The 128705-nt window shown below is 40.7% G+C and overlaps 13 protein-coding genes and 1 long non-coding RNA gene across 21 annotated transcripts in view; 7 read left to right on the top strand and 7 right to left on the bottom strand.

Moving 5' to 3' along the window:
* The first annotated feature begins 3544 nt into the window (after window positions 1-3544).
* Window positions 3545-7987, top strand: LOC111219172 (protein FAM107B-like). Its single transcript, XM_022741783.1, has 5 exons — window positions 3545-3751; window positions 5347-5374; window positions 5859-6009; window positions 6139-6283; window positions 7299-7987. The coding sequence occupies exons 1-5, from the start codon at window positions 3728-3730 to the stop codon at window positions 7398-7400; spliced, it is 450 nt and encodes a 149-aa protein (XP_022597504.1). The 5' UTR covers window positions 3545-3727; the 3' UTR covers window positions 7401-7987.
* Window positions 7988-9927: 1940 nt separating this feature from the next.
* On the top strand, window positions 9928-19848 carry cunh1orf106 (chromosome unknown C1orf106 homolog). Its single transcript, XM_022741870.1, has 10 exons — window positions 9928-9972; window positions 14429-14524; window positions 15249-15382; window positions 16058-16180; window positions 16287-16521; window positions 16613-16666; window positions 17282-17507; window positions 18039-18188; window positions 18300-18996; window positions 19622-19848. The coding sequence occupies exons 2-10, from the start codon at window positions 14461-14463 to the stop codon at window positions 19712-19714; spliced, it is 1776 nt and encodes a 591-aa protein (XP_022597591.1). The 5' UTR covers window positions 9928-9972; window positions 14429-14460; the 3' UTR covers window positions 19715-19848.
* Window positions 19849-20548: 700 nt separating this feature from the next.
* On the bottom strand, window positions 20549-26470 carry LOC111219256 (lymphoid-restricted membrane protein-like). Its single transcript, XM_022741875.1, has 13 exons — window positions 26329-26470; window positions 26156-26219; window positions 25987-26059; window positions 25862-25889; window positions 24633-24773; window positions 24408-24539; window positions 22796-22940; window positions 22668-22708; window positions 22534-22584; window positions 21909-22048; window positions 21663-21797; window positions 20913-21026; window positions 20549-20819 (listed from the first exon to the last, which is right to left on the bottom strand). The coding sequence occupies exons 1-13, from the start codon at window positions 26338-26340 to the stop codon at window positions 20669-20671; spliced, it is 1227 nt and encodes a 408-aa protein (XP_022597596.1). The 5' UTR covers window positions 26341-26470; the 3' UTR covers window positions 20549-20668.
* Window positions 26471-27602: 1132 nt separating this feature from the next.
* On the bottom strand, window positions 27603-30647 carry rpl10a (ribosomal protein L10a). The gene is made up of 6 exons (XM_022741731.1): window positions 30593-30647; window positions 30087-30158; window positions 29731-29811; window positions 28547-28695; window positions 28281-28453; window positions 27603-27820 (listed from the first exon to the last, which is right to left on the bottom strand). The coding sequence occupies exons 1-6, from the start codon at window positions 30595-30597 to the stop codon at window positions 27650-27652; spliced, it is 651 nt and encodes a 216-aa protein (XP_022597452.1). The 5' UTR covers window positions 30598-30647; the 3' UTR covers window positions 27603-27649.
* A 393-nt stretch (window positions 30648-31040) lies between these two features.
* Window positions 31041-35956, bottom strand: fance (Fanconi anemia complementation group E). 2 transcript variants are annotated; one of them, XM_022741768.1, is made up of 10 exons: window positions 35707-35956; window positions 33943-34531; window positions 33697-33741; window positions 33546-33602; window positions 32991-33134; window positions 32784-32907; window positions 32461-32536; window positions 32310-32376; window positions 32072-32197; window positions 31041-31986 (listed from the first exon to the last, which is right to left on the bottom strand). In XM_022741768.1, the coding sequence occupies exons 1-10, from the start codon at window positions 35904-35906 to the stop codon at window positions 31882-31884; spliced, it is 1533 nt and encodes a 510-aa protein (XP_022597489.1). In that variant the 5' UTR covers window positions 35907-35956; the 3' UTR covers window positions 31041-31881. The 2 variants fall into 2 exon arrangements, with proteins under 2 accessions (XP_022597489.1, XP_022597490.1); XM_022741769.1 differs by lacking the exon at window positions 32072-32197.
* Window positions 35957-36797: 841 nt separating this feature from the next.
* On the bottom strand, window positions 36798-42505 carry LOC111219211 (E3 ubiquitin-protein ligase makorin-1-like). Its single transcript, XM_022741824.1, has 8 exons — window positions 42474-42505; window positions 40155-40283; window positions 39799-40046; window positions 39611-39699; window positions 39246-39499; window positions 39046-39153; window positions 37607-37706; window positions 36798-37496 (listed from the first exon to the last, which is right to left on the bottom strand). Exons 1-8 carry the CDS (start codon window positions 42503-42505, stop codon window positions 37359-37361), a joined length of 1098 nt encoding a protein of 365 aa, XP_022597545.1. The 3' UTR covers window positions 36798-37358.
* A 1988-nt stretch (window positions 42506-44493) lies between these two features.
* On the bottom strand, window positions 44494-50383 carry ppard (peroxisome proliferator activated receptor delta). The gene is made up of 8 exons (XM_022741939.1): window positions 50013-50383; window positions 47624-48022; window positions 47382-47533; window positions 47127-47265; window positions 46508-46710; window positions 46083-46289; window positions 45741-45984; window positions 44494-44976 (listed from the first exon to the last, which is right to left on the bottom strand). The coding sequence occupies exons 2-8, from the start codon at window positions 47961-47963 to the stop codon at window positions 44729-44731; spliced, it is 1533 nt and encodes a 510-aa protein (XP_022597660.1). The 5' UTR covers window positions 47964-48022; window positions 50013-50383; the 3' UTR covers window positions 44494-44728.
* A 3135-nt stretch (window positions 50384-53518) lies between these two features.
* Window positions 53519-61960, bottom strand: def6 (DEF6, guanine nucleotide exchange factor). 2 transcript variants are annotated; one of them, XM_022741629.1, is made up of 12 exons: window positions 61731-61960; window positions 59979-60119; window positions 59686-59871; window positions 58570-58797; window positions 58323-58469; window positions 57062-57124; window positions 56838-56946; window positions 56455-56753; window positions 56191-56357; window positions 55573-55771; window positions 54763-54853; window positions 53519-54226 (listed from the first exon to the last, which is right to left on the bottom strand). In XM_022741629.1, exons 1-12 carry the CDS (start codon window positions 61824-61826, stop codon window positions 54030-54032), a joined length of 1923 nt encoding a protein of 640 aa, XP_022597350.1. In that variant the 5' UTR covers window positions 61827-61960; the 3' UTR covers window positions 53519-54029. The 2 variants fall into 2 exon arrangements, with proteins under 2 accessions (XP_022597350.1, XP_022597351.1); XM_022741630.1 differs by lacking the exon at window positions 57062-57124.
* Window positions 61961-63516: 1556 nt separating this feature from the next.
* Window positions 63517-71780, top strand: LOC111219212. Its single transcript, XM_022741825.1, has 14 exons — window positions 63517-63584; window positions 64153-64260; window positions 65052-65289; window positions 65380-65899; window positions 66265-66383; window positions 66568-66619; window positions 67080-67219; window positions 67364-67418; window positions 67519-67601; window positions 67697-67771; window positions 68634-68744; window positions 68835-69144; window positions 70049-70251; window positions 71163-71780. The coding sequence occupies exons 1-14, from the start codon at window positions 63517-63519 to the stop codon at window positions 71235-71237; spliced, it is 2157 nt and encodes a 718-aa protein (XP_022597546.1). The 3' UTR covers window positions 71238-71780.
* Window positions 71781-73629: 1849 nt separating this feature from the next.
* Window positions 73630-87790, top strand: LOC111219285 (ATP-dependent 6-phosphofructokinase, muscle type-like). Its single transcript, XM_022741914.1, has 22 exons — window positions 73630-73789; window positions 75121-75194; window positions 75354-75431; window positions 76820-77009; window positions 78645-78810; window positions 79148-79192; window positions 81524-81632; window positions 81743-81838; window positions 81930-82022; window positions 82139-82264; window positions 82426-82490; window positions 83262-83325; window positions 83444-83590; window positions 83904-83974; window positions 84082-84169; window positions 84306-84458; window positions 84538-84702; window positions 84961-85022; window positions 86131-86242; window positions 86335-86434; window positions 87198-87303; window positions 87397-87790. The coding sequence occupies exons 1-22, from the start codon at window positions 73699-73701 to the stop codon at window positions 87536-87538; spliced, it is 2343 nt and encodes a 780-aa protein (XP_022597635.1). The 5' UTR covers window positions 73630-73698; the 3' UTR covers window positions 87539-87790.
* Window positions 83996-84330, bottom strand: LOC111219286. The gene is made up of 2 exons (XR_002665011.1): window positions 84289-84330; window positions 83996-84195 (listed from the first exon to the last, which is right to left on the bottom strand). It is a non-coding gene; the product is annotated as an uncharacterized LOC111219286 (long non-coding RNA).
* A 1579-nt stretch (window positions 87791-89369) lies between the features above and the next one.
* Window positions 89370-102010, top strand: LOC111219284 (la-related protein 4-like). Of its 3 annotated transcripts, XM_022741910.1 has the most exons (17): window positions 89372-89958; window positions 92314-92431; window positions 92835-92993; window positions 93507-93591; window positions 93697-93833; window positions 93922-94025; window positions 94112-94222; window positions 94324-94377; window positions 94477-94686; window positions 95209-95312; window positions 95865-95906; window positions 97837-98076; window positions 98206-98260; window positions 98368-98526; window positions 98642-98781; window positions 98889-99093; window positions 99430-102010. In XM_022741910.1, exons 1-17 carry the CDS (start codon window positions 89842-89844, stop codon window positions 99820-99822), a joined length of 2433 nt encoding a protein of 810 aa, XP_022597631.1. In that variant the 5' UTR covers window positions 89372-89841; the 3' UTR covers window positions 99823-102010. The 3 variants fall into 3 exon arrangements, with proteins under 3 accessions (XP_022597634.1, XP_022597631.1, XP_022597633.1); XM_022741913.1 differs by lacking the exon at window positions 93697-93833 and having other exon boundaries at window positions 89370-89958; window positions 93896-94025; XM_022741912.1 differs by lacking the exon at window positions 95865-95906 and having other exon boundaries at window positions 89373-89958.
* Window positions 102011-103533: 1523 nt separating this feature from the next.
* Window positions 103534-109307, top strand: asb8 (ankyrin repeat and SOCS box containing 8). 2 transcript variants are annotated; one of them, XM_022741880.1, is made up of 4 exons: window positions 103534-103618; window positions 104828-105004; window positions 105097-105201; window positions 107209-109307. In XM_022741880.1, the coding sequence occupies exons 2-4, from the start codon at window positions 104876-104878 to the stop codon at window positions 107842-107844; spliced, it is 870 nt and encodes a 289-aa protein (XP_022597601.1). In that variant the 5' UTR covers window positions 103534-103618; window positions 104828-104875; the 3' UTR covers window positions 107845-109307. The 2 variants fall into 2 exon arrangements, with proteins under 2 accessions (XP_022597601.1, XP_022597602.1); XM_022741881.1 differs by having other exon boundaries at window positions 103557-103618; window positions 104816-105004.
* A 2583-nt stretch (window positions 109308-111890) lies between these two features.
* Window positions 111891-128705, top strand: part of atf7 (activating transcription factor 7) — a 20756-nt gene continuing 3941 nt past the window's right edge. The window contains exons 1-11 of one of the 3 annotated variants that reach the window (XM_022741777.1): window positions 111891-112000; window positions 117482-117553; window positions 120823-120919; window positions 121150-121262; window positions 121708-121872; window positions 122149-122297; window positions 122750-122843; window positions 122950-123069; window positions 124124-124273; window positions 124565-124753; window positions 125193-125298. In XM_022741777.1, the coding sequence (XP_022597498.1) occupies window positions 117506-117553; window positions 120823-120919; window positions 121150-121262; window positions 121708-121872; window positions 122149-122297; window positions 122750-122843; window positions 122950-123069; window positions 124124-124273; window positions 124565-124753; window positions 125193-125298 (1231 nt within the window). In that variant the 5' untranslated portion in view covers window positions 111891-112000; window positions 117482-117505. Of the gene's footprint in view, window positions 112001-112183; window positions 112227-117454; window positions 117554-120822; window positions 120920-121149; window positions 121263-121707; window positions 121873-122148; window positions 122298-122749; window positions 122844-122949; window positions 123070-124123; window positions 124274-124564; window positions 124754-125192; window positions 125299-128705 lie in introns of those variants that run through there. The other 2 variants (XM_022741776.1, XM_022741775.1) reach the window with 2 other exon arrangements.

Below are 128705 nucleotides of genomic sequence, written 5' to 3' on the forward strand. Positions count from 1 at the left end.
GGTCTAATTATAGTGCTTTCACATATAATTTTGTTTTGTTTTATTGTGTTTTGCACATGTGCTGTTTGACCTGTTTGGATTTTATGCTTATGATATGAATAAGTCCAAACACTAATGTATATTATGATTTAGACCAGGATTAATTGTTGAATATCCCTGTGATTTCTGTAAAGAGAAACTGATAAAGTTATAAAAATAAATAAAGTCCTGAATGGATATTAAGAATTTTAGTAGAAATTACAGGGTGAAGCCAAATATTTTGTTTTCATTGCATAATGGGGAAAGTACCACAATATAACATTTTAAAAACAAAAATATGGTTTCTCAGTTTCAGTTTCTCCCATTTATTAATACCCCCTTGTTATATCCCAGTTACTGGGTCTGATATGATGAGTTATGTGTGTGTATATGTTGTCCACTTAGTTGCCAGTTGATCAGGTAGACCTAGCTAAAACTAATACAGTCTAATTTGTATTAGACTGCACTTTACTGTACTTGAATGTTATTGCAGTTGTATTAAGAGTGAATTAATCTTAACTAAATGTGGCTGATAACCTGCCAACTGTGTATATAGTTTACTTTCTGTTCTGAAAAAAAGAACATTTATACATTTTCACACAAAAATGACTGTTGATTCGTCTCTTACATGGAAATTGCTTAAGGGATTTCTGCTGCTGCTGCTGTTTTAAAGGCATAGGCTGGTCACACCAAATATTGATTTGTTTTGGTCTTTTTTCTGTTAAGTGCACTTTGTATGATGTTAAACTACTATTCATGGCATTATTTTTGAAAACGTCCTCACTTTACTTTTAGTGCCTACAACCTCTGCGCATGCACAGTACTGTGTGGGTATATGAGAACTGTTTTATGGCAAACTTGACAACGTGGAAATATCATTGAAGACGGGGGAACAGGTAGTGAAGTTTGAACCTTCAATAACTGATTTGTTTTTTCCTTGTTTTTTGGCCATTTGGTGGCAAGTAAACCAGCTGTGAACACAGTATGACCCCTGAAGTTGAAAAGGCGAACTCTTTCACACATTCAAGTTAGGGAGCTCTCTGCCTCTCATATAACATTACTACTGTTAAATGCTCCTCTATGTTCAAATAGTTGCTGTGGTTGTATGGTGTTTGTTGCTGAAAAGATAGTGTACAGAGCTTTTCGGCAGAAAACAAAGACCGGACAATGGGGACAATGACCGTAGACTCTATGCAAAGCCCCATTCTAGGTCGATGATGTAGGATGTTTTTCGTTTATTTAAATCACCAATCTCACGATGAACAGCCTTGGCCGACAGTATTTTGGTTAAATTGGCTCTTACAGTTCTTCAAAAGCTTGAAATTAAAGTTACTTTTCACCTCAGAATACATGAAAACGTTTCGACGGTTCTCACATCATGACGACATTGTTTCTTTCTAAACAGTCTCATGAGCAAATACACAGGCCGTTCGAATCGGTCGGTTAAAACGGTTCAAACATCCACCGTTCATGGCTCGTCGTCGCTGCTTGTCAGTTGTGGTCAGATCAGAATCGCCTCTTTACTCATTGTTCATCGTGAAGCTTGAGATGAATCCCAAACTCAACCAGAACTAGTATATCTGATCAATTCATCACCTCTCACCACAACATGAAGCAGTGGAAGGCCCTGAAGGTTTCACTCTTGCCTGCTGCTCATCGCCACGGAGGCTAGCGAGCGCTTTTCCTATCATCTCCGATCAGAGCAGAGCCGAACTCTGACCGGATCAAATAAGATCAGTGTGTAGGTTTTTAAAGAAATTCACATTCACACTCACAAACACCCTAAATTCACGCATTCAAACAATCACCAAACACTCTCTCTCACAAACACACAATCACGACACAAGCCATTCAAACTATGGCGGACAAGGGACTTCCGGGGCGGGTTTTATATCTAAAAGCCGGATGGAGTCATAGGACAATGAAAGCAGAACATATAGTTGTATGTTGACCTCATGTGGCCATTAACGGAAACGACCACTCTCTTTTTTATTTGATATTTCTTTCATTAAATGAATAAATTATAATTTTACAGATAAGCAAGTCTGCCTATATGAACACAAAATAAGTGTAATATCTTATAATAAAAATAATCATCAAATTATCAATAAAAAATCATATTGCGATTTCTTTGGCAGGTATTCAATTGTGATGAGTCACAATTTCAGTTGGTATGCATTTCATTTTCATTGAAAAAAATTATGATGATGTGGTTTTTGTTGGGTCATTTACCCTGACATATAGAGAATATATAATAAATATACATATATATATATATATACTGTATATATATCATCTCTGTAACACCACAATGATTCATTTATGGTATGTTGTCACACATACAACAAAAAATTGCAGCTCCTGCGATTGGGATATTGCACTTGGCCATATTGTGATAATATTTCAATTGATTGTCCAGTCAATAATAATAATAATAATGATAATTTTATTAGTATAGCACTTTTCAAAATGATAGTTTCAAAGTGCTTTGAAGAGCAAAGAAATACCAACAGATTAAAACAACTAAGATCCAACTAAAGTAGGAAAACCCAAAAGACTGAGACACAAGAAACAAAAACCACAAACAAACAAAACTCTCAAAATGCATGCACATAAAGTAAAAGATAAGCTCAACACACTAAATGAGAGAAGCTAGAACAGGAAGTTGTAGATGCCTGGCTGTTTAAGTGTGTTTAGAGAAGGAACTTGAAGGTTGATACTGAGGTGGCCAGCCTGACTTCCTCTGGCACGGCATGCAGAGCTTTGACAACAAAGGCTCTGTCACCTCAAGTTACCAACCCTGATCAAGGAACAGCCAGGAGATCCTTGCCAATGGGAGGGTTCATTCAAAGTTAATGAATTGATTGTAAATGTAATTTTAAAGGATATTGGCATCATGGGCATCAATACATTTTAAATGACTGGAAAATATGTAATGCTTGATCTCAATTCCTTTCAACTGATATTATACATAGAGTATATATATAGTACTGTATGTAGAACAGATTCTTGTAAGACTGGTGAGTAAATAATTTTTTTTAATTATTATTATTTATTTTATTTATACTACTATCTCTGGGTACTGCTCAGAAACCATATATGTAGTTTGTCTATTGCACAAGCCGTGTGACCTGTGAAAAAAAGGTGTTGTGAAAATTTTGATTACACACAGTTTTGATTATTTCCATCTCTATGTGAGGAATTACTTAATTGATTTATATCTATTTCAATTAATTGTTATTTGAACTGTATGTCTCCAAAAACCAATGAACACAGTGTAAAAAAAATCTGACCACTGTACACAAAATACAGCATGTTTCTTTGCCTGAAATCCTTTGTTGTTGGAGTCTCTGTCAGTATTAATGGGCTCGCTGGTAGAGCAATCGACTGGTAATAGTGCCGTGTTAGGTTGGTTTTAAGCTGCATTTGTGTCGGCGGCAATTAACTAATCTAGCGTCCTGTGCCCTGTGGGGGTTGTGAGGTAATCTTGAATGGCGTAACAAGATTTCAGTGTCTACTACCACTATTGACTACTTCTAGATGGCACACTGAGTCCGAGGAGCCCTCATCAGCAGCAGTATGTTGGATTTGAATGTAGCAAAGAGACAGACAACAGACTGACTATGTGAGGAGCTGTGATTCTTTGAATAATGGACTAAAGCAGGGGAACTGTTACTGGACAGAAACAGTGCACCTCCACCATCCTGCCATGGAGGGGTCAAATGCAAAAAGAGTGAGTTTTTGGAAGTTGTTTACTTAGACAATAAAGTACTGCTGTCTGGTGAGTGAGATGTGAATGTCTGATCTGGTGGCCATCTGTCAGAGGTTTAGTTGACTTTTGGTCAAGCTGTGAGTGTAACCTCAGCGAGTTTACAGTGGTGGTTAATTTTGAATTCTATGTGTCCAACAGACTTTATATCCTTCTTAATATTATTCATATTATGATAAAAAAAATATAAGTGTATGCTTTATTACAGGATAGTGTTGTTGGGACAATCCAGAATTACCCTTAAGATTATGGGACAATCAAGATGTTTGAATCTGATCAAGCCACTTCATGACAGTCCATTACTGTCTCTAACTAAATTATAAAATATGAAATTACTTTAGTTAGATAAACATTAGGCTACAGAGTGGGTTATCATCACACTCAAGATTTATTAAGTGTGTATATTTTATCCTCATGAGCATCTTTCTGCTTTTTGTGAATACTTAAATGGTCCCTTGATTCTCAAATGACTCAGGTCCCGTCAGAAAACCGAAGTAGCCACATGTTGCATGTAAAAATCTGACTCATGGTTATGAAGTCCTTTTTATATACCAGGATGGAAAACTTGAAAAAACATGGTTGAGTTGTAGTCAAGCGCTCTTTGAGAGATGCAGTATATTGGAAACACAAGGTATTCATCTTTGGCTACCATTGGATGTGCACCTCAAAAACCAAAATTCAGTCAATTAAAAACTTTGCTGATGTTTCTGAGGGTAAAAGTATGTCAGTGCTACATTTGAGAATCAGCTTGTGACAACTGAGTGTCAGGTGTCACTCAGTGAGAGTGTCAAGTCGGGGAGTCTGTGCTAGAGGGAAGGAGAAGTTGTGAGAGATCAGGTGAAGTGACTTTGCTGGAATCCATCCACAATGGCTTCCAACCGGTAGGACACCCGTCAGGTTATCTCCCAGCTCAACCTCTCTGCAGGGGCCAGAGGAGGGACAGGATCTGAAGGCTTAGTGACAGGGACAGTAAAAGGCACAATCCCAAATACAGAGCCTGAGGACCATATGGGTCATCTGTAGGACAGTTTATAACAGAAATATGCTGTTACCTATCTGAGCAAGGCAGGACAACAACAGCATCTACCACCTGTTCCCTGCTCAATATGATCCCTTCCTCCAGGTGATCTGGTTTCACTGGGTGTGGCAGAGGTATCTGTCTGGTTGTGTTACAGCAGGATGTCATCCAATGTGGTTAGATCATGAATGTAATAAATACAGGTATTTATATATTTTTCTTCTGAATTACTTCTACATACGTAGGCCTACATTTCTGTTTGACCAAAGACACTGCCGTGCCAAACCTGACAGGCTGACAGAGCTGTTACATCACCTCTGTGCTCCAAGTAAACACAGCTCACCTGCTTAAGCAACGCAGCGGGCACTGTCCCTTTTAGCCTTTATCTAATTATACCTTCTGTCCAATCAGGTGAAGATCAAAATAAAGAAAATGTTTTGACAAACCAGTTTTCATACAGCAACGGTAACATGTTTAGCTCTGTCAAATTACTAACGGGGTGTCTCTTCTTTTTTCTTCTTTCACACTTTTTAACCGACAGAAACCAGGATATGGGCATCACAAAAAAGGTATCTTAATGCTGAGCAACACAAAAGAAGCACCCATACTGCTGATGATACTGTGGATTAGAATATCTGATTGATAGAAGAATCACTCAGCTGTTACAAATCAAATGTTTGATTGCTTAATCAGTTTGAACAATCAAATATTGTAGATCAATCAATCTCTTTGAATGATTGATTGGTTTGTTTGATAGAATTATCTTTATGTGAAATTAAATCAGACTGGTTACATTATAGTTTTTAAGTGTTATTTGGTTTTCAAATTTACAACTGGTGACTGAAATTATTATACTTTATTTAATTTATCTAATGACTTTGTGACTCAAATAATCAAGAACATACAAATACTCGGTCACTATTTGACAGTCACTTACAGTTTGATGGTTGTGTGGAGTCAAACTTTTTTTTTAAATCTATTATAAGAGTAGTTTTCCATCATTCTGGTTGAATGTATTAAAAGTACAGATATAAGGTGCTTTGTGTTCCTCAGAGAACTCTGTCGGCCACCCGCCGCTGTGCCGTCAGTCCACAGCAGACTTCAGTAGTGACGACAACGTTCAGCCCAGGAAACTGAACGGCTCGTCAGTGGATACACCGAGCTACCAGAACCTGCACCGGGAGCTGCTGCTCAGCCATAAACGGTACAGGAGGCCAAACACTAAAAACACCTTTGATCCTCTCAAGAATTGAAACAGAGCAGGGGTGGGTGGGGGGGGGTGGGGGGTAGGGGGTGTTCCTGTGTGTAACTATGACTCTGGCCGACCGTGCAGGGGTCTGCTGCTGGAGGAGAAACCAGAGCTGAAGCGAGTGTTGGAGCAGCGCAGACTGGAGCTGCACAAGGAGGAGGAGATGGCACGACGGGGGCCCTCAGATCTGGAGACAGAGCTCCGCAAGAGGCAACAGAAGCTGCAAGAGGTCAGAGGCACATAACATACAGTTGAGAGACTTTTCACAAAGTGATTATAAAATACAAATGAATTCACTTTGGCCCAAACACACAGTGGTTATTACTGTTACAACAAGAATTTGAGAATTCAGAGATTTTAAGGGCAAGTGCCTCCCAACCTTTGTCTTTGCCTACGACCCTTTACAAAAAAGTGCATTGGTCTATTGTCACATTTCAGATTTCTATGAGTTTTCTAACAAAGAGCCTAAACTCCTACAAACTTCTCAGATGGTTTTATCAAATAAAAGTTCCGAAGAGGTCAAATTATATATAAATATTTCACAAAAAGCAAAGATTAGAGAAAAAGTCCAAATGAAAACAAATGTGTGTATCAGAACCTGCTTATCTCCAGACCCCTAGGATTTATCTGGTGACCATTTTAGAAGGAGCCTGATCCCTAGGTTGGAGACCTACAACCTAACTGTATATAAAATAGTTTGAATTAGCTTCGTCTCAACCAGCTACACCAGTGAAATTCTACTTACACACTGATGCATACGCATTAACACTGTCATGTCACACGAGCCATTGTACTGCAGAATAAGTAGCCTACTTGTACTATTGCTTGAGCAGGATATTGAATGAATGGTTTTTGCTAGTGGTGTGTGGAGCACTTCTGCATTGTCATATCTGTATTTTTACTTAAGTAAAGGATCTGAGAGACTTGGCAGTAATGAAATTTCCATATTAAAGGTTTTCAACAGATGATATCTTGTGCCAGTGTTAATCAGCTCTAAATGTTTATGGCCAAATACCCCCGAGATTTGTTATCCGTCTCAGCTCTTGTGAGGTTAAAAAGTCGTTTTGGAACAGCATGTAGACTCTGGGACATTTATACTCTCTTTTTAAACCTTTGGTGTTTGAAATGTTGCCCAGACTGAGAGGTAAACTGCTCTTGGTCTGGACCAGCTGGATGATGGATGAGGTGGATGACACTAACTGGCTAAGAGCAGATACACTGACTTGTATTTTTTTTCCCTCCAGTACGAGCAAGAGGAGATCAGGCGGCGGGAGAACCAGCAGAAGATCCCTGAGTTTGTCCGTGTGAAGGACAACCTGAGGCGCACTCAGGCATTTGAGCAGTGAGGCCCTAAGGCTCCCATCAGCCCCTGCAGCATCTCACCATAGTGGCCCTAAATCTTTATGTTCACTGTCTGCTGAGTTACACAGCCTATATAGACAAACATCACAGGTGCACCTACAGGCTTTGGATCTCTTCATGGATTTTAAATTACATTTGGAAATATCAGGAATCATACAAAGGAAATACGTATTCCATATTTAGAAATGTCTTTGTAAAACTTAATCACAGTTCTGTTTCTGATGAGGGAGTGCTCATTTTTTATTTATAATTATGTGGATCAATATTTATTTGTTAAGGGAAAGCTACTACTGTTCAGAGGTTGGATATTTTTTATGTTTTCTATGGTAATTGTACTATTTATATTTTCAAATCAACTTCTCACGCTTCTTCAGGGCCACATCAGTCAAGCCTAATTCTTATTTTAAAACACTACTATTATGGGATTGCTAACAGATGCATTCCCCAACAGATCTGTTTTGTATCAATAGAAATCCCCCAGTGTTACAAATTTGCTTGTTTGTTTATCTGTTTCTGTCATGACTTTTGATTTTTAGTGTGTCCGTGTGCTGTGGAAATAAAGGCTTCGTGGTTTGCAGGGATGTGTTGTTTTGTTGGACACCATTCAAAGCACTGGGGACTGATTTGCATGCAGCTCTTCTCCCTGAGGACTCTCACGGTTCTTTCGCATGGATATGGGACTTTGTTTAATTAGCTGATCTTTTCATTCCATCACGGGACGAGAGGAGAAAGCACAGGCCATCTGGAGGAGGCTTTTCAGGATATATAGGCTGGGAATACCCAAGGGCCTGGTTAAGGCACTGGAGACATTTGGGATAGTCAGTGAAGCCACCGGCTGAAGGTAAAATAAAAGTAGCCTGTTTCAGAATTACATTTAGGTTATTTTAGCAGAAGTATAATAAGAAATGTGTAACTGTGAAATATGTTATATAAGTAAGTAATAATCCTACACTCACTTCTGTACTTTCACATATAAGTAAAAGTACAGAAGTAGTATTTAAAAAAACAACTGTATCCAAATTAAAAAGCTCTCACTAAAGTGTATATTATTAGATAATATTGCATTAGTAGGACAGGATAATACATAAGATTTTATGAGATTATCACATGTTTTCTATGTAAAAGCTGACTCTGTAGAGTAATTATTAGCTGTCAAACAAATGTAGAGGAGTAACAAGTACAACATGTACTTCTGAAATGTAGTGGCACAAAAGTATAGGTATGGCTCTCTGGTAAGGCACCATTATTAAGGGTTTATAAGCTGTAATTAATTACTCTATTAGCAGTTAATAAATAGTTACTTATATGTGATAGATCAACTATAAGCCATTAATAAGAAGAATGAAAATTGTTGACCAGTCACCTTTGGGAACAGTCCAGTCCAAAATCCAGTTATAAACAGCTAATCAACATTAATAACAAGAAACTAAATTGATTAATATTGAACCCTTTATTAATGATATTATTTACATTTATAGGTGACTAACTTTTGCTGATGGCTTTTTACAATATGACTATTACCATTCCTGAATGGCTTACACGTAACACGTATGTCCAGTGCAGACGTGAGGGGTTGGATTTAGATGCAACCAAAGTGTCAGACTGGAGGATGATTTTTTACAACCTGGCAACCTAAAAGTTGTTATTATTAATGGCTCATAACTGGTCCACAAAGCATTACTATGCGGTTTATCAACCATTAATAAAGCCATTAATCACAGTTTATATAGTCATTGTAAATGGTACCTTATCTGAAAGTGTAGAATCAAATAGAAAAAGTCAGGTATATCAAATTTGTACTTAAATACGGCATTTGAGTTGCTTTTCACCATTGTGCCTATTAAAAACAATAATGAAAAAAATGTGCAAAATAATCAAAAATCTAAATGAAGAAATTAAAACCCAGATAAGTGCAGAAAACATTTTACACAACAGACGAAGAAGAAATAAATCTTCTTATCTATGCTAATTGGCAATCAAAAACAGTCTACATTTGTCTCTATTTAATTGGGTTTTAAATGTAATCTAGGATAGATGGGTAGTACAAATTGGCCGACATGAGTGTGGTCTTATTCAACTCCACCACTTACTTACTTGCCAGCTGTCCTGAGTTTTTTCCTTTTTTTTAACCAAAAACTTGTCTCTCCATCGGCCATTCATCCTTCAGATTAAAAGCCCCTCAGCGAGTCGCGTGCTGTGTCAATAAGCAGAGCGTGTCTGGAAAGAAAGCAGCGTCGGACCGGACCATTTAAAAAAAAGTCCGGGGGAGATCGGCGGCGCCAAAAAGTTTACTTTTTCTGTTTAAAAACTTACTTTAGTGAGAATAAATAGTTTCAAGAGATAAACAACAACAAGAACAATGGGTTATGAAGTAATATACAAATTATGTAGCTAGCAAAGATACTTTTCAATAAAGCCTTTCCCCCTTCAGCGAAAAAGTGGAGTTGACTGAAACAGATGTCCCAAGCGTTCCCCTCACATCAGACCAGAGAAAGTGTGGACAGCTGGAGACTCTGCAGAGGGGATGCTGTAGAGAAGCAGAAAACACACCACAAGGTAAGTACACACGATTCTCTGTAGGTTTAATGTGTGAAAGAGAGGGAAATCAACCGAGCAGCAACGCGAGTACAACCCGATGGAGAGTGTGAGGCGAGGGATGCTGTCGCTGAACTTTAGACAGACATTACAGAACAGTTAGCAGCGTAACTGAATTGGCTATTTCGACTGTATGTAACGATTAGAAATACAAACACTTCCAAGGAACATATCTTTATGATACCTGTTCGCTCTTCTTCCATATTGTAAAGTAACCGACAGTTGTGGAAGAAGTATTCACATCCTTTAAGAGTAAAATTACTAATACCACAGTGTAAAATACTTAAAAGTCCTTAGCAGCAAGTAAAAGCACTCAGTATGGAAAATGGGCACTTTCATAGTGTAGGTTTTTAATTTATGTGCACAACTTATTATTTTGTGCAGCAAAATGAAATTTTTCTTTTTTTTAGGACTTCAGGACTTGTAGTTTTACACATCTTCAACTTGATCATGTCTAATCAGCCAAATAAGTGCAAACACCTGTGTGGACTGTATGCTGTAGAAGCGTATTGCATGTTTTTATGTGTGATCAAAGGGACTAGTTATATTAACTGTCAAATAAATGTAGTGTAGTAAAAACTACAACATTTCTCTCTGAAATTCAAGTTAAGTACAATCCTACATCAAAACTGTAACAGCTCTTCAGTAACTGTACTTTCCACCAGTGGTAACATATTACATTTAAGTTCCACATTTCAATACAATGATTAGGTATTTTAATTGTAATTGTTAATTGTAATGCATTGAATATTTCAATTATCTGCCATTTTCTGCTTCCTTTTCACTTCAATTCAATGGGACTATACTTCACTACATTATTACATTATTTGACAGCTACAGCAACTATGACATTAAATTGATTCTTACATGTTAACGCATCAGTGGTACTAATCCACCATTCTGCATAATGATTACATTTACCTGAAATACTTTAAGTACATTTAGTTGTTAATACCTCTGAACTTTTACTTAAGTAAAGATTTTAATTCAGGACGTTTAGTTGTAATTGATTATTTTCATAGTCTGGTACTGCTAATTTTACTTAAGATGAGTATTGTCTTCCACCACTGCTGATCCTCTAAGAATCGTGCTTTATTTGTCTGTTGACAAACTGTGAAAGAAGAGGTAAAACTATCATTAATTATGATTAATGAATACTTGAGTTGTTGGAGTTGTTGAGTGTCTGCAGATCAATAACTTGCTCTGTATTGTACCAGTAATATAAACAGGTTGCTTTCACAGAGAGAAAACACTGTAGGACATATTTGGGGCAACACACTGGTTGGTGGCAGTTGTTTGTGCCCACTGCAGCAGAATAAACACAGCCTCCTGCAGTCCACATGTTGACAGACATGCAGTGTTACTGTGGTGCCAAAGACAACACCTCTGTGTTGTTATGCTCCTGGAGTCCCCCCAGGTCTTTTGTTAACAGTGGGTACTTGTGGGTGAAAAGCTTTAACCACATCCTGCCCGTGGCCTGGGATGACCATCAGTGTCCATTCAGTGGCCTCAGAAATGATGACTCAGAGGGACAAGGTGCCATGATCCCCGGCCAGCCCTTCAGCCTCTGGTGAACAATGGAACATCTCTTCTTGCCCTCTGTATTTACGCTGTCGCTGGGCTGTGACAGAGCTGGTGTGTCTGGCCAGCATATGGCCTCCAGAGACCGAGAGCAGGCCGGTAGGTGCTTATTACCCCTGCATTGTCTCTGTTGGAAAACTAAGACCCCTGCATTACTGAACAGTGTGTGAGCCTTCTCACAGCTATGGCTTAAATGAACTTAATGTTATCAAAGCCTCTTGTCTACATTTTGCTGCTGTCTGTGGAGTTTCCAAACTCTGACTCCAGTGACGTGCTTTTCTAAAACAACACTCCCCCACATTGATGCACTTTTCTTCCAGCAGCCCATACTGTGTACAGAGTGGATCCATTTTGCTGAATGGATTTTGGCTTTTCATCAGACTCTGAAATAAGGCATGCTGTAAAGTCGTTTGGTTTCTTCCATAGTATCAGCATTCAGTGGAGAATCTTAATTACAGGGTTTGAACAGGCCTCGGTCTGGTTTCAGGCATCCCTCACTGTTTCCTCGGCGAGGCTGGTCCCCGTTGGTCCGTCGGTAATTCCAGGGCCGACCACAGTGGTAATGAGCACGGCGGTGGTGGCGGCATTCCAGGAGATTGCAGCTCCAAAGGCTCATGGGAAAGGGTGGTGGGGGAAGTCTGCGAGACAGTGAATCCACATCATGATCTCTTGCCATAAACACCCACTTCCGTAGATGTTACACTGTCACGGTCCGGTGAGCGAGCGAGGATGGGTGGGGATCCTCAGCTTCCATGTCTGACACGTTTCTAGATCGTCTTCATTAGCGGTGATCACACACTCCCCTCAATTAAGATGTTTTGGCTACATCTATGTAGTGGAGACTGAGCTATCAGCAGCTATCCCTTCAGGAAATGGACTGCTATTCCTGTTCCACTCGATCAAGACAAGTATTGTTTTTTTGACTCTTCCCTAACTGTATAATTTCAACGCTCCCACGACTCCAGGTTCTTATGAAATCCATGATAAATGACTTCGCAATGAGCTGCAACTTCTAATGAGATTTGCTGTTTTACCCGAACTCACCCACCCACTCACCCACCCACCCACCCGCTCTCTCAGCCTAGACCTCCGACCACAGACTCTTGTGAAAGTCTTCAGAGAGTTATGGGGTGTAAGTGGGTAAATCCCACATTACCCGGCCTGTCTCTGATTACCAGGCTGGATTCCTGTCGACGTCATGAGTTTTAGATCGCTGCAGCGTGGAGCTGTGCGTCTGAGAGTACAGCAGCAGGCCCTGACCTTGCACAGTAAAAACTCAGCACTGTTCCTTTCTCCATCTCTCACTGCAGCCTTGTCTCAATATTGGCCCAACAATGCCGCTCCGGCCTGAAGCAGAGTTGTCAGCAGATATTGCGCCCGCAGCAGATTATTGAGGCCGGTTGGTGGATACAGGGCCTTTGTTGCAGTGTTGTTTTACTGACTCGAGCTGCCTGGCTGTACTTCATTGTGCTACCGGCTGCTCATAGCTGCGTCAGTTCACATGAGTTGCTGTGGTGAATGGGTCAGGCCGACGGGATACACAATAATATCCTGTTAGAGGAGGTTCTCATCCACACGGGCTCCGAGTCTTCCTGGTCCCTGCAGGAAAAGGCCTGATACCAATCTCCAAACACAGAGGATGAGACAGGAGCTGAGGATTATACACAGCAGCCTTAGCAACACATTCATTCATGTGGTGTCTGTTTTTATGTCTCCATGCCTCCCCTTTATTCCTGACTAATAACACATCATTTACTTCTTCTGTGTGTTTTGCTTACATGATTCTGACACAGAGGCTGCTCCAGGTCATAAAGTTTATGAACTGTCCCTTTTATGAATGTGTTGCATTGAAGTAAGACAAGCTAATAATATCTTTCAATCATGTTAGTGCCCAGAACATTCTCTCATGTGATCTTCTGGCCTTTCTACGGAGGAGTCAAGGTTGGTGGCAGACATGTGACGTCCAGAATAAATTAATTGACCTAAAAAATAAATTCTCCAGCACTTTTTTTTTTATTTTATTTTTCACCACATAGCCACACACACACACACACACACACACACACCTCCTGGCCTGGTTTTAAAAGCCTTGACTTATTCTCCAATTTGTTGTCACTGTTTTCCTCTTCTTGCAGTCGTTCCTCTCTGCATCTTGTTTTAGGTGACTGTCAGTCAGATGTTTGGTGGAAAGCAACAATGGAACAGAGCGGGCCATAAACATGAATTGTGCTCGCTTGTTTGTGAAAGTGTGTTTGTGAAATTGGGCAGCGCTGCACAGGAGTCAGCAGGGACCTTGTGATCTGATGCTGCATGGACAAGCCCAGCATTGAGACATTCTTCCACTTCAAAGCCCCCAGAGGGTTTTCTGGACACTGGTTGAATAGGAGCTGAGGGAGGGGTGCATGGGGGGAACAGGTGCAGTCCATGAGTGGGGTAATTCCCGCTGCCATCTGCTTTCTTTTTCGGGGTCTGGGCTCTTTAAACGCCCTCTGACACGCCTCACGGCGACACACTCCCCTAGCTAGCCACACCGTGCCCCGTCACCATGGCACCACGATTCGGATTAACCCCCGCACATGTGCCGAGTCAACCGTGAGGGTCTGCCTCTTTTGTGATTGAGCATGGGAGGGAGAAAAAAAGGGAAGGAGGAGGGGAGAGATGCAGAGCTGCATGGATAAGTGTGTGAAAGGACACTCGCCAGTCATTCACTTTTGTTAAGTAAAGCAGCAGGAGGGAGCATGAATGAAGCCATGTGGCAGAGCAAACACCAGGAGAATCTGTGGGCTTCTCAGTGATCACTTTAATTGTACTAATCTGAACAAACTTATTTCAACAGGTATTTCAAAAGCTCGAGAGCAGAGAGTCAAAATGACGGCCATCGAGAGTAAAGAGGAGATCAGTGACACTGACAGTGGGATTATCTTGCACTCTGGTAAGAAGAAATGTACAACAGATTATCAATACAGCATCTGATTTCCACACATTTCATGTACAGATCAGGGCTGATTTATCACTATCAAAACACACAGTAATACTCCTAAGATATAGCGACCAATAATAATTTTTTTTACATAAACACAAACAAACATTTTCCTTATTTTCTTTCTTTCTTTTTTTAGTAGTGACTCTGCTTAACAAAAACAAGTGTGACACGAAGGGTACACATATACACATAATGGACAGACATGTAAATGACAATAATAAACACTTATAGAGATATAGAAACGGAAAGAATATGATGTGTATGGTTCGTGTCTGTGATGTCTGTGAGTAAATTTTATAGTTTAGTTTCTGTAGTGACATTTTTAACACATACACTGATACTGATACATCTGCAACAAGCAAATAATGGCCGTCATAGTCCATATATGACAGACAACAGCCCATATGACATTCACATCATGTGATCAGGAGAAAACAACACAGCAACAAACCACTTTAATACTACGCAGCAGTGACCGGCCTATACAAGACATAGGACCTAATGTTAGTGTAAGTCCAGAAGAAACAATACAGTAACACCAGCTGTGGTGCAACTCATGTATGTGATTCTAGACAGTACATTATATACAGTAGAAATAGTGAATTTATTTGTGTGGCTGATACAGTAGCTGATGAGGAAAGCTTGATCTGATCTTCAGTGTGTTTCTCTGCAGGTCCAGACAGCCCCACGTCCCCTGTGAAGGACCTGACCACCCACACCAGAGCTCTGAAGCTGAAGCACCAGTCTCTGGAGGAGCGTCTGGAGCTCTGCCTGCTGGAGCTGAGAAAGCTCTGCATCAGAGAGGCAGTAAGTTACCTCTTACATGACGACATGTGCACAAGATATATACCAAGATATTATTTAGTGCTTAATAGTATGTGAGCTATTTACTAGTTTGTTTGTTGATTTTTTTAAATATATTTATTTATTTGTTTTGAGTTTGGATTACTTTAATTAATTCGTTTTATTTTTGGATAATATTCTCTTTTGATAGTCGTTATTTTTATAAAAATATATATTATTTGTTTATCTAGCATAGATAGTTTGGTTAACTACTATTTTGTTTATGTTTGGGTAATGCTATGGGCACATTTGCTTATTTATGTAGGTAGACTGGTTTAGGACCAGCATGCACCTGGGTGGGCCTGTGGTTTTTTACCAGAGCAGGAGAGGCAGCAGCAAACATGATCTCTTTGTTCCTTGGTTTGCTGCTTGTTTGGATTAATAAATCAAAAAGAAAACACATTGGCTTTGTTTGGACGGCGGATTCTTTTGCCTGTGTAAACCACATATTCATGGTTCATCAGTGGCCTTTTGATTTTATGTTGGATTCAAGTTTGTTTGAGGACAAATAGCCTCTGCAAATAGTCAAGAGGAACATTATAGTAACTCTAAATGAACGGTGAAGTGTTTTGCATGCTTTGTGTCAGGGTGATAGCGTTTAGCGTTTTGTGATCGGCACTTTTATTTTGTCCTTCACAGGAGCTGACTGGTTCGCTACCCTCAGATTATCCTCTGATGCCCGATGAGAAGCCACCTCGGGTCAGAAGGAGGATTGGAGCTTCCTTCAAGCTGGACGAAGGTCTGATCCATCTGGATAAACAGGTACAGGACACGATTAACGGTTCAGTAATTTTGATGAAAGTAAATGAGCAAAAGACACTGTTACTCATCAGCTGCAACTAAATGTCAGAACCTGTCTCTGTCACAGGATACCGAGTTGCAAGCGCTGGAAACTGACTTGGCCCTTCAGCAGCAGATTTATGAGGCGGCCCGCAAACTCTCCCTTGAGGGCAACCTCAGTAAACCACAGAAGAAGAGCCGGCTCCAGCAGTGCAAGAGGGAGGAGAAGAAAGTGAAGGATCTGCAAGAGGCCGTGTTCCAGCACAGGATCAAAAGCGAGTGCAACTCACCGCACATCAACAACTCAACCAGTCAAAACAAAGGTGAAGGACACTGCTGCCCCCTACAGGCCAATATCTGCAATACACCCATGAGCATGACTGACACTTAAAATGCTTGTTTTTCCGCCTGCAGATCTGAGTGTGTCTGATGACAGCTCCCTGTCTGATGTGGTGGCCCTGGATGATGGTGAGAGAGGAGTACATTTATACACATAGGTTTAGATTTCTCTCTTATAAACATGCTTTGATTGAAACATGTAGTCGCAGTAAATGGTGGAAGAAGAACTCAGATCTTTTACTGAAGTAAAAGTAGCAGATCCAAAGTGTAGAAATACTCTGTTACAAGTAAAAATGCATTTAAAACTTTAGTACAAATCTACATCAAAATATACCGGAAGTAAAAATACTCATTGAGAATGTCCCATTTCATAATAATATATATTATATTATTGTGTCATAATTATTGATGCATTAATGTGTACATCACTTTAATGTTTACGTTTGCAGCTGGTAATCACTGAATATGCTGCTGGATAGCTTGTGAATTTTCCCTCAGGGATCAATCAAGTCACATTTTAATGTATAATAGTCCATCATAGTTTACTTGCTGAATATATTTTGTGTTTGTAACCTGAATCTGTAACTGCAGCAATCTGTAATCAAGTACAGTGCTTGAGTAAGTGTACTTACTCTCTACCACTGTGTGTAAATAGATAATGTAGATCTGAGATATTTTGGAGCACCATACTCTGACAGTGGTGCCTCATACTGACGGACTGATTGGCTCTCTGACCGTTCATAGATGTGGACCCGCCCAGCCCCCTCTCTCCTCCAGTGCTGGGCACTTCCTATTCAGAACCCCTTCAGCTGTCAGCCAAGACCCTGCCGTCATCCCAGCAGTCATCAAGCCAGCTCAGTGTGGAGTATGAGCGCTCTCCCATCCAGAACTCTCCATGGAAGGAGTCCAGTCTGGACCAGCCGTACCAGAAGGTCACAAAACCTCAGTCTGCTTGCAGCAGCAGGTCCAGGTAGGAATCTGAAGTGTGATAACCAGCCATGGGATACATGACTGTACTGTGATCTCAACAGCAAATAAATATGTGTTTATTTTTCTGTTAACATGAGCATCAGAGAGAAAAGAAAATTGCATTAGGTTGAAAAAAAACATGTCAGTATTCATCCAGCTGACCCTCATGTTCATAGTTTGGATGGCCCAAACCAGTGTTCCTTCAGTTAAAGGGATAGCTCAGGTTATTTGACGTGGGGTTGTATGAGGTAGTCATGCATCGTCAGTGTGTTACCTGCAGTAGATTCAGATCAGAGCCCTGCCAGTTACGAGAGGCGACCAGGAGCACCGGTACAGAGGTGGAGCGATGTGCTGCTGTGCACGGGGCCAGCAGAAAAAATGTGTTTTAGACACTTTTAATATAAGCCCACCGAAACAATCCAATGTCTGTTTAAGTGTACGCTTCATGTAGAATATTTCCAGCGGTTTATCTTCCCACACCCCCTTCATGCTGCATGACTCATGTCGCCCCTCCTGTTTTTGTTGTGTGCAGTAGTCCAGCAGGAACCCAGGTGTCGGCAGAGAGCAGCAGGATTCCTCTCTCTCAGTTTATAAAGAACTCAGCCCTGTATCACAACCACTCCACCAGTGCCCCCTCCACCCCGGAGCTGCACGTACGTCGTCAGTACTCCCAGTCCTTCAGGTACACCAAAGCATCATGTCAGACACATCAAATGTGTGATGGCCGAAGAGCGTACCCACATGCCTACTTACATTTTACAACTTAACATGATTGTTAACATTGTCTCCTCAGACTTCCCAAAAGTAAGCCGTCTGTGGACATGGAGCGCCTCAGCTCAGACAGCAGCCGAGGGCGAGCCAGGCTGCCCCAGCGGCACTGCGTGGCTGATTTGATGGTGCGTTCTCCGGAGTACTCTCCCCTGCGTCCGTACCAGTCCAGCTCTGAAGACAGCAGCTCGGAGCACTCCTCCTCCTCCTACATCAGCTCCCCTGGCAGGGATGGACCCACTGAGATCCCAAAGCTCTGCCCGCCTCCTTATGGATTCCACCTTGGAGCACAGAAAAAAGGACTCTCCAGCTTCTCCAGCTCACACAAGAACACCAGCCAGTCTCAGCCCAGCCCTGGCTATGTCAAGGCCATTACAGAAGATGGCCCCCTCTCCCCTCAAGACCTGGACCTGGGGAAATGCTTCCTGTCCTCCCCTCCTGTGGCACGCAGCCATCAGCAAAGACAGTGGCAGGAGGGAGCGTCGTCCCCGAGGAGAATCCTAAAGCCCCCTCCACCTTACACCAGGCTGGTGCGAACACCCTCGCTGAAGGAGTACCCGAACCACGCCATTAGGCTGATGCCCAGGGAGATTGTATCAGAGGAGCTGAAGTCCTGGCACCAGAGGAATCAGCTGCAGAAGTTGCGACCAAGCTGCGGAGATCAGCTGAGCTCCCTCGGTTTCAAAAGCCCCACTTCACCTCACCTGCATCCATTTAAACAGGTAATGGTCTGATTTTCACACATACCACCATCAGACAGGGTCCTTAAATCTGGCCTAGAGTTTTAATATACATAAGGCCTGCAACTGACAATTACTTTCATAATCAATTAGTCTGTTTATTATTGTCTAACTTCAACATCAGAACACAGTGTAAAATGTCCATCACAGTCCATTATGACATATTCAAATGTCTTGCTGTGTCCGACTTACAGCCCAAAACCGTAAGATATGAAATTTATAATAATGTTAAGAAAGTACAGAAAAGTACGGAAGCGTGATGCATTCAGTTAAGAAGAAAAAATCGGCTGTTTTCTGAATCAACAAGATCATTTTCTCAGAATTCTGAGATATTAAACTCGTTAATTTTTTTCTCAAATGAATGCATCACACTTCTGTAGAAATGTATAGCAAATTCTTACATTTAAGAGGCTGGAACTATCACATGATTGATTTAGATTTGGCAATTGATGGAAACGATTAATCGATTATTAAAATATCTGCAGATTAATATTTTTATGGTTGTCTAATCGGTATCTCATCTACACAGGTGTTGCAACTCAATAACAATATATTTAACAACGTATTTATGCACAAAGTGAGCTCTGATTTCATGTGTTTTCTGCAGGGGTCAGGTAATGTGATTCTCCAGAGAGCTGCAGACGGGACTCCAGTCCAGTGGTTTGTGGCTGAGGATGCTGAAATCGTGAGCCAGGTGTAGCTGAGACCTCTGCTCCTCTGCAGTATGTTCAGTAGGATGTATGCTATTCCTTTCTATTTATCTCTATATTTATTAAGTCTTTAGACTCTCTGTGAGATCGTATGTTGACATGATGCAGAAAACACGGACCTATCAGGACCCTGATGAGCACAGTTCTCTCTCTTCTTTTAATTTAAAACTTAATGTAAGATGCTATGCCAGTTTTATTTATTTTAAATTGTTTTCTAATGGATGATTATTAAAAAAAAAACCTGAGGTGAACTGAGGTTCATGCAATTCAATAATTGTGTCAAATGGATCATAAACTTGCTGTGGTTTCAAGAGTTGCTTTGTGGCTGGCACACACTTTGCACATAAAATTCACCTACAGAAGTTCTCAAATAAGTTCTCCCATTCCTAATATAATTTAAATGTTACACCATATTTATCTATTATTTAAAGTTTCCCTCTTGCAACATAGAGACTTATTACTAAAACCTTGATACACCTTTTAAAAATTGCATTTATATATATAAATATAACTTTAACTATATATATAGTTAAAGTTTAACATCTGTCTAGCCAGGACGTGAAGTAAGCTGAATTTTAACGTTTGCTATTAACTTTTAATAATTAATCACTGATGCCTTTAATGGTGGTTTGATGAATGTTTTCACTGCAGTTTGGTGTTTTTTACTAACCAAGTGATTGTATCAGTTTTGATATTTTTTGTATATTTATAATAAAAAAAATGTGACTGAAAATGATGTTTGTGGCATTTTTATGTAGAAGTTTTTTTTAACTGAGATAAAGGAACACAAAGTATTTCAGAACACATGGATGAACAACCAGAAGTCTTACATCAAAATGTGATATATTCATATACAAAGAGCTTTAAAGAACAGCTGGTCTACACACTAATGTTCACAGTCAGACAACGTCCTGGTGACGTGGTGTGTAATCCAGTCGAACAGATCACGGCTCAAACGCTCCATCATGAAGCTTCCACAACAAGTAAGTCAACGTGACGACACAGAAAAGCACAAGCAGGTACAAGCAGAGGACGACCCAGCGACAGCGGTACAGCCAGTGAGCCAGGGGACGGTGTCTCCACAAAGATCCACACCTGAAGAGATCAGTCAGTCCGTGTTTGTCCAGAGGAAACAATCATCAATCATCATCAGTCATCAAAAGGCTCTAAACAAATCTGTTGACCTACGTGCCCGCAGAGATCCGCCGGTAGATACTTGCACTTCTTTTGTCCTTGTCTAACTTCTTCTTTGACAGCACAGCTTTGCCCTTGTGTCTCTGTCTCAAAGTATCCAGGGGGGTGCTGTAAGAAGGACACACATTTTATAGACGTTACAACAGTTACATTATGGGACAAAATAACAGATCACTGATAAAACAGAAATTAATTTAACACAGATTCATTTAAGGATATGCATATTATTAAACATAATATTAACTGACACTGCCTTTTGCACAGGGCTTCTTAATAAAACAGGCTCTCAAGATTAAGTAACAAAAGATGAGCAATCTAGAAGAGCTCTTAAAATTTTTGTTTTCAATTGTGCTGGTAATTAACAAACTTGTAATTTATTGAGGGTCTATTTGTGTGCTGTCGTGGTTTTTGCGTTGCCTTGAAAACGTATTGAAACTCAGATATAACTAAATATTATATGAAACTTGTGTAGCTGCTACACTTGTGAGTTTCCTGCTCTGACATGTCAAAACGGTCTGTAGCAGTTTCTCTCTAAATGTTGCCTGTCAGTCACAAACACTGCAAAGTAACATAACAGCGTTTAAAGACAACACATGTCAAACAGAGAAATATTTCACTGTCAAAGAGGAACTGAAAATATAATCATGAAGAGCGTCAGCAAACTGGTGAATACTGCAGGCTCTTGCATTGTGTGGTGTTTCTGTCATTTTGTCAGATAAAACTGATCCAGATCCAGGCCTGTACTTTTTGTTCTGGGTTTTTCTGGTGACCACTTGTTTTGATGGGGGACACTCTGGGTTGGGGATGGGGGATGGAGAGGGGTCTGGAGGAAGCTGAACAGTTGAAACTTCTGATGGAGTTTCATCCGGATCAAGTTGCCTGAAAAAAAACAACAACAACAAAAAAAACAAATCAGGTGATGAGTTGCTGGTTTAAAACATTTCTCAGGTGGAGCAGATACGGAGCGTAAACCCAGAGTGTCCAGTTGACCTGTCGTCCACTGAGTAGCTGTCGTCCTTGGCCATGGCCGAACAGCTGGACTCTGAGCTCTGGGATGGAGACGGGCAGGACTTCCTGCCAGAGGACCCTCCATGAGCTGCCCGCTTCTTCACGTCCCGCTTTCTCTTCTCCTGTAGAGACAAAGTCTCGAGGTCAAAGACACTATGTTTTTTTTGTGTCTGTTTGTTTTTTTTTTAAGTCAAATCTTTATTTATAAAACAGTGCTGTAACAACGTAAACCTATACAAAAATTATATTCTGTTTAGAAATAAAAAATAATACTAAATAAACATAAAGAGTTACGTTCTCAGATACCAAATTATACAAATGATAAAAGTAAAAAATTAAATTAAATAAAATGAAAAAAAAAATTAACCTGATAATGGTGGAACTAAGGAACTGAACATTGGGTTAAAATAAATCATATTTGCATATAAAATTATAAAGTTTGGCCTGGGCGTTATTTACCTTTTTTATACATTTCAAATACAAGTAAAGAAATAATTTTTTTCAAATGCATTCCACATGGGGGGCTTTTAGCAAAGCAGACACTTTGTGTTTTGGATGATAACATTTGTAGACAGCGTGGGAGGGCTCAGTAAAGAAACCTTCTTACCTGGGTTTGGCTGGTGATGACTGATATACTGACCCTTCGACGGCTGCTGCTCTGATAGAGAAAAGAGACAGAGGAGAATAAAAGGTAGAACTACTGTCATTAGATTGTACAGTAAGCCAAAAATATCTCCATACCTGCTGAGAGCTTCTCTTTCTGTTGTCAGCTTCCTCTGGATCTACGACAAGAGACCCAGTGGTCAGTCAAATATTTCACATCACAGCTGCACAAATGCTTCAGACAGACGGACCAAAGCGTCAGCAACCTGGCGAGGCTCTGGGATCGATGATGTTCTGCTGCTGGAGCGTCTTCTTGGCCTCTTCCAGCTCTGCTACGTTTCTGTCATGTCGCCTCCTCAGATTCTCCACGTGAGCCACCATGAGCTCGACCGCCCGACTCACTCGAGCCTCCTGTCAGACAGAAATCAGAGAGGTCGCAGCACTGTTTTACAGCGAGGGGGTCTACAGGTCATTTATAATGTGCTGCAGACCAAGAGTGAACATGTTGCAGGGCAGTGATGCAATAATAGAAACAAATGTTGCGTTGCCAGGTTGTGAGGCCACATTTAACTGGTTTCTTTATATGCTCTCAAACAATGTGTCTTTTCCAGATGTTGTTTACAGTGTAGACTGATATAATACAGATCCTCTCCAGTGTGATCTGGGTTCTGCTTTCTTGTTTTCATGCCTCTGTGCAGATGACACTCAGAGCTGGAGGCTTATTGTTCTCAGGTTTTCAGGTCACATCCTCGTGGGCACGATATCTCAGTAACGCCTTGAAGGAACTTCTTCAAATTTGGCCCAAATGTTCAATTGGCCTCAAGCATGAACTGATTAGATTTAGGTGGTCAAAGGTCAAAGGTCAATGTCACAGTGACCTCACAAAACGTGGTTTTGGCCTTGTGAACGCAATATCTAATATTTCTTCCAATTTGCTACAAGTGTTCACTTGGACTCAAGCATGAACTGATTAGATTTAGGTGGTCAAAGTTCAAAGGTCAAGGTCAGTCTGACCTCATAAAACACCTTTTAGCCATTACTCAAGACTACATACAGCAATTATGACAAAATTTCAAAAAGTAAGCTTAAAGTAGTCTGAGTGGAGGAGGCAGACAACCACGAGGAGGTAATTCTAGTGTTGTTTGTTGCTGTTTTATAGATACTAGTCAGATCCTTTCTATCTGGAGGAAGTCTGCAGAGCATTTGGGCCAATAACTGTTTGTCAATGATGTACCAACCTTTAATATTTTTAGCTGATGGCTTATTGCGCACAGTGGGCAGATAAATTATTCACCTGAACACTAACAAAGTCAAGAATAACAACTTATAAACCTTCTTTTAGTTTAAACAGATTTTTCCTTCTGAATCAAACTTGTAATCGGAGACGGATCATTTCAACAACCCATCTCTCATCTGAGAAATCATCCGTAGAAATATGTGTAACCTGCCTCTGTATTAATGTTTTTTATGTTCTCTGTTTGTCTTCCAAACTGTGAGGGACTGCAGAAAACCTGCAGCTGGAAAACAGTTTAAAGGATCACAGGTTCACACATTTTAAAGTATGTTTGCATGCTACAATCTTTCCTCCTGTTCATATGGGTCATTAAAAGATCCCTCTCTGCTGTGTTTTCAGTGTAGGTGATGGTGGTGACAAAATCCACTCCTCATTCTATACAGAAGTGTATTCAAAAGTTTACTTGAAGCTTATATGAAGCTTCATATGAGACGTCCAAGTTAGACAAATTAAATGAAAATGAGAAATGTGAGAACCTTAAACTTTTTTTTGTTGCTCTGACGTTTTTCCAGCTGTAAAATAAAATACAATGAAATGTAAATGTCTTTAGCGGCGCTGAGCGATCCAGAGGCGAGTCAGTGTACCTGGTGCACGGCCCCGAGGACCTCAGCTGTGTTGGAGATTCGCTCCACAGTCCCGCCCAGGATGTCCAGAGAGAGCTCCAGCCTCTGCAGGATGTTACTCCGCTTGCTGTCCAGACACAGGCCCTTCAGTGTCTGAAAACACACACACACACACACACACACACACACACACACATGTGACAGAGTCATAAAGATTTACTTCAGATCATCCCTCTCGTTCCGTACCTCCAAGGTCTCCCGGCCTCTGCTGAGCTCCAGCTGGATGTTCTCCTCGGCCAGGTTGCGGGCGTGCTCCTCCGCCTGCAGCCTCTGCTTCAGGGTGTACTGATCACAGCGGAAAGCCAGGGCGATCTGAGAGAAGGTGGTCTGAGAGAGCAGAAACAAACTCAGTAACTCAGTCACTCACTCACACACTTGCAACTTTTTCAGGTTTTTGTCTGATTTAAGTCGAGTTTTAATCCCTGCTTCCTGAAGATAAACTATATTCTGTTTGTTTATTTATTATTCTATAAGGTTGAATTGACAATAACAACTAAACTGGACCTTGGAGAAGAAACTGAATGTGATGAATGGTTTAAAGTTGTGGTTGGATGAGGCAAATATGTGAAAGAAGCGAGGGGAAAGCTCACACAATATAATGAAGTTGTTGAATAATAATCTGTGTTGGAAATGTAAAACTGAAATAGGAACTTTCCTACATTGTGTTTGGGAGTGTAGTTTGGTCAAACCACTCTGGATCCGGGTGTCAGACACTCTAAGCAGTTGGCTTGTTGTTGGATGTGATTACAGTCTGTGGAGTTATTTTAAAACAATGGAAAGAAATAGAGGCTCCTGAACTGAAAGAATGGTTCAGTGCAATTGTGGAAACATCATATCACCTCACGAATGTATGCTCAGTAGAATAAATGGCGATCAGGAGGAAGGGGTGTCCTCACATTAAAATGGGAGACATGTCAACCTGTAGTATGACTCAAGATCTGTGACGTGCTTTTCCACTGTTGTTTTGTCTGTTCTGTTTTTCTTTTTCCTTCTGGGTTTATTTATTTTTTATTTTTACCGAGTCAATATACTGGAGTCTTCCCCCATGGAAGATGTATCATGATGTGTTCTATATGTATGCCATGTACCGAGCCTGCCACAAACCAAGGAACATTAAAATTAAAATTAAAAAAGACAATAACAACTAAACTAAACTGAAACTTGAGGAGAGTGTGAAAAGACACATTCATTAACGTCACTTTTTTAAAATAAAAAAGTGTCTTCAGCTCTCACTACTACAAACCAACATTAGGACAGAAGGTCACAATTAAAAGATTCAAAGCACATTCATGCACCACATGTACCATATCAAGTATTTAAAAACACACAATACAAAGAGGAAAAGCTGTTGAATTAGATTAAAACATCATCTAATCTGTAGGATATCATGGTGAATAAGGAGCGGGAGGCCTTACCTCCAAATCTTTCTCTGACATCTCTACACTGTCAGGGAAAAAAGGAGGAGGGTGGAAATCTTAATGAAAGGTCAAATAAAACCATATATATTATGATGTTGTGTGTGACAGTCAATAAACTGCACCTGTTGAGGCCGACGCGCTCTATGATGGACAGCTCGTTCCAGCTGGTGACGGGAAGCTCCTCTTGGCTGGTTTCTGTTTCAAAGATAAGATCCAGGTGAAATTTAGAGCCATGGCATTAATTACTGGTGTTTTATTAATGAGTTTGTTTTGCTTTTCTTTAACTGTTACCTTCCTCACTGTCCTCACTGCCCAGCATGGTGGACAGACTGCAGCTGTACGTCTCTGCTTCAGGCTGAGAAGATGTTCAGAAACACTACCTGTCACTGATCGATGCCATAATCAAATACAAAGTGTTGATCAGTATTAAGAGGAGCAGGCAGCTGGGAGATTATTTGACTCACCTCAGCGTTCATCACTTCATTAGCGGCTGTCTTCAGGAGAATAATCCAAACGTTGTACTCAGGTATAAACCAGATTAAAGCCTTCAAATCCTCTTCATGGTCAACAGCAGATTTTTCATTGTCGCTGAAAACACAAACACATTCTCACAACAGGTTTCTGTCGGTGTTTGGTTCATTTTCTCCCTCAGCCTTTCTCCTGTACTGAGAATAGATAATCCTATTAAGAGATCCACAGTCAAAGCAGAGCAGGACAGCCACCCCAAGAGGCTCATGGGAAGCTCCAGTACATGGCTCAGTCTGTTTTTATCTGGGGTAAATAATTACTGGTGTTGTTCCAGGTGATGAATCAAATGTGACTCCACTGCAGCCGCCATCGCCCTCACAGTCCTGAGAGAAGGAGAACATATATACACTTCACTACATCCTCACGTCCTCTGGCACTAGATTCTCTCTCTCTCTCGTTCTAAAGAGCAGGAGGAAAAAAACTTCTGCTTTACTTTGTTTTAATGCTCTGAGCTGTTGGAAGTGTCTGAGGATCTGAGTGCTGCAGAAAGCTTTAACCTCTCTCGGTTACATTTTATGACCATAATTCATTTCATAGTTGTTTTATTGCATTAAGATTTTAATGTTCTATTCCATCCTTGGCTTTTTTTTTTGTAAACATTTTTTTTTCCATTTTAAAAATTCGAGTAGTATTAGTTTTGACCATTTTCATTTGGTAGCAGTCGCAGATTGTTTGTATTAACTGTTTTAATATCAGCTTGTCTGTCATGTACATAGCACTCCCAATTAAACTTTGCTGTATGCAAGGTAAAGAGTCTGATGGACCGACACAAGCAGTTAAATCCTGAAGCAAATGGAACGATTTCCTGCAAATACATCCTCAAATTAAGGTGAGAAACTTTTTGAACTTGGAAAGTGATGTTCACCAATTCCAAATCACACACACACACACACACACACACACACACACACACACACACACACACACACACACACACTACTCATGTATAGATTAAAGCCCAGGTGATTCAGGCATATATAGATATTTCACTTGACTACAAGTCTACAACCATTTTTACAGACTATATGAACCAAGATAACTACATTACTGAGGAGTCTTGAGCATCGACATGGTTTACAAGGAAAAATCATTGCAACTGAAGATAATTGTCTAAAAAGCATTCATCTCTAGACTATGAGAACCAGTTTCACACCGTCAGTGAACACAAAGCTGACAATTTAAAAAGAAAAAGAAAAAAAGACCCAAAATCTGAAGTTTGGAGCATGTCCTTTTTTTATTAAACAGAAAAGCCGTCATTTAGTAGAGGCGTTGGGGTTTGCCCATGGTGCTCTTGACGTAGAGGGCGCGCACGTTCTGCCAGTTCTTCTTCAGCAGAGACACCAGGAAGTTGACAGCCAGGTGGATGTTGTACACAAGCTCATCCTCCGTCATCTTCACGTGTCCTACAGCCACGGCCAGACAGAGCACCTACAACACAAAGATCAATATACTGTTCAGTGACCCAATGATCCATTTCTTCAATATAAGGTTAGTGTTTACCACTAGACCTGGATTAAAAAAAAGACTGCAATTTGAATGATCCAGTATCGATGATTATAACCCAGAGAGATCTTTGCATTTGTGCCAAATGTTAAGTGCTGGAAGTGGTTAGAGGTGGATGAGTCTACTTTGTGAAAATAGTTATTACATAATGCACAAAAAGGTTATTTTAAGTTACAAAAATAAGATGATAGCTTCTGTATGAGGCCTTGAGTCACAACAGTCCCATAAACAGTGATGTAAAACAGTGAATAGTTCATATTTAAAAAAGGAGACCGCGTTGCTCACTCGATGAAAAGAAATGTAAGTTCCCAGGATCGTTTCTGAAGCATTTTATTCAACATTGCTATTTATCTGATTTTACTTAATCAAGCGATGCTGAACGTACCTTCTTCATCTGGAATTTGATTGTGGATTTGACCTCGTCCACCTTGGTGTTCAGGTTCTCGTTGTGGGTGAGCAGGGAGGGGAACTTGCCAGCCTTGTTCAGACCAGGACCCAGGATACGAGGGATCTGCTTGATCAGAGACTCTGAGGCCAGGAAGGCGTCGTACTTCTTGGCTACAGGAGGACAGTAGAAAGTGAGCAACATTAAAACTCATTCTAAATCATTGGTGTTCAAGCATGTCAAAGGTCATGTTCTGGACTTCGTACCGAGCTTCTTGACCAGCTTCTTGTTCTTGTTGAGCTTCTTGAGAGCCTCGATGTCCATGTGTGGCATGTCGGCAGCTTTGGCCTCGTCACAATGCTGCTGGTCTCCCAGGACGCACACAGAGAACTTGGGCCTGGGGAGAGTCTTCAGCCTGCGCATTAACAAAGCAGTTAGCAACAATGCTCATCACCCCACTTCAAATCCAGGGGTTTTGGTAGTACGGCAGGGTGTGGCTGAGAGAGGTCTCATGTTTACAGTGGACAATGACTGAGTGCTGCAAGAAAGGACTGTGACAGTGACACCTCAAGAGACAGACTGCTCACCTGGACTCATTTATTACATTATCCATCACATATGATTTACTTCAGATTCATGTGTTAATAATCATCAAGTCACTGTCCAAATACTGTACACTATTATAGAATATTATAGTACATTGTATATTCAGCATATACAATCTAGATATGCTTTGTCTCCATTTCTTTTTTAGTTATTGTATATAATTCGTTCTCTCATTCAACTCATTGCTTTGACTCTTTAAAACTTATGATTTCTGTGAAGTGGCTGCTGTACTGAAATACACTGTACAATGAAATGTCCCTTTGAGATTAGTCACTTCATTCTACTATATTTCAGTGTTTAGTGCATGACCTGCAATTACAGTTCAATAAAATTAATTCTTAGCCAAAACTCATTTTATAGATCAATTATTACATTGCAATTACATGCATTCAACTTAAGCTCCTTAATGTGAAATAACATTTGGTTTTACATCTGGAAACTTAAAATACTCTGCCGTCCTACAAATGTACACCTCCCTGATTTTACTGTGTAGTAGAAAAATTCTTACCCATACCACCACTGGCCGGTGTCCAGCTGACCTCTTGGGTAACATAATGTTAACTGGTCGGCTTGAGGACATGAACTTACCAGCTCTGCCACTCAAAGCCTCCCCTCATGTTTTAAGACCCAGGGTAGGGGTCCGCCTGCTTCGCCTTCAGCAGCCGAGGCTGAGTCGGCTCAGTCAGACTACCCAGAGTACTTCTCCATGTCTGCCCCTGGCCTGTCTGGACTGTTTTTAAAGTTTATCAAGCCTCTAAAGGCCATATAAAAAGGCTGTTTTAATACTCAGACAGGGCTGGAAGCACACAGGGAAAAGGGTGGGTGAGACAGTAAAAGGTCGAACCTGACAGTGCCGGAGAAACGCTTGTCCTTCTGGGGATCATAGTTTTTCAAGCTGATCTGCAGCTCCACCGACTCCACAAACCTACAGACAGACAAGATACAGCTGTTACACTGCAGTGTTCACATTATAATTTAGGACCATATGTAAAATATAATTTAACATTGGATTCACCATCATGTCAGTTGAGGTATGAAACATTAAACAGAAGCTACATATATATTTACCAATTGCACAGACTTATTGATATTTATCTCATATTTATGTCACACAGATGTAATAACCACAATATATAAAATCAAGTGACTTCCTGCCTAGAGCAGGATAGAAAATCGTATTTGAAACAAATGTCAACTTACTTCCTTGGCTTAGCCACGGAGCCCTGCAGGACCTCCTTCACCGCTTCATACAACGTGTCCCTGGAAACCTTACTGTTAACACGAAAACACAGAAACACTTAGGCCCAACTGAAATGTTAGAAATGTCTCATTACCATCCAGTTCATTGGCGGTGCTAAACAGTAGCGGCAAAAAGTCACAAAACAGGAACAAAGCGCAGAAAGATTTGAATTAGTATTATCTAATATAGTTCATTTAAGCATCTGATGTTTGATTGTAAACTTAAATGTGTTTTTTATCTTTGGATGACGGTGGATTGAACCTAAAACTTAACGTGGTTTCCTTTCATCGGCGGAAGAGCCGGTCACATACGTTACATTTAGCTCCATCTATTCCAGAAAAACTGGACAGAGTAACACAACTGCCGTACAACATAGTTACACTACAGTCTTTGACAGCAAACATAGCTGGTGTAAATGTTATTTACAAGCTTATTTTTTAAAAATATCGACTGAATTCGCTCTAACCTCATTTTCGCAGCTTCTCCCTCCCTTGTCGCTACGCTGAAAAGGAAGTGCTGAGGGAAATGACGCAAAATAAAGGCGCCCGTGGTGACGTTGCCAAAACGTAAATTACGTAGCTTTTTTGTTCTTTTTAAATAGAAATATAAAAATAATTACTTTTATATTATTTAACCGTGTAGCTTATTTCATTTTTCTAATTCTTCCTTAATTTACTCATATCTGCTTCCTGAATAATATTTTATATGTACTGACTTAAGTGAAAACAGTAAGATTGTCAAAGGAGAGTTGCAGTTCAATATCATGGTCCAAATGTCTAAATGCAAAGGTTCCTTCATGGGACACAGAAACCAAAACAGAAAACACAACCCACACATTTTTAGAAAAAAACATTTTAGAGAACGCATTTCAAAAACACAACAAAATAGAAAACACAAAACTTTAGAAACCACCACAACAGTTTAGAAAACATGTTTCACAAAATAGAAAAGGTAGGGACAACAATTCTTGCTCATGACTGAAGAGCACCCAAGCCACGTCCAATACTTGTAATTATTTTTTTAAAATAATAAACACTTTGCTGTCTGAATTGATTTCATAACAATCTATGTTGGAAAATATTTGTATGTTGGAAACAAAAAATGTCAAAGCGGAGTTGCAGGCCAAATGTTAAAGTTCCCAATAAAACAAAGTTCAAAAGATCCCTTAAGTATGGTTAATTAATTCTGGGTAAATTATGACTCCTTTCAAATGAAGAAACACTGGTGACAGACCTAACTAACCAACTAACTAAATAAATAAATAAAAATATTTGGGTTAACATACAATTCATTCTGTTGATACATATCCAGACTAACACTTGATGAATATGACAGCACAGTGAGTTTCATGTGCTGCAACAAATTTCAGGTAAACAAAAGTCAAGAATGCAAAGATTAGTTTTTGGAATAGTTTAAATAAAACTGTTAAAAAAAAAGATCCGAGTCAGGAGGGGATTTTCATAGTAAGAGGGGAAATCAGTCAGTGTCAAACAGGTGGGTTGAGGAGCTTCACTTTCAATTTAGATTATCATCAAGAAGTAGACAAGAACTTATTTAAAACAGGTTTATTAACACGCATGAGGTCAAAAGAAACCTCATGGGTAACACTTTACTCCCCCTATCTATATATAAATCACTAATAATCCATCATAATGTAGGATTAAGCAGATATAAGTATTTGTTAATGTATTGTCAACAACCATTACTCCTCCTATAAGGCATCCACTTTGTGAAAGCTGGTGATGTTTTCGCACTTCATGTGTGTGTGATTCTTTTCAAAGCAGCTTGAAGAGACTTTTTCAGGAAGGTCTCATTTAACATCAGGCAACCGGACAGGGAGTGTTTGTGTGCAGCAGTCACCTAGAGAAAAAAAGAGATGAATACATATTAATACATACACAGAAAGATTACAAATACTTTTTCATCCATAAATGTACAAACTCACATGGCTGCTATATTTGGTGAGGACTGTTAACATCATTTTTGCGAACTTCACAGACTTAATGAACTGAGGACCCTGGCTGATGAGCTGTTCCGTGAACTGTGCAAACACTTCTTCATTCAAGTCAGGCTGAAAAAACAATAAACCGGCAACTCGATTACAACGACTATTACAACCTTTTTATATACAGTCTATGACTGTGAATGGGTGGTCTTTTCCCATGAATAAACATTCAGCTGACCTTGGAGTCTAGCAGGCTGTGGATAATGGAGAGCGCCGCCTCAGTCCACGCAATTTTGAATGTCATTCTGGAAGAAAAATAAACTGCATCAACAAACAACCCATAACCATCTGAGTCCATGACATCTTGACATCCAAACATCTTATCTTACTGCAGCAGCAGTAGTCTGTAGTGGGAATCCAGGCAGCTCTCTATCAGCCTGTTCAGCAGCTCAGCCTGTGGATTCCCTGAAAACCAAACAAAGTTCAAAATAGAAGATCAATTGATGTTAGGGCCAAGGACTGTGTAAAAGGTCCTGGCTCAGCCCTCTGTAACATCAAAGCATCTGTGTTGTTTATGTGCACTTGGACCAGGACACTGAATCCACGCCAGCTCCAGGACTTCTGCTCTGTCACTCATTGACTCTAATCCCCCTGCAACAAACTGTGTTATAAATGATTAATTAACTCAGTCGTAGCTCAGCCTTTTCCTCACCTACGTTCTTCTCCATTAGAACTGGTCCGATGAGAGCATGGCACATTGGTCTGGGGTAGTGGCCACACAGTGATGTCACTGCAGTAACCAGGCACCTGGAGGCCGGTTCTGACAGGGACAGGACCTGCACACATGTAGAACCAGGACATCCCATCAGTATCACACACAGCAGCACATTTTGCATCCTTCGCATATACAGTGTTGTACCTTTTCCAGCAGGAGGCTCTTGATGAGTGTTGCTGCCGTGCTGTAGCTGAGGTCGGGAGAGAGAGCCAAAACACTGCTGCACAGTTTAGGCAGAGTCTGCTCCGGTAAAGCAGACAAACTCAGCATGTTACATAAAACCTCCACCTAAACAGGAGAGGCAGAGGAGTTGGATTTGTCTCATCACAGACCATCAGTGAGCAACTGTATAATATGAAGATGTGGTAAAGTGGAGCTATAAAGCACATTTGAGGCTGGTACTTCACTATTTTCCTCCTGGTTTCTCCAATTCATTTCTCAAACTGGAGTACAATGTAAATACTTACAACCTTTGTGAAACTTTGGTTGAGATGTTGACTATCATTTCTGAGCCTGTATTTGTTTACACTCGTGTTGTGTTGCACTACCTTGAAATATTTTGTCCCCATATACTGCACATGACTGGGGTGAATAAATGATCACAAACACATATAAATATAACGCAAGAAACACACAAAAGTCTAAATGTCGGGGTAAAACATTTGAAGTTCACTATAAAATACATTCTTGGGGACACACCTGAGCGGGGTCACAGTTGTTCAGAACTTTGAACACATCCATGGAGCTCTGGTCCCACTGCAAACACAATAGAAATAATTATTATGATAATACCAAATATCACTTAGAGTCTGTGCTGTTAAAGTGTGCTGGCTTGGTGAATTTTTTTTACCTCTGCCTGACTTTCCAGTAATTCTTTTATTTGAAGAACAGAAACCTGAAAAATTACAAACACAGTAGACCAATTATGTTATTTCAACTCTAACCTGTGTGATAAGACCAAATATAACTGCCGGATTAGTACACTTGATTTGAAAATTCAGTTCCTACATGGAGAGAAAACAAATTGTGAAAATGGATGATAAATTTCAGTGTGAAAAAGACAGACAGAGCCTGCGCTTCCTCACAATGTCTCTACCTTTATATGTTCAGGCAGGGAATCATGCGGACTGTCTGCAGCCGGCTGCAGGTCTTCAGCAGAAGTTTCTGCTGGAGCATCTCTTTCTAACCTTCCTGTTGTCTCCTCATTGACGCTCTGTTCTTCTGCATCTACACACTCGCTCCCGCAGATATCCATCTTTATCCGTTTGCTCTGCTGTGCCGTTTCTTCATCACCTTCAGAGTCCAGAGTGACAAAACTTCCTTTCCTTTTCCTTTGTGTCCCCTGCTCTGATAAACCAGAAGCACTCTGAGATTCAGATCCCGATGGCTGACCGCTGAGACACTTGGCCCACCCTCCGGCCACACCGAAACCAACTAAACGCTGTGACAGCTCCTTGAGTCTCTGGCTGCACGGTGGAGTGCACAGAGGCTCCTCACTGTGGACCCCCAGGCTTCTCTTCAGCTGTCTACCCAAAGCGGTGATCCAGGGGTTTGGATGAGGGTCCTGGCCGAGGCATTTGAGCAGATGGAGGACAGAGGTCTGAGGAAGTACCGAGTGGACCAGATAGATGAAGGACAGCAGATTTTGTTTGAATAATGCAGGAAACAGGCACACCATGGGTTTACTAGAATAAGTGAGGAAAAAAATGGGTGTGAGGCGCATAATACTATATTATGTATGTGACATAATATAGTATAGGATGTCAACAGTTTGTCTTTGGTCGAGCTCAAACAATTAGTTGATCAATTGATTGACAGAAAAAGAATCAGAAACTACTTTAATAATCGATTAATCATTTCAGTCATTTTTCAAGCAAAAGTAGTGAAAGCAAAAACCTGTAAAGACATTTTGTGGTTTTTGGACTTGGACGTTTGAAGACATGATGTTCAGCTCTGCAAAGTTGTAATGGCCTTTTTTTTAGTTTTTTAAACTAGACTTGATTCAGCACTTTTCTGATGCATAGTCGAGGATTGTTATTTCAGAGCGACAGCTGTAATGGTATTAAAAAGAATCAGTGGGGTGTAGTTGGAAAATGTAGGAGGATAATCCCAGTATTAAAAATCAAAAACCTGCTGTCTCACTCAATCTGACTCACTTTTTATTACAAGGAATAATAACTAGTTTTAGTTGACTTTTTAATGCTTTAATAGCCTTGTCTGCATTAGTAATACTGCGTTCATACTAGTAAAAGAGGCCTAAATAAGACTGATATGTGATAAAAAAGACCTTCCTGACTACCTAACCAATGAGAGTTTAACCTTTTTTTTTTTTTTTGATAAATCAATTGATTTTTTTGGCTTGTAAAACTTCAGAAACTTTATGAGAAAAGCCCATCAAAATGACTCCAGAGCCTAAAGTGACAACCTCACACTCCAAAGCAGCAAATCCTCACATATGAGCTGAGTTTGGCATTTTTACATGAGAAATTAAAGGATTACCAAAATATCAATATCAACTTATTTTTCTTCAGCTCTAATTGTGTATACAGTGGGATAATATATTCTATTGCAAAGCATCATATGCTACAAGCTCTTCATATGTTTTATATTTGACTTTTAAAATAACTAGTAAGTTGTCAAATGTGTGCAGTGCAGTAGAAGTTTAAAGTGGCCTGAAAAGCTAATCAACTAAATGTGCAAGTACCTCACCAATGTGCGGTTCCTACACACAGCTTATCTACCGTTTCTATAGCAAGTAAAATCTCACACCGTTTATGTTGCTATGCTGAATGCGACCGTTGTCCTCTCTTCAGTCACCCACTTACCCCACGGACACCCACTGCTGTGCACTTTTACTCACACACTTAGTGGCTGGGCTTCGGTCTCTGGACATGTTACTTCGTCTTGGCACAGTGTTTCTATGAGGTGACCCAGTGACATGTCGGGGTCAGCCCGCTGCTGCCTCTGGAAGACGTCCAGCGCTCTGCGGGCGCCGGAGGCTCCAGACATCAGCGACCGGACCAGCAGCTTCGACTGGCCGTCAAACCGGCTCAGAAACATCCCGGCGGTCAGACTCCCAGGTAAAGTCTTCCTGCTGCTGCTGCCGCCAGTTTGTTGATATTTCTTCCTCTTACGTTTTATTGCGGTTGGCATTTGGCAAACAGCTTTTAGGCTCATTACCGCCACCAACCGGAACGGAGTGCGGATCTGAATGAGTCTAATAAGCTATATTATATTCTTTTCCCAAAATGTGTATAGCTCTACACCCCACATGCCCTGAATTCAAGCGTAACAATATTTTTAGTTCAAGCTTGGTGTGGTCTTTTTCCACTTTGTGTTTGAGAACTTGTCTTTCTTGCTGATACTGAGGACAATAAATAAATCACGTTCTACAATTTCCTGTAAATTGCAATACTCACATGTACCAGTTGCATGTTACCAATCATTTGCTAAACATGCACGTGTACTGTTAATAGGATGTTCAAATCTCATTCTTGAGATGTCTTTTTTCAGATCAGTTCTGCTAGTTTCGCCAACTTTCCTTTGGATATTGTTGTAATGTCTAACTTTAGTTTCCCTGTTCCATTCTTCCAGCCATCTCTTCATCATATCGTCTGATTTTTTAGTTGCATCGTTTTTTGATAAGATTTCTTCTTCATGAGTTTAATTCATCCACATCTCGTGATCTAGTCAGAAGCAACAGATTCCGGCCTCTCAAATTACAGATTTAAATTTTACAAATTTTTAAATTGTCAAAAGTGTCAATAAAAAGCACAGCACACTTTTTCAGTGAGACAATGTGCAAAGCAATGTTTTATTTTCTGTGTACAAGTACAACTTGTTTAAAAGAAATAAAATCTTAACATTTTCTGTTCTTGCCAAAACCAGGAAAACGGATGTCATTCTTGGAGGCAGGCATTATCGGTAATGGGCACAAGGACGAAGGGGTACAGTACACTTTTTATCTTTAGACAATTAAAACTACCATCCACACCACACTTTAAAATATCAAACTGGTGCAAACTGCTAGGGGAGGAGTCAGAAATTATCACTCATCAAATCAGTAGAGAGGTAAAGGAGAAATTAACAATCCGCAACAAGTTTGAAGCACTATGGCCACGGGAGGGTAAAGGAAAACCTTTAACTAGAAGACCACAAATTACACACAAAATCGTTAGAGGTAGGACAAATACTGGATTTCTATCTGGGGTGCTTTTATCTAAATCCAGGGCAACAAACCGAGTGCCGTGGAGAGCTAGTGTACACATTTTATTTCCAACCAGACTGTAGAAAGCAATTTCTAGGTAAGTTCTTCTAAATCACCTGCTGTCGTCTGACTAATTAAAAACATCAACACACTTGGCACTCCGTGGTGCATGGTTGACAACCTTGATCCTGATCATGGCTACTCAAAAGCTTCGAGGAGGACAGAGGGGTCAATGGGGCAACTGAGTATGTATAGTTGACACCCCATTCAGTGGCTTCAGGCACTGACAAAAAGAATGAAAAAGCTCAGAAACCATACTCCTCAGTTAGGTAAAAACGAAAGTCATAGTCATCGTCGTCGTCTTCATCGCCAAGAAAGGTCATGGCTATGAAAAAATTAAGCAGATCTACGCCATCGTAGTCGTCTTCATCTTCTGTAGGATACTGGGAGCAGGAAACAAAATGTATGAGAGAAGTAAACACACCAACAGGGTCTCGTGCACAGCAGGAGTCATGAGAACTTAAAGCACACTTCAGGGTTAAAGTATATTTACCGGGAATGATCTGCTACGTGTGGGTTTATCATGGCGATAAAGGCACTCCGTTTTGAAGGGACAACATCTGTATCGTGCATAGTAACTGCAGCTTTTCTTACTGTAACCATAAGAGATGAGACAGAACAGGAAGGACACATTGTCAACAAATCACAAGAACATTGGCTTTGGATTCAAAGCAGTTATGCATGCATCTTTACTTAACACTAAAAAAGGAAAAAGTGCATGGAGAGAAGAGAGAGAGAAAAAAAAAAAAAAAAAAAAAAAAAAAAAAAAAAAGCAACCACATCTGTACTCTTTATAATGACATAAAATCCAGTCAATCATGTTACATCTTATAGACCACCACAATTTGAAGGTAAAAATAAGTATTATTTACAGTAAAGTTACACTGCACTACTTTAACCTACAACACTTCTATAGTTACAGTAGCAGTGGGTGAGCTACAGCTCAGGTACATTCAACCATTAGTGGTGTAGACACTTAAACCCTAAAAAAGGTAGGATTGATCATATGTAGCAGGCTTATCAGAATTTGTCTTCATTGGCCAAGTTATCATCACAGTAAAATACTGTCACCCCATTTGTTTAATACAAGTTTTACATTTTTCCAAATTGCGGATCAAGCTCTCCATTTGCAACTAGACCTGCTCTCTATACAGTAAATGTTAAAGCCAGATATTTATGGTCACATCATCTTTTAGATCATTTTTATTTTTGACTTTTATATTGTAGCAGTGATTAGTCTGGATGTGGCCCATTGTTATGCTTTTCAATCTAAGTGTCAGTCAACTTGGATGTAACGCCACAGTATGTCAAACAAAAGAATCACTTCAACATCTGGAATTTAAAATAATGGGGAAAAAACTGCTCAGGCAGAATGAAAAATCCTTTCACCTGCACATTAAGTTTAAGAACAGTCACGTTAGACCTGAAACCCTGGAGTGGGCATTGCCAGCTCTTCATAAATCCATCACTGAGTTTGAGCATAAAATCTGGAAAATTCTTGGCGACTTCAAACGAGTGATTTACTAAAATCAGATTGCACCATTAAAACTTGAGAATCATATTAGCTAGTAAAGACTATGTTGACAGGACATCTTGAAACATTGCCCAATTAAGAACAATGAACTTTGTAAACAGGAAGTCACTGCAGTCTCACAGGCTAGCATAACTTCCAAAAATGACAGTTTGAGGCTGAACAGATATACTTTATAAAGTGTAGGCATCACTTCCTGCCCCATTTAGGTCTGCATACATGGAGAAATATGCTTGTGTCAGAGTCTGCAATGGTAATACAGTTCAAAATGACTGGGAAAATATCCAATTATGCTCCACTTACATTAGAACTAGGCTGAGGTTGAACTTATGAACTGCTGATGCAACCGGCTCCTGCTGTAGTGATTAGTGCTGCTATCAAAACGGAATCTCTTGCCATACCTGCATTTCTCTTTGAAGGCAGCAATTACACTTTCCTTTGCTTGTCCTTCAACCCAGTATTTGTTCGGCACATAAAAGGGAGACCTCACTCTGCACTGTGGGCAGGTCCTGAGGAATAATCATTAAACAGTGACGTCATGCCAGATCTTTTATGTTATGTCGTCAGCTGCAGTTAAATAGTCAGATCTAGTGAAACCTACTTTACCACGTCCAGCCCGAGGTCTTTTGTTTTCCTCCAGGTCATGATGCATTGTAAACAGAAGGAGTGATTGCAGTTTGGCAAGATACCAAAAACATGGTTTCTTGGATCCGTCTTTTCATACACCTTGTCCATGCAGATCCCACAGCTCACATTTTTACTCTGGAGGAGGGCCTCCATTTCCTTTACATTCCCCTGGGCACTAGAGGCCGCAGCCGCAGCCCCATCCTCTGTTGTCTCAGCTGAAGATGTCTGCTGAACACAAAAACCTTGCAATCAGTAAAAGCCTCCAGGGTTTCATCTAGTTGAATTCACTACCGAGCCCTGTTGAATGGTCACACTTAACACAGCGAATTAGAGTCTAACCTGTTCATTTCTTTGACCACATGCACCTGCTTGAGCAATGACTGAGCTTTGGACCGATTCCCAAGAAGCAGTCAGAAGAGAGTCAGTATCTGCAGGGGAAAAAAAAAAAAAAAAAAAATGCAGTTAAAAAGTTAAGTATGGAGAAATTCTGACCAAAACCAGTTTCACCCATGAAAATTTTCAAGTACCATCTGATCGTTCTTCAGTAACATCTGAAACCAGGCGCCCAGTGTTGTGTTGAGCATCTGATAGATCAACCACCGTCTCTGATCTGCTGCATTCCTGCCTGGACATCACCTCAGCCTGCAGAAGAGCAGGCTCTGACCCTCTTCTGTCAGGTGGAGCGCGAGCCACCCTGGAGGAGGAGACGTTCGGCACCGAACCTCTTCTACCTGTAAAAGCTGCAGCAGCTTCAGGTTGAAGGACATGGAGATACCTAGTAGTGGAAAATAATGCATGAGCCGAATAAATGTGTTTGCATATCATCCTAATACACGCACACACACACACACACACACACACACACACACACACACACGCTTACCTGCAGCGTTCACCATACCAGCATCCACCTTTCTGAAAGAACCAACATACTTGGGATGGCGGTATAACTGGCCATTCGTGTCGATAATTACACCTTGGACCAAATCTGCAAGAGCCATTTATGAAATGCCTGTAATGAAAAAGGGAACAGTACATTTCAACCAATATGATGTTAGAAGTAGAACTGGTTCATGTCCCTTAGGGCAACTCTGAATCAAGTAACAAGTCTTCAAAATGCAAGTCTTTCAGATCTCTGAATGGTAACTAGCCCTTTTCAAAAAAAGTACTAAGGAAACATAATTTTAATTACAATTACAATCTGTCAATTATTTTTTAGATTTAAAATTAAATCATCAGTTAATGAAACAAAAAAAAAAAATCCCCATCTTCTAGCTTGCAAAAAAACACAGCATTTGAAGTCCTCCTTCATATACATAAGATAGGGTACATTTTATGCAAGTCCAGCCTAACACTAGTTCATGTACATCACCACCACCATCATCATCATCATCATCATCATCATGCCTGGATTTCAACAAGGTTGAAACTTTGAAGTCAAATCAAGTCAAGGCAAACCTTCAGAGGCATCTACAGAACAATTACAGTTGTGCTCATAAGTTTATATACCCTGGCAGAAATTGTGAAATATTGGCCACTTTTTGGGAAACATAACTGATCATGCAGAAAACTTTTTTTTATTTTCTATTTTTTTATTTAGGGATAGTGGTCAGATGAAGCCATTTATTACCACATAAATTGTGTTTGCCCTTTCTAAATAATAATGATAAGTGAAACCACCCAAATGACCCTGATCAAAAGTTTACATACCCTTGAATGTTTGGCTTGATAATATACAAGTTGACAAACACAGGTTTAAATGGCTATCAAGGGTAAGTTTCCACACCTGAGACCTGTTTGCTTGTAATTAGTGTCCGTGTAGAAACAGTCAATGAGTTTCTTAGCTTTTGAGAGACCCCTGCACATTTCATCCAGGGCTGCACTGACTTTGCTGGATACTGAGCCATGGGGAAAGCAAAAGAACTGTCAGAGAGAACCTGCGAGAAAAGGTAGTTGAGCTTTATAAAAATCTGAAAAAGGCATATAGAAAGATATCCAAAGACTTGAGCATGTCAATCAGTAGTGGGTTCTTTTGATACCAAGCCACGGTCAGCTAAACCAACAAAGATTTCAGCCACAACTGTCATGGTGTTCAGGATGCAAAGGAAAAACCCACAACAACCTCAGCTGACATACATGCTTCTCTGCAAAAAAGTGGCGTGGCTGTTTCAAGATGCACAATAGGGAAGTACTTGAAGAAAATGAGCCGCACGGTCGAATTGCCAGAAAAAAACCGTTACTAATAAAAAAGCCACAAAACAACCTGCTTACAATATGCCAAACAGCACCTAGACAAGCCGCAAAACTTCTGGAACAAAGTCATTTGGGGTGATGAGAACAAAACTTAACTTTACGGTCACAACCACGGACGCTATGTTTGGGGAGGAGTCAACAAGGCCTATGACGAAAAGTACACCATCCCTACTGTGAAGCATGGAGGTGGATCTCTGATGTTTTTGTTTTGTTGTTGTTGTTTTTTTTGGGGGGGGGGGGGGTACACACATCAGGGTATGTAAACTTACGAGCATAACTGTAATTAGAGCAAAGAACAATTAAATTTAAAAAATGCTCCTGTAAACGACAGGGGAGGTTAAACGAACTGTTAACCCGGCCGTTTGAAAAATAACAATGGAAATGGACATTATATATACACGAGTGGATGGCAACAATATCTGGCAGTAACTATTTTCTAATGCACTGGTTGTTTTATCGTGAAGAAAAAGCGCTAAATAAAAAAAAAAAAAATACCATACAGATATGAGCTCCTCAACAGTTCAACTGCGCGTGTTTAAGTGCAGTCGGAAATCAAGGCTTCCAACTGCTGCCAAAACGAGTTAGCTATGTCTATGTTCCACTTTGAACGCGATAACTAACTCAACACAGGTCAGAGGGCGCGTCACCACCAAAATCTGACTTTTCGCCAACATTTCACCACTCCTTGCTGGATACACACCCACCCGTTCATTCACACGGCTCTCCACGCTTCTCTTAAAGGTTTAACAGCCACTTAAAAATCGACTTTTCCTGGTGTTATTTCGCCTGCCTGAATGCCTGAACAACCGCATTCGAATGCAGCACAGCTACAATACAAAGTAGTGCAAGCTGAACAAACACAACTGTTAGCGACGTTATCTTATCTGTTCTTCTACTTTTTGTCCACTTTGGCGGCTTTAAATACGACAAACTGCCGCTTACCACTTACCTACAGACACCTCCACTACGGCCCGAGTCCATCCTCCATGTGTTTTGAGCATTCCGCCAAGCACCCGCCATCCCACCGTCTAAATAGTTAACAGCCGGTTGCTTTTACCAATTAACTTAGCAACGAACCAATAGAAACGTGACGTTGACGTTTGTACGTAACGGTTGCTAAATTCCCTTATATCCATCAATGAGTCTGAACTCTCCCCCAAGTTTAATAAGTGAGCACACCAAAGGGTACTTTAACATGTGGGGGGAAAGTTGGTAACCTAAACATATTGCCTGCCTCATTAATAAAATAGGAGAAAATCACGGTTTCTAATAAAGTTTATAAGTGAGATGTAACTAAACTAGACCTGCAGATAGGTTACATGTGACTATAAGAACGAAATGTCAAGTTTTCATGTGTTTTTGTGAACAAATGTGTCAATCCATCACTTACAAAGGCATAGAGGTAGCTTACATCAACTTTTTTGGTGTACTTTCTCGTTTTATCCCTCCACATCAGCCAATAAAATCAAATTTTGCAATACGTATCAAAAGCAGGATTAAGGCCAAAAAAAAATAGTCATAAAAAATTGTCAGAGATTAGATGAGACAGTGGAATAATGTCACAGATCATACATTAGAGGTAGATAGGGATCAAGACAGAATAAGAGCACAAGAGGAGACGTCTGAGGGTGGAGTCAGTGAGCACCACTGCTGACATACTGAAGTCCATTCGGAATAAGTACAGTGAAAAAAGAAGTCCTACAGAATATGGAAAAAAAAACCAAAACAAAACAAAATAAACTTGTGAACCGTGGCTACAGTGTTGTAAGGCTGTTACACTTTGTGCCTCTCCTAACAAGACAAATCAGACTGTAGACAGACAGCGTAGTAATCTAGGGCTGTGGTTATATCTAGGGTGAATACAGAAACAATTTATGATACCAGATGCTGGATGTTGATTGCTTTCTAATCATCAATTTTGCCAATATGATATCATGGTACAGTATGCTGGTTTAAGGTAGATCCTGCTAAGGCGTTCAATCCAAGTTCCTCATTAAGGAAAAATTTGTTGGTATGCTCAATGATATATTTGGTACAATCTAAACTAAATAGGCAGGCATGTAATATGAAAGAAAACATATACGTAATACATAAAACAAGATAGTAATTCATGTTTTGCCCTTACAAGTATGATCAACAATTACAAATAATTAGTAACATAATTACAAAGAAAAAACTAAGAAAAACCTTAAAATGGCAAGTTCATAATAATTTGCAGATTAAAAAAAAAAGAAAAAAGAAAGAAAAACATGCTGTCCCTTGTACTTCAATGGGTCATGCGTTAATAGTGTCAGCTTCAGAAACTTAATCTATGCAGCATAGTCCATTAGTTACCACTTGGGTAGATGGCTTTAAGACAGAACCTAAATAACTTGGATCTCCACATTTATTGCAAAATGGAAATGGTATTGCACAGACAGCTGCATTGAGAGAGCTCTACACTGCTGGAGCCAGCCCAGTTTGTGTTCTATAAACCAAATGGCAAAGAAAGCGGTCATTGATGATGATTATGATGATGATGATGATGATGATGATGATTATAAAGATGTAAACAAAACCCAATTTGTGCATCTTCAGCTTCACCCAAAGTCCGAGAACAATCACTCTACCAAAGACATTGGCATCATAAGAAACTCTTGCAAAGTACAAACTGACAGCTCAACTCAACTATGCCATTGGTGTGAGAACATGAAATGCTTTCCCTTTACAGCAAGACACAGGCGAGGTGAGTGAGGAGAAGCTCTCTCTAGATGCTGCTCTGGGGTCAGCTTTGCTATTAGGATGAAATAGGAGCAGCCTTGGTGAGAAAACATATCATTCTCTCTGTTAAGTGACCGTTGTGGGAAACTAGGACTTGCAGCAAATGATTCCAGATGCTCATCTCTCTCTCTCACTCACACACACACACACACGCGCACACACACACACGGGCACACGCACGCACACACGCGCACACACACACACACACACACACACACACAAACACACACACACACACACACACAATTACTGTGCTGAAGGTAATGCTGACATTGTGAAGACTTTGCTGATTGTGTTAGCCCTACCACTTGACTCTGCCTCATCTGCACATGTTACAATCCATGCCCAAACGTGGAACAGTGCTTGTACTGAATGCAGTGTATTATAATAAACGTAAATTAAGTCTGTAACAGTATTGCTAAGAGCAGTCTGTGCTGAAGAACACTAATACATGTCTTTGTAGATCTCCTGTAGTAGAGGGTGGAGCGAGGTCTCAGACTCAGTCTTTTTAATCTTTTGGACAAGCTGAGCGTTCTCAGTAACCAGCTGACGGAGGTCGGCCATCTTCTGCAGCAGCTTTGGGAAGAGGTAGACAGAGTCAGAGTGGTTTGCTTGGAGGTGGAGGTCCAGGGCCTGGAGGATGTTGTCCTGACTCTGCTCCACCTGCTTCACGTTCATTAGCCCGGGACGATCTGGGAGAGCAAGATGGGAGCAAAGGACAGCTCATGATGAGTCACAATTTAAATAAGCAAACAGACAAGTTGAATTTAAGATTTTTAAAGACATTTTTAATACCACATAGGGAGAAATTTAATACCCGCTTCATGATCATACCGACCAACGTATTAAAGAATGGTGGAAAACCAGAAGGGACGATATGGTGATAAGTGAGGACAATAAGTGACAAACCACTTTTTTCACTACTTACTAGCAGTATAGAAGAATAGTTGTTAATGATATAATTAATTGAATTAATGCAACCTGGAAGCGTCATAAGCAGCACAAAATGCAGTGTTAAACCAAAAAAAAAAAAAAAAGATGAATTCATTCGAGTTCATGTTTTTGCCCAATATAAGACAAAGAGCTTCCTCGCAGTAGCACTACTACTACTTTTGTTACAGCCAGCAGCCGTGACGGTTGTTGCCACAGGCCTGATGGTTCTGATTAGAATCCCACAAAAAATGATTGAATATCTTCCTATGTCATAAACATCCCACTTAATTTATACGAGTGCAACGTGTTCTGACAGGCTGTAATCAGATACAAAAACATTTTTAAAACTAACATTACCGCCTATGACAGGCAAGAGGTTATTGTAAATAAAATATAAGACTTTTCAATATCGATTAAGGCCTTTTTTTTTGAGGGAACTGAATTCTGAAAAACTTTTCAAGACCTGGAGATATCCTGAACATAACACGCATCATCATACTAAACAAGAAAACCCTGCTCTCACCTCCACAGAGAATAATGGCAGCAACAAACAGGGCCAGGTCGCTGTCATCCAGCTCCAGAGCATTAAACTTGACAGCAAACTCAAACTTGGGCTCCATGATCTCACTGAAGGGCTTTCTTAAACTGCGCAGGAACTCCCTAGTAACAAAGCCTTTCCCATTGGCCACCAAGAGTCCATCTTTGTTCATGAGAGATGGCAGCATGGCAAAAATAGCCTCATGCACACCATATTTCAGCAAAGTAACCTGCAGAAAGCACAAGGACAATTGTACATTAGCATCTTCCTAAACAGCCACATACAAATCAAGTTACTGTACGGCACACTGAGGAGACGGTGACTCACCTGGTCATTAAGGAAGAGGTCCACAAACCCTGGAATGCACTTGGCAAACTCGGTGAGCTCTCGCACGGTCTCCACCGTAGTGCACTGGCAGCGGTAGAACACATGGACCCCGATCTCCTTGGTCAGGGGTGCACCTGGAAGTAACTGGCTCCACACCAAACCACTTTCTGCTTTCCAGAGTGTGTCCACATCGTAGATCACAAATGGCTAAAAGGGGGACAAAACAATACAGTTCTCTTGAATAAATATCTGTAACTGCGAAGACTTAGAGCTAGAGTTAGCCTGGTGTTGCATTCTGAAGGGTAAGGTACACAGGATTATCACAGTGTAAGAATGGAGTATATATTAACAGGGACTTTTAAGTTAGACTGACTAAAACAATCATGTATGATGTATTACTTTAGAGTGAGAGAGTGAGAATGTACCGAGGTGCTGCTGGTTTTGCCTGACAGGATGCTGCGGGCCCTCTTCTTGGTCATACTGAGGTTCTTCAGGTAGGCTGTGTTCACTTGTTTGGCCAAGGTCTTCAGGTCAGAGCCACCTGGTTTGCCAAGGTTCAGTTCCTCTGCAAGGAGGCCTGCCACCAGCTTCTTCCTCTCCGCCTCAGGCATACGTCCATATCGGATCGCTAGGCAAACATACAGACACATGCTGGTTTTATTTTGAGTGGATGTTCCAGGAGTAGCTTGCTTTTGTGAATCTTGATGTTCATTAAATTCTTGAAACTCAAGAACTAACTGTCAACTAACAGTGTGCAACAACATGTGCTATGCCTGAAAATCTGTGTTACCTTTCACCCTCCAGCACCAAATTATGCAAAGGAGATTAGAAAGGATTTGAAATAAATGAGCAGATTTGTTACTCACTTCAGGTTTGATAAAACTCTTCTAAGCCCAACCCGTGTCAGTTCATCACTTTTTCATTCAAGTCTTAAGATTTGTAAAAAAAACAAAAAAAAAAAAAAGAAAAAGAAAAAAAAGAAAAAAGAAAAAGCTTTCATCTTGTTCTTTCTTTCTTTCTTTCTTTATTCTCTCTCTCTCTCACCATCATGGGACATTCCCAAAGACAGGCACTTCTGGAAGCGACAGTATTGGCACTTGTTACGATTCTTCTTCTGAATCTTGCAGGAACGCTCGCAGCGCTCATATTCCAGTTTCATGCGCACGGTTCGCCGGAAGAAGCCCTGAGTAAGAAACAGCACAACCAGTTCAGCAACTCATATTGCAATGTACAAAACTACTGGTATCACACTTTATAATCTTACTAAGCCGTTCTGATGTGATACACAAACTGTGTTACCTTGCAACCTTCACAGGCATGCACGCCATAGTGGAAGCCCGAGGCCTTGTCCCCGCAGACCTTACACTCCACACTGATCCCAGACCCTGCGCTGTCTTCGCGGCCAAGACGCAGCTGCTCTGACAACGAAGGCGACGAGGTATGGGACAGGTCTGCATAAAAATATTTCATGAAGATGAAGGCTCAAGAATGATCTGCCGTCTAAATGTCATGTTCCAGTTCAAGTCATAAAAACGTCTTACCTGTGTAGCTGGACGCTGCACTGCTGTTTTGCTTACTGTGATTGTTCTCTTCCTGATCCAGACCCTCTTTCTCTCTCTTCTTCTGGTCCCCTTTCAGGCCTTTAGAGACAGGCACCACCTCCTTCTCGTCCCTGTCCTCCTCATCTTCACTTTCCCTAGCCTTCAACTCTTGCAGGTCTGTCAGCTCTGACACACTCGTCCCCCCACAGCTGTCCGAACCCCCGGACTCTCCCTCCGGTGACGTCCACCTGACATCAGCGGTGTCCTGGGGGGATTTGGGCTCACAGTAGCCGTTCACCCCGTCGTGCTTCTCTGTAGCAGTTTGCTGAAACCCTTCCATGGTTCCTGTTGAAGCTGACTCAGCGGTGCCCCTCCTGTCACGTTGCCATCATAGCTCCACTATTGAAGAACAGATTTTTAAAAAATTTTTTTAAACAAGCAATATTTAATTAAGAATGTGTACTTAACATGGGCATTATATTAAGAACAATGAACACCTCTTAATCACACATTGTCTACCTTGTTATTAAAACCAGCATGTGAGTGGTTAACAACCCGATTCCAGTGACCTGTCTCCAGCCAAACTGAGCATGAAGCTTGTCATAACACGTTGCAGAGCCAAAATGCTTCCCTGTTTTTTATGTAAGCACGATGGTAAAAAATCATATCTTGTGTGGCTATTTAGTGTCAGGTTTAGTCTATCACTTGTAATTTAAATGAGTGCATTTACTAATCTTTGACATTATGTATATTTATGTGTCCTTTCCCAAGTCTGTCCAGTACTACTGGTTGTGTTTGAGGAACCAGCGAATGTCCTTGATGGTAATAGGCTTATGACATGATATACACTTGCAGTAGAGCCATGCTTGGATTACCCATAAGGCAAGCTGTACAGACAAGCAAGGGCCCCCCACCATTAAGAGCCCTGAACAAAGGCAATCCTGAAACATCTTTTTAATCTGGGTGGGGGATATGACTAACATCCTCTATTATGGTATAATGTGATTTCATATTCTGATCTCAATATATATCACAATGTAGTACATTTACTGCAATATCAACAGAGAGGTCATTGGCCCAATACAGCAAATGTATAATCAAGATACTTCATTACACTGTATGTAAAAATCATATAAAAATCCAATATAGGCAAAAAAGCAGGTCTGTTCATTGATTTGAAAAAAGATTACAAGATAAACTTCACCTGGAAACGCTGATTTCATATCAGGCATTCAGGCATCACATTCAAAAAAAGTTTCTGGAGAATGTAATTATTTTAAATAGTCGTTTTTTTCTCTGTCATGTCTCTCAGGTTTTGTTGTGTTCACGTGATTGTTGTGAATTAACGATTGTGTGACAATTCACTACTTGACAGGTCTCTCTCATCTCATCTTAAGAGACTTCATGGGTAAATAAATCAAACAATTTATAATATATATATATGTATCACCCACCCAATCTCTAATCAGAATATGTGTCTGTGAGGCTAAAACCAAACTTTAAAAAAACCGCAACACAGGCCTGGACAGAAAACAAAGCCACATTCCTACTACAACACAAGATTCCAATCCACACCACTGTATTGGTCTGCCATTAGTGTATCTTTAACATTTCAGTCTGTTCTCCACTATCTTAAAAAGTAAACTTTGCCTCTTTTGCAGCTTGCAGACATCTGTATTATTGTTTGCCTCAGCTCCATGGTAGGGTGCACAGTGTACTTGGTGGGTGCTTTAAGGGGACAGTGTGCATGCACTATGTACACACTGGGCAGTGTTGATCGCCAGTGGAGGCGGTGGGGGAGAGGGCTTTGGGGGTGGGGGTTGCATTTTTGCCCCGGGGCCCCCTAGTGGATTAATCCGCCCGTGAATGTAGCTGTGCCCTGACAAACACCCACAGAGACTACTTATTATTAGACATTTATTACTGTTTTCAGAATGAACACTGTCGTTTCAAGATGGCCCAAAGTGGTAAGAAGTCTAAACTGAGTCCTCTCAACATTTCAGGAAAAAGAGAAACAAACAAAAAAAACACCTGGGGTTAGGACTGTTAAGACTTGTCATCCAGGAGACAACCTGTCACACTGGTTCTCTGAAATCTCTCCTAACATTACTGTGAATTTTACCAGTCACTACAACTGGACACGAGCATTTGAGAAATTAAGTTAAATGGCTTCCGTCAAACTTTTTTACTGCCAGAGGAAACAATATAAGACGTATAACTGAGTGGCGTTAGCCTGTCAGTCGGCCGTCGAAGAGTGCGGTACGGCTAGCTAACTCAGCTAGTTAGCTACTAACCTTGGATGTTGACTACCACTAGCTGTTAGCGTGGCTGACCCACATTCCCGTGTGTGCCTTCAATAAACGTTAGCTGGCTCGCCAAGTTAGCTTACCTCTCCCGATAGTGCTGCTGGTTCAGAAGATTTTTACGTTACAGAAAACTGCCAACGGGCTACAACGAGTAAGCAGCGAAAACAGTCCCGAGTCCCGTCCAGGATCGATCGGATCGGCTGTTGACAAGTTGAGTGAAGTCACCACCACCACCAGCAGCAGCAGGAGTGAGCTAGCGGCAGGAGCTAACACCAGACTGCTAACATAAACTTAGACCGATTCAGGCCTTCATGTAGCGGCCGAGCTGACACATCGCTGAGCGCCAGAGAGCAGAAAGACAGTGTGGTCACTTTTTGTCGGCCACCATATCACATGCAGATAAGCATAGTTAACTGATAATCCCTCCCCGACTCTCTCCTTGCTGCTAGCTTTACTTTGCTGTGCTTTGCTTTGCTTTGCTTCACTGCCCCCTCTCCTCCTCCTCGTCACATGCCAGGACACAGCGGCCCCCCCCCCGACCACAACACACAAAATTCACAGGAACCGGCACACAATTCTCTGACTGAGGAGTCAAGGTCTCTTTTATTTTGCCCTGTTGTTTTTCTGGATTTTTCACATAGTGCAATGACAAGTATTATTGGTATTTTGCTATACATATATATATATATATATATATATTTATATATATATATATAAATACCAGTATATCGACCTACTGTAAATAACTTTTTACTTACATTAACTGCTCAATATTTTTCTTGTACCACTTTTATTCTTGTTTACTTAAAGTAATAGTCATGTATATACTGTATGTACAGATACATTGTATGTTGTACATTTGTTGTTGCTAAATGCATCTATTTTTCTCCTGCTTGCTTGTACACACTATCCTTTTACTTATCTTTTACCTAACTCTATGCATGCATCTATTTTTCAACCACTTGCTTGTGCATCAGTCATTTACTTATCTCTGTACAGATTTGTTGTCCTTGTGTTTGCTGTATGTCCATGAGTATCTTCCTGAACATTGTTTTTGGTACTGTGTGTGAGTACACCAAGAAACCAGAGTCACATTCTTTGTACGTGCAAATATACATATTGGGCCAGTAAAGCTGATTCTGATTCTGACGTTCAAGGCCTAAGACTGACACAATAAATATACAGTACAGTGGAGTAGCACAAAAATCTGGCCTTGTATGCAGCCTCAGTGTCTCCCCTTCCCCTTTTATTACATGCATTGTCACAAGTAAACACCTTCATCTCTACTGGTTATTAATTTATAATATTAATCAATAACACGTGTTTAAGTCTGCACAAGTTGAAATCTCAGCATATATCAGCCCCCTCTTCTCATCTTAATGTAATTACTATGTGAAGAGATTTTACAATATTACAGAACATTACACTATATCACTGGTACTATACAAGAACACATAAAAAGACATATAATTGAATTAACACCTCCATGACAGTGTCAACAAAAACTGAACATTATAGTCAACAAACATACAAGTAGACTTTATGGCAGAACTAACTCTAATCAACTAATTGAATTAAGCTGTACAAGTGTACCTAATAAAATGGCCACTGACTGTATATCTCCCACTGTGTTTAGGTCTTCATTATACCCAAATGTAGACATCCATCTTACTCTGGTCTTAAACTGCAAAAGAATTACTGCATTACCGACATTTACTGCCACCGTAAAGGAAGTGATCCCAGAGTGTACGATATCAATTTATGCATATAATGAATATTAGATTATACATTTAAATAAATAAATAAAAAACCTGAGATTAAGATTCAATCACGATGACCAACTATTTTAAACACATTAGTCACTTGACAAGAACTTTACATTTATAACATCTCAGACCCGCCATACAAACATACATTACTATTTGGAGATTTTTCCTGTTTTTTCTAATCTGCTACATGGACATTTTACTCTTGAGTGCTCTGATACGACACAGCTTTTTGTGCTATCAACCATATTTGAAATAGAAATAGAAAGATAGCCTACATCAATTAGAGAAAAAAATATTTGTAAATATTTGTAATTTTGGCTGTATGAATACAATAGAATTGACTGAACTAGTCGGATAGAGGTGGGGTGCATGGTTTTCGCAACATGTTGGAGAAGCAGTTTTTATTAATCTAATTTCATTGTAGCTAAATTTCAAATACTGAGACTCAGGGTCACTGTGCAGCATAACAATATGTTTAATTGTAAGTTAGCTTGGCAGTCAATATTAAACCACTGTATCAATGGATGTAATAAGAGCCTCTGAGGGAAACTGTGATTTCTTACAACTCTGGTGGTTCCAGTTTTTTTTTATTGGGTATGATAACATTATAGGAACCCAAACTAGCTGCTGAGATCTGAGAATGCTGTAACATCCCTGTAACTAGACTGTGGGCAACAAGCAGCTGCTTTTATGACTGGATCTTGAGGACCTCTATTGAAGAGAAATCCAGGTTTAAGACTTTTATTATTTCCTGCTGCTAAATACATTTCTGTGTAAATAAAAATAATCCATTCACTGGACGGGGGGGGGGGGGGGGGGGGGGGGGGGGGGGGTCACTATAGTTCCAGCAGCAGGTTGATCTGGCCATGATATTTACATTAAATCAATTTATTTACAAAGAAAACATCTGCATTCATAATTATATGAATTTATAAGTGCTGCTACACCAAAAATATAATTTTCTTAAGAAACGAGAAAGTTAAAAACTACATGTTTTGTAATTCTGTTACTGTGATATAATTTTAAAAAGAAACAAAAGTCAAATGTTTTCATATACTTTATCTAGAAAATAAGTATAAAATGTCTCTTTGCAACACATGATGGTCTATTAATACTCTTTATTTATCCATTGGTTAATACTTGTGTTTCTCTTTGATATTGAAACTTTGAAACTTTAAGTAACTTACCTCATATGAGTTATTGTAAAGGAAAGTGATGCTGTTTCATGCTGACGAAAATTCAAAGTAGACCAAAAAAACAACTTAAAAAAGTTTGTTAATACGGAAAGATCAGACAGAGCATGGTGGGACTTTTTTTTTTTTTTTTTTTTAAACAGTTATGGACGATAAACATCTCTCCAGCCTACGTGTAGTTTGTGCAGTTTGTCAGGTGATGTCTCTGTTCACCCGTGTGAGCCAAAGGTTTCATCAGTGGGAGGCATCGAATTAGTCAGTGATGACACATTTCAATTTTGAATAAATGAGGTAGACTCAAATTCAAACTAAAGCGGACGTGCGGTTTGCAACTTCAGCGCTGTTGGCTTCAACTTCTTCCACTGGGGTCTCTGGAATTTATGTCACAGCTGTTTTATGACACGTCTACTTAGTTAACAAAAGCTTATTCAGATCAGCCATTCATAGTGTAATGTATCACTTCAGATTTTAGTGAAAGTTGCACGTCAGTTAACACACAGTAAAGAAAACAGCAGAAATCTGGTTATGGCATTAATTCACTCTTTTATTTACACTTATGTTAAATGACAATAGAAACAGGAAGCGCACTGAGAGTCTCTCTCTTCCCCTCCCTCCCTCCCTCCCTCTCTCTCTCTGTCTTTCTCTTTCCTGTTTGTGTGCAGTGATACTTTTAGACTGAAATTGAAGTAAACTCTAATACTGAACCAACTTTTCTCACCAAAAAGTCAAGCTGCACCACACGACACAAAATATATGTGAAATTGAAAAATCGTTCTCCCTATATTACAGAGCTAAATAAATGAGCTTCCTTTAAACACGGACTAACTTTGTACTTTCAGCTTCTCTTACAGCTCATTCTCTTTGCACTGAGGTATCGTTTATGTCCAGAGGCGGCCTCACACAGGTTGCAGTCAAAGCATTAGTTTAGCAATGAATCCTGCAAACGCAACTTCTCACTAACATGTTTTTAAGCTGTTGCTGTCTGTGAAATGAGGTCAGTAAAATCAACATTTAACAAAAAGTGGTAGTACTGTAAATTCAGTTTTAGGTGTTGATGTCCCACTGTTTTCACATATTGTTCACATATTAGACGGTCGCCTCTGGCCCTGACCTGGTCAGCCTCTCTGGTTCACGTTTTTTAGGGGATGTCCATGTCTCCGTTAGAGGCATGGGAGTGGCGTTTTTCTAAATCACACCCAGCTCTGTTTTCAACGTTTTCTTTGCTCTCCTCATCCTGATCCTCTGATCCTGATCTCCTTCTGAGACGCAGCCCGGGATCTCTCTGCGTCGGGATCTGGAAGGACGAGAAAGAGCTTCCTAACGACGGTCTCTTCTCTGAAAACAAGGAAAGTAACGACAAAATACTTCAGAAAAAAAAGTCCATGTTTACAGCAGACAATTTAAATCAGAGCTACGTCTGTGGACAGATGGATTGGTCAAAAGATAAAGAATCAAGTTTATATTTAATTTATATCTAAAAGGGTATGAAATATAAAAATACTTTATTTTGTCTCTAGTGAGAAAGAGACAAAGAGTAGAATAATCACAGTCTCTACGAAAAAGGGTGTGAACTAATCTTTAAATGAATCAATGTTAAATATCAACCCAACCACAGCGATGGAATTTTACACTGACATTTAGTAACCTTCAGTTCATTCATGGGAAATAATTCAAATGTTGACAGCAACATAAAACAAAAATAAGTATTCTTTATCCACACAGTATTAGGTTTTATTATCATACAGCTGTCAAGAGTTTGCATGACCTCTGCCGGTGTGATACACTGACTGAAAGGTGAAAAAAAATATCTTTAAATCCATGTTTGTCATGTGTCATAATGCACCATCTCGTGGTGCAGGTGAGACACGTACCGCCTGGTCCGATTGGTCGCATCAGTCTGTTCATCTGGACGTTCCAGTGTTTGACGTTGGTGCTCGCTTGGCGAAGTTTCCTCTGCGCAGCCTGTCGGAGAAAAAGAGCTCCTCATGAAATCCTGTGTGTCACACAAGTAGCAGCTACTGATAAATAAACAAACTGATGCTGAAACATGTCGGCTGATTTGTAAATAAAAATCACAGATCGGGCTTTGCAACCAACTTAAAGTAAATGTTAGAAAATAAGTAACTTTTCATATTGAAGTTACAAAGTTCTTTGATATGAAAGAACAGTCCATCCTGTGCCTGTGATGCTATTACATTGAAAAAGTAGATGGAATAAATCAGACAAAGTCCTAAAAGGACGGACTAACCCCATAACAGAACTTGTTGATAACCGTGGTTCTGCTTGGAATTTGAAACCAGTGAACTGTTTTGTATGACAGGACACGATAGCTTTGGGTTTTGTCTCATTAATGTCTGTGTTACGCTGCATATTGTAATGTGTCTTGTCTGTAACTACATATTGTAAAAAAGGTTTTTAAAACAGAACTGGATCATGCGCAATTAAATAAAAGTGAACCCATATGACAAAAATCAAGTTAACTGAATAAATAACAGTAATACAGTAGAGGCTTTAAATGAAAACAGAAGGATATTATTGTCTTAATGTTTTATTTCAGACATCACACAGGATCTACAACAAGCAACAACTTTCAATTTCCACTAAGACATGAATTACTTGTATTCAATTAAATGTAGTTCTCCTTATTTTACTGTGCAGTCAGTGAGATTTCTGGTTCTTACCACGACATCCTGGTCAACCCTGTGCCGGTTGGCACGAACCTCCTCCAGCTGCCTCTGTGCCTCATCCAAGGCTCGAGACTTGGCCTCCATTTCCTGCTTCAGCTCCTGCTTCTCCCGCTGTGTCTTCAGGATGTACTCCTCCTGTTCTTCCTGCAGGGACATCAGTGCCTTCATCTTCTCCTCCTCCTCAGCCAGTAACCTGGACACAACAGAGAACATGAAAAAAAAAAAAGATTTTCTAGACACCAAGCTGTTTAAGATATTTATAGAGCATTTCAGGCATTAGAGAAAAGATGCACAGGGTAAGGTGTTTCCAGATTTACGTGATCAATTTGTCAGAAAAATCTAACTTGAAAATTTTGAGAGAGGCAAAAACAGCAACACGTCAGGTCTGGCTGGTGGCAACATTTAACAACTTCCTCTGCTGGCAACTCAACTTCCTCAGGAACATAACGCAACATAAACTCTTTTCAGCAGCTGAGCTGTCTGCACACACAAGAGCCTCCCTACTTACAGCTAACACATCATTATTTGCAAACAAATAACTTCTTATCGTGCTGTGAAATGTTTGTAGATCTCTATTTGTGTCCTGGGCGGAGATAAGTGACTTCACTCTACCCTGCTTGAGCGTAGCGGAAGGCCTCCTCGTCCAGCCTGGCTTTGATCTCCTGCTGCAGCGCCTCCTCCAAACGCTTCTGCATCTCCTCCAGCTCCTGGATCCTCTTCCTCTGCCTCTCTGCTTCCTCCTCTTTCAGAGCCATCTCTGCCTGCATACTGACCCGGGCCTTGACACACACGGCAAGAGAGCAAAGGGATGAACGGTTGCATGTTTCTGCTTCTGGATTCAAACTCTTTTTTTTCCTTCTTTGCCTCCACACTCACCTCCTCAGCCTCTCGCAGCTGGACCTCCAGGGCCTGCTGGAGCTGCTCATGCTGCTGGCGCCTCCTCTGCTCGTCCTGCTCCAGGAGGGCCTGAGCCTGCTTCTGCGCCTCCTTCAGGAGCTCCAGCTCCGCCAGCTTACGCTCCCGTTCCTCCTGCAGGGCCCGCAGCCTCTGCAGCTCCTCCTCCTTGGCCTGCCGTCTCTTCTCCCGCTGCTCACGCTGTTCGCGCCGCTTCAGCTTCAGATCTTTATGGAGGGACGTTTTCCCCTCCACGTGCAGCCTGATAGCTGTTTGAATGGCTGTGGAGAAGATATTGTTTAATCTGTTGATATCAAAATTAATCTTTTGAGATTGATCAGTGGTCAATACCAGTCTCCTCTGACCTGTAGTCCACTCCTGTCTCTGTTTGGTGTCTGAGGCGCTCATTTCATAAGTCTTGGAGAGGGTTTTAAGACAAAACATGCACCTCTTCCCATCTCGGTCTGGGAGCACCTGTTCAACAACAATAAATATCCCTTCATCATACACTGATTTTTCTTTTTTACATTTGCTGTGACCATTTCTGTAATAAACAGTGGTGAGGAGAAAAAAGAAACAGTGAACTCACTGGGAAAAGGACGTTTTTGATCCATTTTGAACGACCAAACAATATTTGATCATCGTCTACTTCCTATAATAAAGCATGATTTTAGAATGATTGTTTGTTTTGCTGTGGAGTAACACATGGTGCAATGTGTAGTGCTCTTGCTGGAAAAAGGCAGAACTTGACCAGATGCTTTTTTGTAAATGTGCTCAGTTTGGTACCATGTAGCATTGATGGGCTAATAATTGACTCAGTGTTCACATCAGAAGACACCAAAGCAGCCCGAGGAACAATCGCTCTATTTCAGCTCTGTTCGCCTTCGCATTCAGAGCGGCTCATTCATGAGAGTGAGGATCTTCAGCTCTGTGAGATTTGTGAGGAAATGTATAATCTGATTGTGAATCTGAAAAAGACAACCCTCAGTTTCCTACTGCTTCGCTGGTTCCCAACCGTTTTTTGGTTACGACACCTAAATATGAAACAGCATCCACTGTACTTGTGGACTGTATGAAAATCATAAGTAGGGAGGGGTATTCAGAAACAGAAGAGCGAGTTATTTATGTATTTTCTCTTTATTATCTCTTTTGCTGAAGGGAGGTGTTATTACTTTTTTGATGCGTCATTTGTTGTAATTCTACAGCCTGTCCCTTCTTCACTTATTCTGCATTGTAACAGAGAGCAGCACAACGTCACAGTAAAATGTGTCACAGAAATTAAATGTGTCATATAAAGTGACAGTGACAGCTTTAAGGTGAAAATACAGATTGGCAGGAATACTGGTGTTGGTATTGGCAAGGTTTTAAGGTTTACACTGGAGGTCATATTCTTAAATTCTTTGTGCGCTTTAAGTTGCTTATGTCACAATAAAATTTCCTCTTAGTCAAGGGAGGGGTCCAAAGAAGTATAAGTATATTTAAGATGGTATATTTTCATACAGACTCTTGTGGCTCCTCATGACATTGCATGTGTACAGGCTGTGTTTCATTTTAATGTTTTGGGGCGATTATTCGAGATAAAGTTTTCCATCAATTCACAGGAGAAACCAGCGAATATTAAAAAAAAAAAAAAAAATCTGTGAACCATCTTGTGAACCTTTCTGCTTCATCTTGCAACACCTTGGGGAAGTCCCCGCCCCCAGGTTGGGAACTGCTACAAAACAAAGTAAATAAGCAGCATGTATTTCTTTCCTGGACAAACTGACAGTGAATTCGTTGTTATTAAAAGCCACAGGTCCTTCCAGTGTTAAGTGTTTAGCTTTGCAAGACGATCATCTCCAGCTGCTTACCTCCACGCAGCAGTTCCCATCCAGAGCTATGTTGCCCTGGCACTCCTTGCGGTCCTCCCCGGTGTAGTAGGACAAGTTGCTTGGCCTTAAGGTGAACCAGCGCTCCTTCCAGTTTCTCCTTAGCTGGCCTTTTTTCCACAGATAACCCTGCATGCACCCAAAGCAACACACACATACTGTCACCACCAAAGAGAGGAGCATGTTGGAAACCAAAACACAGACTTCTGGTGGCGGAGGGTTCTCCTACCTCTTTGAGGACATCACCAACTATCTCCCTATATACTTCCTCTATAGCCATGCTGACTATGCTTTTATCAATTCCTTTGGTTAGCTTTCCTGTGTTCATCATCTGCAGAAAAACCCAAACAGTGATGCCACTCTGCTGCACTGAGTCCTGGGAGAAGAAGTCCTCCAATTCAACACAGTTGAACTCAATACTCATAGCCATGCAGACCTTCTTGAGGAGGTACTCCACCTAAAGAGAAAAAGGAACCAAACGTCTTGAAGGTGAGAACTAATATGATTCATTTCAACTACCTGTTTGTTGTATTATCATAAAGGGAGGAAGAGAGATTCTTTTTTCTTTTACTACAGTTGTGGAGCTTTTCACAATAGATTGTTTGTTGACTGATCAAATCAGAGGACTCTGAGAATTAAAGATCAGATTCAACAGTGCTGTCCTTTGTAGAGGACTTTTATTCATGTTTTTTCTTAATTAAACCTACTTCAGTAACAGTATTTATGACACTGTGGTACATATTGTACCACAGGTTTTTCGTACAGTGGTCAGCGTGTGAAGCCAAAATACTAAAATAAAACTGGATAATGTTTTCTTCAACCCAGTATGATAGAAACTACTCTGCCCTTGAAATTTAGGGCTTTCTCTTGGCAGCGTCTGTGAAAAACACTTGACAGGAAACCAAAACGAGAGTTTGCAAGTGAGAAACAAGCCCACACTGCTGCACAAAAAGAGCACCGTGTTCCATGATGGCAAGAAATAAGGTTTCAGCTGGGGTGTACTTAGTGATTGTAAATGATCCAACACCATTTTTAGGTCCCAGATTACCGACTACAGTCTTAACAACAGAGCACAGTAACTTAAAACATTCATGTGGCTAAATTTAGAAACAAGCAGCCACGATCAACTCTGACTTCAAGATGTACAAAGTTGTTTGTTTATGTGATCTTACAACAGAATTCTTTTTTTTTCAGTCTAATTATGTCTTGAATAACAAGTACTACTTCATATTCCCAAGTAAATATATTATTTTTATGAGAAATCAGATATGCTTTGTGATTGTAACTGTAGTGAGTTAGTGCGAGGAAAGTCCTCTAAGTCTAAATATATTGTAGTTGAACCCACCTCATCAGGGACCATCACCAGAGGGTATTTGTCCTCAGACAGAAAATTAAAAAGGCACCAGAGCCGAAAAGCATCCTTCTCTGGCAGAACAGTGCTGCTGTTTTTGTCAGTCTGGTAGTTTTTCTTCGCCGTAAGAGTCCAACAGAGCTCATCTACGTTTTCCTTATTAAAAGAGCCTTCAACAACCTACAAACAAGAAAATGTAGAGACTGAAACAAAGCTTTAGCAGCCTCATTGACTTCAGAGCATTAGTTTGGTGAAACCAAAAGAGCATGTAGTTGTGTTTTTATCACCTTATCCAGGATGTATTTGTTGAGATAAGGCATATAACCCTGACTGGAAACTGGGCCATCATCATCATCCCTAAAGTGCTCCTCCAAGGCAACTGGGTCATGTGGGATAGAGAGGACTGTGCACAGGTTGTGGGACAATACCTGAGAAATCACAATGTACAGGACAAACATATTTAAAACTGTAGCACTGATATTCTAAATCCATATGTAGAACACAGATGAATCAAATCAGCCATAATGACATGAATGTGATGTTACACTACGGCCAAAGCTAAATAACCTTCTGTATTTGTAGTGGACAGTTGCAAACAAACTCAAAATTAATTTCTGTTGAATCATATTTTTCTAATAATAATGTTTGCAAAAAAAAAAAAGGTGACTGGAGTCAGCAAGATACGGTAATAGAAACTGCATGGTGAACATTTTCAGATACCATATTTAAACTGATAAAGAAAAAAGTCAAAAGTCAGTCAATTGTACAACACCTTTTACACAGGTTAGTGCGGCTCAAAGTGTTTCACAGGTGAATGACTAACAAGACCGTGTAAAGACAAAAATATAGAAAAGCTTGAAAAATGTGAAAACACATGAGAAAAGAAAAAATGAATAACGGGCGTTAAAACGAAGATGAAAATCAAATATCCATAAGACACAGTAGAAAGTCAGATTACATTATTAACTATAAATAACACCATATACTGTATGCAATCAGTGAAAGGTGTAACTGTTTCAAAGGGGATTCTATCTAAATAAACCTCAAATTCTTTAGCTTTTACTTCAACTGAGAGCTTACAGCGTCCTCACATATGTATTGCATGTTATCAGACAATCTGTCTCCGTGTTGAGCCATAACCACATCCTGTCTCTGGTCTCCAGTACACTACAACATCTGTCAGTTCTGAGGCCACGACATGCAAACTGCTGCGAGCGTGTCTTAAGAACATAGTGCCTGTACAGAGGCTGCATGCATGAGAGGGATAAGCCTAGTCATGAGGCTGACTCGCTGTGAGCCAGGAACGGCAGGCAACACATCGCAGGAACGTGGAGGTGGCTCGAAATGGAGTCTGATCCACACCAAGACTAAGTGACATAATGATGAGAGCAACAAGAATACAGCCCTGTGGCAAGAGACAACAATCACCAACATGTTTCCACTTTGTCCTTGCTCTCACTGTAACAATGTTCTTTTGACGTACACAGGCTCATGTTGTGAACATACTCTATTCAACAGGCTGTTCTCTGGGCAGGTCCAGTGCCAGAGGACCCTTTGCACTACATGCTGGTACGTCGAGGCCCAGAGTAAGCACAGCTTTGCGATGAGGGCTCCCATTCATATACAGACTGAGAGCAAACTGTTACTCTGGTGCTCTTGCCAGACAGAGGTGCATATTGTGCCCTCTTTCAGCAGTGAAAGCATTTTACTCGAAATATAGGGAACAAATTTGTTCCTTGTTAAACAGAATGTAGTTTTAAAAAACTGTTCACACAGGAAATATTGAGGATGATAAGACTGTGCACACCCGTATTTCCTGGAGTACAGAATCAAATATGACAAAGATTAATGAATTTGTGACATTTAGTTCGCTGAGCACTTCAATAATAATTCATAACTCATCTTCCTCATAGCGAGTCCACGTGATGGAACGTGAATTGAGGTAGGAAACGAGGCAGTAGAGTAAAATAGTGACTGAATTCTCAGGCAAAAAAACTTTACTTAAGTCCCATCTTCCAGGTAGAGGACCCACCACTCACCTTCAGCTGAGACTTGGACACCTTACCGCTCTTCTCCAGATCCAGGGCTGTGAAGCCGTACCAAATGGACTTGAGCAGCTCAGATCGCAGATCCATTTCTGCAACAGTGTTACTTCTTCTACGTCTCTTCTTCTTCCCTCTGCTGTTGACATGGGCCCCTGGGTGACAGGCAGACACCCACACAGTGTTGCTGCTGTCAGACAGGCATGGGGCTTTACCATTCTGCTGGCAGCGACACCTGCTGGATGTACTCGGTCACTGACAGAGTGGGAGTGTCCTATTGTTTACATTCTCTCACCCTGGAAGGAGTTTGAATACAAAAACTACATCATGAAAATACCCCCTTACAAGTTAGAATGTACTCAGAACCTCCCTTTCAAACTATGTTAATCCCTAGGGGATAAATAAAGTGTCTATCTATCTATCTATCTATCTATCTATCTATCTATCTATTACATCTGGAATAATTAGTTGATTAATTAATAAGTCAGTTGACATAAAATGAATTATCAATATTTTAGTTTTTCCACATAAAAACACCCCAACATTCTCTAGCTTCTACCTCTCCAGTGTGAGGATATGCTGCTTTTCAGTTTTATTTCATTGTATATTGAATCATTTATAGACCAAACAAGTAGCTATTCAAGAAAGTAATTGTCAAAATAACTGATGATAAAAATAATTATTTATTGCAACCCTTAATTATTACACTTTTACGTTATCAAATTATGTTATATCAGTAAGATATTACTACTGTTGCATTAACGTTAAAGTTGCTAGAAGCAGAGCTAATTTTGACTATGTACATTCTTGGTTGGTCTTGTTCATAATAATTATATAATCATATGTTTTGTCTGTAAAATCTCAAAGAAACATATGCAAAATGACTAGTAACTAAAGTTGTCAAATAAATACAGTGGAGTAGAAGTGTACAGTAGCATAATATAGGCTACTAGCATGTACTCAAGAAAAGTACAGGTCCCTCACCAGTGTGGCCTTCACAGACTGGTGATAGTATAGGATTTACAAGTAACTGTTACTGCTAAATATGACTGTTTTTTCTACAGACCTGAGTGACTGGACGTAAGGTAGGTTATATTATCACTATGATAATACGTTATCATTTGCAACAAGGTTTCACTCTTTTGTTTACTTTTATGTCTGTCTGTCAGGAACAATGAAATTGGCGTAAGCTTTAGCTTATTTAGCTAGTTATCAGTTCCAAACTAGTGTTAACAGTCAGTTTTCGTTATTTTGCGTTAATTATATTGTTAATTTGAGTCTTTTGGATTATGTAAAAATAAATAAAACTACCGACTAGCCTACAGCAGTTTGGTTCCAGCCCTTTGAATCGCCAATGTCTCAGGTTTTTGAGCAAGTCGAGGAAATTAGTTTAAGGAGTCATTATAATTAAGTGGTGACAAAGCTAAATAGCTTCACTAGCCCCAGAAGTGTCAGAACAAATGTCTCCAAATCTATCAGCAATTGTTACGTTACAATACGTTTGTTTAGCCGGATTAATATAGATTTTCCACTCTGGTAGCCAATGAAGTTCTATTCTATTCTATTCTATTCTATTCTATTCTATTCTATTCTATTCTATTCTATTCTATTCTACTTGCATGCAGGTGGGGGGAGGCCGCGGCAAAAGGCAGTCACGTGGTAAAACTACTTTCGCGTCGTTACCATGGAGCTGTTTATGAAAATCCGTTTCTCATTGGTTAGAGAAATTGTCATGACTAGAGTTTGCGCAGTCATTGGTTGGCATGGCTTCCTATTGCGACCAATGGCGAAGCCCGCTTTTTACAAACTGCTGCGAGTCCAGGAAGTTGACAGCCCTCCGCGATGTGAAAGGTAGCAACAAGGGATCTTTAAATCTGCACAAAACGCCTGGAAAACCAAAACATTTGGAATTAATTGTATCAGAAAGACTTTATCGTATGCCCAGGACGAAGTAACAGTGGCTCCTTTGTATATTGAAAGTATGTAAAGTATGTAGTAAACGGCTTTGCATGTATACGTAGCATGTGCTAAGTGTAAAAGACTTAAATTTATCCTTTCACTCGAGTTAAAGCTAATTTCTCTTGGTAATGTTTCTAGTCAACACTTTGGTTTTTACTCTGCGCAAGCTTGGTTACTACCATTTATGTGCTCTATTAATTAGGCAAATATATTCCGTTATTTATTGCCTGATTATAGTTCAGTGTCGTTGATGGTGAGATTTCGCTTCACGGAGCCCTAGTTTCATCCACTTGCTTGTTGTTGTTGCTTACTATCTTTGGTGTCTGTTATTTTTGTTTTTGCAGATTAGTGGTTTATGTGTTCTGTCCGTCTTTGTCGTCACTTTGCTATTAGTCTGTATGGTGTTTCACTCTTGGCTACTCAACTTTCATTTCTTTTTTTCTATTCCTTGTTTCTCTAGTTCTTCTCTACACATTCACCACCCACAATCTCCTCCTGTCATCACTATGGATTCCTCTGCAGTCCTTCGTCAGCAAAGTCGGAACAAAATTTGCAGTGACTTTATGAGGTAAGCCAGTTTATAAAATATGAGACACATCTTCAGTTTTCTTCTCTGCTTGACTTTTGGTCTGGGCACTGAATACCTTTTTGGAACCAACAGAAATGTATCTGTGGTACCAAGTATCAAAGACTCAAAGTCAGGCAACAATGTTGGGTCATATTTGTAATCTAGTTTACCTATTTTTTGATCATTTGTTACTGATTTAAATCTAAACTTTTTGTTGTAGATGCTGTTCAGTCTGTTCAGTCTGTGGTCTTGTGTCTTGTTGTCAAAGTAAAGTAGCAAAAATAGCTTTGGTAGTGTTACTGGAACTCATGTATTATAACAGCACTAGTATCACAAAACAAACAGACAACACCCAACTCTACACTCACCAAGCACTTTATTAGGAACACCATAGTAATATTGGGTAGCTGCACATTAGTGCTGACAGTCTCCTTTCCTACCACATCCCAAAGCTGTTCTACTGGATTCAGATCTGCTGACTGAGGAGGACACTGAATGACACTGAACCATTGTGAGACAGCTTTTGTTTAGTGACATTGTGACATGCTGGAAGTAGCCATTAGAAGATAATAAGTTGTGGTGATAAACGGATGCACATATATTTATCAAACTAGCCCGTGTAGCACCAACAATTGTGCCACAGTCAAAGTTTCCAAGATCATATTTTTGTGAACATTAACTGAAGCTCCTGACCTATATTTGCATGAATAAGCAGGTGTTCCTAATAAAGTGCTCAGTGACTGTACTCACTTTACTATTTTGCAACTGGCTGTGTTTTTTTTCCCACACAGAATGAAGAATGAACATAACAAAATGCCAGCAGACTCAAAGCCTTCCAAACTTGTGTCTACATCTCACCTTTCTAAACAAGAAAGTGAGAACAAAGATCCAGGAATCTCAGAAATAGGCAGAAAGGCACCTGTGCGACCAGGTGTAAGCAGGCTACCGGTGCTTGCAAAGTCTCTTCATCTTCAGACTCCTTCCAGCTTCAGTCAGTCCCACTGTAGGTGGGAGGAGAAACCTCTGGCTGTAAGTGCCTCCTTCCTGTCGTGTAGATTTAAATGTTTTCATTTAATGAGGAGATTGTTATTTTCTTAACACTTTATAATTTTACTACAGGGGAAAGCTAAGAAGAAAAAGCCATGCACCAGGCCTGTGCCGTTTAACCTGTCTCAGCCTAAGAGTTCAAGAATGACCAGCGAAAATCAACTGCCCCTAACTGTGCCACAATCACAGACTGGCGCTGATGCTGTCCAACCTGAAAAAAATGTATGCAATCCTCGTCTTAAGACCCAAACCATAAATTCAAAACCTTCCAAACCTCAAGCTGTGTTAAACAGCCACGTGGACTCAACACACAAGTCTCATCGAAAGGCTACAGAAAATATATCCCACCTGTTGGGGAAGTCTGGGCTTCCCAACATTTTTAAGACTTCAGCCACTTTGTCCAGTCCTCTGTCAGCCATTCCTAACAACACTCTGCAGGACAGTGCTCCTTCTTTTGCACAGACTGCTCTTAGTGCAGAGACCTTTTTGGAAAACATGAACCTGCTCAGTCTCAAAGATCCAACCAAGACTTTGCACATCAGCCAGAACACAGAGCTGACCTCACAGGTTCATTTTTCAAAGGGTTCAACTGGTAAGTTAGGCTTCTTGTTGACTTGACATTGCTTTTCAGTGAATTTATCTGCATCTTAACGTTTGTAGCTGTGTAGATACATTCGTTTATATTTGGCAGTAAATCGAGCACACAGTAATTTTGAATGTTTTATTGTTTTAATCTGCACTAACTGGACTTTATCCAGTTGTTATATTGCTGTGACAGCATCTCTTCAAAGGCCAGGCCAATAACACAATTGTAATTTATTGTTAATTTGATAGCTAGAAATGTTAGCATTTCCACGATTGCCTGCTCTCTTTTCTAAGTTGTGACTTGTTGACTACATTCCTCCTTGTGAATAGTAGCCGTCAGTGGTTCTGAGGTTGATTTCTTATGTATTTCAGACAAAGGGGAGAACTTCCAGCCCAACCATGCAGCTTTGCTCAGTATCCTGCGGAATGAGGGAGTCAGCACCACAGATCTGGGATCTGCATCTCCACAGTCTAAACCGTACAATTATCTGGTGAGCCTGTTTGATAATCATCATTTACTACCTTTTTTGTCTTTTGGTCCCTGTGCTCTTACTGACAGGGTTGTTATTGAGGTGTTGGGTTTTTAATGTTTATTTTTGTCTGAAAAGTGATTTCAGTGTTTAACATGAGTCCAATAATCATCTCTGTGCCTGCTGGTGATTCTCTTGTTTGCAGCCCCAGCGAGTGTCTGTCATGAAAAGTCGACAAAAAGCTGGGCCCACCACAGGTTAGCAGAAGACTTCATTTGACTTCATTTTGTTGATGTCGTGGTACATTTTCATGTTTACTTATAGGGCTGCAGGTAATTATTCAATTAAGGGACTAGTTCTGCATTTCTGGAAAATAAACTTATTATCCTTCTTGCTGAGAGCTACATGAGAGGATTGATACAACGCTCATGTCTGTATGGTAAATGTTTGACTACCAGCTGGTTAATTTATCTTAGCATAACAACTGGAAACGGGGTGACAACTAGCCTGGCTCTGTCCAGAGGTAACTGGTTGCTGGCTGCAGCTGCAGAACAACTGAACTGAACAGTCTTCAGTATTACTTATATCACTTGTTACTGAGGTGAAAAGTTCAATAACAAACAGTAAACAGTAAAAACAGTCAAATTCAGTATCACTGAGTTTGGTCTTTGCATATCTGGTGAATCTGTGCTCTTTGTTCTCTTCTTGTGGGATTAGCAAAGTTGGTGCCGTTCTCCCCGGACCCCGCTGCACTGCAAAGTATCCTCCAGAACGAGGGGGTGAAGGCTGGAGGGCTCGCAAGTGCCACGCCCCGAAAGTCTGTCTGTCCGTCAGGCAGAGGCACTTCAGTCTACACAGTATGAACACATTACATGTGTTTTCCCTTCTGCTCTTCTTCCTTCTTATTCCATTTATTGTAGCTTTTTCTTCTTTCTAGATTACTGCTCTGCTTTTGAAACGCAAATACGCAGTTTCATTTTCTGTGTTGCTTCCTTTCACAGGCTCAGAGAGTGCCGGTTAGGAAAAATCATGCAGAGGCGACCAGCGGACCAGTGGGTAAGATGCAGCAATGTCGTTCTTGTTATCTTATAAAACCTAATGCATCCTTATCTCTTTGTCCTTTCATCCTGATGTGACTCGGCTGTTTTATCCTCAGCACTAGCGCTCAGAGAGACTCCGCTGAAGAAATGGACTCCACAGAGAGTCCGCGACACCAGACATCAGCCCATGTCTTCTATGGTCAGTATACATGTATTGTACGCTCATATTCTCTCTGTTTGGCATGTTGTGTTTCCTACAGTCACTTCTTTATCTCATGATGCTGCTGTTTTCAGAAATGGCATCTGTCGACACCGTACGCTGCCACTCCCGGGCTGAAGAGCAAAACCAACCTTCAGCCGCACCAGGAGGTAGGGGCGGAAAATTATTTCAATTTTATAATGTGTATAGAGGGAATTTACACAAACGTGTGCTTTACAGAAATACTGTATTATGAGAAAACTAAAAATAGAAACTTGAGGCAGAGTCAGAGTAAAAACTCACCTTGAAGGGTCTTTCAATAAAATCAAGAAGTCTCCACTTTTTCATTTTCAATTTAGATAAATTGAATGGAAGCAGCATTTCAAAAATGTAAATATGAGGTTTTCTCAACAAATAGCGATGTTTTAAAAGCAGCATGCTGGATCTGTTTCACATCACGTCCTCACTGTAACAACTGGTTAGTGGGACAGAAATGTTGGAGCCACATTTGTGTCCTGGGAGTAAATAATAGGACATAAAGTGCTGTATTTCTCCCTGTGTGTCTGAAAAGGCTTAAAAAGGAGTTTTCTGTTTCTGGACCTTTTTTAGTGATGTCATTCTTAGTAAAATTTGGATTTCACATCTTAGATAATCTGCTATTGTAAATGATGACCCTCTCAAATACGAGGTTTTTGACATGGGTTTTGATGGGAGGATGGATGACTGAGATATTGGCAGGACATTTGAGGCCTATTTTTATTATTATATATATAATTAAGATATTTTGGATGTTGAAGATCAACAAATTAATTTTTCTACTAAATTCAGCACTTGGAAGAAAAGATTGCAGATTTTAAAAGTAGGCTGCGATGATGCCGCACCATTTTACTACAATAAAATGCACTTCAGAACAAAGAGCCTGTACGATAGATACTTTTGATCCTAAGCTTTTTACCGCTCCCATCGCAGCATATATTCTAACCAAAAATGAACATACCGGATCGCAATTCATATGACTTTCTCGTTTATTAGCAGGAGGTCGTCCAGAGATTATTTGAGGATCAAGAGGACGAGCAGAACACAGACGTGACAGACAAAGATCCTGAGACACAAGCAGAGCAGCTCCCAGTTCAAGCCTCAAGTGTAAGAAATCCAAAACGTGCCACCAGACACAGATCCATATTGAATTAAGTTGTTTATGTAGTTGTTTTGTTTCCTCCCTCACTTCTCCAGACCAAATCCCGCTGTGAAGAAAAGTTAGAGAGCAGGGCTAACATCAGCAAGGATGAGGAGCAGGAGCGGACGGTTGCGGGAGAGCAGCCGTTCTTTCAGGCACCGCAAAGAGAGTCGGTCATTTTTTTCTCAACGGGCAAAAAGCTGCTCAGAGCCCCACGTTTTGAGAAGCAGGAGAGCTCTTCTGATCAGGATCAGCATGGTCCAGTTTCATCAGAACAGAGAACGGTGCAGCCAGTACAAGAAGAGATGTCATCTGTGTCAGAACCGAGCGGTCAGATCAACCCTCCTGTTCAGAGTCTGCACAGAGGTAACACTGACATATCACATTCACATAATGAATACTGTCCGACAGTATTAAACAGAAAATCCTCACAGTCCTCATTATTCTGTACTTACCTGAATATAAGACAGTATTACACAGATATTCAGATACATCACATTTTATTTTTGAATGTATAGCTTACTGGGTCCTACAGAGAGTTGGTATTATGGGTTGTTGGCTGCCTTGATATTGCCAAGCTAGCGGTTTCCTTGCAGTTATTTCACAGTGGTTGTGTCTGAAACCACTCACTCGTTCCCCCCTCCCTCCTCACTATCCAGGGAGTTCAGTGTAGAGGACGATACAGTGAGCTCATCGGTTAAATGAAAAAACACTTCCAGACACTCAGGTAATTTTTGCTGCACTGTTTTTCTGTCTCTCAGTGCAAGCACAATGCATGATGGTATATATTGCTTGGTTAGTGACCATCAGTGGTATACTTACATGATGCATTGTGGGATACTATGAGTCCACTATATAGGGTATAATAATTGTCACTATACATCCGGACAGCACTACAAAATGGGGAACTGACTATATAGTGGACTATGTAGGGAGTAGTGAGTGATTTCAGACACAGCCAGTTTTTCCCCATCCTACATAAATGTGGGCTTCACTTGATGCCGTGATGGAAAGATTTCATCTTTCACTTCTATGAGAGAAAATGCTTCAAGGACGAACACAGTCTTATTCTTGAACGGACAGTGTGTTGGGGAAACTTTACCAGCAGCATAAACCGCTGTTGGATAATAGATGTTAGTCTTCTCATTGTTTTTTCAATCTTTAAGAGACAGTGTGAAATATTTTGCATAAATGTCACCATGCAGTTTGTGAACATTAGCTTGAATTTCCACTGTGACGCCTGTTAAAAGTCTGACTCTTTCTCTCACAGACATCAGTGTTCAGCGGAGTTGTGGTCTGAGTCCTGCAGTTGCGTTGCTGCGTAAGCGTCTTCCTCCTCTGGAGGAGCTGCGTATGGACGAGGAGGTGGCCAACTACACCTCAGTGTCCGTCCCGTCTGCCTCCGGGTTTCTCCCACCACGGCCTCGCTGTAGAAACCCGCTGGCCTCCATCCTGCACTTCGAAGAGTCCTCTGTGAGTACACAGCTGACAGTGTGCAGTAGGAAGTACGGTGCTAAGTGTAGTATTTTACTTTAAATCGATGACTGTAATGATCACCTTGATGAAATGATTAATCCATCAGTTATTTTTTATTAAACAATAGGAAAAATGTAGAATTAGTTACCAGAGCAAAATATGTTCAAATTGCTTGTTTTGTCTAAATACAAAACAGCATATATATATATATATACAGTGTATATATATATATATATATATATATTATTTTACAAAAAACAAAAGAACTAGAAACAAAGAACAAATGTCTGAAGCCTTGTGCTCCCTAGAATCTACAACTTGAATGACAAACCAAAACACAAAAGGATTGAACAGAAGACATTAAATGGCGACAATCTGCTCTAATTGCAGCCCCACCATGTGTGGTGCTAGAAGAAATGTCATGTGATCATTAAAGGAACTAAGTTTTTGTTGAAACACACACACCAACCCTAAAGACTGGAGACAGGGGGAAACAGCTAGCCTAGCTCTGTCAGAAGGTAACATAACTTGTTGTTTTTACACAGATTCAGCAAACAATACATGTTAATCAGTGAGTTTTAGAGGTGTTGGTAGACACATTTTGTTACCTTTGGACAGAGACAGGCTAACTGTTTCCCCAAGTCTGCTAAGCTAAGCTAACTGCCTGCAGGCTTTAGTATATTTAGGAAATAAACATATTTTCCAAAAGGTTTAACTATTCCTTTTAATTCTAGACACAATATGATGCAACACGGTGCAGTATTACAGCCCTACAAGTTGTCACAGTTAGTGTAACGATGACATCCTGAACGGCACATAGCACTTAAAACATATACGTAGATATCCTCTGTACATATACACAGATACACAAGTTAATACAAATCCAACTTTTCCTTTTGTTTTTCCAGAGATTTGTTCCAATTGGCTTCGATCTCCCCTCTGGTCCTTCCTCTCCACACAGCTCTCCACTGCAGGAGAGATGATTTGCACACAAGTACAGTATTTGTTTTTACTGTGAATGTCCAGAGTGGATAAGCTTACTCCCTTGTACTGATGACTGAGAGTTTCTCTAGTGGAACTGATGATGTTTGTCCAACACTGCTGTTGCCAGCCTTAACACAGGTCTAAAGAACGCTACTGGTGTCATTTTTTTCAAACCGTTTGTCTTACAAATGTTTATGATTTTACTTTTTAACAGATGCTTTCTAAAACAAAAAAATTGAGGTTATATGTGTTAAATGAGGCATCTTTTATACTGAAGGCACTAATCTTTATCCATAATGTAGATGCACAGCTCTTACATATTATGTTTATGACATGAATCCAAACCTAAATGTGGGAAAAGTAAATGTTGTAAAAGGTCAATGAAGACACTAGACTTCATCAGTGTTATAGTTATAGCACGCACGTAGATTAGGAACATTGTTATTAGTTATTTGCAATTTTTTAAAAACCAGAATCTTGTTGTGGACTGAAAACGATTAAAATTCATAATGTACAGTGTTTATAATAAATGTATATATGTTACTGGCAAGACATCTGTGATTTTCCTTTCAGCTCTTGAAACTGTTGACAAGGGCTTCTTCACCATACACATACAGGCCAGTACTCTTTGCTCTTCTGTGGCTCTGGAGGCAATCATATAAGTTTTTATTAACATATTTCAATATACACATTCAATATAGACAGTATTATCATCTTTAATTATGAGATATTCCAAATCCCATGGTACACAGACATATTTAAAACCGGAATAAACATATGGCAATTAAAGTAATATGACCAGATCACAGTGTCTCACTCATGCTATGAGCAAAAAACCCGTCCCTATAACTTTTCACCTTCATCATTGATTTTAGCAAACAAGTTTTCCATGATCTGAGGATCACTCAGGCAGCTGTGATGACCCCTACCTATATCACTGTAAAGTTGATATTTTGATATATTGGTCAGTTCTGTTTGGCCCACCAATAGTCACAGTCTTGACGACACAGGTATCATCAAGCCCACCCACTTCCCTATGTGTTCCAGTACTTTTTCCCAAAACAGGTGGACAAGTTTACACTCCCAAATTACATGTAAAAGTGTTCGAGAAATTTTATTGCAGAAACCCTGAGTCACACACTAGTTTGAAAAGTATGGATGTTTACCAGGCAGGCGGGATTAAAAGACGTCATGATATTTATTGGTGGTGTTTTGGGAAAAGATTCAGTGTTCTTGGAGCATGCTTGGGACTAAAGGTCAGGTTGAGTGCTGAAACAGTTACCCAGTCAATCAACAGAAAATCAACTATCAAAGTTTGTGATAATCATGTAAATGTTTAAGTCATTTATGAGGGAAAAGCCAAATATTTGCTGGTTCAAACCCCTCAAATATCAGATCAAATCAGTCAAATTCTATCTTATCTATCATAGTATATTGAACCTTTGGACTAAACAAGCAATTTGACTGTTATTGTGAGCTCTCAGAACTTGAGAGTGTAATAAGTGTTTTTATTTTTCACTATGACTTTGTGAAATTAATAGTCAAATGTTTTGATAAAGAAAATAATTGTTGGTAGAGGCCTTACAATTTTCCAATGATGGAATATATCTTTACTGCATGACACAAGATATACCATATTGTCTTGCATTCGTCAGATTTTCTCTGGGCCAGATGTAGAGTTCACGCCTTTTTCTGGAAGGGCATTACATACAGTACTCTACATGTGAAACACACCCTGCTGCTGAATCGGCTCGACTCGGAAAGACCGTTTCCATTTGGGCGATTAAATGTCAAACATAACGACCTGAGACCAAAGAGATGAATTCAGCGAGCTCATGTTGTGTTACAAAGTGTTGATTAAATAGCAAAAGGTATTCAATTTACAATGAAATGAAAGGAGGAGAAGAAGAGAGAATGACTTGATTAATAAATGATCAGTTTTGTTGATTGACTAATCGATCAATCGACTCATCGTTTGAGTTCAGGATTCTTCATTCTTTTTTCAGAAACTTTTGAGTTTCTGCTAATTTCATGTGCAGAAGTGACACAATGACACAATGAACCAAAGAAGTGACCGTTTTTCTTTCAAAATCCTTTTCCATTATTTTGCTGCTTTGCGCGTCTTAACTGGAAACAACTAATGTGAAGTAGATTCAAACTGTTTCCTGTCACATTAAAGCCACATGCATTGTGTTTCCCTGCTTGTAACTGTCCACTGCAGGTGGTTACAGGACCTGATGTATATTTAGTAGAGTTGAGTGAGTGGTGGAGGGTGTCAGCGGGAGGGGGCTCGGGGCAGGATTAGGAACAGTAGTCTATAAAGCCTGCGCCTTCACTCGTGCCTCCCCTGAGAAGTAGAGAGTGAAGGAAGAGCAGCTGCCCTCTGGTCTTTCTCCTTTTCCTTTTCCTTTTCCTTTTCCCTTCATCGCGCCCACCTGTCTGCCTGGTTCCTCTGGCAACATGTCCCAGAATGTCAATCCAACCGCGGACCCCACAAAGATGGGGCTTGGACGGTCCATTGCCGTGCTGACGTCAGGAGGAGACGCCCAAGGTAAGCAGAGGATGAGGCTGCACAATTTCAATCACTGCTTTACGTTTGAACTGTTAAAACATAAAATCAGCAAAATGGGGAAAAGCATCTTCCCTGCTGATGTGTCTGAGCACAACAACGACACTGGATCCAACCAGCTGTAGAAACACTGGTCTCTCTACTTGTAAAGTATCATGTTAATGCTCTGACTGCATGACATCCTAAGTAAGCGCACGCAACATTTTTCCAAGATGTAAGAGTAGCAGAGTCGAAGGCCAGCTGCCGGGGAATGACGAGTCTGAATCCTATTTGAAGTCGTGAGCAGTTGCCTAATGTCCTTATAAATGACAGACAAAGCCCATAAACTCCCACGGTTGGCTAAAATGTCTAGTCGATTTAAGATAAGAAACTGTAACAATCAAGCTTCATCTAAGAGTTCTTTGAGATATCATTCAAACACGTTGTTTTTTCTTTCCAGACTAGTTTGACAGTTGATAATTATAATTAATAATTTGACGTTCAGCTTCTATAGACAATTAATCCATCAGCTCTACTTGAAGCTCAACTCGGCGATGTCTCATATTAATGTCATATTGCTGTTTCATCTTTCCCTCCAAACCTGACTCTGACTCTTTGTGTAGGCTTTATTTGCCCCTTGTCCCCCTCGTGCATTCCCTTATTTCACCTTTGGGGCTAATTTTAGTGGCTGTGACCTTTTTCTGGTATGGAGGAGAGAAACGCCCACCATCCACAGCTGCTGTCTGTTGAAACAAGAGCTGCAAGATCTGCCAGCCTACCACAACACAAACGTACACCGTGGCCTTTCGTGTGCCAGACAGCCAAGGGCGAGATGCTACACAAGACGTACAGTCCCATAACCTCAGCTCCTTTCCCTAAGGGTATTTTTGTCTCCTCTGATTCCAACGTATAGGTCACTTAAAGGTCAAGATGGGTGTAAGTCTTGTGACAGGAAGTGTTATGTAGGATCTGACACTGTCATGTGATTAGTGATGATATCAATTTTAATTTCATATCATTTTAATCGATTATCGTGGCCTTAAGAATTTACGATCATGATATTATCGCGATATATCTATTGGAAAATTTGAAAAAGAAAATGTTATCGGTGGAATTCATCGTTGACTTTTTGAATTGTTTTGTCTCTTTTTTCGGCAAATGAGTCAAACTCAAATACGAGTGTGGGGAGGTGGAGAGAGAGTCTGTGACCATAGCTGAAAAATGGATTGTGAGAAAGCAACCAGATGTACTTATACACAAAATCCACAACATGTGCCATGATAATATTATCATGTGTGTGTTATTAACATTATCATGTCATTTGTGTGTGTCAGGTATGAACGCCGCTGTGAGAGCCACAGTCAGAGTTGGTCTTTACACCGGAGCCAAAGTCTACTTTGTTCACGAGGTGAGGGCTGCGAACATTACACAGATGTGTCATAATATCACGAATAAATTCTTAAACTTCTGAAGGAGTCCGTATATTATCAAAGTTACACATTTATTTAAACCAGTCCATCAGGCATAACTGTATCTGTACCACAGTGTATGTTATCGTGTCCTGCAGGGATACCAGGGCCTGGTGGATGGAGGGGATAACATTCGCCCGGCCACGTGGGAGAGTGTGTCCATGATGCTTCAGCTGGTGAGTGAAGTGCAGTAAACAAAGCACAGACCCACACAACGCAACCTATACACATTAGCCAAGCTTCTTTTTTTTTTTTCCATGTAGACAGACAGTGATAAACTGAAATCTAGATAAATGTTCAAATGTGACAGACCTGTGTCATTAAAGGGTCAGCTCACCCAAATTATAAACAAATTGATTTTTCACTTAACTTCACTGCTGCTTAGCCATGAATATAGTTTTAATTTCTTTACTGTTACAATATAAAAGCATAATTACAAATCTCCCCATCTTTTATTTTATTTTTCAACATTCCCAGTCCCCTCCCAGGCGTATCTCTTACACAGCACACAACTCCCCCTGTCAGTAATGATGGAACAAAAACTGAAAGAGAAGAGAGAAAAAGTTTCCCAAAGGATTTCTCAGAGCTGCCAATCACCTCATAGTCTGGGTGCAAGTTGTCCAGGTTTTGAGATATCCATCTTGTACGACATCACTCTGGAGAATCCACAGAACATAATGTGAATAGTTTTCAGTTGTGGATCATCCAGGGTAACAGGGACACTTTTTTTTTTTTTAGCTGAACCGAAAGCAACATCGTGCCCTGAGTTCAGACTCACAGAGCTGGTCTTGTTATGATAGACATATTGTTGTTGAAGCGACCGAGTGACCGCCACAAAAAAAATTATATTCGCCTCCATTGTAGTGGGGCTAACAGCAGAAATCAGCAGAAAGAGGTGGATATCTGAAAACCTGTGCAAACAAAGTGAAAATATCTGCATGTCTGGACATGACAAGAGGTAAGTGAGAGAGAGAGAGAGAGAGAGAGAGAGAGAGAGAGAGAGAGAGATCTACTTTTTCATAATTTGGGTAAACTGACCCTTTAGCCTTTCAGGCACTTACCCCACTGGGAGTAAAGAGTTTCCTCCAGGTCTCCATGAGCTCTGATAACATGAGAGACTGTTTTTTGAGTGATGATATTAAATGGCTGACCTGGTCCTGTGACCGAGGGATGATGGAGGTGCAATAACATCGTTGTCATCTCTGTTGTCTAAATAAAGCAGCCTGGCAGTGGAGAAGACATGACATGCTAAGATTCATGAAGTGTGTGAAAGTGAGCAATGGAGTGGGCATGGGCCCTCCTAGGATATCATCTTTACAGTGCCTATTCAACATGATGCAACCCCCCGTGATGAGCCTTCAAGGCATCTTAACGTGTGTTATAAAGCTGCCCTAATGCCCATTTCTCCGTAGAGATTAGTATTTAAGGGGTAACAGGCTATTGGAGAACTTCTATTGAAAACATTGTGGGGTTAAATGTTACAATTTTCTTCCTCCACAGCCAGATAATCTTGGTGTATGAGTAACTGTGATAAAAAAAACAGCTTCTTCTCTTCACATGTTAGGGAGGTACAGTTATCGGCAGTGCCCGCTGCAAGGACTTCAGAGAGAGGGAGGGTCGTATGAAGGCTGCCCTCAACCTGGTGAAGCTGGGCATCACCAACCTGTGTGTGATCGGAGGTGACGGTAGTCTGACCGGAGCCAACCAGTTCAGGACTGAGTGGAGCGGACTGCTGGTTGACCTGGTCAAAGCTGGTAAAGAGAAAAAAACATAGTGCTGTGTCTGCTCAACTGTGTCTGTCAAAATGTCTGCCTGAGTTTCTTTTCTGGTCCGTCACTTAAAGATGGATTGGAGGAACAAAATGTCGGACTTTAATACTGTTTGTTTCCCGTGTCCTATCAATAGTGAGTGTGAATTGGTTGCCTGACCTTAACCACATTGCTGTTACTGATATCACAAGAGTGAAGGTCAGGTCAACCTCTAGTTATAATCCTTAGAATAATCCTTCAGATGTTCATTAACTCACACCCCATTTTTGATACTATTACTGTAATTATCAACACTAGCTCTCTATATAGTAGATTTCATCATTAGTGGAAGAGTTTTCTTATTTCCTTCTTTTTCTTATTACCTGCCTGTACATATACCACATTAGTTTGTTTGGCTGCACTGCAAACAGATAATACACTTGCCCTTCTGTTGCATTTCTGACAAAGCAGCTGCTAATGAGTTTTTGCTGCCGCCAGAATCCTATTACTATAATTAGAGAGCGGTGTGTGTGTTCTTGTGTCTCTCTCCTTGTAACTGCTCTGTCTAGGAAGCAGCTAGGGACACAAAATTTCTGGTTGAGTTGTTCCGTTATTTTTTTCCCTTGCACATGTGCTTTGTGATATGCCGTAATGCGTTAAAGAGGCTTGCTTTAGTGAAACGTGAAGACGCCAAATACAAGACATATAGTGCAGTAGAGAATCCCCAGAGAAGTCAGGTAAGTATTCGTAAGTACAGAAAATGGGCGAGTTGTAATCAACCCCCCCCCACAACCAGTGTTCGCTCTCTCCAGGAGAAAGAGAGCCACCAATGTTGAGGAGGAATGAGGAAGGAATAACAAATAACAATAAAAACTCAGCTATGATCACTCACTCTGTCAGTCACTCACGGACATTCGCGATTGTAGTGCTGGCCCTACTGTTGCAGTCCAGCCAAAAATCTTACTACCCTGGTTGGGTGGACATGGACATTGCAAGACCCAAAGGGAGCTTCGTTCTACACTCCCTTCATTCTCTTCACACTTGTCTCTAGTTCTGGAGATTATGATATTAAACTGCAGGGATGTAACCATATCAAACAGGACTGCTGAAATCTTAAGGATTATGAAGAAGTCAGATTTATTTATACAGGCTAATATCACACTTTAAGAATTTGCCCCAAGGGGCTTTACAATCCGTACAGGCACCCTCTGTCCTTAGACCCTTGAATTTGATAACGAAAAACTCCCCAAAAGAAACTTCAAGGTGAGGTGAATAAAACATACCTCATTACCAAACAAGGTAATTTGATTAATTGCTCCACTAAGCAGATGACAGCTCTGAAGTGGATCCTGAATTATAACCTGCTTTGTACAGGGGCTCTGTTTCAAAATGTATATAATAAATACCATCAAAAATGAATTTGTATTTAACCAAATTACTGTGGTCAGTGGGGGGCCCACAGCTCATTTCTGCTATGAACAATGCCTCTGAGAACAGAAAAGAGGAGGAAAAGAGAAAAAAAAGTTCTATGTGAAGAAGAAATGTTTTAAGGACAGTACAACTATAAAACTAATTGTAGGTATTATACATTACATTTATTTTCATTAACCAATAAAACATCTATTTTCAAATCGTCTGTAGGAAGAATTACAGATGCAGAAGCCAAGAAATCTTCCCACCTGAACATTGTTGGCATGGTCGGCTCCATCGACAATGACTTCTGTGGCACTGACATGACAATCGGCACTGACTCCGCCCTGCACCGCATCATCGAGGTGGTGGATGCCATCACAACAACAGCACAGAGGTCTGACATCACTGTACACCCCCACCCCACACACACACTCAACCCACCCCCACCATGTGCTTAGTGATGGAGAAATTATATATTAGTTCAGGTGGGATCGTAGCAACAGAGAAGAAAAGAAGACAGGTAGAAAAACATTAGAGTGTGAAACGATGCAGCATCAGGTCAGATACAGTCTCACTGAAGCAGTTTGCTTCACGGATTTATAAACGTTTAGTCTGTATGAGAGTGTACACCCAGAATATGCAGATGTTTAAATGTGTATTATGAAATGGATATTTTTGCAGGGCAAACTTATTACCCTACTTTCTTACCTGTAAAATATGTTCATCCACAGCCACCAGAGGACGTTCATCCTGGAAGTGATGGGCAGACACTGTGGGTCAGTACCTGGTGTGTTTGGTATATTTGTGTGTGTGTTGTGTACCGACGGGGACACCTCTGTGTGTGTATGTAATTAATATACAATGTGATTGCCTATTGTACCATTATCCATGCTACGATATGTATTTGATCATAAATGCTAAACAAAATCAGATCACATTCACATTCATTTTAATTCTAGTGATTATTTCAGCATGTATCAAATAAAAGTAATTGTTATTTGCATTGTTCACTTGCCGTGACATTACAAGCGTACAGGCAAAAAAAGTCTTTTTCAAAAACATTTTTAAAAAGTTCCTTTTAATGAATAATATCATACTGATCCACTGATTTACATAATGTCTCCATGCATTTTTTCTATTTCAGAAAATTCCATTTACATTTGCATTTACTTATTTGTCAGAAACCTTTAACCAAAGTGACGTATAAGTGAGGAACAACACTAAAGCTTCAGTGCTGTAGAAGACCTTGGCGTTAGCACTATCTATTCAATAAGTGCAAGGAGATCAGGTCAAGAAATGCACTGAAAGTGGATAGTAAGTGCTAGTTAAGCTAGTTAGACAAGAGATGAGTCTTCAAGAGATTTCTTGAAGCTAGATGGAGATGCCCCTGCTATGGCAGCATTTGGTAGATTGTTCCACCATTAGGGAGCCACAAACGAGAACAGTCTGGACTGTAAGGGTTTCACTGTGCGTGAAGGGAGGCCTGCTAGGATGGCATTGCAGCAGTTGAGGTGAGAGATAACCATGGCCTGGATCAGGAGTTGACTGGCGTATGACATGACCAGGAGACAGATGCAACATGGTAAGAGAAGGATAGCTGATCATCAAACATGGCACCCAGGTTTCTCGTGACCGTGGTAGGGGTAAGAGATGAAGAGATGAAGAGGTGATTTTGTCTTGGATGACATATCCACCATGACACACTGAAGGAGCAGCCATTGACATAGGATTCAAATCAAGAAAGCACATTGCCCGAGATGCCGAAATGAATATAGACAGCAGGATGCAGTGGTTCACCATATCAAAGGCTGCTGATAGATCCAGCAAGAACTGAGGACTGAGCTGCAGCTCGAGCCGCCCTTAGTGGCCGTTCTTAAAGTCCGACTGATTTGGATCAAGGAGGTTGATCCGTGAGACGAAATTCTGCTTGAAAACTGCCCTTTCTATACACTTAGATACAAATGGAAGTAGTGTGCCCGGTCGAAAGTTCTCCACTTGAGCAGGGTCAAGTGAGGAGCAGAGGAGTTACCCAAGCCTGTTTGAATGTGGTGCCTGGGGAGTTATCCGAGCCTGTTTGAATGCAGTGAAGCATTTATCACATGTGTTATTACTGGCACAATGGTGGGAGATATGGCTTGGAGGATGTTTGTGGGAATGGGGTCTAGTGCACATGTAGTAGGGCAGCTACCTGTCAGAGAACGTGTCCTCAACCTGGGGAGGCTGGGAAGGACGTGGTAGGACCACTACATGTTACACTTTGTTCTGAGCCTTTTACTGAGCCAGAGGGTTGAGTGAGGGAGGTGGTGAATTACTGACTGGAGGAGGCAGAGAAGGACATGTGGGAGACTGGTTGTCTCTGACAGGTTCAGAGAATTTGCAACTTTCAGTAAAGAAGGAAGCAAAGATATCGGCTGAGAGATTTGCGTGTGGTGGCGGAGGACTAAAGTTTTGAAGGTGGAAAGATTGTTTCAGAATGTCTGTCGTACTGCTGATGCTATCAAGGTAAAAAGTTGTTTTGGCAGCTCTGATGCTGGAGGAGAGGGAGGATAGGAGTGACTGATAACCCTTGAGGTCAGCGGGGTCGCTGATTTTATGCCATTTTCTCTCAGCAGACCAGTACGCGGCTTTCGGATGGTGTCAGTCTGCTATGGGTGAGGCAGGTTTAGTGAATAGGGGATGCAGGTTATCCAGAGATGCTGTGGCATCATGAGGAAAATGTGCTAATAGGGGGCAGAGCGTAGGTGACCATGGAGGAAAAGCGGGTGGGAGACAAGTTGCTGAGGTTGTGGCGGAATGAAACAGCGGTGGCGGGATGGACAGCAGCTCCGGGAGGTAAACAGTGAAGCAAAAGACAGGAAGTATGGGCGAATGTGTAGTTAAGGGTAGCAGTGGTTTCAGGATTGATCCAGGTCTCAGTGAGTGCCAGAAGCTCCAGGGATACCTGGTTATTATGGGCGGAAATGAAATCAGCTTTGTTAACTGCAGGTTGGCAAATCCATGGTCCAACAGAGAAGTTTGTCAGAAAGGTTTAAACTGTACATTTTTCCAGACGTAAGCCTGAATCATCTACAGATACAGCTGGTACATGGGTTTTATCTCGGCTGCAGGTACCTGGCCCTGGTGACGGCTCTGGCCTGTGGCGCCGACTGGGTGTTCATTCCAGAGATGCCACCAGATGAGGGCTGGGAGAACCACTTGTGCAGGAGGCTGACAGACGTATGTGTGTCTTTATCTGCAGATGGAGAAGCCTGCCAACAACATCTCTGTACACACGTCAGTCAGAATGCACAACCGTATTTTTTTATTTCCTTTGATTATTCTTTCAGCAAAGGGCCCGAGGTTCTCGTCTGAATGTGATCATTGTAGCTGAGGGTGCGATGTCCAGAGAAGGCAAACCGATTACATCTGAACAGATTAAAAAGGCAAGCACTTCCTCATGATATCAGTGAGAGACAACACTACAAGTACCGCAGACAATATCACATACTGACAGATTGCTTTGCTGTTCCTTAGCTGGTGACTGACAGGCTCGGCTTCGACACTCGCACCACTACTCTAGGACACGTACAGAGAGGTGGCACACCCTCCGCCTTCGACAGAATCCTGGTGAGCAATAGATGCTGTAAAGAACAGCCTACATTTCTGACTCTGCGTCTCCTCACACACGCCTGATGATCTGACTGTGTGTGTGTGTTCTTGTGTGTGTGTCGTGTGTCGTCCAGGGCAGCAGGATGGGAGTGGAGGCCGTGATGGCGCTGCTGGAGGCCACTCCAGACACTCCTGCCTGTGTGGTCAGCTTGTCCGGGAACCAGGCGGTCAGACTGCCGCTCATGGAGTGTGTGCAAGTGGTACGTCCAAATATTTTTCAACCCGGTGTGAAGATTTCACTTTCTGTACTTTCTTCGTGTGTTGCTCTTCTTTGTTGTGGAGGATATGTGCTGACATTACAGTAAGGGATTTCTCCATCTTTCTCCCTCTCACACTCTCTGTCACTCTCTTTCGTTGACAGACCAAAGATGTGACTGCAGCCATGGCTGAGGGCAGATTCGATGATGCTATCAAGCTCAGAGGAAAGTATGTATTTTCCTCTTAAGATTAGTATAATAGCAGTGAACAATTCAACTGATCCAGCAAACATTGTTTTTGAGTGTAACATGACGCACCAAGGAGCCACGACAGTGTCAATCAAATTATTATTATTATTATTGTGATTAGACTTTTATCATGTTTTTTGTATTAAATGAATAAATTGCAGTGTGCAACCTAAAAGTTTAAGTCCCCCTCCAACTGAAATTGTGTTCTGCACATTTTTACTTCACTCAAATGTTTGGCCTTCATTGTGCAGAATGATGTTTGATACTAAAAGGCTGTTAACACATTCATCTGCTGGAGGGGGGAATTTTTAAAGATTAGAAAAAGATTAGAAACTTCTTCTGTTAAAGCTTTCTTTAACTCACGTGGAAGCCAATTATGGTTCAGTGTACAACTAACAGAAAGGTGATGTGGCAACTTGAAATCTCTAGTGCACATACACTAACAATAGACACTTTGGTGAAGTAGGAGACATCATTTGTCCAGTTGTTCAAGTTTTGAAATTTATAATATTTGCGTATTTAAGATTCTGGAGAGGGAGTAGATGTAGGTTTATTTAAGTTTTAAAGAGGTAACTGAACTATTTTTCAATCAAATAGATATCAAAGCATTTAAAGAATTAAAAAAAAAAAATCTTCAAACATGTCTGGAGGGTATCACAATCAATATCACCCTTGAGATTTTTAAAAAGAAAAAGATTGATTTTAATTTAGCACAGAGCAACCAGCACTCAGCTGTATTTATTATTTGCAGGAGTTTCGAGAACAACTGGAACACATACAAACTTCTGGCTCACATCAACCCCCCAGATGTTAAGGTGAGGACAATCCATTTTGTAAACCAGACTTTTTTCTTTTTTTTTTTTTAACAAACCAATGAGTTATATATTTACACCAACACCTTCTTCTCCAACAATCTCTTTCTCTTGCTGCCAGAGTAACATCAATGTGGCCGTCATGAACATCGGAGCCCCCTGTGCTGGTATGAACGCTGCAGTCCGTGCAGCAGTCAGGATGGGCCTCATCCAGGGTCACAACATGTTGGCTGTCCATGACGGCTTTGACGGTCTGGCTCATGGACAGGTGGCTGCACATTTCCCCCTTTTGTTAAGATTTGATGAAATTTGGAGAATGAATTTAAAAAAATATATGTTTCGTCATCCTGAGCCAAGGAATCCAGAAACAATGTATAATGTGTAAATGTTTAGACTAGACTGAATTAGCCTTTAGCTTGCTATGTATCAAACTGAAACTGATGAATGGGGCCAAAAACATAATAACAACACAACTGATAACTGTAATATTACTATGACAAGTAATGGTAACAGGCACAATATTTCAGGTATTAGTACTAATGGTGAATGGTGTATGTTTTTAATGGTTTCTTCCACTGCAGGTTGAGCCCATCACCTGGACTGCAGTCAGTGGCTGGACTGGAAAGGGAGGCTCAATGTTGGGCACCAAGAGGTATCAAACATCAGCTAAAAATCCTTATTGTTTTGCTTTATTGAAAAGAAAAACTTGTCATTAGACTACAAGCTGTTCACGGCGTTATTTGTCTCTGTTTAATAAAGAACTCTGCCGGCTAAAATACTGGAGGAAATCAGCCAGAACATCGCCAAGTTCAACATCCACGCTTTGGTGATCATCGGTGGATTTGAGGTAAAAACAGGACAGCCACTCTTCTCCTATAAAACCAGAAGTCGTGTGTAAATGTTTCTCTCAGCCTCAGTGATGAATTCACCAGTGATATGAAAGCACACAAACAAATGAATCTTCACCTTGTGCCCTGTTGCAGGCCTATGTGGGAGGCCTGGAGCTGGTTCAGGCCAGGGAGAAATATGAGGAGATGTGCATTCCCATGGTGGTTATCCCCGCCACCGTCTCCAACAACGTCCCTGGCTCCGACTTCAGCATCGGCGCTGACACGGCCCTCAACACCATCACCGCGGTCAGTGCTGTAACACACACACACACACACACATATATAACAATCAGGAGCTAAACCTGTCTAGTATATTCCTCTGCAGACCTGTGACAGGATCAAGCAGTCTGCAGCAGGAACTAAACGCCGCGTGTTCATCGTTGAGACTATGGGTGGTTACTGCGGCTACCTGGCCACCATGGCTGGTCTGGCTGCCGGGGCTGACGCTGCCTACATCTTTGAGGACAAATTCAACATTAAAGACCTGGAGGTGAGCCAATCCTGCAAGAACGGGACCTGTTTGTCCACTTTTTCAAATTTTAAGTCATAATTTTAATGACAATGTTAAAGTCTTAGTGACGGGTGCATAGGATCAAAAACTCTTGACTGGAGAAGAAAACCACTGATGGACAGTGGGCGGTTGGATTCTTTGGTTTTCTTCTCCAGTCACCAGGTTTCAGTTTTAAACGTTTCTGTGGCTTGGGAAGTGACGTGTTGCGGGTGTTTGAATTGTGGATTTGGTCTACAGGTGAATGTAGAGCATCTTGTGGCGAAGATGAAGACAACAGTGAAGAGAGGTTTGATTCTCAGGTGGGTTTTGTTCACGTGTGACCCAGAAGGGCAGCTGATGTGAATTGAGCTAAACTGTCATTACATATGTGGTCAAAGCTGAGTTAAGACCAGAATGTGTTATAGAGTCTCTTCTACAAATGAAAAAAAACATCATAGGAACTACAACACAGATGTAAAAAAAACAAACTGCACTGACTGTACTCTGGCTGGTTAACGCTAGCTGGTGAGATTTTACCTGTTTCCTGGAATATTATATTTTTATATTATATATTTTGATGGTTCAAGATCATTGAGTTTTTTTTTTTTTTTAAACCACATAAATAACACAATAGCTAAATCTTAAATCATAAAGAAGGTAGAAAGGAACACCTTTATATAGACGCTCAATAGTAAACAATTAGTTCAAATGTATGAGAGCTAAGAAAAAACAAGAACATATTTTATGTGTGGATACTGTGTTTCCTTTTCCAAATGGAGCAAATTAATATATTAATTATTAATTTTGTGAGGCTTTTTTAACAGTAATTAATAATAAAAAGACATAAAAGTGAGGTTTTACCATTTATATATCTTATTTCTATATCAACTTCACTGTTTCTGTAGTTACTGCTCCTTTGTAAAGCAGAATAATTTTTAAATATCCATCATCTGGATAAATATTTAGTGATACTGAGTATTAAAACCAGTTAACACACACATGTTGCCGGTTACATTTAATCATTTATTTATTAAGCAGAGACTAGTTAACAAGTAGGAATGGCAAACATTTACTTCATAACCCATAAATAATGAATTCAAAATTTGCCCTTTTCACCATGTAAAAACAGATAACTTCTCGTGGGGGATTTTAACACATTCTGTATCTACAGGACACAACTACTTGATTATCTACTATCACTACGTTATTTTCACTGACAAGCACAGCTGTAAATTATAAAATGAACGATGACTGAATTCCATCAAGCTGCCTCGGAGTCTTGGGTCACTGTCTTACCGGGATACTTGAACAGAACAGAGCCATTGATTAATGTTATTAGTAACACTTGTTCTTTTCCTGCTGTGATGAGTCACTTCATATCCTTCCTGATAACAGTAGAATAATCTGTCACTGTTCGTTCTGCAATAGGAACGAGAACTCTAATTCCAACTACACCACCGACTTCATCTTCAACCTGTACTCAGAGGAGGGCAAAGGTATCTTCGACTGCCGTAAGAATGTTCTGGGGCACATGCAGCAGGTCTGTGTAGAAATAAAAAGTGACTGATTTTCTCCTTTTTTTGCTTTCTACATTAAAACGTGATTGCTGACAAATGTGTCTGTCGTCTACAGGGTGGCACTCCAACGCCCTTCGACAGAAACTTTGGCACAAAAATGGGAGCCAAGTCTGTCTTGTGGCTGACTGAGAAACTCAAGGAGTGCTATAGGCATGGTATGTTGATAAAATCAAATTCTCCTGCTGCACATTGTGATGTTATATAATAATACCAACAGGCAGTGCTGGAATGTATCTGCGTTTATTAACTGTACCTAAATTTTGTGCTCACTTTCCTTCATATGCTACTAATGCTAAACTTAAAGGAACTATATGTAAGTTTTTGCTATTGCTACATAACCAATGTTAGCATCAACAGCTGTTTACTTACCAGTCTACAAGAAATGTTGTGAGTTCAACATCAAACTTTATTCCTTTACTCGCCAAGAGATGTCTCCAACAGTGGACAGCAACGCCAACGTTAACTCTTGTTTTGCTTCTATTTCTATCACTTCTTTTCTTCTACTGAAGCTAGCATGCTAACCAGCTAGCCCTGAGCTGGCCAGAACGTCTCGTCACTTTCCGATAGAGAGTAACTGCAGTGTCCGGTCTACCTAGAAGAAGTAGTGCTGCTGAGAGGCAGTATTATGTCCTGTATTATAACCGCAACTATGGCTAATAAAATATGATGATGTATCAAACTACCCAACAGTAGTTAAAATTTACTAAACCTAGAAAAGTAAAAAAGAAAAAACAAAAGTAAATCCTACTTACATATTAATGCACATCAAGTTTATGGGGACTGACTCACTGTTGGAGCCAGACAAACGCGGCCATTCGAAGAACTGCAGTTTTGGTACTTCTGTGTTGGCTTCACTTTTCAGACTCGGAGGTTGCTGCTTGGTGTTAACTGAGCTGTTTCACTTCCTTTGTCCTTCAGGCCGTATCTTCGCTAACACACCAGACTCTGCCTGTGTGCTGGGCATGAGGAAGAGGGCGCTCACCTTCCAGCCACTTGCTGAACTGAAGGGAGACACAGATTTTGAGTAAGATACATGTTTTCCATAGGACATACTGCACTACAAGTAACAAGTGTGATGGTGAACAGTGACTTTGACTGATCCCTCTGTCTGCTGCAGGCACCGCATCCCAAAGACAGAGTGGTGGCTGAAGATTAGGCCCATCATGAAGATCCTGGCCAAGTACAACATCAAATTAGACACATCCGAACACACTGATATGGAGCATGTGATCAAGAAGAGGAGTCCTCTTGGGAAGTAGAGTCAGTCTGCTCTCATAGAGCACAGGGATAGAGCAAGGCAAATTGTCTGTTCAATTACAATTTTTCTTTCTTGCCCAACTACCTGTCCACATGCCTTGGTAAAAGAGCTGCTGTCTTACTCTCTTATCCTGAATGTGTGCATCTTCGTTGAATTTAGTGTTTTGTGGCATTTCCAACTCTCAAAAACCTTTTCATGAATTAACTTTGTAGAAGATGCAAGGTTTTAAGAAGCAGATTAAAGATACATTTCAAAAAATATGTCCCATGTTGTTGATTTATGTTAAATGTAGAATGTGAATGTGATTGATGAAATGAATGTATATCACTAGGAGGATCTAATTCTCAGTATTCTGGATTTTTTTTTTTAAATTTTTGCTCAGTTTCACTTAAACCAAGCTCATGGTGTGTTTAGTTGAGAGCTTGTAAAGCCTGTCACCAAATTACATATAAAACATACAGTATTGTCTGTGTTGATTCTCAGTCATCCAGGCCACAGGAAGTCCAGCTATATCTAGAAGTATCAAAGGTGACTGGATTTACTGTGAGTCAGCAGATCAAACACATCACAATGTCTGTGATTATTAATGAATTTTTCAGTCATTGATTCATAATTTTCTTCATTTATAAACATGTTTTCTTTATTTTGGAGGGAACCTTAACTGTGGACCCTTTCTATCTATGTAAATTGAAGTGTTTTCAGTGGCTTATCAGATGTTCTTAATTGCATCTCAAGTGGGACAAAAAGTGATTAAATCACAGCTCTTCCTTTCTCTTGCCACTCAAGAGGTCACAGACCATTCATTAAACCTGCTGGTGTCACTGAACACCACTCATGATCATTACCATGGTGCCAGTGTATTAACTCAAACATATGAGAAAAACTTTTTCTATTGTTACTACTGAGCACACAAACAAAGACTTCACTGCAACATATACTGTATTGTAAAAAAAAAAAGAAAAAAAAAAAAGCTTTTGGAACATTATTGATCAGCTTCTTGTCCATCATCATCAGCCAGAGTCAAAGAACTAAATTCAACAATAAAATCAAGGAGTCCTGTAACAGATGTTCTGGCCTCCACAGAGCCCTGAAGTCTCCATCATAGAGTCAGTCTGAGATTACATGAAGAGACAGACGACACTGAGGCGGCCTAAATCCACAGAAGTTCTCTAACAACCTACCTGCCAGGTACCATGAAAAACTGTGTACCAAGCAGAACTGGCACAGTTTTAAAGGCAAAGGGGGATCACACCAAATAATTATTTAATTTATGTTTTTCTCTGTTTATTGCACTTTGGTTGACTTATTCTCACTTTACTTTTAGTGGCTAAAACTTTCTGTTCTGTATATATTAATTCCCTAAATGCATAACACAACAAAACAGATGAACTGGAGTAGCCTATTTATAGTTATTGAAATTTTCTTGAAGGATTTTTAGGTCTAACAAGAAGGAGGATGTTTTTGATATTTTGATATGTTTGTTTCTTATAGGTATATTGCACAAACATGGTTTGTTTTTTTTAATTTAGAAATTAAACAAAGGTTTTTTGGATGCACAGACTTAAGTTTGGATGTAATCTTCAATTTAAAAAAAATAATTAAGGTATTTGTGCATTTAATAGGCTGTCTCAAAATCCTCTATGTATTATTCAGCATTAGAACAAAAGTAGGTACTCAAAGTTACTCATCGCTAAAACAGATTGCAGTTACCCACAGCACGTAAAATTTGGGTTAAAGGCTGCAGTACAACTACAATCAACAACTAAAATCCTGCGGAAAACTACAGTGCGGGTCCGGAAAAGGAAAAGGAAATGGTTTCTGCAGAGGTCACCGAGAACTCGCGGTGGCAGCCGGGACGTCGGCGGACTGTGTGCCTGCGCTGAGGAGAGGTGCGTGTCCCCAGTGTCCGCTCCGGTCGCCCGGTTAGGAATGCGCCTCACGAACCCGGTGTGTGGTGTAATATTCGGTGAAACGCCAGCGGGGACTGTGGTGTAAGAAGAGTCATGGTTTGGCATCGCTTGTACCATTAGTGTCTCGGCGTGCAGGTTTGATTCATTGAGCTAGCTACCGTTAGCCCGCTTCGTTGATTCATAGCACGCTAGGTCGCTAGCCTCCTTCTGTAGCGTACCTGCTAGCCGGTTAGCTAGCTAGTAGCTAGTTTGAGTGCGCTGCTGCCCGATCCAGTCCGACAGGAGAAGACCAGACTGACTGCTGAATACAGCCGGTGTTTCCGAAAGAGGAGGTGGTGGTGGCAGGCGGGGGCCGGGAGAACGCGACGGGGTGGAAGTGAGTCAGGAGCGGCTGATGAGTTCAGACCAGAGCGGGGAGCCGCCGCTGCTGCAGGAGGAGGCTGATCCGGGACCGAAGACCGGTGGGAAGGACGAGGCTCCGCTGGGGAGCGAGGGAGGGTCAGGCGGCATGGTGAGTGAGGCCTTCTTTAGCTACCGAGCTAACGCTAACTGGCTAAGCGACTGCCACTCAGTGGAAACCTGTTAGCACAGAACGCCCCCCCCCCAAACGTGAGCAGCGATATTTATTAAGCAGCAGCTAAATTTAACACAAACAAGGCATGATTAAAGATAGTAAGTCTCGGCACGGGTTCGACTTTGTGACTATTTGCGTAATCACTTTCTGATAGCGGTTAATCGTGAGGTGATGTTGATTATCAAACAAAAACACAGGACATACGGCAGCACTTGCACAACTACTAACTTGCAGGCAGATTATTTGAGTCGCTCACCATCAGCCGGATCTCCACTGCAGCTCCTTCAGATACATGGCTAACATTAGCTTAGCTACTGTAACCAGCAAGCTCATTAAGTAGTTTGCTGAGTAATCATTAGCTTATTAGTTAAGTTATGATACAGCTGTAGAGGGACGTCAGTGCTGTTTGGAGCGGACAAGTATGGGATGAGTTTTTTTTTTTCAAATCTGTACGTGATCGATGCTTCAGTTATTGGCCGAAGGATGAACGTTCATTCAGCCTGTTATCTGTTAGCTAATCGCGCTGCTAGCTAACCTAGCTAGCGCAGTGACATGCGTTGCAAATACCTGGCCTGTGCTGCGCAGCGCAGTCAGCTGACATTACTTGGCTTGCTACGGCCTGTAACACAGAAGCATGCATTGTAACCATGTGTCAAGTTGCACGGCGCATAAATTTTCGTGCTCATTTGAATGATACGGAGGCCTAACCATTGAACACATCCATTCTTGTCTAGCTGGTGAAGAGAGGTGACTTCAGGCGTATTATGACTGGCAGCTGTTCTTGTCAGGCCCGGTGCTTTTGCAAAAAAAAGGGAGTGGATCTATTAGCAGGTGGAGAGTGACAATGTCAAAAGAAGGAGCTGGTACATTTGATAGTTACTGACGTTTCAAAATTAAAGCATCCCTCTTAGTATAAAAACACAATCCACATTTAGTTCCCATCAGTTTCTATGTGCCTTTTTAATATGTACTGTACATGATCTATTCTTGGCCACAGATCTTTGCAGGGTCAGGATTTCTCCTGCCAGTCCACAGCTCCTCTGATATAGAGACCAAGCAAATCGTTGAATAATGCGCATCAAAAATGTAAAATGTTGTTGAAAGTAACATAAAATACTCTCAGCATTATGTTAGTTTGTTGTTTTACTCAGTTGTATCCATGTTTTATTACTACAGACATTTTGGTTAGACAAAGCCATAATAATCATTCTCCTCCTTGAAGCTAACAGGGTAACAGCCTCTTTTGTTAACAGGGGATCATGGGGTCCTATATAGGCACTTTTCATTGTACTTCTCTGGTTTTCAATTATTTGCCATGGAAGCCCAGTGGTATGCAGGTGTTCCCGCCATCCACTACAACAGTACACCAGGTGATTTCATTCAGTGCCCCCACAATATAAGGTTAAAGTAATTAGTGAAGTCAGAACGTGTAGTGATGGTTGGCTGTAACCGTTGTGCTCTCAGTAACCCATGGCACTTTGCAGGGGACCACAGTTTCCTTGTTAAACTGTCTGGTTTTTTTTTTTTATGTATGTTGCTGGCTTTGTTAAAGCAGACGTGCCATCGCACATGCAGAACAGATGTAATATTTACTTTTAAAACAAAAGGTCACATTTGATCTTGAGTTCCAGACAAACTCTCACTTGAGGGAGATAATTTGCATTTGATGCTGTTCACATAAGTGTAGCAATTTAAATATTAACTGGTTATTGTTCCAGTTTTATTGTGAGATTAATATACTTGCCATTAAGTGACTTAATGTCTTATTGTTTATTGATTTTCCAAGTCAATTGCTGTAATTACATGAGGTTATTAAATTGACCTCAGGTTTTCACCTTGATAGCCATAGTTTTCCTATAGCCATTGAATCTGACATAATAGCTATTTGGTTTATTTTAAGAAATTGAAGATGCTTGGTACTTCCTACTTAACAGCTCAGACTTTTTTCAAAAACTTCTGACAACAGTCTGGGATTAGGTAAAATGCCAAGCAGAGAGTATATAGCAAATCTGAGGTAAATCAGCGTGAAAATTAAGTACATGATACGCAGCGTAGTGTAGGTCTAAACTGTAGATGCAGCATATTAATCACATTCAGGGCTATTCAGATATAAATAAACTGTCAAACTGCAGCAGTCTGATGTAGATAACTGACAGCTTTACATGCACAATATTATCTACAATTTTCCTTGTCCCTGTGTATGTTTGAAATGTTTGAGCGAAAATGCAAACATAATTCTGATCTTGTTGATATGAGTTGTGCTCTCCTGATCCTGCTGTTTTTACCCTGAAGGTCACCTCTAAGGGCGCCGGTTTGAACCCAAATGCCAAGGTGTGGCAGGAGATGCCTGTGGCCCCCAGCGAGGCTGTTACCAACAGCCCTCATTGGCCCCCCTCAGACATGAGTGAGGGTGAGATACACTTCTATCAGCCGAATTCAATATCCATTTAAAAGTCCTAACTTATTTTATTACAGTTTACAGCTTTGAAGTGCGAAAAAACAATTTCTTTGGAAAAGTGGACATTATCATATCCATGTCTATTGATATAAATACTAACTTTTTTCCCATTCGACACCTGCTGTAACAGTTATTCTCATGCTTAAATGAAATTTTGCCTTAAGATCTCGATTTTTTTTTTTTTTTTAGTTTTTATACTTTCCTTGACAACATCTACAAACATCTAAACTTGATCAATTTACAACCACAGCACTATGGAAATGTATGGATGGACTTTGAAAACAAGCGAGGTGAAGCAGGTCCAGAAATTGGGTGGTCTGTTGGTTCTGAATGAAACTCTTTACCTTGTGCGCAGGTTATTCTGAGCCTTCGTCTGCTGGGTGCAAACAGTACACTGTGGGATTCACAGCCCTGGATGACAGCAGCTCCACAGCAACAGCTGAGATAGCAGTAAATGGAATGGACCCTCCAGAGTTGGGCTTTTCCCCCGCCGAGTCCACTACAGGGACCTCAGGTCAGTCACGTCACATCACATGCAGTCGTCTCCACACACCAGCTGTGGCTGCAGCTCAGGATTATTCGGTTTTTCAATACATTGATTCATTTTTTAATAATCTAAAGTTTGAATGGGATAGAAAACTTTGTGTGCACAACTTTATGGTTTACTGTAATACCATAAACAGTCTTGGTTTTCATACTGACTGATCACCTCAGCAGGTGGTCTTTAGTTGAAATGAATGAAAACCTGCAGACTGCTGGCTCTCTATGCCACATGGTTCAACTTCACTTTCATGTACCACGCATACAAACACTGTGTCTGACCTTGGTGTAATCAACACACATTAACCCTTGTTTGACCCGCTCAGGCAAGTTGTGACCTCACAAAAGACCATTTCCTCAAAAGGTCAAACTCCAGAAACACTGGCTCCTACACTACCCACAATGCAACTCAACTGCATCTTTCATTAGGTCTTCCCTGTCTGGTAAAGCCTTACGTCTTTCACTTCACCTTGTGTTTGGTTCTCAGGGGATTCCAAAGCTGAAGAACAGCCGATCTCTTCTGAGAATCTACGAGAGTCTCTGAAGAAAGAGCTGGAATTTTATTTCTCAAGGTATGAGGCAAGCACTCAAAGCACCTTGAATCACTGGAATTTGAGTGGACTTTTTATTTTCCAAGTCAAGAGAAGGCTAATCTGCATGTATTTGTGTGTGTTTAGAGAAAACCTCTCGAAGGATTTGTACCTGATGTCCCAGATGGACAGTGACCAGTTTGTCCCCATTTGGACTATAGCTAGCATGGAGGGCATCAAGGTCCTCACCACTGACATGGACCTCATCCTGGATGTGTTGAGATGTAAGTGAAAAGTTCAGGATGCTGCATGTTAAACGAGTTGCATACATCTGTGCTGCATCCAGATTTAAACACCATGAATTTCCCTCAGCCTCTCCTATGGTACAAGTGGACGAGAAAGGGGAGAAAGTGCGTCCTAATCACAAGCGCTGCATCATCATCCTGAGGGAGGTCCCCGAAACCACACCTGTTGAGGTAAAGACGATGAAAACCGAATGCGTTTGGAATCATCAAATCGTTGTTTAGGTTAAGTGTGAGACTTTTGTTTATCTAATTCACAGGAAGTGGAGTCACTGTTCAAAAATGACAACTGTCCAAAGGTGATAAGTGTTGAGTTTGCACACAACAACAACTGGTACATCACATTCCAATCAGACACGGATGCTCAACAGGTACTGCCGCTCAAATTTCATTTTTCGTCACATTGTCAGGAGTGCTCTCTTGAAATGTTGCACTGTGAATCGCCTTATGATTCTCTCTTACGCTCCCCTAGGCGTACAAGTATTTGAGAGAGGAAGTCAAAACATTTCAGGGAAAACCCATCATGGTGAGTCAAATTAAAACTCCTCTTGTCAGTTTGGAAACACCTGTTTGTCAAGTCATTTTCCTCATTTTAAACGTTGTCTTTCTTCTTTGCCACTGATAGGCCAGGATAAAGGCCATCAACACATTCTTTGCGAAGAATGGCTACCGTAGCATGGACAGCACCCTGTACGCTCAGCAGTCCCAGAGCCAGTCCCAGTACAGCTCCCCGCTCTACATGCAGCACGTCTACCCCCAGCAGCAGTACCCAGTCTACGGCATCGTACCTCCCACCTGGACGCCTTCGCCCACACCATATTTTGAAACTCCTCTGGTGAGACACACTGGACTCAACACGGTTACGCAGCTACACAAACCTGCTCTGAAATCCACCCGTCGTGTTCCTCAGTTGAAAACCTTCACTTGCAGTTGCAGTTGATTTTGTCTCTGTGCATAGTCAGAATTCAATACATGAATCTGATGCAAGAAATTGACCTCAAAAACCACATGTTGTGCGCAGGCAGTAGTTGGTGTCTCACCTCACAAAAAAAACCCCAAAACACCTGCAGTATTGTTTATTAGTCATCACCGCCTTGTTTGTTGTGATGTTGTGATGTCTGTAGGGAAGTGCGTTGAGTGAATTCAAATGAGTCCTTCATCAGTAGACACGAACACACAATATTTTGCATAAGAAGTTGGTCTCAATATTCTGTATTTTTCAAAAGCAGTTAAGCATCCAGAGCAAACTTACAGAGCAAATAATACTTCAAAATTATTTCCACATCTTTGTGGGAGGCTCTGAGTAAATAACTGCATGAAATAGGTTTTGTTAATTCTGCCTTTTTTCCTTGTGCAGGCTCCGTTCCCCAACAGCAGCTTTGTGAATGGATTTGGTTCTGCTGGACACTACAAAACCGGCTCCAGCTCTCTTAACATCACCCGCCAATTCAACAGAAATCGGTAAGGACTTCTTTTTATTCCTCTGTGCCGGTGACAGCCGTGGCGTTTTCGGGTTGTCCGTCCATTCTCACGATCGCGATATCTCAGTAACGCCTTGAGGGAATTTCTTCAAAATTGGCACAAACATTCACTTGGACTCAACGATGAACTGATTAGAATTTAATGGTCAAAGGTCACTGACCTCACAAAGCACATTTTTGGCGATAACCTAAGATTCCGTATGCTAATTATGACAACATATTCTTGATACCTTTTATGGAAAAACTTTACTACATATATTATGAGTCTGGACAGATGTGGATGTAAACTGCAACTTCCCTGGTTGGCGGAGGCATACAGATGACATTTGTTAGTTTGAGAGTTTCTTTTTCCCCTTTGGACTAAAATCTAAGTGTGCTAAACATATTCTTATTCAAATGTTTTACCACTTGTCTCATTGTTTGCATGAAGTTAAACATTGAACATTAGATCATCTGCAATAAAGTTTTGTCTAAAAATGTAACCCCACCAGGGAACTGTTCTTCACTCCCTGTCTTCTTACTGTCCCCACAGTGTCCCCCTCTATTCAAGAAAGAATGTAATAAATGCCTTCAGGTACCACTGTTATACTGTACAATAAGCTTCATCGCTACCCTCATCTCTTACCATACTGCAGCAGCAAATGACTAAATCCATAACAGGGCCCATGCCTTCTGCCAGTCAGACTTTAATAGCCATAATCCTTTTCATCACTGTGATAAATGCTTGTTGCCAGGTAATGGACATCCTGGATTTGTCATGTCATTTGATAAATGTAGGCTTGCCTACTAAATGGCAGCAGCTGAGCAATTGGCTTTCTCCAGTTATCATCACCTTGGCTTAAAGATATCCTCTTTGCATTTCCATTATTACATGTAACAGTTTCTCTCCATGACAACTAACCATCCACTTGATTTGTTCATTGTTTTATTCCTTGTTTTACTGCTGCTTTCCTTGTTGGTGATTGTATTACCATATGCCATAACAAAGAGCTGCTGACAGTTTGAAGCTGGGTGTATGTCGGCTCTCAAGCTTTAATGGGTACGCTTTAAATCTTGTGAAAAAGCAGCTTCACAAAGAGTTATCGCACAGTTCTATTCCCAAGTCAGACCTGGTGATGAGATCATGATGCGCATAGAGGGAAACCAGGGAGTGGGGTAACTGGCTTTGATTCTGTCTTTCTCCTCTTTATCTTTTCCTCTTTCTTTTATTTCTCTCTCTCGCTCTCTCTCTCTCTCTCTCTCTCTCTTCTTCCCCTCCCCTCCAAAGTCAGGTGCTTCACTCCCCTCCCAATGAGCGTTCAGATTATGAGATCTGAGGGTCAAAGACTCATGAGGAGATCAATCCATGTCAATCACAGGTTTTTGACAAACAGAATCTGCCGCAAAGTTTTATTTGTGGTTCATTGAGAATATTAGTCTAACTCTTACAATGACTATTCAATGAGTTTATGATTGGTTGCAGATTATCAAACATATAGTACAGTCTGACATAATAGTCTTCACTGCTTCAACCAATCATGAGCACAAATGTAGTTGAAAACCCCTGCATGTCTATACATTTACCCTGAGGACACTGCATGCTGTCTCATTGCTCCTGCAAACTGTCAAGTTTTCAATTGGTGCCACCAGTGTTTCCTTTAAACTCATTTAGCTGTTTCATCCTCCATTATCTAAAAATTGTTGAGGGACTTACAGGGGGCTTATTACAGTCTGTTCTAGTTCCCATAACCACAGTGATTACAGTGCAGTTTTCCCTATGCAAACACAAGCTCCACTTCCAGGACCATACAGTGATTTAACATGTTATAACCCAATTAAACTGGATTTGCAGAACTGTAGTGGCTGCTGAACAGTTTCTATAGCATTAAGATATTAAGAGTGTTCACACATGTATTATTGAAAAGCTTTGGGAAGGTTACCTAAAACATAATGTCATTTATGCTTGTAAATGCATTACCACCTGACAGTAACCTAACCTAAAACATGCTCAGTTGGCAGTTTGTTCAGCGCACCAAGCCAAAATAAATGTTGATATAATCCAACAGTCCTGAGATAAAATCCTTCCTTCATGAAGGTTATTCATTTCAGTTTGTGTTGAAATTGTTTCAGAGATGTTGATTCAACTTTATGATCAATTTACAGGCCGCAGCTTGTTGTGGTGCTGAATTATAGGCGTTTCTATTATTTTGTCTACACTTATATCAATGAGGGTAGACTACACCCTTCAGAAGTTTCTTAAATTTGAATGAATACCTATGAAACAATTTCAATATTGAAGATTAAAAAATGTCAGGTAGTTATGGAAAGTATATGCATTTTCAGTGAATGGGCGTATGTGTGAAAACCACCAGTATGGTCAGTGTCGCACCTCCTGAAGTTTATTAAAAATGTATCATCCCCACAAGCAAAAGGCTGTACAGGAAACACTGGTTGCTTCTATGACTTAGGTTTATTTTTTCTAAATATTGGCCTTGCTCATTGTTGCCTGTTGTCCACTGCAACAGAAACCATGTGAAGCCCCAGGTGAGGACGAGCGAGGTGACCCCAGCGTCCATAACTCCTGTCGCCTTGGAGAGTCTGACTGGACTGCGCAGCCCTCAGGCTCCTGCTCCTGTTGCCGCCGCCGTCGCCACCACTAACCCGGTCCAGACCGTCTCTGACCTCAGCATGGCGTTCTCACATCTCTCCTCCTCTTCCTCCTCTTTGGACCCAAGCGATGACAGTGGCATGTCTGGACGCGGAAGGTAAACCTGTTTTAGCTGCTGTCTGATTTGTGCGTGATTGTAATGGCGGCTGCTCATGGGCTGTGATTGGATCAGTGGCACTTGGCTGAAATGGGGTCGCTGTTGATGGATAATTTGATTGCATTTCAGACGGGGCACAACCTACAGAGGAACACGGAGGAGGCGAGACGACGAACGGATTACGGTAAGTGGCGATTTCATGTTGTCAGAAAACCTTGTTGTTGTGTTTAAAGCTTGAACCATCTTGTGATTTTTCTGTTTGTTGGTTCCTTTTCCAATTTCCTTGATCAGAGGCCTGTACCGCTAGCAGAGGTCAAGGTTTCTCCACCCAAGTTTGACCTGGCTGCCACCAACTTCCCACCTCTTCCTGGCTGCGTGGTCAGTACACAGGGAGAGCCAGTGTTAGAAAACCGAATGTCAGATGTTGTACGCGGTTTGTACAGGGACAAGGTAAGAAACCGAGACTAAGAGTTTCTAAATCTCTCGGATATATTGCACTGAAAGGATTGTTGAGAGGATGACTTCAGAGGAGATGTAACGTACATGCCTTCTTGTTTTTTTATAGACAGAACAAGCCAATAAAGAAGCCACTGTGAGTCAAAGTTCAGGCCAAGCCTCAGTTACAGAGGAGGCTGTGGTTGTCTCAAGTCCTGCCCCGGCAGCAGCAAAATCTGCTACACAACCACTTGGACCCTCGGCCCCTGGGTACGACTTTCTCAGTATTTACAATTTAATTCAGGATATTTAGGACTCAGATCCCTGTGTTAAACTTAGAATATTAACTTGTATGTCTGAAACTGTTGTTCTGACAGCATCACTCGTCAGGAGAAGAGGGTTGAACGGGCAGAGGTCCCAGCTCCTAAAGCGACTCCACGTCCACCTGTTCAGACTACTGTCAACGCCTCCCCTTCCACACAGCCTTTGCCTAGCTCCAGGCCTCAGCCCTCTGCTGCCTCCACGCCAGTGACACCAAGCACGCCGGCCCCTGCTGCAGCCACTATCCCCACCCCTGCACAGGTGAGAATCTGGTTCTTTGCAATGATGGCCGACTTTTAAGCATAGTTGCCCCGATGATGAGCTCTTTTGCGCATAGAGGGAAGTGAGGTGGTGCACTGACTGGCTGTGGTTCTCTCTCTCCTCTCTATCTGTCACTCTCCTTCCGATTCTGTCTTTTTTTTCCCCCTCTCTGACCTTTCCCACCACATGTCCAGAAAGACACTCCCATCCCAATGAGCGTTAAGATTATGAGATCTGAGGGTTTCACAAGACGAATCGCGAAAATGAATGTATAAATGGGATTGTGCGCTACAATTTTTTTTTTTAAAACTGCGCTTTTTTTCTGCCTCTGTTCAGGAGCCACGTAAACTCAGCTACGCCGAGGTGTGCCAGCGACCACCCAAGGACCCTCCTCCTGCGGCCCCTGCCCCAGCTTCCTCCAGCACCGCATCAGGCCAGCCGTTGCGTGAGCTGCGCGTGAACAAGGCCGAGGAGCCAGGCTCCAGCAGTGGTCCTGGAGACAAGCATGAGAAAGGCCACGACAGGGAGGGGGGGTGGGAATGCAAGGAGAGCCGGCCACCACGTGAACGTGACTCTCAAGGCTACTACCGCAGCAATGGCCCCAGAGGCACTGGGGGCCTCAAGTTCCGGGACCAGAGGCGCCCGCCTCCGGCCCGACGCAGCTCCCCCCAGGGAGGCTACAGGCACACTGGCAAAGAGCAGAATATCCCACCAGTATCGCCAAAGTAAAAACTTGATATGAATAGAAAAAAGATGTATGAATATATACATGGATATATATAATTATATAAAAATGAATAACATAAAAGCAACAACATTATGGTAGCCACCTTCCCCCCTGGAACTTGTCCAATGAAAAGCTTTTAAAACGACAATAAGACCGGGACATCCAGGACTAATGGGCAAAATGACACCTGAAGAACTTTGAAAAGTGATTTGAAAAGGAGACAAAAATCTTGTTTTGGCCTCCAGCATTATGCTTAACAGAATTTAAGTGCGATTTACCTGGAGGCCATCTCATTTATGCTCTGCTAGGGAGAGGTGGGATGCTGGGCCGCGTAAATGGCCCTCTACCTTTTTTTTTTTTTGATTTTAAAGAATAGATGTTGGTCTGCAAGAACAATATGCACTAAGAAGAAAAGAACATGCATATTTGTCATGTACATATACAAAGATATCACTAACACGCAATGAGACATCAGTTTTTTGTTGTTTTTTTTTCTTTTCGTGTGCTTAGGGTTGCAAGTATGACTGAAGGGTTGACTGATGTCTGTGTATGCATTGATTGTTAAACAAAATGATTGAAGTGCTACAGTGTGCTGTTGCACTGATGTAATGAAATGGATGATTTTTGATTTTTACATCAGAGATTAAGAATCATTGTCCTGAAACTGGACAGTGTGGTCTTCTAATGTATATTAATGAAATGTGTTCTATGGTGGTATTTTGATCCTGGTTCATGATTGGCTACAACTGTAACAGTCAGATATCAGAAACTGTTGTATGCCGCAGTCAGATGTGTGGTTTTGTTTGAAGCCGAAATCCACTTTGGGGTGCTCAATGGCCTGTTAGCCAAGGTGAATCTGCTAGCCTGGTCCAAAGTTTTTCATGTTAAGTTTTATCTTTGCTATCTATCTGAAATGTTTTGGGTGTACCCACTCCAATGGATTCAGATTATTGTCATGTTGATAATCAGTCAGGTTCTCTGTTTACATGTTTGTTTGGGTATTAGGGTGATGTATTTCATGAGAAAAAAAACAAATAGGTTAATGGTAAGATATGACTGTTCAGTGCGCCTGATGGTTTAGGTGAGGTTTGGCTTTTCTACATCATCACAGGATATCCAGGTTAAGCTTATATCTGTGAATTGTTCTTAACAATGGCATAGTGTCAAAAAAAATAGACTGAGGAGTGCTGTTAGTTAAGGATGATAGCTACATAATATTTGGCAGCCGAGTCGTGGGTATAAAGAGAATTGGAAAATTTTTCACGTGCTATGTGCCAGCTGCCTACGATCATAGTGTGCTAGTATAAAGTTTTGATTTTTATTGACGAGGTCTGCTAAATAATGTAGTCTTGGGGAAACTTTTGGCCCAGTGAAACTGGATTTTGAAGAAGCTGTAGCAGTGTAGTTGCCTATGCTATATTGTAATAACCCTTCACTAGAAATGTGTGTGGGAGAATGTAATTGTTCTAGTTCTGAATTTACAGAGGGAGGCTTTTGACAGCAAGGTATCCACCAGATTGTTTTGTGCTTTTAGGGTGAGTTTGCCGTTTTTGTTTTTTGTTTTTTTTTTTTTTTCTTTGTTTTTTTTTTCTTTCCTTTTTTAATTTTGGAAAAACAAACAGGTTGACTTAGAATTTGAAGTTTGACTCACTGTATGTATTGCTTTTTAAAGTTATTTATTTTAATTCTGATGCGCAACGCTTTTCTCCCAATCTTGGTAGGCTGGTTTCCCCAAAGTTGTGTGAAATCGCATTGGCAAAATAAAATCACGCATATGACATTTATATACTGTTCGAGATGTCAGCTGAGAGAAAATACTTGATGCATTGACTTTGGGTTTAGTAATGCAGTAAACGAGTAACCAATCACTGGGGCTGTTAATTCTTTTTCATTAATGAGTATGAGCAGCTAGTGATTTAGTTTAATTAAATAAATGCACTAACTTGTTTTTAAAAAGAATCTTACTCATCAGTAAGGTGAAATCCTTTTAGAAGAATATGATTGATGTTGACAGGCTTGCAAATACCTATGGGAATTGCTCCCCCCCCCCCCCCTCATATGTTTGGGTTATTTTCTGTTAATTTGGGTTGGGGTGGCAAAAGGAAATATAGTAATGGATCAGCCAAGTGTTTGAGACACAATCCTAGAACTGTATGAAATGTCACCAAAAATAAATTATTTTGATTTGGCTTTCCAGCGTCACATTTCTTTCTGCTATCTTGTGTTTTGTGCACAGACGACACACATCTGGGTTGCAGTGTCAGGTTGGATTCTGACTGTCTTGTTTTGAATGTAATTTCTGCCTTTAGTCTGCATCCATGTGTGATGTGTGTTTCAAGTAGACATATAGTGCAAAGAGACCTACAAAAATGAAAAAGTTATAAAGTCAGTAATAGATGAAATAAAGCAAAAATTTAGTTTTGGGTCTCAAATTTGACAGTGCCATTTTGGTTTAGTTGGGTTTCTTACAGATGTGGTTACAGTTCTGTGAGTTTTAAGCCTGTTTATTACTAACCCCTACATTGGCTGGTTGAAGGCTCACCGAGGATCTGACAAATTGATATATCACCAGTTCCAATTTATGTATTTTTTTTTCTTTAAATTGAGACATCAATCAATCAACTGCTTGTTTCAGCTCTAATTGATTAAAAAATGAAAAATGAAAATGGCGTCTGGGTCATAATACCTAATGATTAAAATAACTGCCAATGTCAGGATGCAAATGGATAATGAAGGTCTGGATGTGAATGTGTTCAAGATGACAGTAATCGTTTAGGCCATTTATCAAGGAAAAAAACACTGGTTTCTAACTGGCTTCTTTTTATATGTGTAATGTATTCCTGTAAATGTAATATCTTTTGGACTTTCTTTGACAAATCGATCGTTTCCACGATGATAGTTGGGCACTAGGGACGTGTCTGATATTCTGTGGACTAAATAATACCCGATTATAAAAATAATTGTTACTTGCATCCTTTAAACATTCAAATTAAATGTATGAGTTATCACTCTTTGGTTGAGCTGATCACAAGTTGTAAACATGCAAACGGATGAGGGTACCAAGTAGACAAAGCTTCGTTCAAAGAAACCAGTGATCCCGTGGTTCTGGGATCTTGTGATGGCCGTTTTCACAAAAATGTTTTGTGGACTAAATTATGAGTAGGTTAATCTGAAATATAATGAAAAGGTAATAATCAGTAATAAGTCTTAAATCCCTAGACTAATATTCAATATATAACGGGCCCCACCGCAACCTGTTTCCCTTGTATTATTGGCTGTCAAAGCCAAGTGTCCGCAGTCCCAGAAGGAATAGGAAACTATTATTATTAATATTATTATATGACTGTCTGTCTGTGGGTCGTTTGGCTTGGTTGTGTCCACCAGGGTCTGTCTCTGCCTCACCCGTCAGTCTTCAATTGATTTGTTAAGCCACTTGTCTCTCGCGGTGCCGACCGTTCTTTACATGGACATGATCTGAAGGCATTCGTGGTATGTAGTGGATGCCTGTGGTGCTGCCATTACGTTACCTGCCTATATTGGGGAAATGAGTACACTTGGCAAAGACATAACTTCCAGTCAGACATCGTAACAGCCGGTACCGACACAAAACATGAAGTCAATTGAAGTTGTCGAGGTTTAAAGCGACCGTTAGTTCAGTTGGGTTTAAATACTGAGGAACAGGGGCTTGAGGAGGAGGGCGTGGCCGCAGCGGTGACGTTGTTGGCTGTTTATGTCAAAACGAGAAGCAAACAGTCAGTACGGCAACCTGTCAGACCTTCAGACCGTGGACCGAAAACGGTACGTTATCCTATTAGCATCGGTCATTTATCGGTGGTGGATGCGAAGAACATTTCAAAGAGTGCTCACAAATATTTGAAAATGGATGTCATTTTATTTTCTTCCGCCTACGAGTGTCGATTGTCCCTTGCAAATCAACGCTAACGTTAGCTCGCTAGCTAACTAGCTTGGCGCTAGCAGCTGGTGAAAATATAGCCGGGGATCATTTTTTTCCTCTAAACCATATTGTCAACGTCTGCTTGTTGGCCAAGTAGCATTTGTGATTTGTATATTAACTTTAATTTGTTTTTTAAAAACAGTCCCTTGGTTTTAAATGTGCATCATTGTTGCATACCGTGTTTTCTTTTCTTTTGTTGTGGAGCATGTCCTTTTCAAGCGAGCTAACATTAGCTGTCAGTGTCAGTCATGTTTACGTTCAGGTATTTACATGGCTATAATTTTGCTGACAGTAAGTTCTTGGGCGACTCCAAGTGAGTAGCAACAGCAGAAGAACATTGGGCATTTGGTCTCAAATAAACGACAGTACAAGCATGCATTATGTGGACAGCATGGTCCGATCTTAGTGTCCTGACAGTATTTCATCAGTCCAACATGTTTGTGATGAAAACACTGGAAAATGATTAATTTGCTTTAATCTATTAAACCGTTATTCATGATTGTCATCATACATTAACGTATTAACGTGAAATTTTGATCTTAACATCAACAAGTACACTCGAAATCATGATTCTTCCCCACTCATATTATGTGGACTTTAAACATAGTTACATTTGTAATAAACTTTAATATATAATCATTTAATTCTGGACTCTCAATATTCAATATCATTTGTCACAATAAAATTGATTATGTGCCACTTACAGTATGTGTCAGTTAATTTTACATGAATTTAAAAAGGTTTCTATGTGCATATTTATATTACCATTGATAAAGCCAATTACTTTGGAGCACCACACTATGCTATGAGTGCATTTCTGTGTTAAAGCAACCAGTAATAATAATAATAATAATAATAATAGTCCTGCAACACACACCCTAACCACTACCTATGAAGAGTTCTAATTACCCAGAATAACTAAAAGTACCCTAGGGGCCTTTTATTCATTTCATTTAATTTGCCTTTTGATTCATTTTATTCTGGTAATTTTTTCTTAATGCTGAGGAATCTCCATTGTGTCTTACAGTTTTTAACTCCAGTTTGTATTTCAGTGTGCCGTAGTGTCACCCCTGCCCGGGTGCCATGGTCCTCTGTTACACATGAGCTCTACTATGTGGTACATCATGCAAAGCATTCAAAGTAAATACTCCTTGTCTGAGCGGCTCATCCGCACCATCGCAGCCATCCGCTCATTCCCACACGACAATGTGGAGGATCTCATTCGTAAGGTAGGCATCTGCTCATCTTCCAGCTCGACTTTACATGAATAAAATCTCCCAGTGTCAACAGTTATATTGACATCATTATCCCCATGTCTAAGGGAGCTGATGTGAACCGGATGCATGGCACACTTAAGCCCCTGCACTGTGCATGTATGGTCGCTGATGCTGACTGTGTGGAGCTGCTGTTGGAGAAGGGGGCAGAGGTATGTCACTGATGACTCCTGCATACACTGAACTAATGATTGACCGATATGGGTTTTTCAATGGCCGATGCAGATATTTAGGGCTGACATCTTTTTCGTTTTTTTTTTTTGACTCTGAAAGAAAACAAGAATTTAATAACAATACCAAATTAGACACAAAATTGCTGAACGTAAATGAACATTTATTGAACACTGTTGTTTGCATTGTTTGCAAATAGATCTGCACTCTGTCTGCAATGCACTTATTTTAAATTAAAAAATGTTAACTTAAATGTCCACAGGTCAACTTATAAAAAAAATAAACAACTTATGAATGAAAAATAGATAAAGTTTTAGTGCACTTGAGAGAGAACAGCCTAAGCAGCAAACTCACGAATCACTATCTTCATTTGCATTTTCTCACTTAAAGACTGCAGTAAATGTAATTATATAGACAGCAAACATTGTATATGCTATTAAGAGCGGCAAAAATGAACTATATTGAGCTTTGAAAGCTAGGAGTTTAAGTCTTACCGTTTCTCTCTGGTAATGTAGTTACATCCAGTTATATCCAGCATTGATGTCTGCTCATGGAATGGCGAAATTGATGCCAGGGATGCAGGGGGTAGCTCCAACATTGTTCCACAGCCACATTAAATAGGATTCCTGGCTCTGTCTTTGGTGTCTGCATACATTTTTTGTTTAATCAGCCATGTGAGCATTTTAATCGGCCTGGCTGAAAATGATGGCCAGTTTTATTTTTGCCAAAGATATGTTATCTTTGTCAGGTAATTCAGGTGTGAGCAAGAGCAATCTTTAAAATTCTTCCTGTTGGTGTGTTCAAGAATCAAATCTAAAATGTAGTAGTGGGTTGCCATAAAATTTGATGCAAAGCTGTGTTGTTAGAAAATGAAACATGGAATTGAAATTAGATAATGACAGTTTAACAGGTTTTGTATTTAAAGGTTGGCATTTGACACCCATTTCTCAAGTGTTAGGTGATGAAGTTTCCATTTAGTACTTAAAACACACCAGTTAAATAGTGTTTTCACAACAGTCTTTGTTCATAACCTAAGTTACAATGCAGCTGCAGATAAAAGTAAAGCTGAGCATGATGCTCACTGAAGGAATCATCCATCTCTGCATGCTGAGTATAGTTCTGTGCTGTCATGAGACAAAACCAGTGGCTGCCTGAAAGGTAGGAAATTGCACTCATTAATCTTAATAATACTAGTGGTGTTTGATACTGATAGCTGATAAAATATGTTTTTCGTAGTTACTGGGTGAAAATGTCCAAAACTACGAGTAAAGTCTTTTTTGGGTCAGTTTAACCAAATTAGAAAAACAGTTCTCCGTTACCACTAATGATATACAGCCTTACAGATAGATCTGGTTAAACATGTCCAGAATTGGAGATTTCCATCTTTGAGATTTCCACCTACACTCAAATAGTAAGGACATGAATGGAATTTAGTGTGAGGTTCTCACTGTGTTGAAAAATTAAGTAAAAATGTAAAAGTTTTCCCAGAAACAGTGTTGCTGTTACTTCAGATAATCCCTGTGAACAGTTTTAATGGGGATTATATCTTTGGTAGAAAGGAGTTCCTCTGAAAGTGTTCTTTGTAATTTGGGTGAACCAACCCTTCAACTGTAAGAGCTCATGACGGTGCAATGATCAGGGGAATGGTCAGCTCAATAATCAGATCAATGATCGGCTCAATGATTAGCACAAACAGTGCTAACTGCTTGGAATGTCTGACCTTGAATCAGACTTTGCCAGTTTGTGTAGTATCTTGGTGCCCAATTGCCACACAATTAGATCTATATACCACTTCTCCCTGAACCTTCACACTTTGTGCTGTTGCACATACAGTATATGAACCAAAATAAGAGGAGCTCTTGGAGACGCCCACACAGTCTGTGTGCCCAAGACCTACCACTTTGCGGTAGTAGTTGTATTTGTGCGGTTAAAAAGTGTTGTTAACTCCTTAGCATATGACTGCTTAATATATTGACTTTACTTAACAGGTGAATGCTTTGGATGGATACAACCGCACAGCACTGCACTATGCAGCAGAGAAGGATGAGAGCTGCGTGGAGCTACTCTTGGAGTATGGGGCCCAGCCAAATGCCCTGGATGGCAACAAGGACACTCCACTTCACTGGGCCGCCTTCAAAGATAACCCAGAGTGTGTGAGGGCCCTGCTAGAGAGCGGGGCCTGTCCCAATGCCCGGGACTACAACAATGACACTCCTTTGAGTTGGGCAGCAATGAAAGGCAACTTGGAGAGTGTCAAAGTGCTATTAGACTATGGAGCCCAGGTCCATGTGACCAACCTGAAGGGCCAGACCCCTATCTCCCGACTAGTGGCTCTGTTGGCCCGGGGCCTGGGCACTGAACAGGAGGAGGAGTGCCTTGAGCTGCTGTGCCGGGCAGCAGGGCGATTTGAGATCCGACGGGCTGACGGCACCCTTCCCAGGGAGCTGAATAAAGATCCCCAGCTTCTGGCAAGGCTGACCAACATGGTGGCTCAGGCTCCCACGCTGCGCTCTCTGGCACGCTGTGCTGTCCGGCAGAGTCTCGGAGTGCAGTTCCTCCCCACTGCTGTAAAAGAGCTTCCTTTACCAGAGACTATCAAAGACTATCTACTGCTGAGAGACTGAGGTGCTCATCACACTGCATGTATTGGCAGGGAAGTGTCTCCCGTGAATTGTAGGATAGTGTCTGACAGTGGCCCTCGTTTATTATCGTTCTTGCAAATCAATACAGATTCATGCACTGGGAGAGCTGAACAAAACCAACCATGTTTCTTTTAATTATCTAGTGCACATCTTCTAAATGAGCAGTTATTGCAGTGCAGATTGATAAATTTGATCAGTCTCAGCTGTAAGAGCAACCCTCCACCAATGCATTATCTTCATGTTGTTGTATAACTACTGGCTTGTTACAAGTCTTGGTGCAACAAAATTTTCTTACCCCACTTATGGAGTACAGAAAAAAAACTATAACATCAGGTTAATTCCTATGATATTGGGCTTCATCATAGGACTTTACTTACAGGAAGCTATCTTTGTAGGCTTATTCATTTTGTGTGCAAAATTCACAATAGGTATTGAATGTTAAATTTTAAAACTTGAATATAATGAAAAAATGCTATTATTGTTTGTCACAGAGGATGAGGAAAATCTTGTTAAATACTGAATTTGGTGGTAAAATAAGGACATGCTCATTGTAAGATTAGATTTAAAGACTAGATTCAGATTTCAGAGTTTAAGTTTATGAATGGGGGCTAATGTGGAATAATGCAGGCTGCGCAGTAATTCAGTCAGAGTATGCAGTTCCTGAAGTAGTGATGAGAAGCAAATGTCAAGTAGTTTGTCTGATAGTTGGAGTGGCCATCTTTCTCTGAGTGACGTCCCAATGAACTCACGGAGCAGTCATTTTACCACCGTACAATTCAACACTGCTGCATTTTATTAAAGGGGAAAAAAAAAATTAAACACACTTTGACCAGAACAGAAAAAAATAGTTTTATTTGTCATATAGAGGCAACAAAAAAGTTTCAGAATATCATTGGACTCACAGATAGGTTTCACAAAATGTGATGGGCACATTTATCCTGCCTCCATCATGTTCATCGCTCATGAAAGTGACATCAACATGCCTGCTATCATATGTGATTTAATATTTATTTGGGCTTTGTTTTAATGATGGGTGCAGTTGCAGTTGCCAAGGAGGAATAAAATGTTTTTTGTTTTTTTTACAATGTGTGTTTCCAGTCTTAACTTGCAGAAGTTTGGGTTTTCAAGGGTGCTCACAGGTCCAACATTTTGCAGCATATGTTTAAAGATTATTTTAAATTAAATGTTTAAATGTTAGAACCATAAACTGGCATGATTACTAAGTTTTTGTCCTTGAAAAGATTCACTAAATATGCTTGCAAAATGTATTTAAGTTTGTTATGGTATTTGTCTGGACTCTTACCATTTCTGTGTTTGATTTTGTTTGCTTGTTCTGCAGATGTATAAAAATGAACCCCTTAGATCATGTCTTGTGTGCACCTGCAAAAGTGCTTTTTTCTTTGTCAACCTAATGAAAGTAAAAAAAAAAAAGCCTTTATATTCCATTCATTTTTCTCTTGCCATTATTATTTACAAAAAGTGTGAAATCATAAGTTGTTTAACTTACAGAATACATTTATCAAATCATGAGTAGGTGCTTCTACTTTAAAAACTCAACTGTAGTAGGCTGTGTAACCCTACTGTGTCACATTCATGTTATTGGCCGGACTCGTTATGGTTTTATTTGCATAGACCTTTTTCAAAGCAGACAGTGTCGGTAATTAACAATGACTCTGTTATATTCCAGTGAGCCAGTGACAGTGAGGCAGCATGCACAGTACCAGGAGCCAGAAATTGCAGCAGCTAAAAGGAATTCAGCAATGATTCATTTTATCATTTACCCCTGTGCTTTTCTTGTGACATGTCAAAATGTCTTCCACGAGAAAGGCCTAATACCAACACCTTAAATACATGTGATGGAGCCTCCCTCTTTTGATTACCAAACAAATAGTCCAGGCTCAATTCTTTGGGATTAGAAGCTGACATGCATCTGTAAGGGACATATTGGCAATGTTTGGATGTCTGCGTAACTCCTGGGTCTAAAATTTTTACATCGGCATGTATAGTAACCTAGTGAAGAAAAGGCTAGACTGCAGTTAAACTGTGTGAAACTTCATTAGCGGTCAGGACTGAATGCAGCTGTGATCTCTCAGTGCCTGTGTAATTACAGTTTTACTGCACTCATTAGACAGAATCACTGTCATTACAATGAGAGGCCCAGAGGAGCTCAAATATGAGAAACCACATAATAGATATGTATATACTGTACATAATATACAGTCAGAACTGTTAGCTAGAGCTGTGAAAATAAAAAACAATCTTACTTTTTGAGGAAAGTTCTTGGTATTGGTTGGAAGTCTAAAGCAAATCCAAGGCACTCTTATTGTAAGTTAAAAACCTCTTATTCAATCATGGATAAATCAGAAAAAAATACACCTCGACTCAAAGAGTTTTCATCAGGGTCTAAAGTACACTGAGATACAGATGTGCAATTTAAAATGGTCATGTGAGTCGTGCCCAATTTCATACATACAAGAGCATGACAGTGAAAATTAAACTAGTGCAGTGTCTTTTGATGCTGTGAAAGATGTATTTACTTTGTGGAAACAGCGGTGAACTAAATCTTCCTGGGCCAACAGCCCCTTTCCATCTCTTAAAAGCTCACCAAAGCTAACTCAAGCACATTCAGTTCTCAAATCATCCATTGGGGGTCTCACTAACTTAGTCTCTGAATTCACACCAGTTGGCTTTTACGATAGCATCTGAGATGAGGTGTTCAGTGCAATTTGTAGAAGTAATAATCGCAGTGGATTACATCAGCTTGTTCATCTTTAATGATTTATGCATTTTCAAACATAAAATTGGCATGATCACATGTTCATGTATGTATGTTGTATATTTTTGCCTATTGTGTTAGGTTTGTACACGATGCTGCCACGTGCCTCAACAGTCAGGACGTTCACTTCCAAGGAGAGAGAATAGGGTGAGAATATCAGGAAGGAAACAAAAAACAAAGCATGAGGGGAAGACGCCGCCTTTATTTTCTGTGTTCATATGTTCATACAGTAGTTTCAACAGGCTACTTTTATCACGTGATCTGGGACATTACATGCAACAGCAGTTCGAACAGGGATTTTAAGAGGAAGGACACTAAATATGATTTTAACCACTTACTGTAAATTGAAAAAGACAAAATAACTACATATTAATAATAGATATAACTTAAAAGACAATAAGCTCCAAAACAAACAGATATATAATATTTTTAATTACTTATGTCCTATAATATAACAAAACAACATACATGGACAATCACTTTTAAGAAATGGCACACTGATTCTATGTGGATCCTGTTGGAGAGTACTTTTTAAAGTTTTAAATGACAACTTCAGCTTCTAATGAGCCTCTGAAGAAAAAAGATCAATATAAATACACATTATCTACATCACTGACAACATTTTCTTATTCTGTGTGGATTGTTCTTAAATGCAATTCCTAGGCACTTCTGAGTAGTTTTAGGTCTATGTTTTGCTACTGAATGCTTCCACTCAACTAGTCAAATAGTTCCACTCAAATAGTGTACATTTAACTCTGCCATATTTATTTGTCAGCTTTAGTTACTTTGCATATATTAAAATAATGATATGGAATTTAATCAATAAATAATCGACTATTTATGATTAATGATTAAGATAAGACTTTATTGATTGTTGGGGTGAAATTCACAAGCTACTGACAATATTTAATTCAAATTAGGTCCACTAGATGCACACATTAAAGCGATGTAATGCATCAATAATTATAATCCATATACATTATTCTATTTCTGACAATTTCAACAAAAACTGAACATTATAAACTTGGTAAAGATATATGTTATGGCCCGGCTGAAGTGGCCACTGATACATAGTGCAATGTTCTGTAATGTTGTAAAAAGACTTTTTAAAATCTGTTATTGCTGATGACTCTAATGAGATGTTTACTTGCTTACTTGTACAGCTGTGACAGTGCATGTATGAAAAAGGGGAAGGGCACACACCGGGGTTGCATATATGCAGGGCCCACACTTTTGTGCTTCTCCACTGAGATAGAGTTACATATTTTGATAGCAACAGAGCAATCGTAAATTTTGACATGTCTGCCAAACGCTGAGTGGATACAACTGGTGTGTTTTTATCCACAGCCTGGATTAGTCGAGGTTAGTATTTTCCTGTAGCTCCAATCTCCTCAATTTGAAAATATCAAAAACGAAAGAAAGTCGTTAAATTTTCGTCCGAAATCAAGAGTGCCTGCTCTCAATGTCTAGGCCATATTTTAAACGTCTAGCCCTAACCGTTGTCAATTCTCGCGATAATTCGACGTCGCCGAGGGGAGTGTCAAATTCCAAGAGAGAGGAGAGGGGAGCCAGAGAGAGGGGCGCAAGGGTGAGTTTGTAAACACTTTATTACCCTTGAAATTCTCCATAGATATGTCGACTGCACTAAACTATGACAACGTAGCACCCTCTGCGACAGTTTTCAGTGTTTGTTGTTGCTAAAACTACGCGTCTATTTAATTGTCAAAACTGTTGTGGCAGCTACTGCGCTTCATTCGGACCCAGTGTCTCGATTTGCACTCAAGTGTCAGTCCGCTAACCAACCAACTGCTAGCTTTTTTCTACTTTTCTGATTGTGGTAGTCTGTAATGTCTTTAAAATATGCCAGTTCACCTCGGGTGTAATTAAATTTGTGTTAATGTGTGTTCGCTGTCATCGCAGAGACTGGTAGTAGCGCTGTTATTACTCACTTTGAACGTGCATTCGGCCTGTTGTAAACGCTAGCCACGCCAGCTAGCCATTAGTTTTGCGTGGATACAAAAAGTTGATTTCAGGTTTGTAACCAATAAGATCCAACCAGTCGATGTTATTGACAGGGTCTAAAGCGTTGCATGCATTAGATGCAGTTGACTGGCGTGCTTATAGCCAATTGCTGAAAAGAAAAGGCGGTCTTGTTACGGGAAAAGGCAGGGCTAAGTGTGCCCGTACATAGCCAGAGGGTAATGGAGGCTAAGAAAGACCAACTTTTTCAAGCCAGTCAACGTTGTCTGGAAGAAGGAACTAAAGTTTGCAGGACTTTGGGATTTCAGTGTGACACTGACCTTTTTTTTTTACATGTCTGAAACCTCAGGGAAAATATTTGCCTCTCTGTTTTTTGGCGGTAGAATATTATGCGATGATAAATTGGATCTGCAAGGAGAGCCTCAAAAGAATTCAAAGTCTCAAGTAATAATGATATCCATAGTATTGCAATTCGAGCTGCTGAACGCCCCAGGATCCGCATCCCCATGCATGTCAACACCTTCGTTAGGAATGTAGGTCATGTTTTTGGCAGAGTTATACTTCATTCCATCACATAGAGAACTGTTACACCAGAGAAAACTGCAGTCTGTTTAGTCCAACCAAACATTTTGACCCACACTAATGACATGCATTTGACTGCAACTTAAATGTCATCACATTACTTACATGGTGAATAATTTAATCTTGCGCGCACACACGCATATACACACACACACACACACACACATATACTGTATATATGTATATGAATCACTGTTAGTGATGTCAGTGATTTAAAGTCTATATTTTTATTTTGGTTTGTAAATTCAATATTGGACTGATAATGCTGTTGAGCATTAAGTGTATAGACTTGATGATTTAGCACCAGGTTGAGGCTGCACTGGCTCTACTTTAGTTGAAAAGCAAAACATCAAATGACATGATATTTTTCTTTTGAATGTCTAGTTATAGAACCAGAACCTCACGGCAAGTGCTTGTAAAAGTTGCCGACCAGGAATCACATCAGCACAGTGTTTTTGATTTAATTTTAGAAAAGTGCCTTGGGTCCATCCTGTATTGTCCTGCATTGTCTGCTGGTTTGGCATGGGTTTAGCTTTTAGGCCTTGTTAGTTATGCAGACATGGATATAGGATTTCATTTGTTCCATTTACCAAATCTCATGTTCACTTTGCTTACATAAATACATATTAGCTATTGCACACACCCAGCTGCAGCATAGATCAGTGGTCTCTAAAGCCTTGCCTAAAGACCTCACCTGTGATCCAGCAAATACCCTGATCCTTGACTCAACCAATTGCTGACTGCATCTTTCTTTCTTTCTTTCTTTCTTTCTTTCTTTCTTTCTTTCTTTCTTTCTTTCTTTCTTTCACTATTTCACCGTCTCCGTCCCCCTCCTTTACTTTTTTTTCTTTTTGTGGGGTCTCCCCTACCCTCTGGCAATTCAAGCCTCAGATTCCAGAGTCATGGCTGCAGCATGAGCTATTAATACAGTTTGTTTAGTCAGTTTCCTAGCAGGCTGCATCAAACACTGGATGGCTGAGGCTGATTATAGCTGGGACTCGTTCCTCTACACCTGCTGAGTCGGAGAAATCCAAGTTAATGGTGGGACTTTGGCAGCAGCTCAATGAGAGGGACAGGAATTAGAGCACTTTGAGTGCTTCCATGTCACCTTGGATGAAAGGAGGCGAAAATAGGTGGACTTGATATCCATGCCTGTAATGAATATCAGTGACGTTCATCAGGACTAATGTAACTAGCAGACTGATTTATTGTCTCTCACAGAGTTGAGGTCTGAATGAAGCAGAGCATTTTACAGTGTGCTGTAAAACTTAACACTATCAACTCATTAATTACTCTTGGAGTCTATTCTCAGTGAGACATATCTGACAATCAGAGTAGCAAATTAAGAGTATCCTGTCCTTTTGCACAGAGTTGCAGTTTTTGAAGATGTCCTTCAAGGTAGATTGTCTCACCACAAAACTGAGAAATAGATTCTAAAGAAAAGACCTCGACACATCTGTCTTAATCAGGTTAAGATATTTGTTGGGGCAGCTATGAAAACAAATGATATTTTCCACTCCTGTCATCTGGAATTTATGGTGGACTTCCCACAAGATCAAATCCCACATTTCATGTTGGTGCCTGCCAGCCAAGTTAATGTCTAGCATGTCTTTAGTAAGATGTAAACTCTGAAATCTGTTCCCACTCCTCACACCAGATGTGTACATTTCCCCACACAGTCCACACCCTCGGTATAACGAGCTAGACGTTGTATCTTGTTTGCAGACACATCTCAGCCCAAATAGACTCAGTGGGTTGGAAGCACTTTGCGAGGGTCCTGGCACTGATCTGTTGTCTTTCTCCAGAGCATGGGAGGTCTGCAAGAAATCAGACTGCTCTGCCACATCGGCCTTTTGATCCGTGCAGAGAGGGACGGGGCTTTTGCTCGCAAACACGATGCAGGCCTCTTTCCTCATAAAGACATAGAGCTGAGGGACACAACGGTTAGGCCTGTTACAGGCCAGGCGTCATGGGAGAGCGTTGTATTCCAGCGCAAGGCTTCAGTAATCATGTGTTGGCTCAGGGGCAGCTGTCCTCGGCGGAGGGAGAAACGGAGGGAGGAAGGAGGAAAATGTACTGACTTCAACATTGGGAAAACTTTCAGACATTTATGCCTCGCCAACATAATGAATAATCTGTCCCACTCGATAATGTTAGGCTACATGCTCAACCCATGTAGTTGGTAAAACAGAGATTAATTTGCTCAGTAATATTACAATAGTAAACATGTTAAACTGACATTGCTCTGCAGTTTGTGAAAGCTGTAAGTTAGTTGAAGCATCAGCAGCTTTTTTAAATGAACATGATTGCACAAGCTTTACAAAGGGCTAGTATGAAATCATTAAGGTCAGCCGCTATCCCTGCTCATGCGTTTTGGCTGAGTCCTACTGAATATTGCAGAAATCAGTGGCTTTTATTTATTGAAAGGTTTGTACTTGTATACATAGCAAGGTCCTTGATGCATGTTGGTAGTTGCTGTAATGTCAGTGGGACAGCATTGTGTAATAGCTGCCAGACGTCACTTTGGGCCAGCCGAGACTAGTGCTAAAACATTAACGTCCCTCGTTTGTCGCCATTGCCATTGCCATTGCCATTGCCATTGCCATCACCATCACCATCGCCACCCCTCCAATTCACTGATTTAAAATTAATGACCAAGTTATTTTTGTAAACTTCCCAGTTTGTCTTCACATGGAGAGTTGTTCAGCTGTGCTGTGCAGAGCAGTGCAGGGTGGGGTGGTTTAGTGGAGTTGGGGATGGGGCTGAGGCGGGGGTGGGGGGGGGTTGTGAGCAGTTATTCTCCTCTGTAGAGACAGCTGATAGAAGCAGTAAGCCTCACACAGCTTTAGTTTATGTCACTTCAGCTCCAGGCACAACAGAAGGGGAAACCAAACAGAAGCATGTGCATATTTAACTCTTGACAATAGCATGTACTGAGGAAGAGAGGTATCCAGTATTTAGTTTGTAGTCCTGTGGAAAGCCTTAGAAATGTTTCCAGTACATTCAAATGTCCAACAGTGCTATCCTTATGCTTTGTTAATAGCACGCTAATAACATCCTGCGAATAAACAACAACAGCCAATCATATCTAACCAGAGCTCCAACCAACCAGTTAGTGTGAAGTCCACTCTGGATGTGCAGACTCTGAAACTGTACATAATTAGTTATTAATCACTACAAACATCAGAAGTCAGATTTGAGATCATACTGTCTCTGGGCCATAACTATAATATTTTTTATTTTAATTCACCTCAGCAAGCAGACAGCAAAGGTAGATGTTAGGGATATACTTAATACTTACATAATGATGACACAACATACAATTTGAATTGTTGTAATTAAAATATCATAATAGTAGTTTAAAGTTGTCTCAAGCTTCAGTAAAGTGGTACCATATTTAACTGGTCTATATATTTACTTTTTTTGTCAGAGTACATGTCACTAGAGCTACAACTAACTTTTATTGTCATTATTGATTAATCATTTTAGTCTACAAAATGACAATCTTGTTTTGTTCAAAGCCAGAATACATTCCGCTGAATATGACGTAGAAACAGGAAATCTGCATATTTTCCTATTCTTGCATGAAAGATGCAGATTCTTTAACGATGAATTCATTATCAGAGTAATAATTGCCCATAATTTTTCTGTCAGCTCAAAGTGTCACCCACTCTGACCTTACATTATTGTATGAAAACACCACTGGTCGTGGCAAAAGTATCATAATATTATCTGTTAAAAAAAATGACCAGGACAACGAGTACAAGTGAGGTACAGTATCAGGTCAGTGTCAGTGTGCCCATTTCAAGATATTTGTGCTGTGGATTCACATGAGAGTGTAAAGAGATGGTGCAGGGAGAGAAACAGCTGAGAGAGAGACTGAATGAGGGGTACAAGGGAAGAGGTTGGGAGGTGCTGGAGAGGTGAGAGGAGGGAGTGGTAATGAGAGAGGGAGGGATTGGAAGTGAAGGAAAATGAGACAGAGGGAGAAGGAGAGGGAGATGTCTTTGTAAATGGTAGCTGTCGTCCTCTCTTGTAAGCGGCTCCTCATTGGCCAACCTGAAGCCCCCCTGTGTGAAGGAAGTATCACCAGGGAAACTTCGTCTCGCTGCCTCTGTGCGTGTTTTCCTTTTTGCCAGGGTTATTTTTAAATAGCGTTCGGCTTCCTGCTCAGACTAAAGACTACAAGCCACAGCATCCCTGTTTTGTTGTTTTCAGGATTTTCCAGTTCACAAATCAAGAAAAGCCGCAGCAATGTTCTCCTCTTCTCCTCTCCCACAGTTACATTGCAAGCTCTTTGCAAAAATGGGGGACGACCGACCTTTTGTGTGCAATGCTCCTGGCTGTGGGCAGGTAAGTCTTCTCCCTCCTTGTCCTGGGGTTCAGGTGTGTGCATGTGTGTGTGCTGTCAGATGTTTGCCTTTGTGTAAGTACTCTACAGTTGACTGTAGGTACTCATGATTGAATGTATTTTCCTTCAAAAGAAAAAAGATATTATACTTTACATGATACTTTATTTACGTATAGTATTTATATTGTATAATAAAGCTTCCTGTAAATACAATGAGAACTTGTTGACCCTTAAGAGACTTCCGGTCTGCCAAAACACTTATGGTCATTGCCAGAATGACCTAACTAGGTGTGATTTACACAGTACTCTTAATGATCATCGGACCGATAGCATTGTAGCTAGCATGCTGTCTTGGGAGACAATGCTGTCTCCTTTAGCCGTGACTCACTGGAAGCTCCAGTGAGTAATCAGAGCACAGTTATTGTTTCAACCTGTCACTGTTGACTTGAAGCGCCTGCAGACACAGGTTTGAGCCACGGCAGTGACTCAGCTGAGTGCCAATAGTGCGCTCACATGCCAGTAACGTGGTGTGTTGTCGGGGCTTGGCCTGATAACACAGCGAATTAAAAGACGGGTGCTCTAGGACTCATGATTATCCAACACAAGAAACATCATGTCTAATGTTGTGCTCAATTAGCTGTCTGCTGCTGTGTCCAGTTGGGTGTGATATCCTTAGAGAGAGAGAGATGGATTATCTCTCCTGGGTTCTGGAGGAAGAAAGTGTTTATGTGGTTAAGAAACATTTGTGATTCATAAGCCAACTTCTATTCTCTGATCAGAAGTGAACTGTACACGTGGTTTGCGGTTTGAACAGCAGCCATGTAAAGCAGTTAAACATGCGTGTGTTGGATAAATAAATGATGATTTGTTTGGTTGTGTTCTTCTCAGAACATTATGGACGCCACGGGACGCCTTCCCTGATAGAAAAAGACATTTTAACTTTCCTTTGACATGTTTCTGTGCTGTACATACTCTGCATATTTCATTTGTAGACATCATTATTAATTTAGTTAAAGACAGTTAAAGCAACAGAATCGCATGGAAGCTTTTCAAGGCAAAGTGACGATTGATGACAGTGCTGGTCTACAGCTGTGGCACTCTCACCAGCTTTGTTTGCGTGTCAAACCGTTGTATAAACAGGTCTGGGATTGTAGTATGGTGTGATCGTGCTAGATGTTTGGGTGTGTTTTCACAACACCACCTTACTTAGAGCAAAATAAACATGTTTCTCAAATTTTTTTTTTTTTTTTATAAATTTACAATACAACCCCAGATGTTAAAGCCACATTAGACGTTACACTGGAGAGCAGCAGAATAAAGTTCAAACAAAACACTCAAGTATTTTCATATATTTCCTCTCTTTTAGCTCTGTTTTGGTCTCTGCCAATTCCTGAGGGAAATATCTGCTCAAGCTGCTCAGTGCTCCATTATATTTACGAGCGAGCGTTAGTCACTAACTTTGTGTGTCTGCTGTTTGGTTGTGGGCAGTGTGTACTGCGTACAGTGGATGTATCAGATTTTATTTACTGAAAAAAGCTGGAATCGGGGGGTTGTTGAGAGCAGCTGGACTGAACCGAAACACTAAAGTTGTTGGCCAGAAAACCAAAACAATGAAAGACACAAAACTCTGCGTAGAGCTGAGGGAAGCTGCACAGTCAAGTGATAGGCAGTCATCATATCCCATTCACAATACACACAGACATTTTGATGCATTGTTTATCAAAACTATTAATCAGTACAGCTTTAACTGTTGTTTGAACACAAGCTGCCAGAAATGTACCTAAATAAAACGTAGTCTAAAATTGGCAAATTCTTGATTTAAATCAAGAACTGTCTGATCAAGGAATTAACAAACAAAACTGACCAGGTGTTTGCTTATAAACGTTCGGTGCTTCACAGTTTTCAATACTTTGTGCTGTGGTCTTAAGTCTAGACTGTCATTTAGGAATGTTTTCTTGCTTTTAATTAAGTCATCTTTGAAGATGATTATTTGTATATATTTAGATATGGAACATCCTTTATGTTACAAGTACCTCGTGTCCAAATGCTTTTTTACTGCTGCCCTTTACAAGCAACAGTTGTCTACCAGGAAAGTCTGAATCATGCCCATAATAGAACAAGTATGATTGACTCCTGGCTTCACTCAGGGTTTTCCTTTTCCCAAGTTAACAACAACAACAACAACAACAACAACAACAACAACAACAACAGCCCCCTATTATATGATGCCCAGTATTTACCGTGTGGGGCAACGTAATCCTAGCTGCCAGTATCTCATACAGGGAGATTAGCTGGGGATAGTTTTCTCCACAAGACTCAGCCACCTTGTTCAGAGGAAAGAGACATATAGTTGTATTGGTGATGCTGCCTGGTCGAGCTAAAAATAAGTCCCATGACACTTGACTGTGTTTCCACTTCACTCTCACGACTGAACTCGCAACTGCAACGCGGCGCCCTAAAATAGGCTGCAGCGAATGGTGAATAGGCTGGTGCCAGAGCCAGGATTATTCCACCTACGTCTCTGACTGATTCACCTCACCACTTCTCCAAAGAAGAAGTGCCGTGTCTCAGAGGAGAGGATGGCTATCGGTGCTCTTTTCCAGACCTCCTGTAGCTTCCACTGTGGCTTCCACCTGATATTAGGCAACAGAATGTACTCCAGTATAGAGCTTTACCGAGACACAGTTAACAGCGTCTGAATGTTTTACACACTGACTAGCTTGACAACAATGAGCTTTCTTCTGTAGAAGCACATTACACTTGCATTTGCAGCACCTGTTTTGATGTTTCAGCTCATTTGGTGTTTTCAATGCTATTCAGTTTTTACAGTTCATCATTTTATTGACATTTTAAACCACTGATCATTCCCTACATTTCTGTGCTGCTAAAATTATTTCAGGTCTCATCCATACAACATACATACATAATACACACAAGCCCTTTTTCTTTTTCTAGATAATTCTAGTTGGTTTGAGGATATTTGAGCCCTTATCCTGCAGCGATAATGGGCCCATACACAGCTTCCAAGACATTGTACACCACAGATACAGTTTTCTTTGTGGTTTGTTCACACAATGTATATGGTATAGGCCACATGCGTTGGGATACATCTCCAAGAGATTATCTGTCTGTGATTATTGCAATATGATATCTGGGTTAAGGCACTAGAGGCTGCTTCTTTAGGTCACCAGGAACAAATAGACAGTTACCTCCAGGATAATTCATATAACGTACTTATCTTTCCTCTTATCTTCTTGCTCACTTGTTCCAGCGGTTTACCAATGAGGACCACTTGGCTGTACACAAACACAAGCATGAGATGACACTGAAATTTGGACCACCCAGGACCGACTCTGTCATAATTGCAGGTACTGTTTGTCTACAAGACAAACGCTCAGCTTCCCCTTAGTTACATATCCTCTCCTGGCATTCAGATGAAGACTGTGAAGCATACCTCAGCGTCAACACTATTAGTACAATCTCAAAAAAAGCAGCTCCAAAGGCACATTTATGACACGGGTTTCTATATTCAAAGCTAAGTGTGAACTAAGTGTGAAAGTGTTACTTATAGTTATCTCTGTTCATTCCCATTTGACAGACCAGACACCTACTCCCACCCGCTTCCTAAAGAACTGCGAGGAGGTTGGTCTGTTCAACGAGCTGGCCAGCTCCTTCGAGCAAGACGATGATGAAAAGAGGGCCAAGAACTCTGTAAGACAGGCTTGGGGTGGATGATTTTGTCTGAGTGTGTGTGTATGACTGCACGCATTACTGTGTACAGGAACCAAGGAAATTTTCTGCAAAGACTCCCATGAAGTGAAAAATTATTTTTTACTTCCTTCTTTCTTAACTTAAGTGTTGATGTAGTCAGAAATTATTGCTTGTAGAAATTCCCGCCTTGTGCACTTTGTCTGTGTATCATCACAGTTTAAACTAACTATTGCAACAGTTTACTCGGATGATTTTATTTCTACTTGCATCGTGTTTTATTGCAGTTAAAATAATGTTTCATAAACCGATGCTGTGGTTGTTTGGTTTGTGTGATGAATACCCACTTCCTCTTTTTAACGTACTGTAGTCTATGAGAATCTTATCTTTGATAAGTACTGTGAACTTACTCTCTTTATCTTTCTCTCACTGTATCTGTCCTACTCAGCTCCCTGCTGCCAACTCTGTGGCTTTGGACATGAGCCTACAGACGCCATCAGACATGAAGGTGAAAGAGGAGGCACCTGTAGAGGTCGACTCCTCACCCCCAGGCAGCCCAGAATCTATCTCTGGACAGTCAGACAGCAGCAGGGAGCCTCTGGTTAAAGGAAAGGTAGGTCAGAAATGGGAGTACGGGCAGTTGTATGATTTTATAAAGAAGAGGGTGGGACCTTAAGTGATTTAGAAAGAGTGTGTCTAATTATACATGTCATGATGACTTTTGCTGTATTACATAAATACATCTTAAGGAAGTGAATCATATCATCTTTTTTCATAGAGATGTGTTTCCTGACATGTCAAAAAGCACAGTTCTATTTTTTTTATTGAGAATGACTGTAACATGTGTTTCAACTGTTAAACATAACTTCCCACACCACTAATCTCCTAGGACACCCCCCCCAGGAGTTCAGCCCCCACACCGACTATTGTGCGTCCAGGCTCCCTCCCACTGCACTTGGGCTTTGATGCCCTTCAGCCCACCATGCCGTCACCGACATCTGTCATCACACAGGCACCACCCTCCAATCGTACTCTGGGGTGAGCTCTATCAAAATCCTTCTCCTGACTTCTGCTGATCTTTTTAACCATGATCTGCCTCCTGAAATTTCCATTAAGAAGTCTTAAAAACACTGTATGATAGTATCACTTGTATATTCCTGATCTGTTGGTCACAACACTGGTGAACCTATATGATGGTTATAAGTCATCATGTTCTCTGTGGGTGCACAAACTGAAATATGTTTGTTCTGTGCATATTTTAAACTGACACATGCTGGGTTTCTCAAAAACCTCTTGACTTTGACTTAAATATGAAATGAATTTCTGTGCCTTTGTGCAGTTTTTGTCTGCACGATTTGGAAGTATGAATGTTGTGGAGTTGAAGTGGATTCGTTCTCCTAAATGGTGCTATTTGCAATGTTACAGAACCTTTTCTGCAAACATGACTGAACTTCCTGTTCCTGTTGTCCCTCTTCTGTCTGTCTGTCTAGTTCGCCAACCAGCCATTACCCCATGATGATGCTTCCTTCTGGTCAGGCAGTGCCTTTGCTCCCCGGTCCCGTACAGATTCCCTCTGTCATTAATGTGAGGCAAACCAAAAGTCCTAATATGTTGTATTTTAATTTTATAGCTAAGAAGTTGGTTCAAGTCGTTAATAGATGTGTATTTGTGTATTGTATCTGGTCTCCAGCTGGCTCGACCCTTGTGCATGGTACCCAACATTCCTGGGATCCCTGGTCCTCCTCTGGGAGGCAGCAGCAGCGGCTCTAACTCCCCCTCTGGCTACAGCATCCACTCAGAGGCCAAGATGGTCAGCACTAGATTAGCTCTCTATTTTTATCTCTTTATCTGTTCTTTTTGTCTCCATCTTCACCCTCCGGCTTTCCTCTGCACTGACTTAGTTTGTTCATCATATGACTTTTTTCTGCAGTTACTTGTTTATTTAACTCTTACACCGCAATAACAATTTGTACTGAATTTATGGCACTACAGAGTGTACACAGACCTCTATACAAGGATCCCAGATGAAGTGAGTGAGTGTGATCATTGTTTATTGTAATACAACATACACAAAGTATCCACTTTATCATTGGTGGTGCTGTTTACCAGTTGTATAACTTTTCAAGTCATTGTTGACATCCAGCTAATGCTCCATATCACAAAGCAACATCGTCAACATCAAGCAACATCATCCGAAAATTATTCCAGGAACATGCAAAGCTGAACCCAGTACAGAAGGGTTGAGATAGAACAGGATGTCACATGAATGTGCTGCTGAAAACAAGCTGGAAACTGTTTGATGCTGTCAAGTCAACATGTGTGAGGATCTCTGCAGAGCTACAGCACCTTTTTTAAAGTCATTCCTCAGAGAATCCAGGCTTGTCCTGAGGGAAGGGGTGGGACAACCTGGCACTGAATTAGATTTCATCATGAAAACATCAGCGATGTAGCAGAAAACAGTCAAATAGATTTATCTCATGCGTACAGAGCAGTCTGTCAGCAGCAGAATTTCAAAGCACAATTATTCATCACTAAAAATAAATTATCTTCATGACATGATGCATCTGCTGCGTAAGTGTGATTAACAACTGACTCGCCGCTGTATTTAAGATTAGTAACCAAGCTATAGGCCAAGTTCACTTAACTTTAAATGAGTCGATGGGTTAACATGGAGTACAATACACAAAAAAAAGTGCTATTGTCATTGAAGCTGACCTGTGGTGCCAGTGCTTTCTTTGCCTTTACAGTGCTGTATAATCTTTTCCTTTATACTGACATTACACTGTTTATACTGTTGATTTGGGCTGTATATTCTGGTGCCTGTGCTTTTTAATGATATTGGTCATATCGTTGTTCTCCTTAAGCGTCTAAAGGCTGCGCTGTCCCAGCAGAGCCCATCAGGACAGAGTATGGGGGTCATGGCTATGGGCAGCAGCCCCATGGTGCCTCAGAGGGCAGAGCAGAGCCAGCTGCTTGTCCAACAGCCAGATGCTCCATCACCTGCACAACCTCAGGTACACTGTGTTGTCTGTAGTCGAAGCCTTAACTGTAACACACCAGTGTGATTTAAACATTGGAAAATTTAAGAAATACCCGAAAGTAACTGAGATAAAGCTTGTTTAATATATGGCATACCACCTGTTGTAGTTACAGAAAATGAGGGTTGTACTTCTTGTCGTGAAATGACTGTGATGTGTTCTGACTAAAATGATGAAACTATGACTCAAACTTCCCTTTTCTTTCTCCTCTTGCTTCCGCTCCCCTCCCGTCTGTCGGTTTCCTTCTCACCCTGTTCCCCCCTCTAGGTATCTCCAGCACAGCCTACAGGTGGGCGTCGGCGGCGGACAGCAGACGATGACCCAGATGAGCGAAGGCAGCGTTTCCTTGAGAGGAATCGGGCTGCGGCGTCGCGTTGCAGACAGAAACGCAAACTGTGGGTCAGTTCCCTAGAGAAGAAGGCCGAGGAGCTCAGCACCCTGAACGTCTCACTGTCGGTGAGTGGGCCTGGAGTGGGTGTGCAGAGATGAAATGTGGCCTGTGGGATGCCTTTGTTAGCGTGTGCATAGTCACACTGTGCCCACTTGACAGGCTTTCAACAATCAAAGTTTCAGGTGTATTTCAGATAGGCAAAATCAATTTGAGGGAATATTGGGTAATTTTACATGAGTTGAAACTCTGGAATACATAACAAGTTATCTCACATCCTCATTATATTATTTATGCTTAGAGATAATTTTAACACCATATGCCCACTCTCTTTAGAGCAATTCTTAGCCAGAAAACAACGATGACAATACATTAGGGGGAAAGGGGTGTGGAAGGTCTGACTGTTTTGAATTATTTGACCAGCATTGACAATAATTTTTCTTTGGGGTTCACTGTATGTCTAACTATAATATGTAATTTGATTGGCCTGATTTTCCATCCTCTCAGAATGAAGTGTCCTTGTTGCGGAACGAGGTGGCTCATTTGAAGCAGCTGCTGCTGGCCCACAAGGACTGTCCTGTTACCACCCTACAGAAGAAGACTGCCTACTTAGGTGAGTCCTGCGCAATTATGCCATGATATTTGCCTGATGGTATTTAAAGTTACAGAAAACATTACATAACGACCTCTGATTTTTCTCGGGTCTTTCAGGTGGATGTAATTAAAGCCACGACAACACATATATGTCACTGCCATTTCACAATTTCTTAGTAAAAACTCACCCATTGCTGAGTTTCACAATATTCCAACAACTAAACCTCCATTTTACTTCCTGTAATAAACTGTTTATTAGTTTGTTTGGTTTAAAACCCAGCATCTGGACCAGGAAAAAAAAAAGCGTGGCTAAAGGAACAGCATTTACATTTTTACTGCAATTCATGAAATTTCTGTAAGTAGTAGCGCAGGACTCACCTAAGTAGGCAAGTCTTCTTCTGTAGGGTGGTAAGGACAGTCCTTGTGGGCCAGCAGCAGCTGCTTCAAAATGAGCCACCTCGTTCCGCAACAAGGACACTTCATTCTGAGAGGATGGAAAATCAGGCCAATCAAATTAGCATATTATAGTATAGACAATACAGTGAACCCCAAAGAAAAATTATTGTCAATGCTGGTCAAAATAATTCAACAGTCAGACCTTCCACACCCCTTTCCCCTAATGTATTGTCATCGTTGTTTTCTGGCTAAGAATTGCTCTAAAGAGAGTGGGCATATGGTGTTAAAATTATCTCTACTAAGCATAAATAATAAATGAGGATGTGAGATAACTTGTTATGTATTCCAGAGTTCAACTCATGTAAAATTACCCAATATTCCCTCAAATTGATTTTGCCTATCTGAAATACACCTGAAACTTTGATTGTTGAAAGCCTGTCAAGTGGGCACAGTTGACTATGCACACGCTAACAAAGGCATCCCACAGGCCAATTTCATCTCTGCACACCCACTCCAGGCCCACTCACCGACAGTGGACGTTCAGGTGCGAGGCTCCTCGCCTTCTTCTCTAGGGAACTGACCCACAGTTTGCGTTTCTGTCTGCAACGCGAGCCGCAGCCCGATTCCTCTCAAGCGAAAACGCTGCCTTCGCTCATCTGGGTCATCGTCTGCTGTCCCGCCGCCGAACGCCACCTGTAGGCTGTGCTGGAGATACCTAGAGGGGGACAGGGTGAGAAGGAAACCGACAGACGGGAGGGAGCGGAAGCCAAGAGGAGAAAGAAAAGGGAAGTTTGAGTCATAGTTTCATCTTTTAGTCAGAACACATCACAGTCATTTCACGACAAGAAGTACAACCCTCATTTTCTGTAACTACAACAGGTGGTATGCCATATATTAAACAAGCTTTATCTCAGTTACTTTCGGGTATTTCTTAAATTTTCCAATGTTTAAATCACATGGTGTGTTACAGTTAAGGCCTTCGACTTACAGACAAAACAGTGTACCTGAGGTTGTGCAGGTGATGGAGCCATCTGGCTGTTGACAAGCAGCTGGCTCTGCTCTGCCTCTGAGGCACCATGGGCTGCTGCCCATAGCCATGACCCCCATACTCTGTCCTGATGGGCTCTGCTGGGACACGCGCAGCCTTTAGACGCTTAAGGAGAACAACGATATGACCAATATCATTAAAAAAGCACAGAGCACCAGAATATACAGCCCAAATCAAAAGTATAAACAGTGTAATGTCAGTATAAAGCGAAAAGATTATACAGCACTGTAAAGGCAAAGAAAGCACTGGCACCCACAGGTCAGCTTCAATGACAATAGCACTTTTTTTTGTGTATTGTACTCTCATGTTAACCCATCGACTACATTTAAAGTTAAAGTGAACTTGGCCTAATAGCTTGTTACTTAATCTTAAATACAGCGGCGAGTCAGTTGTTAATCACACTTACGCAGCAGATGCATCATGTCATGAAGATAATTTGATTTTTAGTGATGAATAATTGTGCATTTGAAATTCTGCTGCTGACAGGACTGCTCTGTACGCATGAGATCATCTATTTGACTGTTTTCTGCTACATCGCTTGATGTTTTCATGATGAAATCTAATTCAGTGCCAGGTATGTCCCACCCCTTCCCTCAGGACAAGCCCTGGATTCTCTGAGGAATGACTTTAAAAAAGGTGCGTGTAGCTCTGGCAGAGATCTCACACATGTTGACTTGACAGCATCAAACAGTTTCCAGCTTTGTTTTCAGCAGCACATTCATGGTGACATCCTGTTCTATCTCAACCCTTCTGTACTGGGTTCAGCTTTGCATGTTCCTGGAATAATTTTCGGATGATGTTGCCTTGATGTTTGACGATGTTGCTTTGTGATATGGAGCATTAGCTGGATGTCAACAATGACTTGAAAAGTTATACAACTGGTAAACAGCGCACCACCCAATGATAAATGGATACTTTGTGTATGTTGCTAATTACAATAAACAATGTATCACACTCACTCACTTCATCTGGGATCCTTGTATAGAGGTCTGTTGTACACTCTGTAGTGCCATAAATTCAGTACATAACTTGTTTATTGCGGTTGTAAGAGTTAAATAAACAAGTAACTGCAGAAAAAAGTCATATGATGAACAAACTAAGTCAGTGCAGAGGAAAGCCGGAGGGTGAAGATGGAGCAAAAAGAACAGATAAAGAGATAAAAATAGAGAGCTAATCTAGTGCTGACGCATACTGGCCTCTGAGTGATGCTGTAAGCCAGAGGGCGGAGTTAGAAGCCGCTGCTGCTGCCTCCCAGAGGAGGACCAGGGATCCCAGGAATGTTGGGTACCACTCACAAGGGTCGAGCCAGCTGGGAAGACCAGATACAATACACTAAATACACATCTATTAACGGACTTGAACCAACTTCTTAGCTATTAAAATTAAAATACAACATATTAGGACTTTTGGTTTGCCTCACATTAATGACAGAGGGAATCTGTACGGACCGGGGAGCAAAGGCACTGCCTGACCAAGAAGGAAGCATCATCATGGGGTAATGGCTGGTTGGCGAACTAGACAGACAGACAGAAGAGGGACAAACAGGAACAGGAAGTTCACGTCATGTTTGCAGAAAATGTTCTTAACATTGCAAATAGCACCACTTAGGAGAACGATCCACTTCAACTCCACAACATTCATACTTCCAAATCGTGCAGACAAAAACTGGCACAAAGGCACAAATTCATTTCATCTTAAGTCAAAGTCAAGAGGTTTTTGAGAAACCCAGCATGTGTCAGTTTAAAATATGCACAGAACAAAACATATTTCAGTTTGTGCACCCACAGAAACATGATGACTTATAACCATCATATAGGTTCACCATTTGTGACCAACAGATCAGGAATATACAAGTGATACTATCATACAGTGTTATTTAAGACTTTCTTAATGGAATTTCACGGAGGCAGATCATTGGTTAAAAAGATCAGCAGAAGTCAGGAGAAGGATTTTGATAGAGCTCACCCCCCAGAGTACGATTG

The sequence above is a fragment of the Seriola dumerili genome, unplaced genomic scaffold, assembly GCF_002260705.1.
Source record: "Seriola dumerili isolate Sdu_G_001 unplaced genomic scaffold, Sdu_1.0 BDQW01000056.1, whole genome shotgun sequence".
Lineage (NCBI taxonomy): Eukaryota > Metazoa > Chordata > Actinopteri > Carangiformes > Carangidae > Seriola > Seriola dumerili.

Coding starts and splice junctions, on each gene's coding strand:
- LOC111219172 (XM_022741783.1), top strand. CDS start 3,728: ATGGAGGGGTCAAATGCAAAAAGA. Junction 6,010..6,138: donor CTGCTGCTCAGCCATAAACG/GTACAGGAGGCC, acceptor CCGACCGTGCAG/GGGTCTGCTGCTGGAGGAGA. Junction 6,284..7,298: donor GGCAACAGAAGCTGCAAGAG/GTCAGAGGCACA, acceptor TTTTCCCTCCAG/TACGAGCAAGAGGAGATCAG.
- cunh1orf106 (XM_022741870.1), top strand. CDS start 14,461: ATGACGGCCATCGAGAGTAAAGAGGAGATCAGTGACACTGACAGTGGG. Junction 15,383..16,057: donor AGCTCTGCATCAGAGAGGCA/GTAAGTTACCTC, acceptor TGTCCTTCACAG/GAGCTGACTGGTTCGCTACC. Junction 16,181..16,286: donor TGATCCATCTGGATAAACAG/GTACAGGACACG, acceptor TCTCTGTCACAG/GATACCGAGTTGCAAGCGCT.
- LOC111219256 (XM_022741875.1), bottom strand. Junction 26,060..26,155: donor CAGTGAGGACAGTGAGGAAG/GTAACAGTTAAA, acceptor TCTTTGAAACAG/AAACCAGCCAAGAGGAGCTT. Junction 21,027..21,662: donor AGAAAAACCCAGAACAAAAA/GTACAGGCCTGG, acceptor TCCTTCTTACAG/CACCCCCCTGGATACTTTGA.
- rpl10a (XM_022741731.1), bottom strand. Junction 29,812..30,086: donor TCCGTGGCTAAGCCAAGGAA/GTAAGTTGACAT, acceptor GTCTGTCTGTAG/GTTTGTGGAGTCGGTGGAGC. Junction 28,454..28,546: donor GAAGCTGGTCAAGAAGCTCG/GTACGAAGTCCA, acceptor GTCCTCCTGTAG/CCAAGAAGTACGACGCCTTC.
- fance (XM_022741768.1), bottom strand. CDS start 35,906: ATGTTTCTGAGCCGGTTTGACGGCCAGTCGAAGCTGCTGGTCCGGTCG. Junction 33,603..33,696: donor TACTGGAAAGTCAGGCAGAG/GTAAAAAAAATT, acceptor TTGTGTTTGCAG/TGGGACCAGAGCTCCATGGA. Junction 32,377..32,460: donor TACAGACTACTGCTGCTGCA/GTAAGATAAGAT, acceptor TTTTTCTTCCAG/AATGACATTCAAAATTGCGT.
- LOC111219211 (XM_022741824.1), bottom strand. CDS start 42,505: ATGGACTCGGGCCGTAGTGGAGGTGTCTGTAG. Junction 39,500..39,610: donor GTGGTCAAAGAAATGAACAG/GTTAGACTCTAA, acceptor TTTTGTGTTCAG/CAGACATCTTCAGCTGAGAC. Junction 37,707..39,045: donor GCCTTCAAAGAGAAATGCAG/GTATGGCAAGAG, acceptor TTATGGTTACAG/TAAGAAAAGCTGCAGTTACT.
- ppard (XM_022741939.1), bottom strand. CDS start 47,963: ATGGAAGGGTTTCAGCAAACTGCTACAGAGAAGCACGACGGGGTGAAC. Junction 47,266..47,381: donor ATGCCTGTGAAGGTTGCAAG/GTAACACAGTTT, acceptor TTTCTTACTCAG/GGCTTCTTCCGGCGAACCGT. Junction 46,290..46,507: donor GCAAAACCAGCAGCACCTCG/GTACATTCTCAC, acceptor TCCCCCTTTTAG/CCATTTGTGATCTACGATGT.
- def6 (XM_022741629.1), bottom strand. CDS start 61,826: ATGGATCTGCGATCTGAGCTGCTCAAGTCCATTTGGTACGGCTTCACA. Junction 60,120..61,730: donor TGTCCAAGTCTCAGCTGAAG/GTGAGTGGTGGG, acceptor GTGATTTCTCAG/GTATTGTCCCACAACCTGTG. Junction 58,470..58,569: donor TTGGTGATGTCCTCAAAGAG/GTAGGAGAACCC, acceptor GGGTGCATGCAG/GGTTATCTGTGGAAAAAAGG.
- LOC111219212 (XM_022741825.1), top strand. CDS start 63,517: ATGGCGAAGCCCGCTTTTTACAAACTGCTGCGAGTCCAGGAAGTTGAC. Junction 67,220..67,363: donor GAGGCACTTCAGTCTACACA/GTATGAACACAT, acceptor TTCCTTTCACAG/GCTCAGAGAGTGCCGGTTAG. Junction 70,252..71,162: donor TGCACTTCGAAGAGTCCTCT/GTGAGTACACAG, acceptor TTGTTTTTCCAG/AGATTTGTTCCAATTGGCTT.
- LOC111219285 (XM_022741914.1), top strand. CDS start 73,699: ATGTCCCAGAATGTCAATCCAACCGCGGACCCCACAAAGATGGGGCTT. Junction 75,195..75,353: donor AAGTCTACTTTGTTCACGAG/GTGAGGGCTGCG, acceptor CGTGTCCTGCAG/GGATACCAGGGCCTGGTGGA. Junction 83,591..83,903: donor ACGGTCTGGCTCATGGACAG/GTGGCTGCACAT, acceptor CTTCCACTGCAG/GTTGAGCCCATCACCTGGAC.
- LOC111219284 (XM_022741910.1), top strand. CDS start 89,842: ATGAGTTCAGACCAGAGCGGGGAGCCGCCGCTGCTGCAGGAGGAGGCT. Junction 89,959..92,313: donor AGGGAGGGTCAGGCGGCATG/GTGAGTGAGGCC, acceptor TTTACCCTGAAG/GTCACCTCTAAGGGCGCCGG. Junction 92,432..92,834: donor CCCCTCAGACATGAGTGAGG/GTGAGATACACT, acceptor CCTTGTGCGCAG/GTTATTCTGAGCCTTCGTCT.
- asb8 (XM_022741880.1), top strand. CDS start 104,876: ATGAGCTCTACTATGTGGTACATCATGCAAAGCATTCAAAGTAAATAC. Junction 105,005..105,096: donor TGGAGGATCTCATTCGTAAG/GTAGGCATCTGC, acceptor CCCATGTCTAAG/GGAGCTGATGTGAACCGGAT. Junction 105,202..107,208: donor TGTTGGAGAAGGGGGCAGAG/GTATGTCACTGA, acceptor TTTACTTAACAG/GTGAATGCTTTGGATGGATA.